The sequence below is a fragment of the Carya illinoinensis genome, chromosome 5, assembly GCF_018687715.1.
Source record: "Carya illinoinensis cultivar Pawnee chromosome 5, C.illinoinensisPawnee_v1, whole genome shotgun sequence".
Taxonomy (NCBI): Eukaryota; Viridiplantae; Streptophyta; class Magnoliopsida; order Fagales; family Juglandaceae; genus Carya; species Carya illinoinensis.
The window spans coordinates 26,511,276-26,655,454 of record NC_056756.1 but is presented as its reverse complement, the minus strand read 5'-3'; the positions used below and the strand labels follow the sequence as shown (position 1 = coordinate 26,655,454).

Below are 144,179 nucleotides of genomic sequence, written 5' to 3'. Positions count from 1 at the left end.
CCAGGCCCAACATCCACAAAATCCTGACAAATTGTTGGGTTTGTAACACTCCCCAGCTATTTGATAAAAATACTCTGAGATAGCTCACTTCATAGGAGCACCTCCAGCAAGAAGAAGATAAACTTCAGAGCAGGAAAATGCTCATTACTCATTACAAAGCGTGTGACGTCCCCAAATCTCCACGCCCGAACACGGGAAAATCGAGACGTCCGGATGGTGACAACCCGGGTCACCATCCCATCGACGGGTGCCAAGTGTGTGCAAAGGCAACAAATGTGCAAAAGGAAACACAGCGGATAACGAAAGTCATATAACTAAGTACCAGAATTTTTTTCTTAATGTAATACAAGCTGTTTAAAACATACGTAAATAAAATATTACAAAAACCCAAATACAGTTTTAAACAAATATAAAACATATCATCAGCAACCCGGCGGAGCCGCATCCTCGGGCTCAGCCTCCTCCTCCTCATCCTCATCACCTGCACCAAAAGCTACGGAACCACAAATGGTTCCGCAGGTAAGTAAACCCAAACGCTACCAGATAAAAACACATAGGACTCAAACAATATGCATGAAACATGCCCAATGCACAAAGCCCATAAAACATAATTTTTTTCCACACACGCCAAAAATCTCATTTGGCCCAAAAACATATCATTTCCGAAAAACACGCCAAAAGTCACATTTGGCCGCCAAAAGTCTATTTGGCCCAATATCTCGCCAGAAGTCCATCTGGCCCACGCCAAAAGTCCCATTTGGCCTCACAAACCATTATCCAATTTTAACCGTATACACCATGACCTCCCCTAGGGGTCATCCGCACACCCTGGCTCCAGTGTCACACCGTAGAGTACCACCACGCATGTGACACCTAACGAGCGATGCCCAGTTCCGCGCCCCGCGCGTTCGTAGCCAAGCATCCTCTAGCCCTCGCCAGCGAAGGGCCACGGAGTCGGTGAGTAGGGCGATGCCCGGTTCCGCGCCCGGCGCGTTCGTAGCCAAGCATCCCCTAGCCCCGCTCCCGTCATCGCTCTCGACAACTCAGGGGACATCACTCAGTTTATTCCGCTCCCGAGTGACCAGAGGAGCTCCACCGAGATAATGACCCATCCCGGCTTTGGCTCGTGATACACACGCACCCGCAATACACTTACGCCAATACACAAGCTTTTCACATAAATCCACAAACACACGTGCATGCACCATGTAATGCCATAACAATGCATAATAAAATAATCCAACAATCATAAATCAAATAAACAGGCAACTCCGTCCTCCATCCATCCGACCCCCGAAACTCCTCGGACTCAGTCCGGAATCAACAACCAACAACAGTAAATAATTGAATGAGCAATATATATTAAAATCTGAAAATAGGGTTTGGAAAATACTTACAGCGCTATATGGCAATTTTAGAAAACAAGCGGCGTTGCAAACGGCGGAGGAAAAGCAACGTAACAGTGTAATTTACACTGTTGCCGTGGGTAATAAATTACCCACTTTCGAACGAGGACAAACCAAAGCTCGGGATTGATAGGGAAGGGTCTTGAGATATTTATGAAGCTAAAGGAAACGAGTTTTGGCCGTGGGTGGTGGTGGAAACGGCGGTCGAAGGCCAAAAAGGGACTGAACGGAGATGAGCTCGTGGGAGCTACTCCGGCAACGGATCGGGGCCGAAATTAGGTGGGTTAGGTCGGCAAGAGGTAGGGGAAGAAGCTGTGAAGAGATGGTGGCCGGAGGTGGTGCGACGGCGCCGGAATCGGTGAAAAACCGTGTGGCTTCAAAGGGCTTTTCCGGCCAAACGGCCGGCCGGATGGGGGAGATATTTGGTGGGAAGGTGCGCCGGAGGGAGGGGGTTCGAACGAGACTGGAAGCGAGCCAAACGGTGGCCGGACGGCGGCGGTCTGGGCTGAAGAAGATTCCGGCGACAGGAGCAAAAACAGAGCAGGTGCAGCTACTTCCGGCGGCTCTCGAAAGCTAACGGCTGGTCCAATGGCTCTGAAAATTGGTGAGGATGATCTATGGTGGAAGGGGAAGAGAATGGTGGTGACGGTGCATCAAACGGTGGCCGGACGGCGGAGAACCGGCCGGTCAAAGGGGCAACGACGGGATGGATAAATGAGAGAAAAACGCACGGGGGGGAGGGGTCGACGCACGGGAAGAAAAGCAGGAGAAGAAAAAGAAAAAAGAAAAAAAAGAAAGAAGAAGAAAAAGAAAAGAGAAAAAGGAAAAAGGAAAAAGATGTGAAAAGAAATGAGGTCCAATCCTCACTCCGGGAAAACAAAACAAACCGCCGAAAAGAGATTAAAAACCACAAAACAACTAAAAGAAATAAAACACAACATCAAGTAAATTAAAAACCAATTTTAAAACGCATGTAAATTAAAATAATAAACTAATATATTAATTAAAATAAAAACAACCATTTCAGCGAAAATACACTCAAAAGCGGGTCGTCACATCCTCCCCTCCTTAAAAACAAATTTCGTTCTCGAAATTTGCAAGATCAACCATCAGCGCCAAGCAGAATACAATATACAACTCAGATTATACTTTGAGAAAATGATACCATCAACCAATTCCACATAAGTATGAATAAAGCTCTCCCCAAATATACTCCTATAAGCAATTCCATCACATTTGCACTAATCTCCCAGAGACGCATCACGTCTAGAACTCTTAAAGTGGCCACATAAACAGAAATCACTACATCCACAAGAATTTCAAAACCGCACCCAAGTAAATTCCAACAATTAGTATCTTTCCACAATAAACTGTGTTAACCTCAATCAGCTCCTATGTTATAACCTCCAAACCTTCATTATACACTATCTCTTGGTAACCTAATAATCACTTCCAAAATAAACCATCAATCAACATAATTTGTACAACCAAATGATTAACTTCTTACTAAAACTTCAAGTCATCACTAATTTTTCAAAATCAGCACAAGATTTAAACACCTAATTATCTCCAAAATATCACGCTTCCGTGCGCACTCTGATAACTCGCCAAAATGTAAAAAGACTATATCCTCATAAATTAACACCCTTGAGTACAAGCTAACTCTAACACCTGGAAGCAAGAAAATCCTTTACCACACTTTGATAGAAAATAAAATCTCCCAAAATCATGAATCATCACTCCTATCCCTCAATTATCTCTAGCTACCTTAATCAAATCAAAATCATCCCCTAAATTCTGAATATCCTCTAAATTTAGAGATGACTAAACACACTACGAACCACAATTGAATTCACCATAACCTTAATGAACTCTTCTTGAAAACTCACTTACCTACTTCCATTCCCATAATCCTAGTAGTAGCACGACTATTTCCTTCAATTGCATACAAAATTAAATCTCAAGATAGGCCATGCTGTACATATCTCCAATCCATCAAAACTATTGCACTACCCTCCTAACTCCTACTGCTTATTACCTCACGTACCTGTTTAGGCTAATCACCGTTGATCCCCAAGCTTCCACTTTCAAGATTTTATTATCCACTACACATTGCGACCCAACAATCTCTCAAGTTAAATAAAAAAATCTATAATTCTCCCAACTGGACACTCAAAACTCCAAAGGAAAGTATAGCCTCAAATTTAAATTCCTGTGTGACCTCAAGTCACAATTAATTCTTGAAGATAGTCTCAACAATAAATGCCAACCATCACTCCAATTGGTAACCCACTTCAACTGTACACTCCGATCAACTCACCAAGAACTCGAAGTTAAAATCTATTGAATTTAATACTATCACATCTAACCCACTTCAGTACTCACCAAAGCCACTTCTCTCAAGCCAAAAAACTAGGATTTGTACTCTCTGAAATCCATAAACCCTCACCACCACTATAAATGGATCTCATGTACCCTTAGTTAAGATCAATAATCATTCTAACGTATAAGTTATCCATCACTTCCATTTCCAACATCCGTACCTTATCCTCCAAAATAAACAAAATTTCATTTCTCAAAACCTGCATCATCTATTATCCTCAACTCGGTATGAATCAATCTTAAAACTTGTCACTATAACCTCGAGCTATAACAATTATTGCCAACCCACATTCCATTGAGTAACACGCTTCGACTGAACGCTCCAATCGATTCACCACTATCACGTGTCAATCTCATACGTCCTTAGCCGAAACCAATAGTCATTCCAACGTACAAGTAATCCATTACTACTATTTCCATCATCTGGATTTATATCCGCAAATCAACATGAATCATTCCTATATCTGCTTAACTTATACCCTTAACATCAGCAAATAGTTATCGCTCAAAGATTTGTACTGAAAATGACCTTAAACCTGCTAATAATCCGTTCCCAAAGTCTCAAGAACATAAGGTCTCAACTTCAATCGAATTCAATGCCAACAATTAAACTATTGCTTCCAAAACCTCAATGGATCTATATCTTCCGAACCGACAAAAATCATTTCCTAAAATCGATTACTACAACCTCGAGTTAACAATAGTCATTTTCTGAACTAAGTCAATATCTACAATCCTCAAAGAAGTATATGAGCTAAATCATTACCTTCCATTCTCAAAGAAATGTACCCCAGAAAAATTTCGTATTATTAACTAAACTCTGATCAACCCCATTTTAATGGTTGCAAACTAATCACTCTCCAGAGTTGATCAAGCTAGCACCCCAAGTCTGTAAAATTAAGAACTCAACTCTTATTATAAATTGGTCCTTCAACTCTGCAATTCTAAAACCTTTAATCAAATAAGAATCATCTTCTGGAACTTCTAAGATCAAGAAACTTACATCCCATAATAGAACAATCGACTCCCAAATCTTTCAAATTCTAAAACATTAATAGATAATAAATCATTTTCTGAAATTCTCAAGATTGGTGGTTTTAATCCAAATCATTCACCTTAAAAGCTTGTAAAATCTAAAGCCCCAATTGCCACCAAATTGTTCATCCGAATCAGCGAAATTTAAAACTTGAAATTTAATTATTTCCCCCAAAGCTTGTCGAACCTAAAACCTTAATTACCAAAATCTTATTTCCTAAAATCTATAAGGCCTCAAACCTTAGATAAAATTATCTTAAACCAATCCTTAAAGTTCGTTGAACCTACACTCTCCTATTCTATAGCTTCATTACATAAATTCTACAAAACCTAAGACCTCAACCATCTTAAGCGACTTAAAGCTAACTCCCCTCCTTAGTTGCAACTTACATTCCTACTCCCAAGAAATTGCCTGATCCATGTCGTTCCCTTCTAGCCACAATATTATGAAAGTAACCCACCTTTATAAAATTCAACCCTACTTCACTAAGTTTTTTTTTTTTTTTTTTTTTTTTTTATCAACGACATTCTCAATAGTACCGTCCTCCTGCCATAGCACAATCCTCAATCCCACTTTAACTCCGGACAAAACAAAACAAAACAACTTAAAACAAAATAAATAAAACAAATAAACAACATCCTTCCAATCCAAATAAAATCAAATCAAACCAAACCAAATCAAATGGAATTAAATAAAATAAATTCAAATCAGATAAAATCGAATCAAATAAAGAAAAACAATTCAACTTAAATAAGTTAAAATAATTTTAACACCAGCTTTTAAAACTTTCTGGTACTCCACCTATGGGACGCATGGTTTTACCCAGAGCCGAACCACTCTGATACCACCTGTGACGCCCCCAAATCCCCACGCCCGAACACGGGGAAATCGAGACGTCCGGATGGTGACAACCCGGGTCACCATCCCATCGACGGGTGCCAAGTGTGTGCAAAGGCAACAAATGTGCAAAAGGAAACACAGCGGATAACGAAAGTCATATAACTAAATACCAGAATTTTTTTCTTAATGTAATACAAGCTGTTTAAAACATACGTAAATAAAATATTACAAAAACCCAAATACAGTTTTAAACAAATATAAAACATATCATCAGCAACCCGGCGGAGCCGCATCCTCGGGCTCAGCCTCCTCCTCCTCATCCTCATCACCTGCACCAAAAGCTACGGAACCACAAATGGTTCCGCAGGTAAGTAAACCCAAACGCTACCAGATAAAAACACATAGGACTCAAACAATATGCATGAAACATGCCCAATGCACAAAGCCCATAAAACATAATTTTTTTCCACACACGCCAAAAATCCCATTTGGCCCAAAAACATATCATTTCCGAAAAACACGCCAAAAGTCACATTTGGCCGCCAAAAGTCTATTTGGCCCAATATCTCGCCAGAAGTCCATCTGGCCCACGCCAAAAGTCCCATTTGGCCTCACAAACCATTATCCAATTTTAACCGTATACACCATGACCTCCCCTAGGGGTCATCCGCACACCCTGGCTCCAGTGTCACACCGTAGAGTACCACCACGCATGTGACACCTAACGAGCGATGCCCAGTTCCGCGCCCCGCGCGTTCGTAGCCAAGCATCCTCTAGCCCTCGCCAGCGAAGGGCCACGGAGTCGGTGAGTAGGGCGATGCCCGGTTCCGCGCCCGGCGCGTTCGTAGCCAAGCATCCCCTAGCCCCGCTCCCGTCATCGCTCTCGACAACTCAGGGGACATCACTCAGTTTATTCCGCTCCCGAGTGACCAGAGGAGCTCCACCGAGATAATGACCCATCCCGGCTTTGGCTCGTGATACACACGCACCCGCAATACACTTACGCCAATACACAAGCTTTTCACATAAATCCACAAACACACGTGCATGCACCATGTAATGCCATAACAATGCATAATAAAATAATCCAACAATCATAAATCAAATAAACAGGCAACTCCGTCCTCCATCCATCCGACCCCCGAAACTCCTCGGACTCAGTCCGGAATCAACAACCAACAACAGTAAATAATTGAATGAGCAATATATATTAAAATCTGAAAATAGGGTTTGGAAAATACTTACAGCGCTATATGGCAATTTTAGAAAACAAGCGGCGTTGCAAACGGCGGAGGAAAAGCAACGTAACAGTGTAATTTACACTGTTGCCGTGGGTAATAAATTACCCACTTTCGAACGAGGACAAACCAAAGCTCGGGATTGATAGGGAAGGGTCTTGAGATATTTATGAAGCTAAAGGAAACGAGTTTTGGCCGTGGGTGGTGGTGGAAACGGCGGTCGAAGGCCAAAAAGGGACTGAACGGAGATGAGCTCGTGGGAGCTACTCCGGCAACGGATCGGGGCCGAAATTAGGTGGGTTAGGTCGGCAAGAGGTAGGGGAAGAAGCTGTGAAGAGATGGTGGCCGGAGGTGGTGCGACGGCGCCGGAATCGGTGAAAAACCGTGTGGCTTCAAAGGGCTTTTCCGGCCAAACGGCCGGCCGGATGGGGGAGATATTTGGTGGGAAGGTGCGCCGGAGGGAGGGGGTTGGAACGAGACCGGCAGCGAGCCAAACGGTGGCCGGACGGCGGCGGTCTGGGCTGAAGAAGATTCCGGCGATAGGAGCAAAAACAGAGCAGGTGCAGCTACTTCCGGCGGCTCTCGAAAGCTAACGGCTGGTCCAATGGCTCTGAAAATTGGTGAGGATGATCTATAGTGGAAGGGGAAGAGAATGGTGGTGACGGTGCATCAAACGGTGGCCGGACGGCGGAGAACCGGCCGGTCAAAGGGGCAATGACGGGATGGATAAATGAGAGAAAAACGCACGGGGGGGAGGGGTCGACGCACTGGAAGAAAAGCAGGAGAAGAAAAAGAAAAAAGAAAAAAAAGAAAGAAGAAGAAAAAGAAATGAGAAAAAGGAAAAAGATGTGAAAAGAAATGAGGTCCAATCCTCACTCCGGGAAAATAAAACAAACCGCCGAAAAGAGATTAAAAACCACAAAACAACTAAAAGAAATAAAACACAACATCAAGTAAATTAAAAACCAATTTTAAAACGCATGTAAATTAAAATAATAAACTAATATATTAATTAAAATAAAAACAACAATTTCAGCAAAAATACACTCAAAAGCGGGTCGTCACATAGCGATGCCCACGAGCTAGGCCTAGCTAGACATATAAAATTAAATGCAAGTGATCCAAGTGTCACGGGCCGAAGCACAAAATCTGTTACAACCCAAATTACTAAAAGAACTAATAACATAGAAGGAACTACTAATGATTTTAAACTGGCCCATGGCCCAACAACATATATAAACTCAAACTCAGTTATCGGGGCCTTGTATTTCAACCAGCAATATATAGCCTCATTTGATTGTAAAACTTAATTAAGATCCACTTAATTTTGTCTAATTTTAAACTGAATCTAACATCTAAATACCCAACTCTCAACTCTTAAATTACTAAACTCATCTCAACTCAAAACTTCCTTACACGTAAAACTTACAATAATTTTCAACTCAACACATCTTTATATATGAGACCCATAACCTTTTTTAATTTTTCATAAATAGTTTTAAACTCATCTCAACATCCAAATACATTTAAACTCATTTTAGATGAGCCCCTCATAACTCATTCCGTCTACTCAACAACTCAGATCAACATCTAAACGCAATTATAAAAAGGTGCACTAACCAATTACCATAACCCCCACCACCCCCTTCTGTCCTAGAAAATAACCGAAAGACAATAAACAATTCTGCCAGCATAAAAATGAAATGTCTACCGTGCTACTTAGAATGTCATGTATTTCGGCTTTACACCGCTACAGCCTACGTCAACCGTTTGGACTAAATTACATCCCTAACGCATATGGACTATAAATCTTTGTATGGGTTTTTTCTCGATCCAGCCTGATCAATAGTACATTTGGTTACTATTTGAATAGTAAAATGAGAAAATATAATTTTAGATAAAAGTTAAAATTTGAATAAAATATTATTATAATATTATTTTTTTAATATTATTATTGTTTTGAAATTTGAAAAAGTTAAAATTATTTATTATATTTTGTATGGAAATTTTAAAAAGTTATAATGATGAGATGAATAAAGGTGAAATATTTTTACTATCAAAATGGGGAGCTTACATGTTAAGCATATGCAAATCAATTAAAACAGGATTTTCTAGCTGCAGTCTATCTCAAAGACGAGCAATGTTCTAACCCAACAAAAGTGAGGATAATATCTCTCCCATAGTCCTTTCAGATGTTTCACCTTCATTATCCATCTCCATGCCAGACTCGAGGACCGCAGCATCCAATACTAACTTGCGTTTTGCAATCTCGTAAACATTCTCATCAACAGTACCTTTGGTAACCAGCCTGTGAAGAACTCGAGCAGTTTAGGAAAGAAAAAAACATTCTAATACATAAATTTGCAGCAGAGAATAATTCAAACGGATATCCCAGAGAGAGTTCAGGGCTGTCTTTTCTCCCAATAATCTTTTTTTTTTTTTAATCCGGAGAAAGGGGGCTAGAACAGCAAGAACCTGTATATTGTAACAGGCTTTGTTTGGCCAATGCGATGACAGCGGTCTTCGGCCTGTCGGTCAATCTGTGGGTTGAAATCCATGTCGTGAATGACAACAGTATCAGCTCCAGTCAAGTTCAAACCCTGACCTCCGGCTCTCGTGGACAGCAAGCATGCAAATATAGAAGTATCATTGTTAAACGTATCAACTATTGTCTGTCGCTCTGACACCTGAGTACTGTCATTGGAAGAGAGGTTTGAGTAATTAAAAAATTAGAGTTTAATGAACTGCATTAATGGTAAGAGACTTGCGCATGTATATTCCAAGCCAGGAAAAGAACCCAAGGGCCTTCTCTCAAAAAGAATGAGCTTGACGAGGAGTATAAAACGCCACTGCTCTCCAATTAGGGGAATATTCTAACCTACAGTATAAATTCTATTATCAAAAAGAAGTGATACTTTGGTCCTTGATCTAAGAATGCACATCAATTATGATCTCCAATCTAAGGAACATCAAATTTCAGATTCTTTATAAATGTAGCGAAACTAGGATAAAGATCACTCGAGTTTTAGCTCATTCTGATTTTAAAACTTGAATTTTAAACTTTCTAATTCCAAATACTTAAGGCCTGTCCTTTTTCAAATCAAAGACAAATTAATAAAGGAAATCACATAAATTATCATTATGATGCCTTAAGGTCTAAAAATTTGAAAAAGCTTGAAGACAAAAAACAAGAGAAGAGAGAGAGAGAGGGGGGGGGGCATCCTTCATGACTGTGCAGGTGGCCATTGGATCTCCTTTGCCATGGGGTACAACCTACATGAAGGTCGTCCTTCATGGCTCCAGGGTCACCTCCATGGCCAAGTCCGTGGAGCCTTTTTCAATTTTCTTCTTCTTTGTCAAATTGTTTTCTTATTTCAAAATTGTCAATCTTAAGGGCATTTTAATATCATGGCATAGATCACATTGCCTTTGGATTCAAGGGAAAGATTGAGAGCAAAAAGAAGAGCTTAGATGGGAAGAAAAGCACAAAAATGGCACAAGCATGCAAGAAAGTACTTTAGGAGTTGTTCGTGGGACATACATGGAAGGCACAACATCTAGCAGCAATTCTATAGATTTCACTGCACCATTGTGAAACTTTCGGCAGAGTGAGAATTTCGATTTAATGTTTGAGATGGCAGCAATGGACTTTGAGAACAATCAGATGGTTGGGGGCAAGATCAGGTGGCCAAGTTCAGACAATTCCATGGGAGTCAATGCCGATGTGGCCCACACCAAGATGTGCCTTCAAGGTCTAGTGGCACACTTGATATCCAGGCTTGGCACGCCACTAAGGGGTGGCAGAGGCTTACATACACGAGCTGTTGATGACAACATATAAGGCATAGAGAGATTCTACATGAGAGTGATCGAGGGATTCTGCATCCCGTTATGATCAACAAGTACAAGCTTGAATTCTCAACATGGGAGTTGGGTTTCTTGGTCTTTGCTTTTGCACCAATCATGTTATGTACCATTTCATTTGGTTGTTTCTTTGGTTTTGAAACTCCGTTGAATAACGAGATTTCAGGGAGATGCAGATTGAGCTTCTGTGCAAGTAGCGATCGAGCTTTAGGTATGGGTGGCTAATGTTTATCTTTGCAGTAGAGATGACACATTCTGTCTCCATAGTTAGTAGAGCACGAGAAGCCAACAATTTTTTTAGAAGTAAAAGGATTATATTAATAATAGGCATAATCCAAGTATACAAGAGACAACACCTAGTTAAGAGGACAAAATAGAAACAAGAAAATCCAGAAAATCTAGCCCGTTGAAGTCAATAGTTTAGCCCATAGGAATAAAGTATTAACAAAGAACAATCTAATCTCCTCCAATGAGCCATTCCTAATTCCAATTATTTCTTTCCTTCCATATGCACCATAGTATACAAATTGGAACCATTTTCCACAAAACTGTAGTTTGTGGAATACTGTTAATGTTCCTCCAGAAGCCAAAGCTTGATCACACCAGCAGGCATAACCCAGGGCTAGGTCCAATATTCAAAAGACATCATCCCATAACACCCTGGCAACCTCTCCGTGTATTAGATGATCCACATTCAACACCAATCAACTACAATCACCCGGCATTCCCATAGGTTGTCCATAGTCAAGATCTTGCCCAAAGGAGCAGTCCATGTGAAAAATACCGCCTTTAGAGCCGCCTTATTTCTCAAAATGATTTTCCAAGGAAGATGATTGTTATGCAGGTTTGCAAGTGTCTTATAGAAGGAACGGATAGAAAATGTTCCTTTTCTAGGGGGTACCCACCACATCCTGTCAGTCCCTCGAGCCCTGAACCCCGTGGAGTACAAGAGGCTGAAAAAATCAGAGAAACTGCCAACTTCCCAATCATGCGGCGCCCTAATAAAGTTTACATTCCATTGAATTGAGCCACCCAACATCTCCAATATGTCCGCCATCAATGCCTCCTGCTCTCGTGCAACCCTGAAAAACGTATGGAACATGTTCTTAAGGGCTTAAGGGCTCTATCTCCTCACCAGATATCATGCCAGAATTTAATTCTAGATCCATCCCCTATTGCAATTCTAGAGTGTCGAGAAAAAGCCGGCCACCCTTCTGGTATGCTTCCAAACTTCCACCCCATAAGCCCCTTGTACCTCCATGGCACTCCATCCAACCCCCCCCCCCCCCCAACACAAAAAAAAAAAAAAAAAAAAAAAAAAAAAGAAAAAAGAAAATGCCCCATATTTGGAATCAATCACCATCTACCACAAAGTTCCCTCTCATAGTTATACCACCCATAATGAACACCCTCAAATTTCTAATCCCCAACCCACCGGCAAAGATTGGAGAGCATACGTTATCCCACTTGACCAAACGAAACTTGAACTCATTGCCTAGCCCACTCCAAAAGAAATCATGTTCAAGCTTCTCAATCAGGTTTTCCACACACTGGAATTGGGATAATATTGAGGTTAATTGATTTCATTGGGTATTCAAATGAAGCTTCCGCCACAGGTCTATCAGAGTCTGATCAAGAAGATGAATTTCACATCACAGAGTCCCATGACTTGTTGATTAGAGATGGAGAAAAGATAGGATTTGATGTGGAAGGTATTAGACAGGTATTACACATGTTGCCTGTAATTTAAAAAAAAAAAAAAAACCAAGTCGGCTTCTCATTGGTTCACATGAAAATTTAAGTTTTAACTCCATGTTTTTTGTTTGATCAGTAAGTTTTAACACCATGTGACAAACTTTACCTTAGAACAGTTAAATTTTATCAACCCAAGGGTCAAATGGCAAAAAATGGAAATAGATGGAATTTTTTGCAAAACGTGAAAAAACCCAAGGACTGTTTTTGCATTTAACCTAATCAAAAAATTGAAAACTCAAGTCCAAGTAAAGGGGTCCCTTAAATTTATAAGCTTAAGTTACTATATGTGATCAAATATAGATCCAATCAGTTTGAGTTTTGGAATCTAATTCACACAATTACACTATAATCAAAATGAAGTAGGAATGAGATAGACTTGATACAATATAATATTATAAAAATTGACCTCCCTCCAAGTTTTGCAAAAGTGTACTACAATACCATTTTGTTTCAGATAGGACACTAACCACCAGAAAAGTGCACAAATATACACTAGTAACATTCATGGCAATAAAAACAAAGGTTTTTAAGTGATTTTACAGATTTACAAACAAAATTCAAAGAAAATGCCTATTTTTCCCAAAAATAAATATTGGACTTCGATTATTAAATTTCCAATGCTTATCTTAATTTCAAAAACTTTATCATCCTTATGAAGCAAAATTCTACAATAAATGTGAGCACAATTTTAACCAAAAAAAGATATAAAACCTTGAAAACGAAATGAGAAGCAACCAGTTCGTGGGGAAATAAGCTGGTGGAGTTCAACTAGTGGGGAGCAAACTTTCGTAAATTAGTTAACTCTCAATAATTAGTATAATGATTACTAATTACAAGTTCAGAGGTACACGCAATATGTTAATCAATTTCAATGAAAGTTTAAACATCACCAAAACATTCTGCTAATTCATTTCGAGTGTTAGTACCTTGGAGGTAACAGTTGCATCATATTTTTCAGCATAAACATGTTAACATATAATTCAGAAATGTAGGGACAGTGTAATGTTTGAGGGAATTTTTTATATGTAAAAAGAACTTTGTTAATATTAACAGAGAAATCGGCAAAGGACGAGCACAAAGGACATACACAAGAGAAAACACCAAGTTAAGAGCTAGATATAGATAGAAGAAATCATCAAAATTGAACCCATTGAAGCCTCTATCTATTGCCCATAGAAACAAGATATTGAAAAAGAGACATCTAAGCTTTCCTTATTTCCGAAGTTCTAATCGTTCCTTTCCCTCCAGATCACCACAGTACGCATATGGGAACCATCTTCAATTGTCACAATTTGCAAGATGCCATAAACACCACTCCAGCTGGCAAGAAGATCAACCACCCTCCTGGCATAACCCATGCACATCCAACTCTGCTGGAAAAATCATCTCACAAAGCCCTGACAACTGCACAAGTTCACAACGAACTTGCGGGTGATACTGTTTCTCTACTTCCATATTGTCCATGGTCAGGATCTTCATTAAGCAAGCTATCCATACAAAATAATTCAGCCTTAAGGGGTGCTTTACTCCTCAAAATGCTCCTCCAAGGAAAAAGATTGCTATCTTGACTAGTGATGACCTTATAAAATAAACGTAGAGAATTTCCCTTTATTTGAGGGAGTCCACAACATCTTATCTACCTCTTCATTTCTAACTCTCATAGAATACAGTTGATTGAAAAATTCAAAGAAAGCACCGAATTCCCAATCATGAGCCACCCTGAACCAAGAGTCCTATATCCGCACCATATATCATGTCAAAAACTGATCTTAGACAATCACTCACCCCAAATGTAAAGACATGACAAAATACCCCTCATCCTCTTCTAATATTCTTCCACAATCCCACCCCATATTCTACTTGTATTCATTAGAGCACCACCCTCTCCATGTACTACTTTTTTTTTCTTGGCACCGGTTGACCAAGAACAGTGTCTCAACTAATCCCGGGGGTGCATAGGCCCTCAGCGAGTTTCCTACAAGTGCACCTTGGGTAATTCAAGGGGAAAATCCCCCAGTCTAATGGCCCCTAGAGACTGTTTGCACCGAAGGGGATTTGAACCATAGACCTGAGAGGAGCATACCCCCAAGCCCAAGGCCTTTACCACTTGAGCCAACCCCTAGGGATTACCCTCTCCAAGTACTACCATACTTATAATCTATCACAAGTTTCTATAATGCCTCCCTCTCTTGGTGATGACACCACAACCATTTCCTAAGAACAACCCAATTGAACACCCTCAGGTTTTGAGTCCCTAGTCCACCACCTGAGATTGGAGAGCAAACCTCATCCCAATTCACAAGGTGAAATTTGACCTCTTCACCTAATCCACTCCAAAGAAAGTCATGTTGGAGCTTTCTAATGCAATTCGCCAAGCCAACTGGTAGAGGAAACAAGGACAGGAAGTATGTGGGAAGATTAGAGAGTACTCTTGATTAAAGTGGTCCGACCACCTTTTGATGAGTACATCCTCTTCCAACCTGCTAATCAACACTATATCTTTTTTTTTCTTTTTCTTTTTTTTGATAAGAAGATATTTTATTCATATTGAAATAGGCATAGCCCACGTATACAAGACACTTGATCTTCTCAATCACATTGTCCCAAATAGACTTGACCTTAAAGGAGGCTCCCACAGAAAGGCCAAGATACTTCATAGGAAATGAGGCTACCTTGCATCCTAATGTACTAGCCAAGCACCATAAATAGTGGATATTTGCCTTTAATAAGTTCACTTTTAAGCCAAAGATAGCTTCAAAACATAGAAGTGCTTTCAAAGAATGAATATAGCTTCAATCTGCCTCAAGAAATATCAACATTTATCCACAAACAATAAACGGGTGCTACAGTTAGCATACCCCCACTAAGAAACCTAACTTAAAGACCCTCCAACCACGACTAACAAAATTCTACTAAGAGCTTCCATGATAATGAAAAATAATAGGGAAGACAAGGGATCAGCCTATCTCAATCCACAGTAGTTATTGAAGAAACCAACTGGAGTTCCATTCACCAAAACAGAGAAACTGTGAAGACACAAAGCATGTTGCTCCTCAAAGCCAGACACACCTCCAAAAGCAACTAATGCAAAAAACCCAATTAACATGATCGTAGGCCTTCTCCATGTTAAGTTTGCATAAAACGCCAGCCTAGTTCTTCCGACTTGATTCTACTATCCTGGCATTTATTAGAAATGAGCACCACATCTAAAATTTGTCTCACTCTAGCAAATGAGTTATCTGGGGGTTCAATATGATCTTTCCCAAAACCTAATTCATGTAATTAGGAAGTACTTGGGATATAATCTTCTAAACCCCATTCACATAAGACGATAAACTTAATATTTGAAGCCCCAGCTTTCTTGTGAATAAAGGTATCATTGTGGTTCTTCTCAAACTGCCCAAACAAATAGAATTCACAGAATACCTATACAACATCCTCCTTTACCACACCTCAACAAAATTGAAGCATGCCATGGTGAATCCATCTAGGCCTGATGTTTTCCCTCCTCCCATCCTTACCACATCACGAATCTCCTTCTCGTCAAATGACCTCTCCAGCCATGCAACTATCGATTAATGGATAGTCTCAAATGCTAAACCAATTTTAGATCCCCATGTGAATTGTACAGTGAGCAGTAGTATTAAGTACCAAGCTATATGGTCCTTAATCTCGGAATAATCTGAAGATACGAGACCATCAATATTGAGCATCATAATGGTATTGTTCCTCTCATGCTAGTTAGCCACTAGATGGAAAGACCTTGTATATTTATTCCCCTCCCTTAGCCATAGAGCCCAAGATTTCCATCTCCATGAAATCTCTACCATTAAGGCAACCCTTTTAAGTTCTGAAGTTACCTGACTTGGAGGGGTTTTACTGCAATTTTTCCAAACCTACACAAATATATATAAATATATATATATATATATATATATATGTATATCCCCAGACAAAAACTGAATCCGGATTTCCTATATACCTAGATTTTATCAGCGTATATCTGCCATTAATATTTCAGTCTCATTGTGGCGCACGCACAACATTGTATTAGGTCAAGTCTAATATACTTTAAAAAAAAGTGGGTCAAGTCATTAAGAGTCTTGGGTTACAAACTTACAACAAAATTTTAATATGGGTTTTTGTGTTTTATAAGTTATGGTTAATTTTACACAACAAAAAAAAATCATGGTTATTTCTCAGATTAGGGGCAAATTTATAACTTTCTACTATCTTGTGAATCAAAGGTATTTTAGTAATTTTGTACAGAACTTTTAAGGAGTGCCTAATCACTTTGGATTTATTTTCCGAGTTTCAGTTAGTTGTCACGTGAGTTTTATAAGGTCCTGAGTTTAATAAGAATATTATAATGTCATACTGCTGCGAGTAGAAGATAGAGAATCTTCACACATGCGTTTAGTGAACTCAAAAAAAAAATAGGAATTTGATAGATAGAATGATGGGAGATTTGTGTTATGTGCCTAGAATGCTCTCACTTCTTTTTTGGCATACTATCACATTTCACACTTCTATTTTCCTTTGAACCCCTTATCAAGAGTTTCTCCTTTGATTTCAAAACCCTCAACCCCAAACATACTTTCCAGACAAATTTTACCATAAAATACCCTATCAAACAAACCACAAATTCTCAAATACAACTGCTGGCGAAAGTTTTTTCCCAGCAACCTGCTCGCACAAAGAAACAGTTATCTTACCCTTATTTTCCCATTGTTTCAAAACTCCATATTTGAATTTGAATCTTAACCCTTTATTCTAAAATTTTAAAACCATAGATCAAAAAATTCTCCCCACCCCATGCCCATTGCCCACATAGCATATGTAGACAGATACAGCAAATTCATCCAGTGTGAGATGTGAATCTTATCTGATCTACATATACCAGTCCAACAGCCCCTCCCCGTCTCCTTCTCTCACTGAAATTTATGAATGACTTCTCAAACAATCAAAACCATTTTTTAGAAATCTCTCTTCCCCCCCCCCCCCCCCCCCAAAACAAAAAAAGAGAGAGAGAGAAGGAATAAAAGAAAAGGGAACTTTTGACAAAGAATTAACTAGTTAAGTCAAAAAGTGAGCAGTACCTTCCATCGAGTCGTTTATATGTAACCCCAATCACATCCAAAGTCCATTCCAAGATATCAAGCATTGATGTCCACTGGCTAAAAATCAGAACACGATGCCCACCTTGCTTTAGTGAAGGAAGAAGTTCAGCCAATGCCTGTATCATTGAGAGGAAAACTCCATAAATTAATTAGGATCAAACAAAGTAATTCCAAAAAAAAAATTGTTTAATACTCCAATCATACCCGGCATTTTGCTGAAAGCATAACCTGTTTGTCAGAAAGAATTCCCTTTGTAGCAGTGACACTGTAATGAAGTAGAAGCTGTAAAATGAAGCAGAATGAATTGATGTAAAAAATCAGTACACTGTTCTAGTATGAAATGATATCTAAAAACCTTTTCAAAAAACAATATCAAATTCTGTTCATCCTTGGATGAGTATTAATTCAATAAATGCTCCAAGCACAGACAAGTTATTGGATATTTAGCTGTTATGCACCCAATATAAGCTTATAATGATGAACATACCCACCACAGAAAGAGAAAAGATCATAATTGTCCAATCAGCACAATATATTAGATGGGAGCTAACATGATATAAGCAAAAGAATTCAATACCAAAACAAGGTTCAGCACATCATAAGTACACTCAATAATTCTGGTTTAGGCTCTGAGAAAATTGGAGAAATGAAAAACATGAGAATATAGCCAGGCATTGTAAAGTGAAGCGTCAAACCTAACTACGAAAACAGCAGCCTTTAACTACAGTTGGCGCTCAGGCTAGGGACTAGGGAGCCTGTTAGGATAGACTGATGGATCAAGGAGGTGGTCAGTTGAAAACCAATTGTGTTATTCACAGTATTCAGGATTTCATCTTTTCTCACAATACTCCACAATTGACTCAAATTTTCATACCTATAATATGAAGCCCTTGATTTGTTTATTGAGAAAACTAATTGATCTCAAATCATAGAAAAAATTGTCAACTTTTACCGTGTGATGAGGTGCAGTTGCTCTAAAAGATTTTTCACATGATCTGTCTGCAATAGTTGAGGTAAGGATGCACTGGTCGCTTCATTACAGGGTTCAATTAATTGAGGGGCTTGAGCATGGATCCAATATTTGTGCTTTTTCATTATTGGTAGCTGGAACTGGTGGACTCTTTTTGAATTGAATTCTTATATTCTGTTGAGTGGAAATGGTGATATTAAGACCTAAAGACTAAACAATAATAGAAGGTTTAAAGTTCACTGCCTTGGATAAAGATTGAAATTAGATATTTTCATCAGAAGAATCAGTACTATTGCGAATTGATGTTGCATGTGCAAGTCATTTAGAGAGCCAATCAATCACTTGTCACATCGGTCAGTTCTGAGAAGCTTGTGGTTGCTAGCTTGTGTTCATAGGAGTTCAGTAGGCAATCTCAAAGAAGGTAATTGAAGTAATGTCATTAATCAAAAGTGGTCTACAGATAAACTACCTTGATATCATGAAAGCTAAAAAGAGTAGGTGATTCTCTCTATAGAAAACCCAAATCTTGTTATCACAAACAGTTAAATTGGACAGGCTCAACTGCTTGCTTGGTCACAATCACCCCCACTTATTCAAAAAGAGTAGCAGTAAAATGAGTTATTTAAATTGTAAAAACCCATAGCCATCTCTAAATGATCTCACTTCTGATAATCGGAAGGCAGAGAACTCCACTATCATGTCTGCATTATTACACCCATGCAACCAGCCTCTAATCAAGAATGCTTATTTCTCAGTTCTGCAAACTAGATTCAGGATGCTGCAGCTCTGAACCATACAAAAATGGGGAGTGTGACTCGGATATGTGATCTAAAACGTCGGATACATGGAACAACTCAGTGTGTAGCCTATACCTACTAGTTTTCATAAGCTAGTTTGTGGTAGGATTTAAGGGTTGTGATGGGTGAAAAATAATGGATGTTGTTTTTAATTGAGAACTATTTTTTGTTCACTGTAATAGATTACGACATAGTCAAAGAACTTACTGGTCACCAAACTAGAGATATGCAGGGTCAGTTTGAAGGTCCAGGACTCAGGCTAATCATAACTCAAACAGTAGAAACACCTATGTCTGATCTTGGTCCTTCCACCTCTGACACTTGGCCATCAGTAAGTATGAGCTAGATATTCTGTGTCAGCTTATGTTCAACTGGAATCATCCATCAGGGCATCCTTTTTCTTTGCCCATTCAGATAATTTAGCTTCATCCCCAAATGCGTTTGCTACTGAATCTACTGACACTGGATAACCAATCCAGGGACATCCAACCACATGACTATTCTGTCCACTCCTTTTTCTTGTCATCTTTGTTTAGGGCATAGAAAATGTTAGTTTTTCTTTCCATCATCTGAGAAAACTTCAATTCCAGTAACCCAATCTACATTGCTTTCATTTGTTTTACATGTACTCAACTTCGCAAACTCAATTGTTTGCATTACCTCTGATTTAATTCCAGAGAAACTTTTTATTCTCACTGTTTCCAAGACCTAGTCGAGGGGAAGATTAATTGTTCGTTCTTTATTTTTCCTATCTTTCCTTTGGGTATTTGGTTCTGTTTCTTCCTTTTGTGATGGGTTTGAGTTGGAAGTTGTTAATCGATTCAAAGATATTTGACTTCCAACATGAGAGTGGGGTCAGTGGTGGCAGATTACGGAGAGAAGTCGTAAGGTCACCAAGTTCATCACTGTTGATATCTCTACGGTGGATTGGTTGGCCAAAGTGGTGGGTGCTTGCGGTGCGCCAACTGGTTCTTCAGAGTTTTACAAGATTTGGAGGAACGGGAATCAGGCTCTTTTGGCCCAACGACGCCACAACAAGTATGGCCTTTTTTTTACACTTTCTAAGTATAGGAAAGAGGTGAGGCATGGTTTCATCGCAATCCTGGAAGCATAACGCTTAGTGAGGTGGCTACTTCTTCCCATGTTTTAGGTGCGGATAACAAAGCTAAACAGAGGGCATCTTTGCTTGGCAATGTGGAGGTCTTGAAGAATCTGCGTCAGAATTTGGTGGTTCACGGTAATTCTGAGGGTCGGCAGGATGTTCGTGTGGTGGTTGTGAAGTCGGACTAGCAATCCATTCGTCTCCCCAAGGACAACGGTTAGTTTTTCAAGGGCAGCATGACTAGGGGTAAAGATGGGTTATCGTTATTGGCCATGCAGAGAGATTTATTGGACATGAAGGAAAAAGTTAATTTGATGTTACGCTAGGTGGAATTGGACCTGGGCTCGTTGATGGGCACTGCAGGCTTAGAGGCTGGTTTATTGGGCAAGCAGAAGGTTGTTTCTGTTGATGGGCCAAATAGTCTTTTGGGCTCCATGTCGGGTGAGGCGGTAAAGAATAAAAAGAATGTAAATGGGTTGGGCTTGGGTAAGAGCTCTCAGTTTGTTTGGTCGGCTAAGACCCGTACCAGGTCTATTTTGGGTATTTCGAAATAGGTTCCTTCCTCCTCTATTGTGGCGTCGATTCCTACTTCATCGTTAGATGGGCTGGCAAGACTTCATTGCCGTCATCCAATGACCTTTCGGATGGTGAGCCAAAAATATCGCCGGAAACTGAAAGGGAGTTTTTGTTACAAATGGCAGTGGTAGGGAAGGAAGGCAAATCGGGCTTGTCTCTGGTTCCATTTGTAAAGGGTTTGAGTACTATGGAGTCATTCCCAATGGTATTCCCGTCTCTGATCCCTATTGAAGTCCTTCAGTAATCAAGAATGGGAAAATGGGTTTTTTCCCAGGAGTTGTCAAACTTTGGAGTGGTGCCTCCATCTATCCTCCTTGTGGGGTTCTTAGATGTTTCGAATTTGCCAATGGCCCTACGTGATGGGGACCATTCTGATGGAAGTGAGGTTAATCTGACCCCTTTATGTACACTTCCACCTAGTCCAACTTCATCCAGCATTGTTTCGGATTGGGTTCTAAAAAAGATTGAGGAGACTCAAGCCTATGTTGGGATCTCTTGTGATGGCTATGAATAGCAATTCAAGGCCCTCCTAATTGCTATCAAATCTGGATGTTCGTCAGCTTAGAAATCTATATCAAAGGAAGAAACGGAATTGAGAAGATTAAAATGGTCCATTAATTATGATGTTAAGGAGGGGAGTGGAGGGCAGGATAGATTGAAAGGGAAGGGGTCTTACTTTTCTTATGAAGCCTAAGATCCTCTTTTTGAATGTTAGGGAGCTTAATGTTTCCAACAAGCGACTTAGTACCAAGTCCTTATTGCATAGTTGGAACATCGATATTGTGTATTTACAAGAAACGAATTTACGCTTTGTTGATAGATGTATTATCTGTAGTTTTTTTTATAAGTATAAATGTTATTCATCAAATGCGATGTATTATCCGTAGTTTGTGGGGGTGATCTTTTGTGGGATGGGCTTTTCTGGCATCTATGGAAGCTTCAGGAGGTGTCCTCTTAATGTGGGATAAAAGAGTGGTGGAGTGTATTGGAAATTTTTCTATAGCTTCTTTCAAAAATGTTGTGGATGGGTGGGAGCAAGCGGCCTATGTGGGTGCTTGTGGGCCAAATTCATATAGGGAAATGAGAATTTTGTGGGAGGAATTGGTGAGATTGTATTATCGTTGGGATGTGCCGTGGTGTATGAGCGGGGGTATCAACGTAACTCGCTTCCCAAGTGACAGATCGGGGGATCTAGTATTTATTCGGCAATGGAGGATTTTTCAAAGTTGATTTTCAATTTGGATTTTTTGGGTCTTCCCCTTGTGGGGGGTGAGTCCACATGGTCCAATTGCCCAGTTTAGTCGAGTCTGGATAGATTTCTTGTTTCTCCTCCTTGGGAGATTCATTACTCGAAGCTATGTCAGAAGGGATTGTATAGCGTATGTTCAGATCACTTCCCTATTTTGCTGGACTGTGGTGGTATTCATGGGGGTTGCAATTACTAAGTTTGAAAATATGTGGCTAGGAGCTATGATTAGAAGTAGAGGGGGTTTACCAATAGAGACTAACAAGACCAACCATGGGCATTCGGCTTCAATATCGGTCAGCTGGCACCACCCCCTGGGTGCAGTCCGGTAAGACACACAACTTAGTAAACCTCCTCGGTCCAATTAGTGGTTTGAGCATCAAAGCAAACTAAGGGATTGGTTGTTAGCAAGACTTGACTCAACTAATATGCACATCCAACCTTTTTTTTTTTTTTTGATAAGTAATAAACTTTATTGAAACGAATGAAACTAGGCAAAGCCCATGTACACAGGAAGTATACAAGATGTGGCACCTAATTACATTCCAGAAAGTTGAAAAGAAAACAAAAACTCATGAACACTCTCTCCCTTTAACACAATAGCAGAAAACCACTGAAAAAGAGAAAGACTCATGCACATCCAACCATGGTCAACCTTGCGTGAAACCCCCTTTGCATTCATTCTTTCTTTCTTTCTTATGTTTGTGGTCATGGTAACTAATTAGAATACATATTAAATCCCAGGAGAATCCTTCCATTTTATAAAGGTATAATAAAATCAAAGGAGTTAGGAGTACTAGCATATACCAGTGGCGTAGAACTCCAATTATAATTGATTTTGAAAAAAAGAAAGCACCAATTTTATAGAGGGATAGACCTTCACATTCTTAGTATATGTAAAAACAAAAGGAGACATTCATTAGATCAAACCGTTTACCTGGTGAATGGAGAAGTCATTATAACCCTTTAGTTCATCAATTACTCGGTCCAAGGTACATTCAAAGCCAAAAGCACCCATTGGATGTAACTTCTTAGCAAAACGAACAACGTCCTCATCACTGTAAATATGTCTAACCAATAAAGGATGATTTGCAATCTGGAAAAATCACATGAAAAAGATAGGAAAAGAAAAAAAAATGCAACATCAGCAAACTTCATAAGATAAACACAAGATATTCAAATTATTTGAAGTAACAAACTGAATTTATGGAAAATAGATAACCAAAGGTTGCAGCACCTTACGAAACTGAACAAAATAGTTAGATATTTGACGCCGTGGAAGAACTCCAAAAAGATTATTCGAGTTTATCTCCGAGCTTTTAGCAATGTGAGCTCGTGAAGTTGCACGATACTCCTCAATAGCTTCCATATATGCATCTTCCTGTTGCTTTTCCATTACAACATACTCAACCTGTAGAATAGTTTTAGCGCTTATGGAAGTGAATTGTAAGTGAGAAAATATAATACATATGTATTTATTTCAAATAAAAAAATTGGGCATACCCTTTGAATCTTTGGAACAAGTTGCTGCATTACATCAGATTTCAACCGTCTCAAAATAAATGGTCCTAAAATAGACTTCATACGACCAATCAAATCCATATCATCCGCATTTAAAAGCTTTTTCAGGTCAACATCCTCAGTAACAAAAAGATCAGGCATCATAAACTCCAGCAACGACCACAGCTCCTGCAACATAAGCCTATCAAGTTAACCTCAAAGAAAACACAAGAAAGGGAAAAAATTTATGTCCTTAGCGACAAAATCTACTTCAGTTGCTGCTACATTTAAGTGTAATCGTTAACTTAAATTCAAATCCATCAATGAGAAAAAGCATGATTCTGAAAGCGGCCATCACCAACCACCACAAAAAAAAAAAAAAAAGCTTATGGAGGACATTTTTTTAATATAATTAAATTTTTGCCGAAAGTTTTTCTTTGAAGCTGCAGCAAATTATGAAGTAGGATAGCAGCTACAGAGAGCTTAAAGACTCTTCATTGGAGGCTTGGTGGCAAAAGGTTAGCAGGGAAAAAAGAGATTTGGTTTTGAGGATTGAAAGATTGATTTAGGCTGACTCTTGATAACTTTAATGTTGTTTGAAAGTAAATTCAAAGCAGCAGGAGTTCTGCCATCAGCATCTCAGAGGGATTAGAGAGAGGTTTCATGTTGTATGCAGATAGGAAAATATGCGAATTTGAGGTTGGACTAAGGTGCTAAAGCTAACTGAAAAGTTAAAAGGTGGGTTGGGAGGAGGTTTACATCCTAGGGCTTTCAAAGTGAGAAATAATATTTGATTGCAAGGTTTAAAGGATTGAATTAAGTTGCAGAAATTTAAGGAAGAACAGGAAGATAGATCTAGGCTTCAGGCAAGGTACTCTTTCAGCAACACTTGCAATGTGCAATCCTTCAAGAAAAATTAATAGCTGAAACTCTCCATCCACTCCATTCTTATAGGGGAAGGAAGCAGCATTTGAGCCTAAGCTCATGGGCTAGTACTATAGGTCATATTGCTCAGGTTTTAGTCACATCCATCCATAAAATTTTATTCTTAAGACGCAGCCACAGCTTATTTCCACGTTTAATTAATAGTATGAATTACAGAACAAATTAGTGACTTAAAAGGATATATGTTATTGCTGGTAATACATGTAGATCATTCTGGAGTGGTGTTCCTGTCAGCATTAGCCGCTGGTTTGCATTCCGTGCGACAGACATAAGGTTTTTCCACCTATAGCTATTTTTATCCTTCAAGGCATGGGCTTCATCCATCAGCACACAGCTCCATCGCCAACGTTTCAGAAATTTACGGTCATCTTTCTGCTTTGCACTGCATACAGCATCATTTATAAGAACTCAACCAACAAGAAATCAAATAACATATTTTGGAAAGGAGCTCAGTGCAACAAACCTGTGTCTTTCAAAAAGTGAATAACATACAAGAACAACATTAAAAGGAGGTGGCAATCCTGCTTTAGCTAAAGAGCTCAACTCTTTCGAATACACTGCTCGTGCAGCCCCATGATATTGGATAACTGAAAATGATGGACACCACTTTTTAAGTTCCCTCTCCCAGTTTTCCAAAACAGAAGCAGGACATACAATCAAATGTGGACCAGGATCATTGTTCAAGTGTTTCAGTAAGGTCAAATATGTAATAGCCTGTTGGACAAGAAAATTTTACGATATTACAACTCAATGATCCAAATAAGAGATTTTTGCTTGGAAAAGAGGGTGTCAGAAGAACAATGCTTGATAGATCCGGACATAATGGAGCCTAGCATACCTGTATAGTCTTCCCAAGGCCCATCTCATCTGCCAATATGGCTGCAGAAAATACAAAAGCAAGTCAACTTCAATTTTTTAAACGTTATCCATAATTCTAAACATATATTCAAAACCAAATGTCAAACCTTCAATAATTTCTTTTTCTGGTTAAGTTAAAAACCCTATAATAATACCAGAGATGAGATATTCATGGCAGAGCAAACAATCAGGATGCAGAAAGTTTTTTCATGCATGGCAATACTGTAACACTAGTACATACTAACCAGCAGCAAATACTGCATCCAAAGAAAACCATATAGAAATTAGCTCATGATCCAAACTAGAAGGTGATATTGAGAGATGCAGAACAAAGGAGATATAAATTTGACCCTTTCCAAATTCCAACTAATAAAGGTAGAATATATAATCCTTCTACGTATCAAAAAGAATATATGATCCTTCCATCCAAATTATCCAAACAAGTGTTAGTTTTCAATTCTAATTAAACTAAGAATCTACTACTGAAATCTCATGCAGATTTGCACTTCATTTGAGGAAATATTCTTGCTGGGTAATGGTCACAATTAGCACTTGATCTAGCTAAGGCCAAAGGCACTGATCCATGCGCCAGTATGGGCTCGGGAAACTCCACATTATGTATATACCATACCATGTTAACTAGTATTCAACCCAATATCAGCTGTAAATTACTCTATCTTAAGACTGCTAAGGTCATCTAGAAATTTATTCAGCACATATATTCTGATTCAAGTAATATTAACCATATCTATGAGGTTGGGGTAGGGAGTATTTTGTCCTTAAGCAGGGCACTCTTAGTCCAAAGGAGTATTTGCTGATTACAGGTGCGTCTAAAGGACAAAACAAGCATCGGTCACTCTACTTCAATGCTTCATCTATGGAAAAACAACGTCATCATGTAAATGTTTGCTTTTCTGATTGGCTAGAAACCTAAATACTAAGCCATTTGCACTCCAACCAGTTAAGCAACACCTGCAGGACGTGGGAAAAGGAACAGATAATAAGCAGGTAAGTTGGATAACATGCTCTTGATCAATGTGCATATACCATCTTTAGATAAATACAGCCACTTCCATCCCGTCAATCAGCACTCCGACTTTTCAATAATACCATCCCAAATTGCTTTGGCTTTGAAGGGAGCTCCCAAGGGAAGACCAAGATAAGTCATTCGTAAGGGAAAGATTCTACACAGGAATTATTGCCAAATTAGCTACATTCTCAACTCTGCAACCTAAAGCAATTCCAACAAAATTTTTGAATTATGTTCCGGTTGAGGTACTGGAATCGAACATTTCGATACCGGTACATTTCACGTTTTGGGATAGTAGTTATATAAATAAATTATATATATAACTATATTCCAAAATAACATCAATACTAGTTTTAAAAACGTACATACCTAAGAAAATCAATAAAACTTCTTAATACAAGTTTTAAAAGCACAAATTTAAAAAATTCAATAATACTTAGTTAAGTGTGAGACACAGAATTTTGGGGCGAAAAACACAAGGGTTGCTGGTGGCCACGTGAATCCACAGAGGAGACTTTGAGGAAGACAACACTCTTACTAGTTTGGCCGAAAAGTTAGACCCAACTCTAAAGGTGAAAATAATACCATTTAAGCTTCAATTCTTTCTTGGATTTTCATTTATTAGCTTTGTTTTGGCCCTTCAATCTCGTCTCTAACTAGAAAACTCGTCTCAAAGAACTGCAGCTTATATCAGTCAAGAAGAGAAAGAGGCGAAAATCAAACCAAATATGCTAGCAGAACCCCAAACCAGATCAAGAAGAGGACTATTATATATTTTTGAAATCTGCAGATATGCTAGCAGCGTTGTCTAGAAGAGAAAAAGAGGCGAATATCAAACCAAATCAAGATGTAACATGAGCGAACCAAGCTTTGACGAAGCAACAGGAGTTGAGACGAGATGGAGCAACACGAGGCTTAAGTTGTGACAGTGTGGAGGTGGCCGTTGGAGTGTGGAGACTCGAGAGTGGAGACACAGAGCAAAAAATGAACTCTAGATCTAGGGATTTGATTATGACTTCTCATGGATAGGGGAGAAACCAGAAAGTTGAAATAGAGAAAGAATTACAAAAATGCAATGCATCTGAAAGTATTTACGAAAATGCCATACCTTAAGTTTCGGACCGAAATTACCATTCCGGCCGGAATGGGCTGGAATTTGACCTAGGACGGAACAGTAGCCTACACCAGCCGTTCCGGCACGGCATTTACTGCTTATCACAAAAATTACTGTTCTGGCACGGCAAACTTCAGTAGTTCCGGCCGGAATAGAATGGAAATTAAAACATTGATTCCAATGCCAAATTGATCATCAAATCAGAGACAGCATCAAGTAATAAGCAGCACCAGTGATGGATATGATCTTCGTTTGCCTCATGGAATACCAAGGTATCATTAGCAAATTGTAAATGAGAGAGACTGAGCCAGAATCGAAAGCCATTAAGAATCCCCCCTCTACACCGTAGTACATATCATCCAGCTTAGGGCTTCCATAATTATTGGAAAAAGTAAAGGCATAAGGGTCCCCTTTATGTAATCCTCACATACTACTGAATAAACCCAAGGGAGCCATCCATCGGGACTAGAAAGTCCACTGAAGAGATGCGCTAAAAATCTAATCACATGTTTTCTTCCCAAAACCACATCTCCTCAATAGATAAGTTAAGAACCCATTTTACATGAACATAGACCTTTTAAATGGCCAATTTACACAACAATCCTAGCTCTCCCAATCTCAATCTGTTATTAAAGCATTCATTGGCAATGGCAGTCAAGTTAAGAATCCAGTGATACAAAGCATTTTGAGAGTAGAATATGACCTTAGACGATACCAATTTCATTTTGTTTACGAGGACTTTAGCCATCATCTTATAAACAACACCCACCAAGCTAATGGGTCAAAAGTCCTTAGTCTGCATTGCCCTTGGCTTCTTAGGAATAAGGGCAATGAAGGTAGAATTCAAACTATTTTCCAAACTGCCTTTCAAATGAAATGCATGGAACACCTTCATAACATCTTCCTTCACAACATCCCAGTGGACTTCAAAAAAGGCCAAGAAAAAGCCATCAGGACTCAATGCCATATTGCTTTCTAACACTCTTGCTACCTCCAACACCTCACTTTCTTGAAGAGTCTTCCCATCCATTGCCTCTACCATCTCAAGTAACACAAAAGGAAGTCCATGTAGCTTAGGCCTCCAGGTGAATTGTTCTATTTACAAATTCTAGGAAAATTGCACAACGTGATTACTAATCACCAAAGGGTCTAAGGAAATTACACCATCCACATAAAAAGAGTTAATGGAATTATTCCTTCTATGTGAATTGGCCATCCAATGAATATACTTCAAACATTTAGCACCTTCCTTAAGCCACAATGCCCTCAACTTTTGTCTCCAACATATTTCCTCCATCAGGTTTGTCCTTTCCAAATCACCACCAAGCATTGCCCTTCCTCAACGTCTAGGCATGGGCTGGTTGTAGTACATGCACTATGCCTAGAGCTCTTCAAAAAAGAGAATTCTTCTTCGTGCCCACATTATCAAATACTTCCTCATTCCAAACTTGTGAGTTATCTTTTACGGACTTAAATTTACTTTCCAAAATGTAATTAGGGGAACCTTAGGTCGATAAAACCCCCCAATTGCTTCACTATAACCATATATATTTGAACTTGAAGTAATGTTTGCTGCCCTGACAATCCCCACAATCAAGGAGGAGGGGAAATGATCAAAGCAAAGTCTAATCAATTCCTTTTGAGACATGCAAAAAAGGTGAGCTTTCCACTAAGGAAATGGGGAGGCAATTCACTCTAGACCAAGCAAGATTGTCCCTATTATCTTACCATGTAAATGCCCCTTCCACCTTTGCCATATCGATAAGGTTTTCCACAACTATGAAGTCCGAAATTGTAAACCCCAAGTTTAGTATGAAAGGATGGTGAATGGGATCCTACATTACCTGAAAGGGAGAAATTAATGACCTTCATAACGATTTTAGGGAGCTACAATTAAAACATTGACTAGTTCTTTTAAAGCGTGGGCCCAGATGAAGCTTGAGCTTTCTTTGAGTCATTACAAACAGTATCAAAGCCAATCTCAACCAAAAGTGTAGACTTAAGTCGTGTCACCTATGATGGAATGACCCGACAAAGGCGTTGGGGATTTAAGTGGGGAGATTATTAATACCCCAAGTTTAGTATGAGCGGGTGGTGAATGCGATCCCAAGATGTGGCTTGGGCTTTCCTCAAATTGTAAAAAAAAAAAACTACATCATTTTTGTTTATGAGTAATATAAAATTTTATTAAAACTAGTAAATGGGCATAATCCAAGTACACGAGAAGTATGCAAACAGCAAACACCTAATTACAAGTTAGGAGCTAGAAAGTGATGCAAGAAAATCGTATAAGATGGCACCATTAAAAAAACTGGCAGAAGCCCCCAAAGAAAAAATCATGGCAAAAGAGCTCCTAAGCTCATCCAGAGAGCATTCCCCAGCTTCAAAGCTTCAACAATTCCTTTCAAACCAAAGACACCACATGATAAATAAAGGAATCATTCTCCATGCATCTGCAATATGGGAATAACCCTGAATCCTTTGCCAACAAGCGAACAAATCTACCACCCTCTTAAGCATCACCCATGCAATTCCAATACTGTTAAAAATCTCCACCCATAACATCTTTGCCACCTCATAATGAAGTAAAAGATGATCCAAAAACTCAACACTCTTCTTACACCTATGGCACAAATCCATCACGATGATTCCATGCTTTCACAAATTGTCCATAGTCAATATTTTCCCAAGAGATGCAGTCCAATCAAAGAAAGCAATTTTAGGCAACACCTTACTTGTCCAAATGCACTTCCAAAGAAACAAAATATAATTTGACATGACAAAGCCTTGTACAAAGATCACACAATGAACCTCCTACTCCAAGTATTCATCCAAAGCATCTTGTTTGCCTCAATACTACCAATGTTCGAAGTATACAATAAACTAAAAAAATCATAAATAACTCCTTCCAATCATGAGCAGCTTTAAGAAAACGAACATTCCACTGTGAGGATCCACTAGAGTTATCCAAGAGCTCTGACACCGATGCCTCCTAATCAAGAGCCATTTGGGAAGAGATGGAAAGGTAGCCTTGAGAGCTAAATTAGCACACCAAATATCATGCCAAAATCTGACCCTAGATCCCTCGCCAATCGCAAAGCTAATAAGACAAGAAAAAACCTCCCATCCATTTGTAATATTCTTCCACGAACCTACACCATGCGCAAGAAGTGCCTTATTAAAAATCTTCAAATTTCGAACCCCCATCCCTCCACTAGAAATCGGAGTGCATACCTTCTTCCACTTAACCAATCAGAACTCAGTCTCCTCTCCAACTCCTCCCCCTAGAAAAGCAAGCTTCATCCTACTTTTTCGCTAAGGAAGCACATAAAGTTAAAAGGCAAGTTCCACGAACTCATAAGATCAGCTATTTCATCTCAAAGAGCTCTATTGTTTGCATAAAGTGTTAAAAGATATATGCAATGTAAAGACAAAAACCAAGATGGTCATAATGAAGAAATCTAGTACCTCCACCAATACCCTTTTGATATAACAAGAGAAGAAAGTTGACACCGACCAGCTGGTATGGTTTGAGAACAGGTTGAAAATCCGAATCCTCTGACCTACATGCCGCATCAATATCATCCTATAATAATTAAAACTGTATCAGTTACCAACCACATTGTGAAATTAACTAAACACATAGCTTGGTTGCCAAAATATAAAACCAAAGGTAAACAAAGGAAGCTTTCAATTATATAGGACCTAACACCACATTTGTTTATATAACTAAGTGTCCGTTTTTTACTCATAAAAAACTAAGAGACCTTTTTTTCTTTTTCTTTTTTTGTTTTCTTTTTCTGACAAGTACACTCAACTAAGTTTGCATAATTCACAGAATTATCCTTTTCTAACCTCTCACAAAAAGCAATCATAATAATAAAACCCCAAATTACCACAAAAGGCTCCACCAAAATGAAATAACAAACACTTGAGCCACAATAATCGGACAGAAAACTTCAAAAATATTCAACCTATATCGTAAAACCTCAATGTCACAATTTACATCGGCCAAAGTGAAGTCATAATTCCTTTACAAACTAAATGTACGACACAAGATTGAAAACTCTAACTGGAGTCTTCCCCATTAATTTGTTTCTTTTTTCTTTTGTCCTCCTCCTCAAGTTCCTCAGCAAACAGAAGACATGGAAAACCATTACACGAAAACCATAAAATTCAACGACCATGACAATAAACAACAATTTTGAAGAGCTTCAAGCACCTGAGTCACAATCCTCACAGAAGAAGCCTCTACTTCCGCGTAACGGCTGCACGTGGTCAGCGAGGAGCCGTACAGCTCTCTCTTCAACTCCGTCGATATCTTTGCACACTTGTGCAAAGCCTTCCCGACCACATCAACATTTTCGTCGTCCTCCTGTACCTCGGGGCTCGACTTTACTTCATAGAATTCATTGAAATCCCCATTACTCTCCTCATCATCGACAACGAACCGACGACCACGGTTCGTCGTGGGTCTTGTGCCCTCTACCTCCACATCCTCGTCCTCCAAATCAAAACATTTTTTCTCCAAAACATCCGTGATATCGACGCAGTCGTCGCTGCAGCTCCGGTCGGAGTGTTGGGGGTTAGAGGAGCCGTAAGCAAAGGCTTCGATAGGAGGAGGAGGTTTTTGGTGGTTTCCGAGGACGCGAGAGGGTTTGAAGGAGTGGTTGTCCCACTCGTCGTCGGAGATTTCCTCGAAGACACGCTTCATTTCACCATCTTCTTCTTAAACGGCGTAAGAAGAGTGCCGCCGTGAAGATAGTCAGTCACAGGCAAGGGAGGAGCATCTAAGAAGAGTACAAAAGGTTTGGAAGGGAAAGTGAGAGTAAAGCCATCGCGTGTCCGGAGAAGTCGGAAACATGGGAAAAAACATCGTGCAGGCGAGCAAAGATTTTTCAAGATTTAGGTTTGAAAAATAAAATAAATTAAAATAAAACAATATCCATATTAGGACTAATTAGACGTGAGATTTGATGGTTTTATAGAAGTGTTGAAAATTAAATAAAATAGTATTAAAATATTATTTTTTTAATATTATTATTATTTAAAAATTTAAAAATATTAAATTATTTATTATATTTTATGTGAGAATTTAGAAAAATTATAATAATGAAACTATATAAGATAAGATGAAATATTCTTTAAATCCAAACGAACTCTTAATCTATAAAAATTTTTTTAGTATAGATATTTTTTAAGAGAGGTTTAAAATAAAAGTTAAAAAGTAAATAAATTACTATTATAATATTATTTTTATTTTAAAATTTGAGAATAAATTACGCTTTATTTCTCGATTGCTAAGATGTTAGACTCCATACACTTAAGGGGAAAGAGCATCGTTTTGTTTTCGCACCTCCTCTTTTTGGGGTTTGACACATTTTCATTAGGGGTTTCAAATCGTGTTAACGGGTCGTGTTTGTGTAGTGTTAAAACATGTATATTATACCATAAAAGTCAACTCTAACCCGACCCGTTAAACTTATCGTATCAAAATCTCAAATCCAAATACGACCTTTTAACATAACGTGTCATATTGTGTTAACATGTTTTGACCTATTAGTGAATATTACGAAATATATTAGTACGACACAATATAACCTGTTTCAAACTGTTTATGTAAAATGAGTTGAATGTGCCAGAAATTAACATATTTGACCTGATTAAATTTAGCATAATTTTATATAAATGTTAAAATCACAATATTTATAAAAATTATAAAATTAACTATAAGTCTAAAATTACAATTCAAATAATAAAAATATCAAAATTAAAATTATAACAATTTTACTTTTAGGTAAAATGGTATAATTATAAATTTAACTTTCTTAAAGTGTCATAACGGGTTATAACATGTCAAAACAAGTTGAACCGTTGTCAATTTATTAAGCAATCGTGTCTTAACGAGTCAACCCGTTTTGACCCGAACCTGTTAAGACTAAACTCGAACCTGTTAAGACTAAACTCTAACCCGTTATTATCATGTCATGTTTGTATTGGGTTAACGGGTCATGTAACATATTGTCACCCCTAATTTTCATGATCATTAGCCTCATCATCATGGGTGACGTTGTCCTTCTTAAATAGTTACTCTTTGTTGATTAACTTCCCTTATTATGTTCTCCTCTTTCTCCTCATTTGTGCATTTCTTTCTTGGGGAACTTTGTATTTGCGTTTAATCTTCCCTTTCTGTCGTTCGAATTCCTTTCAATCGATAGCCTTTTCCAAATTCTTGTGCTATTTCCCGTGGTGCCAAGTCTTCTTAACCTCACGATTCTCATCCCCGCACGGAGGGGGCTGGTGTGAGCCACTCCCCTGTCTTCGATGGGAGCCGTTGGATGGTGACAACGTTGCTAATTAAATAATCAGAGCTCCGATCGGAGCTCAGAACTCTGACCTCCGATTAGACTTGAACTCCGCCTCTGTTCAGACTCGGAGTCAGAGTAAAAAAAAATTCCTGACTCCCGTCGGAGTTGGAGCACAACCCTAATCATCTGACTGCCATGTTGGCGAACTGTCAGATTGACCTGGAGGGAGGAAGAAAATCATTCGATGTGTTCCTTCATCGGTAAAGCGCATGGTGTTGTTGTGGCCGTTAGAGCTAATCAGGAAGAGATGATGAGGAATATGTCTCGAGTTGAGTCGTATTCCCATACTTTGGAGGACCAGATAGTTTCTCTTTGCGAAGAGATCCGCTGCCTTCTTCAGGACTTTGAAGAATCCCAGGAGAAGGTGAGTCAATGCCATCATGAGGTAAAAGCCCAGGGCGAGGGGCACGAAATCTTGCTTAGTCACCTTAAGCAAGTAGGAAAAGAGTTAGAGGAGGCAGGTTGACTCAACTTTGACTATGTTACTTGCCTTACCAAGTTGGAGGAAGATTGACAACAACTAGCCATTCAACTTAGCATTGTGCATGGTGAGAAGGCTAGTGCTGAGGCCAAGAAGAAAGAGGTGAAACTGGAGCTCAGGGGTCATGACCAGCGTTACTCACAATTGTACGAGCTATTCGAGAGTTACAAAAGGAAATTGTTAGACTCGGAGTTAAGGGTGGCTAAGTTGGTCGAAAAGTTGATGGTTTCTCGGGAAGAGGTTGTTCACCTTTCCCCCCAAATAGTTGCTGCTCGTTCCATTCAGAATCGGGCTTGGGGTTTGGGCCATAAATTCAGCATTAAACAGCTAAAAAATATTTGCTCGCCAACCTTGGACCCAACTTGCACGAGTTAGACTAGAAGTCCATACGTGCTAGTCATGCCACTTATCAAGTCTCTGACTCTTTGGGGCGCGATAGGATGCCATATGCCTTTCCTCCCAATGCTAATACTCACCCTTAATTAGTTATTTCGTCTTTGTTTATTATATCTTTTTTAAGACATCATATTTGTTAATATTTTTTAGATGTTTTTCTATTTTGCTTATTGGTTTTAATTGCTTTTATTCGATCACTGTTGAGTTTTATCTTTTGGTTTACATTTGTGTGATAGATATGTGTCGATAGTGTTCATGTGGATAATGTTTTGAGTGGTAATGGGGGAAGCACTTTGTCGAGTTGCCTCCTCCTTCGATCTCCTAAGTATGAGTGAAGGCACTCAAATTATGCTTTGGTAGGATAGTTTTGGCCATAATCAAGGGGCAATGGAGCAAACAATCTATTGAGTCATTTAATTCATATGATCACGAAGGGGCGAGTGGAGACACTGAACTTGCATTTTGGGGAAGGGTGCCTCGACTACGCTAAAGGGAAACACTTCTTAGAGTTGTGTCTCCTCTTATGATTGCTTAGGTGCAAGTGGAGACACTCGGCCTTCATTTGGTGAGAGGGTGCCTTAATAACGCTAAAGGGGGCAAGGAGGGAAACACTCTTTAAAGTTGTTTTCCTCCTATGATCACCCAAGTATGAGTGGAGACACTCGACTTGGGTTAGGCGGAATGGTGCCTTGACCACATTAAAAGGGGTGAGAAGGGAGACACTCCTTAGAGTTGGTTTCCTCCTATTCTCGCTTAGGTGCAAATGGAGGCACATAATAGAGATTAACAACCCTTTTATTGCATCAAAATTATTACATGGAAAACTATACAAAGTACTTCCTTAGATGCTCAGCATTCCATGGGTGGGGTAGCTCCTTCCCTTGGTCGTCTTTGGGAGGTACAATCCTGGTCTTTGGCTAACTATGGTAATGTAGGGGCCTTCCCTTCTTGGACTGAGTTTTCCCTTTTCTGCAATGGTGATTCATGTTTCCTTTAGAATTAGGTCTCCTGTTTTGAATGACCATGGTCTCACTCTTTTATTGAAATACTACCCTATCTTGCTCTTATTAGTTGTTGCCCTAATCTCTGCCTCATCTCTTCTTTCCTCGAGCAAGTCGAGGTTTTCCTCCAATGCCCTCACATTTTGTTCCTCATTGAAATGTCAGGTTCTGTGGCTGAGTATCCCTACCTCAGCTGGTATTATAGCCTCGTAGCCATATGCCAAGGCGAATGTGTTTCTTTGGTTGGGATTTTGACTGTCGTTCTGTAGGCCCATAGAACTCCGAGCAATTCCTCAGTCCAAGCACAATTCTTTTCTTCTAGTCTTTTCTTCAATATGCCCATGATGATTTTATTTATTGCCTCAACTTGCCCATTAGCCAGAGGGTGAGCTCAAAATTAAAGCCAAGTACCTTTCCCGTTAGCCAGAGGGTGCCTTGGGGAAAGGTACTTGGTTTAATTATGAGCTTAGAGCATCAGTTCCGATAGTTTTCTGAATCGAATTGTCTCTCATTGTCTGAGATAATACTCTATGGTATCCCAAATCGACATATGATTTTCTTCCATAGAAATTTAGTGATGTTCTAAGAAGTTATTGATGTCATGGTTTCAACCTCTACCTACTTTATGAAATAATCAACGGCGATGAAGATGAACTTTACTCTCCCTTTTACTGGTGGCACGAGGCCAACTAGGTCCACCCCCATTGGGCGAATGGCTATAGGGAAGTGACTGATGTCAGTTCCTTGGGTGGGTTGCTTGGGAATGGTGCATGTAACTAACATTGGGAGCACTTCCTAGTGAATTTCTTGGCATCTTTGAGGGCATGCCACCAATAGAATTGTATCCTCACGATCTTAACTCCTTAATTATTTATACATATCCCTTTGTGCACTTCCTCCATGACCTACTGGGCCTCTTCTCTCGACACACATCTCAATAGGGGTATTAAAAAACCCTGCTTATATAGTGTACTATGCCATTAATCTTGGTGAATCGGGCCACTTTGTTCTTCACTTTTCTCGCCTCTTCCTTACTAGGTGGGAGTTCCTCGGTCATTAAGAATTTAATTATGTCATGTACCCATGTTGGAGTTTTTGTGTTTACCTCTAAGACTTCGAACATGACGGTTAGGACCTCTATTGTTCGTGTGACTGCTTTCCATGGTAAGGATTTCTTGTTTTTCCTGGATGTTGTCTAAGCTAGTTGGTTTTTCTTCCTGTTTTCTTCCCTTGGGATGTGATCAATTTGGAAGTAAGGAAGGTGATCACGCCCTTTATAAACCTGCTGTAGGTATTTTTTTAGTTTCTCTCCTTTGGTCAAATACTCCCTTGTCAACTAGCTAACTATAACTTAAAAATCTGCCTTCATTTCAACTTCTTTTGCTCCCAAGGCTTTTCCTTTGGTGAGTCCGGCTAGTATTGCCTTGTATTCAACTTCATTGTTGGTAACCATGAATCCCAATTTTATGGCATAATATGTTTCGGTGTCATTCTCAATTGCTACATATACCCCTACTCCCCCTTTTGATTGGCAGAATGAATCGTTGACGTATATTTGCCATGGTCTTCCCGTAGGACGTTCCAGTGATTCCTTCGAAAAATTTGAAAATTCTGCCACGAAATCGTCCAAAACATGTCCCTTCACCACGATCTTGGGGATATAGTCGATACCAAATTTGTTTAATTTGATAGACCACTTTACTAGCTAGCCTGAGTTGTCCAGCCGCTACAACACTTTTGATGGTGGTGCTGTCGTCGCTACTCTTATCGGGTGTGCTTAGAAATAAGGCTTTGGCTGATGGGCAGTTGTTACTACTGCGAATGTTATCATTTTGACCTTTGGATATTGAGTCCCAGCCCCTCTGAGAGCTCTACTTATATAGTACACCAGCCTTTGTACACTTCCTTCTTCACGTATTAGAGCGATGAAGATGGCATTCGGTGTGACTGATAGATACAAGAGCAGGGGTTCGCCATGCTTGGTCTGACTCAGTAAGGGGTGCACTAGGTATTCTTTGAGCTGCGCAAACACTTTCTCACACTCAACAACCCAAGTTTGTATTTTCCTCAAGACTCGTAAAATCAACAGGCTTTTGTCGGTTGACCTTGACATGATTCTGTTGAGTGCCGCTATTTTCCCGGCCAACTTCTGAACTTCATTCAGGTTTGTTGTTGACTTCATCTCAATGATTGCTCATACTTTCTCCTAGTTAACCTCGATCCATTTTGTATTATCATAACACCCACAAACGCTTCTCTTAGGTCTTCTATATGTAACTCTGGTTTTTTGCTTTTGACTAATAGGTCATCAACAAATACCTTCATATTTCGTCCTATTTGTTCTTTGAACATCCTATTTACCAGTCTTTGATACATCGCCCCTGCATTTTTTAGACCAAAGAGCTTGACTTTGTAACAGTACAGCCCCCAGTTAGTTATGAACGCAGTTTTTTCCTGGTACATTTAACTCAGCATTTTGTGTTCCGCAGTGGAATCTACGATCAAATCTATTCGTGGTAATGGAAGCTATCCTTTGGGCAGGCCTTGTTGAGATTGGTAAAATCTGCGCACATTCGTCATTTCTCGTTTAATTTTTTTATTCGCACCACATTCGAGAGCCATTCAAGGTACTGGGTTTCTCTAATGAACCTGGCTGCTAGGAGTCAGTCTACTTCTTCTGCAATGGCTGCTTATTTCATGGCACTAAGGCTTTGATTGAATTTTGACGGTGTTACGGCTCAACGTTTTAGGTTTCTAGAGTCTAGTTTCACAAATCCATTCGACTTCGACAATGAAATTGTTAAGAAAATAGTACAAATAATTAAATCTACATCGTCGCATCAATTTAATCTTTTGAAATAAGTGGTAATTTCAGATAATATCATAACATAGGTCCTGAATTTGAACTCTAACTCTACAATATATCCCTATTTAATTAAGTCTTTCATGTCTTGGGGCATTAATTGAATGGAAGCTTGCCCATTTCACGTGTTGAGCTCATTCGTAACATTTCAAGTGAGGGGAAGTGTTAAGAATATTTGTACAAGTACCTCCAATTCAAGCCCTATTAGTACATAATTTAAACTCATTTGAATTGATTCCATTCCTTACTTTTGATTTTTCATGGTCATATTTGGATTAATACTTTGCATGATCGTGTGTTAAGTTGAAGGGCTACTAGTTGCATGTGCAAGAAATTGTATTGTTAAACACGAGTAGGTGTTAATTGGGTTGATTGTGCTTATGGTATCGGGTTGGATAAAAAATAGGGTTGCATTGTTTTATTTATAAAGGGTGAACATCTTGGTGTAAGGTTAGATTGGATGTGTACAACGGGTTATTATGTTATGTGATCATTAGTATTATAATGAGATGAGATGATTATTATCATAGATATTATAGGACCATGATATAAGGTTATACTTTATTTAAGTGAGTGCTAGGAGTTCGATGTTACGAGGAGCCTTATTGAAAGTTAGAGTCTGTTGTTCTCAAGTATTTTTAAGCTACATTTGGGTGTTGAGATTAGTTGAGTTGAATTGTGAAAAGTAGTTTTTTGTGAGTTCTATTGAGATAAGTTTGACTTTTTAAGTTGAAATATATTAAATATGTTGAAATAAGTTTAAGTTTTTATAGGAAGTTGAAAAAGTAGTGAGTCTCATCAATGATTGGTTTGAAATGAGTTGAGTTTAATTCAACAACCAAATACAACCTTAGATATTTCATTTTCAAATATCACTAAAATACAAAACATTTTTCAATTTCAAATTTTTAACTTTTTTATCTAATCATTACCTAATTATTTACAAAATTTTCAAACTCACAAACAAAATGTAAAAAATAATACTATTTTTTAAAATTTTAAAATAAAAATTATATTCAAATGATTTTTTAATTTTATAATATTTGTATTTAACTTTTCTCTCTCATTTCTTAAAATCTAATAAAATATATTAACTCAAGTCATTTCACTACTATTTACAGTATACTGAATTATTCTAAGTATCCAATTGCATCATTCCTTATTTTATTATTCAATTACATCATTCTTAGATCATATTAAAATCCTAGATAAATCTCCACACATGTGCTTAAGAGTAATGATATATCAAAACCTCAAAACCCCACCAATTGATACACATGTGTGCCCTTGTGTGCAATGGACTGAACAATCCCTAACCCAAACTTTTTGTGCCTTTTTCTCAAAGGCATTATTGTCTTTAAGAACCCCATTTAATCCCTTTAGAGCCAAACCAAGCCTTTGAAGAAATTGGTTTCAAGAGCCAAACCAAAAATCTCAAATCAATTGCACCTAAACACTAGTTGGATGGAAACCGAATGGTTGTGTTTTGATCCCACTTCTGCCCATAGCTGAGCCACTATCACACACCACCTCCCTTTCCACCAATCCCCAGTGAACCCTCAAGACACTTATGAGTTTGTTTGTCACCTTATACCCCAAAAAAAACTAAAACCAATTTGGGGTGAGGTATGTCACAGTTGAATCACCACCACCTTACTCATCTTCTTTTTCTTGCAAGTGAATGATCACTTGGCAGCCAACTAAGTACCATTCTCTCACCTGAAAAGCCACCAAATGAAGAATTCAAACTTGCAAAACAAAACAAGAAGATGAGACAAAACAAATGAAGAAAACTGCCTAGCTTTGAAGATCCCTCACCTGGCGACATCATGGCATGGCATCATTCTTGATTTTATTTTATTTTTTTCTCTTTTTCCTTCTGCACCACTACCTTCCATGCACTCTTAGGGTCATTATAGTACCTGAATCGATGAGCTCATGATGGTTTTAGGGCACTATTCACTATGCACAAATGACACAAGGCTGGAAACTTGCACTTATCACCATAACCTCCCACTCCATCAATCACAAGCCACCCTTCCAAGCAATAACAGCCCCTCCCCGATTTCTTCCTATAAAAGGCCCATTCACTCCCTCATTTCCTCCACACATCATCTCCAAGCTCCTTTTGAGCATTGAGAGCTTTCTTCCTTCTAAGAGTTTAGAGAGAATCTGAAAGGTATGTGTGTTTGAGTATTCTTGGGATTTTTTGTGTTAGGAACTTAAAAGTGCCATGAAAATTGTAAGTTGTCTTGACCTAGATCTTAGTTTGCATGTCAAGTCTTGCTTTTAAGTGTTAAAGTGAATTTTGGTTGAGTTTAGAAATGGGTACCATGCTCAATTCAAAATTGGTTTCATTAAGGATAGGTTATGATTTTGACATGTCATAGCATATTTTGATACAATTTATTAATGTCTTAGAATAATCTTTGAAGGTTTATTTTGAGATTAGAAGCATGCGGGTTTTAATTCTATCTTGTATTGATCATCAAAGCATGCATGTTTTTTAATTAAGTTTGAAATTAAGGCATGAAGTTTTGATTTCTTTCATCTAGGCTTGATTAATGAGCATTTAGAAAACCTTATGATTGGAATAAGAATGAAAATACACGTTTTGAGTGAGTTTTTGAAGCATGCCTTTGTGATTTAGGCTAAGAACATCATACTTAATTAATTGATGATTAATAAAGATTAAGTTTTTTAGCCAGGATTAAGTATTGTGATGAACTTGCTCACCTAAAATTTAGCTTTTATCATGTTATTAAGGACCATAGTGATTATTGTTGATTTAAGAAAATTGCATATGTATGCATTCATAGGAATCAATAATTAAAATTACAGTTAGGCCTAGTTTGGTTACCCAGTATAGATGAAAACATCTCATATGGATTTGTACTATACAATAGTTTCAGCTATCCAAACGTAATATTTCATTTCTTAAGTTTTGAAAACATTTACTTAAATGAACAGTAAATAAATAGTGAAAATTAACATGAACAGTATGTGAACAATACCAAACTAACATGAATAGTTCAAAACTGACATGAACAGTGCACAATACGGGTACTTCATAAAATAGTGGGACCCACACATTTTTCAAATCTCAAAAATTAAAAACTATCTCATTTCATCTCACTATCCAAATACACATTATTTTTATAAACCATTTTATCTCATATCATGTGTATCCAAATGAAGCCTTAGGCATCAACTAGAGTGTATGCCATGGGTTGAGTGTGTTTGAACTAGTTTCACTTTAAATTTTACAATTCTAAAGGTGTAGATGGTTTGAATATGAAAAATATGAGGTTCATGAAGTTTGGTTAATTTTGAGATTTGTTTGCAAATAGTAAAAAACTAAGGCCTTAGTGGCAATTTTTAAGAGTTTATGGGTATTTTCATAAATACCCATTTTGAAAACTTTTTTGCCATGAACATCTATCGTAGTGATACAAATCCTAATTTAGTATGAATTTGATTTCAACCATTGCAATTTTCTAAACTCAGGAATTTTATAAGTTGGCCTCTAACTTATATCTCGATAAGTTATTTATAATTTATTGATAAATGTCATATTCATGTTATAATTTTCATTTGAGGATGAAATATCATGTTATATGATACATTGAGTACATGAGTACATGACATATGACATTTTCACAATTTTTATATATTGCATATAAATGTCATTTTCACATGAAAGCTTGTTACGTATGTATATGTCGTAAACTACATTTTTCAAATATAGCATGAAAATAATTTTGTCACGAACTCAAAGGCTAAGATGGAGAATTATCCTAGTGGAACTCATCTTTTGACTCTAGAGTGTTTAAGAATGGATTGGGAACCCCTGAGTTGACGAAAAATAGTCAACAGGTTTCAAATGGTTCTTTTTAAAGAACGCCGAAGCAAAGTCAAATTTTATAACACCTAAGGCTGGTGGGTATCCACGTTATGATGTTATGATGCTATATTATGTTGCCAATGCATTGAAAACGAGTTTGCAGACAACCTAGTTTCAACGTGAGTTGTACTACAGTCACCAGCAGGTACTCACAGTGCATATGAGGAACTGTGATGATACCATGTTATAATTAAGAATGAATTGTTAATAATAATGAAACTTTATGATGTTTTTATCAATTGAAGTGATGTTCTTTGTAAGAAAATGTGTATTTTTTTTAAAATGTCAAGGAATCTGAATGGGAGACATACACTAATTTTTCTACACTACATACATTCCATATTTATCATTCATCGTATATAATTTATTTTTGTGCACATTAATTGTCTAACTTATTGAGATTTTAAGTAAATCTCGCACACGAGGACAGACTAGATGGACCAGTGGATTCAAGTGATTGAAGAGTAGCCGGATCTCAACAAAAGACTGGACCTCATATTGATATTTATAGCTCTTATCTTTTGTGCACTAGAATACATGAAGCAGTTGTTAGAAAAATAAATAAAACAGTAGTGATAAATGAAGGAAGAAAGCAACGATATGAAGAACTTAGTGATAAAGTTCTTAGAAGAAAAATTCTATTCACCTTATATTCATTACGGATTTCCTAAGCTTTATATAGAGGGAAAATATACAAAACAAAGAATAAAATAAAACTGCCACATCTGTACAAAAGGGATGTGAAACTTTATTTACATTCAGAAGTGCATTTCCTACACCATTATGCTAAAGGATAGAAAGCACAACAGAGTACTGCCATGTGCCCATTCCACTTAATTCCCATCTTTCTCTACTACAGGCTGCATGTTTGTCTGGTACAATAGCAGAGGCCTTGATCCTTGCTCAATTGGACTCCCTCTTATGCAAGCTGCATGTTTGGCTGATTCGACAGCAGCTGCCTTCGATCCTTCCTTAATGGACTCCTTTTCATGCAGCTTTTGTGACTCCCCCTCAAGATGGGCATAGATATTCAAAGTGCCCATCTTGGACAATAAGAAATGAAAGGTGGCAGTGGGCAATGCCTTAGTAAAAATATGTGTAAGTTGGAACCTTGAAGATATATGTATTGGTGTGAGGACCTTGGCTAATACTTTCTCTCTAACAAAATGACAGTCCAATTTTATGTGCTTGGTCCTTTCATGAAATACTAGATTTTAGTGAGGTGCAAAGTTGCTTGGCTGTCACAGTATAGAAGTGCAAGCTTAGTATGTTCAGTATCGAGGTCTTTCATCAAGGAAATAAGCCATACAATTTCACATCTAGTGTGAGCTAAGGCTCTATATTCTGCCTCCGCAAATGAGAGTAAAACAATGGCTTGTTTTTCGGATTTCTAGCTAATCAGAGAATCACCAATAAAAGTGCAAAAACCAGTGATTGATCTTCTTGTTTCTGGGCATGCAGCCCAATCTGAATCACTGAAGGCCTTGATGTGTGGTTGAGACTGAGATGAGAGGAATATGCCCTGCCTTATAGAACCTTTCACATACCTTAGTACTCGATGAGTAGCACACATATGTGTTTCTGTTGGTTTGTCCATGAATTGGCTAAGGATACTTACTGCATAGGTGATGTCAAGTTTAGTTATTGCAAGATAAATCAATCACCCAAACAGTCTTCTATAACTTGTGGAATCAGCCAATAAATTTCATGAAGAGTGGGTGAGTTTGTGGTTAACTTCCATTGGAGTGCTAACTGATTTACATCCAAGAAGCCCTGCATCTTCAAGGATCTCTAGGTTGTACTTTTCTTTGACATAAGTGAATGCCACCAGATGATCTAGCAATTTCCAAACCCAAGAAATACTTCAGAATGCCTAAATCCTTGATCTTAAAGCGAGAGTGTAAGTAAGCTTTCAAGTTATTAACAACTTCAAGGCTGGAAGTCCCCATGACTATGTCACCAACATAAACCAAAAGGGCTACAAATCCATTCTCATAATTTCTTGTAAACAAAGAGTAGTCATATTTAGATTGTTGAAAGCCAATATGAGTAAGAGAAGCAGAAAATTTGGAGTACCATTGCCTAGATGTCTGTTTAAGGCCATAAAGGGACTTATGGAATCTACAAACTAGTTTCTCATTTGCACAAGATGACTCCCCCTTATCATGAAAACCAGGAGGCAAGTCCATGTAAATTTCCTCATCCAAATCACCATGAAGGAAAGCATTGTTTACATCTAACTGATAAAGGTGCCAATCATGGATGACTACTAATGCAAGAAACACCTTGACAGTAGTGAGCTTTGCCACGGGGCTAAAGGTTTCTTGATAATCAAATCATTCCCTTTGAGTGTAGCCTTTTGCCACTAATTCAAAACTCATTACATCTTGCCAATGTTTGGAATTTATTGCTTCTTGGTAGGTTTTGGATTCATGAAGTAGGGAGAGAGAAAGGGTATAGGATTTATGATGAGGAGATAAGTGATCATATGAAGGGTATTGGTGTAGAGGATGTGTAGTAGAAGTGGAGAGGGCACAAGGATTGGCAGTGGCATGAATGGCTTGGCAATGGTAATCATGTAAGTATGTAGGTGGTGGGTGAGCTCTATGAGATCTTCGAAGGTTGATGGGAGGTGTGATAAAAACTGGAGAGGAAATAGGATTCTCATGAATTGCTTGAGATAGAGTTGGTGAGGATGGAGCAGAATTCTCATGGGGAAGAGGAGAATTGGTCAAAAGGTCGTGTGTTTGATCTTGTGAGGTGTGTTGTTCAATAGGGGATGACATAGGAGGTGTGTTGGGAAGTGGAGGCATGACATGAGAGGGATAATAAGAAGGGGATGATGAAGAATTTGGTAGAATGGGAGGAAGAACCAAGTCATTGGCATGTTCAGGATGAGTGATGTTTGGACTTGAGCTATGGAATGGGAAAACAAATTCATAGAATGCAACATCTCTTGAAATGAAACAAGAATGATCTTCTAGATCATAGAGTTTATAACATTTAACACCAGCTGGATAGCCTATAAAAATACACTTCCTTGCTCAAGGACTCAATTTAATTCTAGTGTGTTTGAGAGTGGAGGCAAAGCACAAACATTCAAAAACTCTTAGATGTGCATAGGAAGGAATGGAAGAGAAAATGACCTCATAAGGGAAATTGTTGCTCAAAACTGGGGTTGGAACTCTATTGATGAGGTGAGTTACAGTTAGAACTACATCTCCCCAAAATTTGAGTGAAAGTGAGGCTTGGTAAAGAAAAGCTCGAGCAACTGAAAGAAGATGCTAGTGCTTCCTTTCCACTACCCCATTCTGTTGTGGGGATATAGACACATGATTTTTGATGTAAAATTCCATGAGAAGTGTAAAAATGATGCATCTAAAATTCCAATACATTGTCAGATCGTATTTGTTTGACTTTTGCATTGAACTGAGTCTTTATCATTTGGATGAAACCTTGCAAAAGTGTTCTAACTTCAGATTTGAGTTTCATTAAGTATACCCAAGTGACTCGAGTATGATCATCTACAATAGTTAAGAAATAATGGTAACCTTGAATGGATGGATTAGAGTAAGGGCTCCAAATATCATAATGCATTAATTCAAAAGGAGATCAAGTGGAAGATGCATTCAGATGAAATGGCTTTCTCTTTTGTTTAGCCAAATGACATATGGTGTATTTCATATCTTTGTTACACTTTATATTGGGAACATGGGACTGGATTACATCCATTCTTTGATGAGATACATGTCCTAATCTAAAATGCCAAAGATCAAAACTCTGCATTTTATTTGCATTGAAGGCTTGACTGGTGGCAATATAGCTGGAGGAGAGAAAGTTTTTGACAGCATTGCAGGAAATAGATTGATGATTAAGAAAATAAAGACCATTGCAGATATTAGCAAGACCAATCATCATCCATGAGGACAGGTCCAGGATGAAATAGAATTTTTCCAAGAAAACAAGACAAAGAGAAGAGTTGTGAGTGAGTTTACTAATAGAAATAAGGCTGAAGGTGAAAATAGGCACACAAAGAACATTGGTGAGGATGAGGGAATTTGAAATTCTTATGGTGCCAATGTGACTAACTCTAACTCAAGTTTCATTAGGCAAATGAACATAAGCTTGAGTTTCATAGGTAATGGTGGTGAGAAAGGAAACTGAGCATACAATGTGGTCTGGAACCCCAGTGTCAAGAATCCAAGATGTGAGTTGTGGTTCATCATGTTTGTGATGCATTAAGGAAAGGAAGTGTTGATCATGATCAGTAGAAAAAAATGGAGCCAACTGGTGTATCAGAGGCAGTTGATAGACAAAATTTTTTACCTACCATGTTTGAGGAATGAGAGGTGCTAGCTGTAGCATTGATTGGCATGATGGAGTATGTCTTAAGTTGGTCTCCTAAAGGGGTGGGTTCATTGAGGTTAGCTTGAGAAGATTGGGCATTGACAAGAGCAACAAGTTGCTAAATTTGAATCTCAATTAAGGCAACTGTGAACCATTTGGAAATCCTTTGTCTTGGCTTTGAGAGGTCACTTGATTGGTTGAATGCATAGCTAGGGATGTGCCAAAGGAGTGTCCTGGTTTGGTCTTGGTGAATTTGAAATTAGGGGGAAACCAATCAATCGATAACATTTTTCTTTGGTGTGACCAGTTTTCCCACAATGGTAGCATGTGATCTCAACTCTCTCATTCTTCTTAATGTGATTGTGAAATGTAGCCAGAGCTAAGGATTAAGGACTAGGCATTAGCAAAGTCCAAACAGTTTTCCCACAATAATCACTTACAGACTAAGTTCCCTGCATTATTGATCCAAGTTGTTGTTGGAGTTGATAGGTGCAAACATTATCAGGTTGTGAGAAACGTGTCTTAAGTTTTTCCCATACCATGTTGGCCGAATTGATATACAAGACATTGGATGCAATTTCCTTTGATATATAGTTGAGGAGCCAAGAGAGGATCAAGTTGTTGCATTACAACCAAGGAACATAAAGAGGGCTAGTAAAGTCAGGTGTCTTAATGGTTCCATCAAGGAATCCAAGTTTGTTTTTCATTGAGATGGCTAGAGTAAAGGATCGATGCCAAGAGAGGTAATTAGAATCTGTTAAATGTGGTGTGACCACCACAATGTTAGCATTGTCACTGTAGTGCAGATAAAATGGGTTATTGGGATCCTCATAATGAAAGGGATTTTGAGGAGGAGAAAAGGCATTGGACTCAGACATTTATGGTTTATTCTAAATGATATTGAAAGAAGACTCTGAAATTTTTCTGAAAGAAAAGGTATGATTGACAGGAAGAAAACAGACCACACAAGCTCTGATACCATGTTAGAAAAATAAATAAAATAGTAGTGATAAAATGAAGGAAGAAAGCAACGATATGAAGAACTCAATGATGAAGTTCTGCGAAGAGAAATTCTATTAACCTTATGTTCATTACAGATTTCCTAAGCTTTATACAGAAGGAAAGCAAACAAAACTGCCACATCTGTACAAGGGACGTGAAACTTTATTTACATTCATAGGTGCATTTTCTACACCATTTTGCTAAAGGACAGAAAGCACAACAGGGTACTATCATGTGCCCATTCTACTTAATTTCCATCTTTCTCTGCTACAGGCTGCATGTTTTTCTAGTAGAACAGCAGAGGCCTTGATCCTTCTTATGCAAGCTGCATGTTTGTCTGGTGCAACAGCAGCCGGCTTTGATCCTTCCTCAATGGACTTCTTTTCATGCAGTTTTTGTGAGCAATTGATTTAGCCATGGAGACTTTTTATCATGAATAAATTTATTAAGATTATGCTACCATTTGATTTGAACTATGATGGTTATGAATGACTTGGGATGTTTTAGTTATTATGGCATAAGTTCTATTTAGTCACCTTTAATTTGCTGCGAATATTGCATTCTACTAGATGCACTTATAAGATGCATTGCATATTAATTGTCATGTACCGGGGTATGTAACCTTGTGTTACATGTCTCGATGCTCTAATTCTCCATTTCATTCCAAGCAGAGGTTGGAGGCGTCACAGAAGGAAACTGTGTAGCACCTATATGGTCATTTTTATTAATCATGCTTAATTATTGAACAAAATTCTAAATTTATGTATTTCACGTTTATGCTCATATTATTTAACGTTCATTTCATGCTCAATTTCAATCATTTAATGTTAAGTTCAAGTTTAATTCATGTTTAGTTCACGTTCAGTTTTATGTTATGTTTAAGTTCATAACAATTCAGTTTTGCTCATGTCAGTTTATGTCATGTTGAGTTTCCAGTTTAGTCTGTGCTTTGTTTAAGTATGTCAATTCATGTCATATTATATGTCAAGTCACATCATGCTTATTTATGATTATCATGTATGCAATCATACTTTTATTATCATGCATACATATTTAAACTGTATGTTAAGTTTGTTGTTAACTTGCTGATATTTGTAATCAAATTTCATCGTGATAGTCCTAACTATAGCTACCATTTTTTCCAAAATGGTAGATCATGTGTCAGGATCAGGAGATGCGGCAGATGAAAGACTGGAGGCTGTCAACTAGACCACAATGATACGACACGAAGCTTATCACTTCGATGCTCCATTTTCTTATTAGTATTATGACATCCTTGACCGAGTTAGCCAACTACTCGATTGATTAGCATAGTAGTTACCGTAGTTTTGCATGAAATTAGGGAGTTTTGTCTCCAGTACTAATTATATTACATACCTGTTGGACAAATATTGTAATGTTTTGGATATTAGTTATATTATGAATGCCATAAAGTATGTTTATGTTTTTGGGATACATTACTTTTGGTACATAGTATTACTCAAAAAAATTATCTGCTGTGAATATTGTATATTGTTAGTTGCATGCTATGTGCATTGCATATTTAATTATCATAAACGGGGGCAGGTATCTTGTGTTTTATCTCTCGATACTTCAGATGTTCATTCGATTCCAAACAAAATCTAGGAGCGTCAGAATAGCGATGATAGATCTAGAAATGCTTAGTAGATGATTATACACTATTATGGCTTAGAGGGATTAGGATGTAGTAAGATTGGTGATGCTTTTCATGGAATGGAATTACAAGAATATGAATAGAGCCCCGAATCTCACATGCAAACTGTCAATAGTGTGTAACATCTTGTATCTCTAGGGTTAAGAATAATGTTAATTTTAGAAAACATAGAGACCAAAATATTATTAACCTTGAGAAGTTTTTCTCAAGCATTAAGCTTAAAAAGTTCTATTACATAAAATAAAACATATTTTATTTAAATTAGGGGAAGTATTAAAAATAATTTGTTCAAACCTTGTGTTAAAATATATCATTTATTAAGGAATGAAAAACATAAATTTATATCTATTTATATTGGTCCAGGTATTTGTGTCTTCTTTTTTAGTCAAGTCTGGTTCTATAACTTCATCCTCACCTTACTCATTACCCGGAATATTTACATATTAAAAAATAAATAAATCGAATATTCAATAAGAATTACCTTATACTATAAATATATAAGAAAAAAGGTTGTTTAGCCATGCAATAATATTCACAGTCACATTCATTACATTCGATAGCATTCATCACATTCGATAGCATTCATCTTGATAAGTCTCATGAATATTTATACATTAATCGTTTCATTTGTCAATAGCCAATAGAATATCTTTTATATAATTGTTTAATTATATTATATGCTAATTAATATAATATGAAATTTTAATTTTATTATTCATGCCTATTAATCTTATAACATAAAATTAATATAAACATAAAATTAATTTTATAAATTTTAATATAGCATTTGATATAACAAAAAGTTAATCTTATAATTTTTAATATAACATTTAAATTTTAATTTTATAACATAAAATTAATATAACATGAAATTTTAATCTTAAACATGAATCTTAATATTAAGTTATTAATATAAATTTACTTGGGATATATATATATCATTATAATATTTTTTTTATAAATACATTTTTACACATTTAATTATATATACTCATATAAAAAGTCTACAACTTATATAACCTATAGTAAAATCAATACTATACTAGTACGTGTTAATTATTATAAAATAATGCATTTATACTGTAGTATGAATAGACTAGTAGTTTAGTATATGTAAACATCATAGTATTTACTACCATACATAATTAAGTATAGAAATAAATTAGACACTAGTATAATAATATGTAATTAAAATAAGGATATTTCACTTGCAAGGTCTCCTAGTGCTGCTAAGGAGTTTTGTCTCTTGTTGTTGGCAAGTTTTGTCTTTTAGTCTTTTGACTTAGAAGTTGTGAGGAAACATTTTTTGTCCTAGTTTTTTGGAGTGCAATAGCAAATGATATAGTTGAGAAGTGGAGTAAATTCCACTTGACTGAGGCTGCGTAAAAGGAAGTTTTGATAAACTTTAGTGATGATGTTGTGGTTCAAAGGAGGGGGCGGCAGTGTTTGGTTGGATTAGTAGTTTCAATGGCAGTGTAGCTCTAAAGAACCTGGAATTCATGAAAGAATATTTATGGATTTAAATCCATAATATTCCTTTTGGTGGAATGACAAAAGCTATTGGGATGCAGATTGGTAGTTTGGTAGGGAGGTGTTGGAGGTGGATGTTGACAAAGAAGGTATTGGTTGATCTACAAGTTAAGGTAGCCATTAATATTCTTCTCCCTCTATGCATGGTATTCATCTCTATTTGGGTGGTACTAGAACATCGAACTCATTTAAATATGAAAGGTTATCATCTTTCTATTTCAAATGTGGTAGGATTAAGCATGGTGGGAGTGGTTGTGATGTGTTAAATGGGTCTGGTTTAATACATTCTTCCTCTGATAAGTAGTATGGTGCATGGCTTAGAGTTTCAACTGTAAGAGAGCAATCCAACAGTAGGTGTGTTAGTAATGGTGCAAAGGTTCTTTCTGCTACACAGTCTTTTGATATGCATGGAGAACATGATGATGTGGTAATCAATTAGGACATTAATGTGATGGCATTTTATGATAAAGAATAGCTTGATATCTCAAGGGAGTTAAGCAAGAATTCTGGAGATCTTCAAGGGAGTTATAGTGGGAAGAAAACTGAAGGAGTCTATAGTCATGCTAATAATAAAGATGGTCTTGATGTCATTGCGCAGTTACAGAGGGAGGATTTGATTTGAGGTGGATTAGAGCAGTTACAAAATGATGGTTTAAATGAGGGGGAGGCATTAATGGTTGTTGAGCAAGCTATCCCGAAATGGTACTATTACTGAAATATTTCATTCCAGTATCTTAACCAAAACGACTACCGAAATGGTATTCAAAACATTAGGTTAAAGTTTTTATTTGGAGAGTATGCAAGGAAGCAATTCTCACATTATCCAATTTAAAAAAGAGGCACGTTGTGGAAGTGGATATGTCAGGTGTGTGGATTAGCTGCTGAAACAACAAATCATGTACTATTAGGATGTCTAGCTGCTAGAAATGTATGGAGTATGAGTTGCAGAAAGATCCAAAAGATGACGATGGAAAGTGATCAATTTAGAGACATATGGAGGAAGCTGACTATTTGTTTGCTACATGATGAAATTCAGAAGCTGCTGTTACAGTAAGATTGCTATGGTCCAGAAGGAATGAAGTCACCCATGGCATGGTATTTAGACATCCGATGGCTCCGTCTCAAGCTGCTAAAGATGAAGTTCAGGCTTATAGGATTGCTAATTGCTAGGTTAATTAAGAATTAAACAGAATTGTTCAACCCTAGGTACAAAGGACATTGCAGAAACCAAATGAGGGAGTTTATAAGATAAACTGGTTTGTTACAACAAAATTTTCTAAGGGAAGGATTGGCATTGAAGTGATTGCTAGAGACTTCCAAAGGCAGGTGATTGGCACATTACAACAAGCTCCCAGACCAATGAATTATGAATCATTCACTATTGAAGCCTATGGTTTTCTGTTAGCTGCACTTTTTTGCAAAGAGATGGGGCTGTCAAAGGTTATACTTGAAGAGGATGCTATGCAAGTTGTATACATGGCAAACAAGGCTGAAACAGGTTTGAGCTTAGTTGGTTTAATAATTGCAGATGCCAAAGGTGTATTAACAGCTCTCAAATCATGGTCTGTTGTTCATACAAATAGAGAGGCTAAAATGGCAGCACATGGCAAAAATTGAAAGTTTCGATTCGATGTTGATTCGATTCATATCGATTTTTAGATTTCCAAAACTGGTTTATATCGATTCAATTTAAAAATATGTCCAAAATTGGATTGATTACATCCCTAAAAATCATGACTCTTTTAAGAATTAATGGGGTAAGAACTTAGAGGTGAGATGAGATGAGATAGGTCCCGATAAGTGTATTTCATTTCTGTTATTTTTTTACATTCATTTTTTTAAAATCTTTAAATATTTTTTATAAAAATTTACAACATCATTAAAAAAATACTTTCTTAATCACTAAGTAAAAAAAAAAAGAAAAAATTGCGTTAGAACACACTATCGAGACCTAACTTTGGTGGATTTAGCATTTCTGTTAAAAATCCTCCTCATTACCATCATCACTAGGTACATTGCTAGGGAGCCAATCACATGTCGAAACCCGCCCCTCTATGTTATCGTATTCTCATGGTTCGTTTTTTTTTTTTCAGTTATCCCATACATTCAGTAATTCATAATCTGTCATTTTCCTTTCTTTTACTTAATTCATAATATCTACTATATATACAAACGCGAATGTTGGATGAATAGTATTTTTGTCTAATAATTTTGTTACCGATTTTGCCCTTGCTTTTTTTAAAAAAAAAAAAATTCCGTTATGCTTAGCTAAATGTGTACGTTTTTGCCCCTAGGTTCCTTTTGCTTTTAAACCAACAAAAATCTCTCATTTCTCCATTAGCCGCAACCCTTTCTTTTTCATTTATTCACATTCGTCATCATCCTCCACAAATCACCAATCATGCACTTTTGAGCCATTGGCTTGCAGCTAAATTCTGTTCTCCGTGTGGACGGAAATTATGGCAGAAATCGTTGATGTGTTGGTCTCCATCATCGACTTGTAGTTAGGCCCCGTAGTTCTTTAGTCTGTCGTAGATCTAGAGAACATGTGTTGTAGATCTTCAACCCTGTTCTCTAGATCTGCTTCAGATCTGTTCAAAATCATGTGCTCATATTTTTTGTATAAACATCCAAGATGAATTTTTTATTTATTTTTCATTTTTTTTTGTATTTGCAAGTGTGGTTGGTGTAGATATTAGATGTTTGGTGTGGAAGGACGCCATGGCCGGCTACAAGGAGAAGGTGAGGATGAGGATGGAGGGATGTTCGGTGGTGTGCCCCAAGCCTCGTCATTTCACAACATCTAAATTTTTTTTCCCAATCTTTTACTGTAATGCTATAGCTTTTCTTTGTTTGGTTGCTGGGTAGAGCAGTGGTGGATTGGGGTGGCTCAAGTTGTGAAGGCCTAAGGTGGCTCGTGGTGGCGCTATTCGTGGCTACATAGATTTGTTTAGATATGAGAGGGACAAAGATCCTATGAGAGGGAAAAGAGATTGCCATGGGTGGTCGGCATGGGGAGATTGGTGGCGTTGCGTCTGATAGGGTTGGGGCAGTGGGCAGCTCATGGCGGCGATACAAGGATCTAATGAGATCCGGGAGATAGAGAGAGAGTGTTTCAGGTAGGGAGAGATAGGACCTGCAGTGGGGAACTCACCGTTGATAGTGTGCTTGTGGTACCGTCAATTTGCGGCGATGGTTGTCGAAGGAGGTGGAGTGAGGGAGAAATCGGGGAGAGAAATGGTGTGTTTCAGCATGGCTGCGGGGAGAGAAAGAGACGGTTGGATGTTGGGGGGTTCGGTGTGGGGTGATGTTGTCGATGTTGTGGCTGTGCCTGCTGGTCTTAGTGGTGGCCGGCTATAGAAGGAGGAAGCTATGGTGACTAGGGGAATTAGGGAAAGGGAGAGAGAGAGAGGTGGCTAGACATGGGGGAGTGAGAATGAAGAAGAAAAGAAGGGACAAACTAAGGTTTGGTTGGTTATCTAGGCCATTCATTTCAGGATTTTTAGATCTAATCCAATAGTCAGGATTTAATCATGAGATTAAATTACTTTTTATTTTTATGATCACTTTTATTTCCCTTATGGATGGATTTAAAGTTGAATAATAATATTTTTTATATTAGATTTTATCTATAGATCACTTTGATTAATGTGGTATATTAATTATTGGGATTGAAAAATAATAAACAAATATATTTTCTTTTATTGGATAGATCCATTATGTAATCAATAGGCAGAATCAAAATGATATTGCTTGTCATCACTTCCATTGAGATTATTTTTATTATCTCAAATAACCAACTCAAAAGCCGGAAGATGAAGGAAAGTATAAACATCAAAACAATGCCCTCATCTCCCACTAATGGTGGGTCCCGTATGTTTCCAATAGTAACTGAAAAGTCGAAGACAAATGAAAGTATAAACATCTAAAGGTTTTGAGTCTAGAACGTTTCAGAAGATTTTAGAAATGTAAGAATGTTAGTCGACAAGGAAAAAGTAGAAATGGACCAAATAGTCGGTTGATAAAAAAATGTAGGGACATATTTGGAAATAAATATGTTTGGGATTTGAAAATAGAAGTAGGGACAACATGAGAAGTGAAAGGGAAAGTAGAGAAAAAGTTATTATTTATGTGAAAGGGAGAAAACCCACCTTTGTTAGGTCTTATTTGAAGTTGGTATAAAATGGTCTTTTGGTAATTATCATTATTGTTATTATTGTTTGTTTGTTTTGATATGCAGTAAATGAATGTGATTTGAGTCACTTTTTAAGTTTAAAAACTAATCATATCATACTCATGGGGTCCTAGAATAGATATTAAAAAAGAAAAAAGAAAAACTTAAAAAATCATCAGTTCACTACAAACCTAGAACAAGAATTAAAATAGAGAAAAAAATTCAAACAGTGATCCAAGCACTCACGGCGCTCTAGAACATAAAGAGTAATGTTACATACAGTCATTTTTGCGCACTCCGCTGATGTGATTAGTTGCACCAATTTTTTTAAATTCTCAATAATCATATCAGTGGAATGCACAAAAGAATATGCAAAAATGACTGTACATAGATTTTTTGTTATAATATTGATTATTTCTTTTAAGGAGCATTGTACTTTGAGAAGCGTTTTATTTCCTTCAATTCTTAATTTAATAATGATATTATTAAATTATTTGAAACTAAATACTGTAATATGTAAGTTTAAAATTATCATATTATATATTTATATCAATACTAATATGAAAATTAATATAAAAAATAAGGCAAAAAATAAAAGTAATAGGAAATAGTAAATGAGAAGGTGAGAAAAGAAATTTAAACAAAAGTTAAACAAAACATAATAAAAAGTGAAGAAAAAAAATATGGACTTTACATATAAGTTAACGTTCTATTTAGGTATATAAATATATCTGTTAAAAGTTTAACAAAAAGAGATTTTGAATGTTTATGATGTTGTTTCAGTTACATATAGGTAGACATGTATGTATATGGAGATATAATACATAAAAAATACTAGAAGCATTTATAGCAAAAGGAGAAGAACTAAACATTTCATTCTAAATAAATTCATATAGATTAGTTAGTACGTCTAAGAATAGAACAAATCTATTAAAAAAAAGTAATCTAATGAGAATAAAAATATTCATACAAGAAACATATGATGTCAACCATTTTTGTTAAGTTTATGTGTATTTATTTAAATATTAAAAAATAGAATAAAATTTCTTCATATATAAACAAAAAAACATACGAGAAAGTAAAGGACAAGAAAGAGCAATGGAAGTAGACGAAATCGACAACAAGCAAATTCAAGAACATTGAAATAAGACGCTAACTTGTATGTAAAGTTTATGTTTCTTTCTTCACTTTTTATTATGTTTTGTTTAATTTTTATTTAGATTTATTTTCTCACATTCCCATATACTATTTTGTACTTTTTTTTTTTCAATTGATATTTTTTTCTTTATTTTAATCAACTGGGCATACGTGCAAAGCATGTTGCTCTTACTAGTATATATATATGTGTGTAAAATAAGATGCTAATTTGTATCTAAAGTCTCTGTTTCTTTCTTCACTTTTTATTATGTTTTGTTCAATTTTTATTTAGATTTATTTTCTCACCTTCCCCTATGCTATTTTGTACTATTTTTATTTTTTTTATCAATTGATTCTTTTTTTTTAATTTTATCAACTGGGCATATGTGCAACGCACGTTATCCTTATTAGTATATAAACATAAATATGTTATATATATTATAATATATGTGTATAAGCTGTTAGAAAGCATACAGCCTACTGTAATCATATATCATATTTATGACAAGAAGGTACATGCAAAATGCTACCAATAAATGGTATATACACATACATCATTTAAGGCATGTACATATAGCATGACTTTGCAAATGCTATATTTTCGATTACATAAAACAGTTAGAAGGGTAGAACACAATTAGATTCATAAAACAAAATCATTAGCATAGTTACAATCATAAACGAACAATCACTTTATTCAATATTCACAATCATGTCAATAGGCATTAATATATTAGATTATAAAATTATTTTTATTATAAAATAGATATAATAAATTTCTTAAAATTATTTCAAGACGAAACAAAAGATTTTATCTATGTTTAATATTATTGTTGATTATTGCCAATAAATAATAGGATAAGGGACTTTGTATATATTTAAACTTATTTAACATCAGTAGCAATTTTAAATTAGTCTCGTTTAGTTATATAGATGAGATGTAAATTAAAATATACATAAAATATTATTAAAATATAGATTTTTAATATAATTTTTATTTAAAAAAATTAAATTATTTATTATATTTTATATAAAATTTTAAAAAAATTGGAATGATTACCGTATGATCAGACCGGGCTGAAAGTACATCGGGGACAAGCGAGAACATAATTTAATATTTATGCAAACGAAAAAAAAATATATATAAAAAATTATTGGTTTGACATACGGTGGTTGTCAATATGTACGTTGAGTTATTCCTCCGATGTGAATGTGATTCAGTGAGGTCGTTGTCGTGTTTCAAGAGGCCTTCCCCAGTGTTTTAGTTGTCGATCGGATCCACAAAAACGATTCCGCCAATCGACAAAGTCACTCTCTCTTGACACGCCATTCGTTAGCAACTCCTAGCCCCTGCTTTTCCGTTCGATCTGAAATTCTTCCGTCTTCCTTAGCTCAAAGAAAGAGAGAGCGCATTGGTCTTCAGGTTTTTTTGCCTCGAGACTCGAGCAGGAAAATGTCGTCCTTTATCAAGCTGGACGATTCCCCCATGTTTCTCAAGCAGGTAAACACCCTTTCCGACTACATCGTTTTCTTATAAAACTTCTATATTTCAGTTGTTTTATAAAAGTGCCTTTTCCTGACTCACACGCGGAATTCTAAACCTTTTGTTTTATTTTTCTATCGTTATTTATAGTTCGATTATCTATCCCTTTTAGTTCTAACGATCTCGTGGCGGTGGTAATTGTTACCAAATGGTGTAGAGAAAGTTTTGGTCCTGCATTGAGCTTAACTGACTTGCTAAATCGTCTACTGAGAGAGGCGGTGGGAGGGAGGGAAGGAACTGCTTTAGTTGATCCATTCTTTTTGATCATAGTTGTGCTACTGGTCCTGAATTAATACCCCGCAAGTCTCACTAATCAACCACCAGTACAAAAAGTGAGGAGGGGTGGGAGTAGGGAGGAATGTGGTGATTGAGAAGGTTGGCAGGCTAGAAAAAGGATTTACTTGTCAAAAGGGGGAAATAATTGCTTTAACCAAGACCAGGCTTTCAACCTTCCCACATACTTTCTCCTTCTTTCCCTTACATGCAGGTGTGGATAACTGGATTGAGAAGATTTTTTATGCCTTCTTGAGGTGGGTAATTGGGGAGGAGGCCAAGTTTCACTTGATTAGTTAGTTGGGACAATGTTTTTTCCCTGATTTCTAGCAAAAGGGCGGTTTACAAGTTGAGAATTTTTAGTAAGCCCTTTTAGGGAAGTAGTTGTGGAGATACCATGAGGAAGGGCAGACATTGTGGAAGGTTCTTATTGAATCCAAGTACCAGTGTGCGTGTTGGTTGATGTTCTAATGAAGTGAGAGGCGCACATGGTGTGGTGTTGTGGAAAAATATTAGGAATGGTTGAGGGGTTTTTGCTAGTCACTTTAGCTTTGTGCTGGTGAGGGATCCAAGGTCAGATTTTGGCATGGCATTTGGTGCAGTGATTTTGCTGGCCCTCAAGATTGCATTTCCTACCCTCTATCAAATTGCTTGCGATCAAGATGCTTTGGTGGGGGATTATTTTGACAACTCTAGTGGCTCTACTTAATGGAATGTTCACTTCTTAGAGCTGCTCAAGATTGGGAAATTGGTACTATTTACAACTTTTTAGCTTGCTGTATGCTACGAGTATTGGTAGTGTTGAGATGGATAGACAACATGCTTTGGACTCATTCTGGGAATAAGAAGTTCACTCTTCAATTCATGTACAAGGTTATGCTATGCCAGAACAATAATCTTTTTTCTTGGAAGTGCGTATGGATGTAGGGTGCCTCCCAAAGTTGTTTTCTTTGGTGGATTACTTCCTTTGGGAAATCCTTACCATGGACAACCTCATGAGGCACGAGCTTATTGTTATGGTTTGGTGTTATATATGCAAAAAATGTGGTAAATCTGTGGATCATTTACTAGTTCACTATGAGGGGGCGAGGGTATTATGGAATTAGATTTTTTGCAGGACCAAACTTGTGTGGGTAATGCCTAGGAGGGTGGTGGGTATTTTTTAATTGTTGGAGAGGCCTTCATGGTAATCCTGAATTGCTACCTTGTGGAATATGATTCCTCTATGTCTTACGTGGTGCATTTGGGTTGGAAGGAATGGCTAGAGTTTTGAAGACCGAGAACATTCTTTGGATGAATATAGACGTTTCTTCTTCCACACCTTATTTCTATGGGCGTCGGCTATTGTATTCAATGGGACTAGTTTTCATGACTTTCTTGTATCCATATCTAGTTCCTAACTTGTAACTAGGTGTTCTCTTTTGTATATTTCTTGTGTACTTGTGCTACTCCTATTTACATGAATCAATAAAACTTTATTGTACTTATAAAAGAAAATTCAATCTTTATTGCCTGCCCTTTGGATGGCACAAAAGTAGTGATATCTTGAAAGCGTAACATTTTACACTGATAAACCTGAGATCAGTTATGTACAATTAACAGTAACGGCTCCATCTCTTTCTTTTTGTTTTTTTTTTTCTCGCATGTTCTCAATAGATGTTATAAATTCTGTGTAAAAGTTTACAAGGAATTGCTCAGATTCATGGGCTATATTATGTAATGTCAACAACCAAGTAGTTAGTCCCAAATTTTATCAGCCTACACAATAAATCTCTAGATCCTTATTATTGTTATATAATATAGCTTGTTTCATGGCAACATTGACTTCAAGATGATTTCATTGGCGTTGCTAGTGTTGGTATAAATCTTCTATACGTTACTTACAGTTTGACTTTCAATTTAAAGAGAAGTGGTTGTCATTATTTTAATTTTTTTTTTTTTTAAAATTTTCCACAATTGAACAGATACATGCTCTAGAGCAGACAACCGATGAGTTGAAAGATCGTTGCCAAAGGCTATATAAAGGGTCTAAGAAGTTTATGTAAGTCCTCAGGATATTCTCATTCTATCTTACTGACCCTTCTATTCGATCACCTCAACAATTGTTCTTGAAATTGTTATGACTAGATTCTTTTAGTGCTCCTCAAAAAAAAAAAAAAAAAAAAAAAAAAAAAGAAAAGAAAAGAAAAGAAAAGAAAAGAAAAAAGAAATAAGGTTCAATTTATTGTTATTTCAGTATTGAGATGTGCAAATCCTGCCCGAAATTTGGTAGGAGTTGCTCAAAAAATGTGCAAACTGATCAAAGGTTGGAGTTGGGTTGTCAGATTTGGATTGACCTAGTTTTGTGGGTCCGGTTGTGCCCGGTTTGATGATTCCTGGTTGACTTGGCTTGATGTTTCTGCATTGATCCAGTTTTACAGATCCATGTTGACTTTGAACCTCCCCAAACTTGATGAGTTTGATCCAGATTGACTCGACTCTTAATCTAAATTAATCAAGATCTGTTTTATAAACTAATTTGAGATAGGGATATTCTTAAATCTTAAGCATGTGTTATCAATGCAACCAAACAGAATCGTCTCATGTCTTAAATATTTCCAATTCAAGCATTAGCGTCTCTTCATAGTTTTTCAGTGCCACACTGAGGCTTCCACCATGGAAACCACTTGAAACCACCTTGAGCTCATTCAGCCATGGCAGAAACATCAAATCCATAAAGCCATAAACTTTCACAGAAATGATCAACTGCCACAAAAAACTGGAGACTACTAATGATATCTATCAGCCTCCATAGAAACCACTGAAAACCTCAAAGACCATTGAAAAAACTACGCATGACCAACAAATAAAAATCACAAAGACTCCTTAATCGGTGAGTATCTTAAGTGAAAAGACCTATAACAGCAGCCAGGAATTTTTCCCAATGCAGATGTCCAAATTAGGAATGTCTCTCTTGATGGAGCCTCACTTCTCTGAACAGTCTTCCATGGAAAGATGATGCTATCCTGGGTATTAATGTATTATAGAATGACTTAACATCAAATACACCTTGCTTGGATAGGCTCCAACATAATTTGTGTACACCATTTTGATTCTTTTTGAATGATTAATTGAGCATAAAAGGATGTAAAGCTGTATACCTTCCAATTTTGAGCCGCATGTGTAAAGTTCACTTCCCATTGAAGAGAGCCATTTAGAAGCTTTTGATTATCTTCCACTGATGCTTCGTTCATCCTAGCAAGGCTGAATAGTTCTGTGAAAGCTACTTTGAGAGGCCGATCTTTGCACCACACGTCATGCCAAAACTTTATCTTCGATACATCACCTGCCTCAAAATTGATGTGTTGAGAGAATTGCCCCCACATTTGTCGTATGTACTTTCATAGCCCAACCACATAGCTCCCATACACCTCATTCGAGCACCATCCACCCCATGTATTGCCATATTTTTCGTCTGTGACCTGCCTATATAGGCTATCACATTCATTAATATACCGCCAAAGCCACTTTCCCACAAACGCACTATTGAATGTAATCAATCTTCTGATGCCTAAAACTCCTACCATTGGGGAAGATACATTTGGCCATTTTACTAGATAAAACGTAAGCTACTCTCCCATAAGTCCCTTTGTATTTTTTCAATTTGGTTAGCTACACCCATGGGGGTGGAAATAGAGACATTTTTTTGATCGATAAACAATATTTTATTGATCATAAGAGTAGGCAAGAGCCCAAGTATACGGGACATATACAAGAGCAACGCCTAAGTGTGCTAATTTAGTGATATAGGGAATTCATGAAAAGTCATGCCATGAAAATAAATTACAATTTACATATCAAAAAAAGAAAAAAAGAAAAATCAATTACAATCGACCAATGGAGTAAAATATTGAAAAATAAATCTCTAAGCTCATCCATTGACCGCTTTTGATCTTCAAATCTTCTTTTGTTCCTCTCCCTCCAAATACAACACCATAAACATTTTTTTTTTTTTGATAAGTAATACACCACTATAAGCATATTGGAACCATCTTCCACATTGATGCGATCTGAGAGTTACCCCGAATATCTCTCCAAGAAGCTAGAAGGTTGATTACCCGTCTCGGCATCACCCAAGCTAATCCCATCTGAGCAAAGATTTCATTCCACAATGTCTAGGCAATCTCACAATGAAGTAGTAGATGGTCAAAAGACTCTCCGCTCTTTTTGCACATACAACACTAATCCATGACTATAATTTGACATTTCCTTAAGTTGTTTAGAGTGAGGATCTTCCCCAAGGAAGCCATTGTCGCCTTTAGGGGGGGTGCCTTTGTCTTCCAAATACTCTCCCAAGGGAATGGATTTGTATTTTGCGTTGTCATGGCTTGGTAGAAAATGTGGATTGTGAGCTTTCCTTTCTTAAAGGGGCACCAAAATATCTTGTCTTTGGCTCTCCCAAACAAACAAGTGGAGTACACTAGGCCATAGAACTCCGAAAAAGCGTCAATTTCCCAATCTTGTGAATTCTTTAGGGGAATACCATTGGAGAGTATTAAGAGGTCCACAATTGAGGCTTCTTTGATAGAGGCATAAAATAAGTTGGCAAATTTGATAGAGTATTTTTAATCATAGGTGAATCAACAACCTCTCTTTGATAGATATATTCTCTTCCATCTAGCCAATTGACGCTCTAGTCTCTCCATAATTCCTTTCCCATATTGGTTTGGCTTTGAAGTGACATCCCAAAGGAAGGCCAAGGTATGTTGTAGGCAATGATCAGCATGCCATATGAAAATAACAAGTGTGAAATAGAAATATCTCCCTCACTCCGAGTCCCCATTGAGAAGCCTTCTAGAAGACTCCTATCCACCAAAGCCAAGATAATCCTATTGAGGGCCTCCATGATAATAACGACCAACAGGGAAGACAACAGATCCCCTTGTCGAAATCCACAGGTGCTACGAAAGAAACCCATGGAAAATTTAATATTTCTAAGTAATCAAGCTTTGAGATTTCTTTGAAAAACTATGTAACGTTCCAAGGGAAGCCCAAGCCACATCTGGGTCTAATACCCCAAAAAGACTAGTCAATGGTCAATGATATAATTAGAGTCCCATTGGAACTATTATAAAGAGCAAGAACTTCTCATTCCCAAGCATTGCGGGATCCCATACGCCACCCACCCTTGTCATTCACAAACTACCTTTGAAAATTAAAAAATACATATGTCCGTATGGCAACCTGAATCAGTTTTCAAAATAAGAACTGGAAGTTGTCTATCATCTTCCCATCACCCCCCCTCTCTCTCCCTTCCTCTCTCTACCCTCCTCAACCTTGGCAGTTTTGGTGTTTTGCTCCTCTTTTCATGTTTTTTCATTTAGATTGGATATCTTATTTATTAGGAGGATAAAAGGATAGTAGTATGTTTCAATAATTTTTATTTATTTTTTGTTTCCTACAAGACTTGTATTTTTTTTTTTAAATTTTATTATTTTTTAATATCTTTGCTATCATTTACAAGCCATGGCAGAGGAAAGCTGCTGATTTCTTGTTTTGGTTTTTTTTAACAGAGCAGCTCTTGGGGAAGCATTTAATGGAGACTCTGCCTTTGCAGACTCATTAGAAGCATTTGGTGGTGGACAGGATGATCCTGTTAGCGTATCCATTGGAGGTTTTTGAGATCAATATTTATATACTGCCTTAATTCCTTGTTATTTTTGGAAAATGTTTAGCAACCTTTAGGTGCTTAATTAGTAAATAATGCTAAAGCATTTCATTTATAGCGTACAAGGACAAACCCCATTCTTTTTATCAGCTATTATTTCTATGAATTTTATTGCAATTGAATAAATAATTTGATATCATTATTCCTGTTATTGCACTACTGTCCATCTTGTTTCAGCGGCAAACCAATTATCATTTCAAAATTCAGAAACCATATGCACTAATTTTGTATGCATAGGCATACTTGAAATGTCGAACATTTGGTAATACTTGACTATTATGATTTTTAATAGAACAATAGGCCCCGATTTCAAGTTAATGAGACAACTGAGTTACTAATCAGGTTCAAAATTGGCTTTAATATTACTGGTAAATGGAGGATTTAAGCTTTATGTTGATTGATAAGCTGACAAAAAAATATGAAGAGCTACAGTGTAACTTCTATTTCTGGTTCCTCTGTTCCAGGTCCAGTAATGTCCAGGTTTATTAATGCATTTCATGAGCTTGCTACCTATAAAGAGCTTCTTCGTTCCCAAGTGAGTTGTCAAGTGTCAAGTAATGAAAATTTCCTTCCAATTATGTGTTGGCATTTGTGAATCCCAAACGGTATTTGTTTCTCATGCAGAGCATGGTAAATAATTGAACTAGAAGTGCTTTTGCCTCTCTAAGTGTCTATTTTTAACATGCCCCCTTCACTTTAAAATTCATTTTCATTATTTTGACATTCTCTTGGTCTTGATAATTGCTGCATGAAGATGATGCTTTGTTTAGTAAGCCAGTTTCTCAACATGCTGTTGAATGATTTTAAAATTGGTATTTTGCAAAAAAAGTCCTGCATACCATGTTAGGCTCAAACACACCTCCAACTATGATTCATGACATCTCACACCTCATCTATTTGACAGTTGTGATTTGAAGGGTTGGGTTATCATTTGGGGAGGAAACCTGACTATCCCCTTCCTGTTCTTGCACTGGTCTGACTCACATAAGACATGTTGATACCAGGCATAAAAGAGATCACAAACCAGGCCCAACAAAGTATTACAAAGCTAATCAAAGCATATCATACTTGAGAAATTACTCCAATGGTAATTAAAACACAATACAATGAAAAATAAGACCAAACGATCCTCCTGCTCATCCTGACTCTTGGAGTATACCATTATGTCATTAATGAACTCCACGAATTGGTTGAGAATCTGAGATGCTCTTAAAATAGTTTCTTAATAAGGTCTATAAAGCTGTTGGGGCATTAACCAAACCAAAGGGCATGGTAAGGAACCCTTAATATCCAAAACTGGTCTTGAAGGCTGCCTTTGGAATATCTTGATTCTTTACCTTCAGTTGATGTTACCCTGAGCAATGGTGTTTAGAGAAGACCTAAACTCCTTTAAACAAACATAAACATCATCAATGTAACTTAGATGATTCTTGATTGTGACTCAGTTTAGCTCTCCATAGTCAATAGCCATCCTTTTTAGACAGATTTTTTTTGATCGGTAAACAAAATTTTATTGATCATAAGAATAGGTGAAAGCCTAGGTATACGGGACATATACAAGAGTGTCGCTTGAGCATGCTAGTTCAGTGATACAAGAAACTCATGGAAACTCATTCCATTAATATCATTTACAATCGACCAATGAAGTAAAGTTTTGAAAAACAATTTCCTAAGCTTTTCCATTGATCTCTCTTGATCTTCGAAGCTTTTATCATTCATTTCCCTCCAAATGCACCACCGTAAGCATATTGGAACCATCTTCCATATTTTTGCAATATGAGAGTTACCTTGAAGGCCTCTCCAAGAAGCTAAGAGATCGATCAACCTTCGAGGCACCACCCAAATTAGTCCCACCTTAGTGAAGAAGTGATTCCACAAGGTCGTGACAATTTCACAATGAAGTAATAAATGATCAACTCACTCCCCACTCTTTTTGCATATGCAACACCACTCCTATCGATGTTTCCTTAAATTTTCGAGTGTGAGGATCTTTTCCAATGAAGCTGTCCATACAAAGAAGAGTGTCTTTAAGGGTGCCTTTGTCTTCTAAATACTTGTACATGGGAATGGGTTTGTTGTAGGTGTGTTCATGGCTTGATAGTAGGAGTGGATGGTGAACTTCCCTTTCTTGGAGTGATGTCAGAAAATCTTGTCATCAACTTCCCTCTTCATGTGAGTGGAATATATGAGATCATAAAACTCCTATATTTTGTCGATTTCCCAATCATGTGCATTTCTAACAAAATGACATTCCATTGAGGAGCACCATTTGATGTAACCAAAAGGTCCACAATCAAGGTTTCTTTTATTCTTGCTATATCATAGATTTCTAGATAAGCTTCCTTGAATGTCCTATCGCTACACAATATGTCATTCCAAAATTTGATTTTGATTCTGTCACCCACCTCAAACAAGGTATTTCTAAAGTATGCATCGCATCCTCTTCTTATGTGCTTCCACACCTCATATAGCCCACTTATTTCATTTTAACACCAACCTCTCCATGCTTCACTGTACTTCGATTTTATTTTATTTCTCCACAAGGCCCCTCATTCTTGATGGTATCTCCACAACCATTTGCCCAACAAAGGCATGTTAAAAACCTGCAAATTCTTGATACCCAGACCTCATTCTAAGATGGGAGAGCATGCTATGGCCCATTTTATCAAATGAAACTTAAACTCATCATTCACCCCCTGATAAGAATTTTGATGGCCCCAAGGCGACATTATGCCGAATACACCTTTTATCTACCAACTCATGTAACTATTGCTACAATTCACTTGAATTAGATGCCGTCATTTTATAAGGTGCATTTGGAATGGGTATGGTGCCCTGAATGAGGTTAATAATTTTTTTTATTTGATAAGTAAACGATATTATTGATAGAGATAGGCATAGCCCAAGTACACAAGATGACATACAAGAGATAAGACCTATCTAGGTTGAAGCAGTGGAAACAAGAAACTCATGAAAGTTTAGGCCATTAAAATCTAAATGTGTATGCCATTTGAGAGTATGCTGTTTTTTTTTTTTGGGGGGGGGGGGGGATTGACAAAGTGTGTGGTATTTATGAGTATAAGTAATATGCGTTTTTTGCACGTGACTATATAAAAAATAATAATTATAAAATTGTATAAAAAAAATACATGTTTATAAATCATATTATAAGATAATTTTCCTTAGGATTTCTGTAGTTTGTTAGAGACCATTACAAAAAGACAAAAAAATGAAATATCAACTTAGGATTTTTCCTACAAATTAAGCTCGACGACGATCTTTCATGGAGTAAAATTCATCTATTATAATTTCTAAAGTGAAATTCTTGACAATTTCTTTCTCAATATAAACTTTTTTTTGATAGGTAAATTTTTTTTTTATTGATCCACGTAAATAGGCAAAGCCCGAGTACACAAGAAATGTACGAGAAAGAGCCTAATTACAAAAGCTACGTGTTGTTGATAGTAGCGTGCACATCACTTAGACTCATTCCTTTCCATACAATAGAGGAGGCCCACAACAACAAAGTATGAAAGAAAAAATCCCTAAAACTGTCTGGGGAGCGTTCCCTATCCTCAAAGCAGCGGCCATTTCTTTCATTCCGTGTACACCACATTAAGCATAGAGGTACCATCTTCCAAACTACAGCGATTTGACGGTTGCCCCTAATCCCTTGCCAACAAGACAATAGATCTATAACCCTCTTAGGCATGACCCAAGCAATGCCGAGTCTCGAGAAGATTGCGTCCCACACTACCTTTACTACTTTGCAGTGAAGAAGGAGGTGGTCCGTTGATTCACCATTACATTTGCACATGTAGCACCAATCCTTTAGGTAGAGTCCACGCTTCTTTAGTTGGTCGATTGTTAAGATTTTACCATGGGAGGCTACCCACCCAAAGAAAGCTACTTTCAGGGGAACATTGCTCCTCCATAAGGACTTCCAAGGGAAGTTAGTGGAGGAGTGGATCAACAAGGCTTTGTGATATGAACGAATTGAAAATTTCTTGTTCCCTGTGTTGGTCCAGCGTAATCTGTCCACCCTTTCTACCCTTGGCTTCAGTGCATATAAAATCCTGTAAAAATTAGTAATGTCTCCCAATTCCCAATCCTGGACAGCTTTAGTGAATCTTATGGGCCAAGTAATGGAATTAGAATTGTTGCACATATTATCTGCCACGGAAGAGCCTTGATCCAGCGCAATCCTATAAAGAGAGGGGAAAGCGTTTTTCAAGGCCACGTCCCCACACCAAATATCATGCCAAAATTGGATCCGCGTGCCCCTTCCCACCTCAAACCTGTAGTTGCCGAGCAAATCATCCCATCCCTTCCGGATAAATTTCCAAACTCCCAAGCCATGAGGCCCTCTGACTTCATTAGAACACTAGCCTCCCCATAAACTCCCATATTTGATCTCTATAATATTTCTCCAGAGAGAGTCCTCCTCGAGGTGAAAGCGCCACAACCATTTGCCGAGTAGTGCCTTGTTAAAGGTTCTCAAGTTTCTTAAGCCTAACCTGCCACAAGACAACGGGGTGCATACTTTGTCCCATTTGATCAATTGGAATTTCTTTGTATCCTCTAGTCCTCCCCATAAGAAATCGCGAAAAATATTTTCCAGTCTATTCGACACCCCTGCAGGTACTAGAAATAAGGGAAGGAAATAGGTTGGAAGGTTGGATAATGTGCTCTTAATAAGTGTGATTCTCCCACCTTTCGACAAGTAAATTCTCTTCCATCCTGCCAATTTACCTTCAATTTTCTCAAGGATCCCTTCCCACATTACTTTCGACTTATGAGGGGCTCCCAAAGGGAGTCCAAGGTACTTCATTGGCAAGGATGAGACCTTGCATTCCATAATGGCAGCCACGTCCCCTAAGTTGTTGACCAAGCCGACAGGTACTACTTCTGACTTGGATAAGTTCACCTTGAGGCCAGTTACCGCTTCAAAGCAAAGTAGGAGTGCTCTGAGGGAGCAAATCTGATCCAAATCTGGGTCGCAAAGAATCAGTGTGTCGTCGGCGAAAAGGAGGTGGGAAACCCGCAAGCTTCCCTGATTGGAACCCCCTACCGAGTAACCCGAGATAAAACCCATATCCACTGCCCTTTCCAACATTCTGCTTAACACTTCCATGGCAAGAATAAATAAGAGTGGGGATAATGGATCTCCTTGCCTCAAACCCCTAGAGCTGTTAAAAAAGCCTTCAGGAGTGCCATTGACCAACACAGAGAATCTGACAGTTGTAATATAGTGCTTGATCCACTGACACCATCTTTCCCCAAAACCATACCTGCCAAGAGTGTACAACAAGAAGTCCTAGTTCACATGATCAAAAGCCTTTTCCATATCCAGTTTACATAAGATGCCTGGAATACCGGATCTGACTCTACTCTCCAGACATTCATTGGCAATGAGGACTGAGTCTAAGATTTGTCTACCTTTCACAAAAGCATTTTGTGACTTCAAGATGATCTTCCCCATAACTGCGCTTAGCTGCTTCACTAGAACTTTAGAGATTATCTTGTAGACCCCACTTATCAAACTTATGGGCCGGAAATCTTTCACTTCTACCGACCTTGCCTTCTTGGGGTTAAGTGCGATGAAAGAGACATTAAGGCTCTTCTCAAATTTCATAAAAGAGTGAAATTCTGAGAAGACTTTCATTATATCCTCTTTGACAATATCCCAACAAGCGTGAAAAAAAGCCATTGGAAAGCCGTCCGGTCCTGGAGTTTTATCTTTGTTTATACCTTTTAACACACCGAACACCTCTTCTTCTTCAAAAGGCCTCGCCAACCAAGCCGCACTTGTGTGTTCAATGGAGTCAAGAGCTAGCCCGTCCATCTTGGGTCTCCAAAGGTATTGTTCTGTCAAGAGCTTGTCGTAAAAATGGACAATATGGTCCTTAATATCATTTCGGCCCGATAAAAATCTGCCTTCCTCATAAAGGACCTCTATGGCATTGTTCCTTCTATGAGAATTTGCAACCCTGTGAAAAAACTTTGTGCTCCTATCCCCTTCCTTCAACCAAAGGGACCGTGATTTTTGCCTCCATGAGATTTCCTCCATTAGAGTGATTTTTTCCAGCTCCGCAACTACCGTAAGTCTTCTTGATCTATCCTTGGTTGATAGCACCCTTTCGGTTTCTCTCTCATCAATTTGTTGCAACTCCGCAAAAAGCTTGTCCCTTTGGTCATTGATGTTCCCAAAGACTTCCAAATTCCATTTTTTGATATCATTCTTCAACGCTTTTAATTTCCCTGCTAGAATAAAACTAGGAGTGCCTGTGAGCTGATATGAGGCCCACCACGAGCGAACCTTTTCAACAAACCCATCCACTTTTAGCCACATGTTTTCAAACTTAAAGCATCTCCGCCCCCCTTGGAGGCCGCCACAATCTAGCAGTATGGGAAAATGATCCGAGCAAAACCGAGGAAGCCGTTTTTGACTCAGATTGGGGAAGTGAGTCTCCCAAGAAGGGGAGACAACGAACCTGTCTAGCCTCGACCAGGCCCTTCTGTTTGACCAAGTGAAGTCTCCCCCGGCTAAAGGGAGATCTACCAAGTTTAAATCAAATAAGAGAGTAGAAAAGTCCGCCATAGCTGAGCCCATTATACTATATTAATTTTTAAAAAAAATTAATATAGTTCTGCCCCTGCATCACATAATGCAGATTGAAATCATCTTCCACATGGCCTTGATTTGTGGGACATCTCTCGAAAGTGTCTAGCTAGCCAATAGCTCAACCACTGTGGTAGGCATTATGTAAGTTAATTGTACTCTACGGAACATTTCAATCTACAATGCTCTAGCTGCCTCACAATGTAACAAGAGATGTGCCACTGTCTCGCTGGATTTCTTGCACATACAACATCAATGTAGAATAACGACTTGGCGCTTCCTCAGATTGTCAGTTGTCAAAATCTTCCCAAGGGCTGCTATCCAAGTGAAGAAGATCGCTTTAGGAGGCGCCTTATTCCTCCAAATTTTCTTCCAAGGAAACTGAGTATTTGGTAATTGTGTGAGGGACTTATTGAAGGATCGCAAGGAGGCACCCTTATCCGCAGGTGTCCACCACAGCTAATCGATTTGTTGTCCATTCGGCTCCACTGAATATAGTACGCTGAAAAAAGCCTCAAAGCTGTCTACTTCCCAATCTTGCGCCGCTCTACTGAAATTGACATTCTACTGAACTTGGTCCCCTGATCGAATCATAAGGTCTGCTATTGAAGCTTCTTGATCACATGACCCTTGGAAAATAGATGGAAAAGAATCCTTTAGAGCCTCATCCCTGCACCATATGTCCTTCCAAAACTTTATCTGGGAACCCTCACCCAGCACTAATTTAGAATGGGGATTAAACACCCCCCACCCTCACCTAATGTGCTTCCAAACCCCCACTCCATAAGCCCCATTTACCTCTCCAGTACACCAACCACCCCACAAGCTTCCATATTTGCAATCAACCACCAATTTCCATAGGGCTTCTGGTTCCAAGTTATACCTCCATAGCCACTTTCCAAGTAGGGCTCGGTTGAATGTTCTCAAATTTTTTATACCCAACCCACTTGACAAGATTGACCTGCGCACCTTATCCCAACTAACTAGATGGAATTTGAATTCATCCCACATCTTGCTCCATAAGAAATTAAGGTATGGTTTTTCAATCCGAGCTGCCACACTAGCTGGAATTGGAAACAAAGACAAGAAATATGTTGGTAAGTTAGAGAGAGTACTCTTAATGAGAGTCCCGGCCGCCCTTCGACAAGTGCAATTTCGTCCACCCTACTAATCTTCTTCCTATCTTCTCGATAACTGTGTCCCAAATAGATAGAGCCCCTGAGGCAGCCCCCCAAAGGCAATCCCAAATATGTCATGGGAAGAGAGGCTACCTTACACCCAAGTTTGCTGGCTAATTGCCGAGTGTTGCTGACGTTACCCACTGGCACTAACTTTGATTTATCAAAATTCACTTTCAACTCTGACGTTGCTTTGAAGCATAGTAACAGTGCCTTCAATTGGTTTTGATCTGCCTCATAGAATAATAGCGTGTCATCTGCAAATAATAAATGAGATAAAGTAATATGGCCCCAATCCCTTGATTGGGGTCACCCACGGAAAATCCAACCACAAACCCATTCATAACCACGACCGATAGCATCCTACTGAGGGCCTCCATGATGATAACAAAAAGAAGTGGGGACAGCTGGTCTCCTTGCCTTAATCTATTTGCGAGCACATTGGAGATAATTTTATACACCCCATTAACGAGGTTGATGTGCCTAAAATCCTTAACCTCCAATGCTCCAATCTTCTTTGGAATCAGCGCAATAAAAGTAACATATAAGCTTTTATCAAACTTCCCTGTCGAGATAAATTCCTGGAACATATTCATGATGTCCTCTTTTGCTACCTCCCAACATGTTTGGAAAAAGCCCATCAAGAAGCCACTGGAGCTAGTGCTTTATCTTTAACCATGCGTCTCACTACATCCTATACCTTTACTTGTTCAAAAGGTTGCTCCAAGATGCTATCTGTGGCTCAATAGAGTCAAAATCGAGTCCTCCAAGCTTTGGCCTCCACCCCTCTTGTTCTGTAAGTAGCTGTTCAAAGAAATCCACCACGTGATCTTGAATCACTGGGGCCTCCGTGCAATTTGTACCATTGATATTCGGCATCTCAATGGTATTATTTCTTCTATGAGAGTTAGCTACTTGGTGGAAGAACTTTGTGTTTCAGTCCCCTTCTTTCAACCACAATGTTCTGGGCTTCTAACGCCAACGGATCTCCTCTAGAGAAATTAATCTCTCCAACTCTGAAGCCAACTTTGCCTTCCGCGATAATTCTTTAGGGGAGAGGACTCTAGTCTCGAGTATCCTCTCGAATTGTTGTAGCTCCTCCACCATGGTTTCCTTTCGCTCCCCTTTATCTCCAAAAGATTGAGAGTTCCAAAGCTTAAGATCATTCTTCAGAGCTTTTAGTTTGCCGGCTAGTATGTAGAAGGGGGTACCATGATACTGATACGATGACTACCATTGCCTTACCCTTTCCACAAAGCCCTCACTTTTAAGCCACATGTTTTTGAACTTAAAGTATCGGCGCCCGCCTCGGATGCCACCACAATGCAACATGATGGAAAAACGATCCGAGGAAAGATGAGGCAACCTCTTTTGACACACCACTGGGTAACGAGATTCCCAAGTCGGTGAGATTAGAAATCTGTCCAGCCGACACCGCGTCTAATTATTAGACCAAGTAAAAGAGCCCCCCAATGAGAGGAATATCCAGAAAATTCAAGTAAAAAATACAATATAAAAATTCTGTCATTGTTGGGCGCATCCTGCTATCTCTAGATCGTTCACTAGAGAATCTAATGACATTGAAATCCCCACCAATATACTAGGGAATTTCCCACCAACTATGTAACCCAACGAGTTCCTCCCATAAAAATCTTCAATCATTGTCTACATTCAGCCCATATAAACCTGCAAAAGCCCACAAAAAATTATCTGCCACACTCTTAAAGGAGCAAGCCACAGTATACTCCCCCACAAAATCCTCCATTTTCTCTACTACTTTTCTATCCCACATCAACAAACTATGTCTGCCCGCCATTCTCAAAGCAGATTTTTCATACGAAGTTGCTTGGTTGCCTCATTCAACTTGTGGACATTCCAAGACACAATTTTTGGCTTCATAAAAGAGAAACAAGCCCCTTCCCTTTGGATCTATCACGACTTGAGCTGCCCTCATAGTTCAGTGATCGTTTGAGTCGGTTAAGCTCTTGTTGTTTCTTAGACCAAGATTTCTTAGACTGGGAGTGACCCACCTCAATGGCAGTAAGAAGGGCCATAAATTGTTCCTCAAAACCCACAGACTTCATTCCCACACAGTATTGAATTTCCTTTACCTTGCGAAGTATCCAATCCGACACATTGGATTCATGGTAACATTCGATTAAGAGGAATGAGCTCCCCTTCTCTAGAAAACCATTGCAAATTCAAAGGCGTCCCCCTCTCCTCCTCCCTAAACAAATTTCTGCCCTCCTATTCGATTGCATCATTGCTACGAAGAAATTGAGTTTCAGGGACCATCCCTTCATCGTAACCACCAATGGGAATGATCATATGAGATATCCCCTCTTCAACATCCTCGACAACATCATATGATATATGCCCTCCTACCGACATTAGCTCGAGATGCTTCTCAAGTTGTTCTGGATCCCCAGTCTGGGTAGGTGGTGCTTCCATAGTTATTATTGGCGTTTTCTGGCCATAGAAAGCCAGGAATGCGGCGCTCGGTGGTGGGATCTCCTTGGTTTCCCCATTGCAACATTGACAATAGTTCCTCCACCACCTTAGGTGCCTTCTGAACCACCGTGGATGGTCCAACAGCTGGCTGCGATGCCTTCGATGCAATTTCCGGTGGGGTTGCAAGGTTTCCGTCGGCGGTGGGCCGTTGGTCACCCCCTTTACGAATTCTCCACACGGGAAGGGGCCCGACGGGTTGAGGCCCTCCCCTAATTCCTTTATTTCCTATGGGCTGAGGCCCATTGGTGTGCCCATTACGCCCACTTGCTACGACCCTTAGCTGATTAGAGCCATCCCCTAACGGGCCCTCCTCTAAACCTTTACTACGCAGCCCATCACCCCTCCTTGCATCTCCCCTTCTCTGATTGGGGCCAACAACTGATGGGCCTAAGCCACCCATGTAACGCTGCCCATCTCTCTTACCCAAGCTCACAAAGAGCCCAGGTCCTTCCAAGCCCACTCCCCCTTCAAGTGCTACGCACCGTATAAGCTAGTCTACCTTGTTTTGCAAAGTGCTTAGCTGAGCCTTCATGTCCAGCAGTGTATTGTGGACTTCCCCCTCTATCACGCCACCTGCAGGTCTGCCGCCACCACCACCCTGCCACTGAATGGGCCAAAAATCTTTGTCAGAGCCATGGCCACCTCTCTGCTGTTCCATGCCGCCATCACTTTTTCGAAAAACTCAATTTTGCTCCACCAACAGCGCCTCCCTGTAAGAGAGAAGTGGCTCCTTTGTTGCTGATGGTCTCTCCCCTCCTGAAGAAACTCCCATAGAGTCTCCCCCATCCTTGTCCACCATCTGCCCTCCTTCTCCTCAGGATCGAAAATAAAATTTCTTCTACCACTACCACCATTTTCCACCATTGCGATATAGTGGTCATGACCATTCGAACTTCGCAGCGCAATGAAGCTGCGATTGCCTTCCCTAAGGGTGGTGAAAAAATCTCTCTTTTCTTCCTTCAAGCAATCTCCCAAGGCCTTTGCCAACTGCTGCACCATTGCAGGTCCTAGTAACAACTTGGTCATCACCTCCAGCTTCTCTCTGTGATAGCCAAGAGACCCCCCTCCTTTACAAGTGAGAAAAGCTTAGACTCTATCGCAATGTCTTTAGAAAAACCCATCCGATCGCCTTCACCGACCACCCAAACTCAACGGAGAAAACAATCCATCAGCAAAAGAAAATGCACGGAGAGAAAATGTACATGAGGTCAATACTTATGCATACTCCCTCACAATAGGAATTTTTTCCAACTTCACTTTGTCATTCTGATATTCCACAAGTAAGAAAGACTAGACATCCCGACTTATCAAAAAATAAAGAAAGACTAGACATCCCGTCCTAAGCAAGTTTTGCTTAAATAGTTGAGATCATCTGTGAGAGGGAGTTTAAACACCAACCAATAAGTTTGAATTCTGATTTTTCGAGAGATATAAATACCAGTATAGTATACGCAACCTTGAAAAGATGTTACCAGGGTATCCCTAAGATGATGTTCAAGCCATTATTTTCAAATACAATTAGACATGCAGGCCCCTTCTTGGAATAAACAATCTCATGCAAAATGGCCTACCCTCACGCACTTGTAATAGACACTGGTTGCATGCTGACACTATGTTGATGTGTTCTTTCATATTTAGGGCTAATTGGCGCTGGTCTTCCACCGAACTTGATTCCTTCCTTAACTCCAAGGATGATTCGATGTGATTACAAGTTGTTCCATAATATATTAAGTTCAAACAATAATCGTTATATCAAATATTATCACTAGAAAATCCAATCCTATTATCACTAGTGACTTTGTTTCCTTACTAAATTACTTGTCTTACTAACTAGCCAAGATTCTGTGATGCCTTTTTGTACTCATCCAAGGAAGCCTGGATGAGTTCTTTAAGGATTACCCTTAATTCACTCTCTTTTACATATGAATATTTTCACAAAGATGGGCAAGCAATATTTGCTTTGATATTTGGTCAGGGAGCCTCCTAGACAGACAATTATGGTTTCCCTAGATGCTTATTGAAATCAATGTCACACCACGGAATGGGTTTGAGCTCGATGAGCTTCCTATATGTACATATATTTTAAAATCAAATTTCCGATAGAAATCCATATTGTTTTCATGGTTTTCTTGCCCTTTTTCTTTTTCTGGTTAGGTGTATCTTTTGTATACTTCCTATGTGCTTGGATGTTTAGGTGTATGTTTTGTGTATTTCCTATGTGGTTGGATGGTGCTCTTTTTGTGTTTAAATGAAATTCGAATACTTTAAAAAAGGAGCTCCGATGTCTCTACCCTACATGTGCTTACGCTATCTAATGCTTTATAATTAATGGTTCATCAGAATTTAAACAGAGATCGCAGATAATGTTATGAAGCTTAATTTGTTACTCCATCTGGCACTTGAGTCAAAGAAGCAAAAGCATGTAATTATCTATGGAGTTCTATGAAAGTCATTTGCTATATCTTCTATATAGTTTTAGCCTTGCATCAAAATGGTGAAAAACTAATTTCTCCCTGATGGAAAAAGGCTAAATCTTTTGTAGTTATTGTGTTCTATTTTGAATTTTAATTTTTATATTGAGCAGAAAAAATCATTGTTGCAGGTTGAGCATGTCTTGATTGACCGGCTAACGCACTTTATGACTGTTGATCTGGAAGATGCAAAGGTAGACTTTTGTGCCACTAGCATTTATAGTAATCACCTTCTTGGAAGATGAGGTTTTGTTGTTGAATTCCTGTTATTTGGTTTAGGCCTTGGTAATAGCTCAAGGAAACCATGTCCTATTAAGATTAGACATTAGATGGAGATATATGGATGCGGCATCGTTTCTTTCTTTCTTTTATTCTTTTTTTTTTTCTAATTAATTAAGAAAAATGAAGGTTGTTGTGCAAATTTCCAGCAGCTGCTGCTCTTGAGGATTGTGTCATGCAACCTTATGTGTGGTGCTTTGGTTGGTCCATATTTTCTCCTTCCTAGTTTCTCTCAGATTTTTAACAGTTTCTCATTAACATCCACCCGAGCTGGATAAGAATTTGGACCAAAACTTTCCCTGAAACCTTTGTATTCAAAACCCTCGATCCATCCCTTAAGGGGCTAAACCATAGGAAACAGCCAGAACACTATTCACGGATACCATTCATGTTGCTACAGTCAATACAGTGTACTTTTTATTTTAATGTTCACAACATTTTCAGGGTTTATAAAATTGTTCCTGCTTCTTTCTTATGTTAGATTTTTTTGATACGTAAGAATAAAACTATTGATTGAAAATAGGCATAACTTAAGTACACAGGAAGTATACATGGAGTACACCTAGTAACAGCTAGGAACTAGAAATGGAAACAAGCAAATTGTGGAGACTATACCTCTTATAACCAATGACAGAAGCCCAAGAAAATAGTGTTAAAGAAGAAACTCTTCAACTCGTCCAAGGACCTCTGCCGATCTTTAAAACGTCTACCATTTCTTTTCATCCATAGGCACCGCATAATACTAAGAGGAATCATTTTCCACACAGCAGTGATATGAATATCTTGAAGAATTCTCCACTACCCGTCTAGGCATTACCCAAGCCACACTGGTCCAGTTGAAAATATCATCCCACAAAAACCTGGTCACCTCGCAATGTAACAATAAATGATCAATTGTTTCCCCATTTTTCTTACATAAATAACACCATTCCATAATGATTAGACCACATTTCCTCAAGTTGTCAATGGTGAGAATTTTCCGAAGGGAAGGAGTCTAACCAAAGAAAGCAATCTTGGGAGGTACCTTGCATCTCCAAATACTCTTCTTAGGAAAATGGTTACTATGAGGACCTGAAAGAGTCTTGTAAAAAGATCGAATCGTGAATATCCTACTCCCAACTGGAGTTCAAATCATCCTGTCCTCAACATTACCAATATTCATAGCACACAATGAACTGAAAAAGTCAGCAATGTTTCCAAGTTCCCTATCCTGAGCCGCTCTATTGAAAGAAACATTCAACTGGGTCGAGCCATTGGAGCAATCCAACAAATCAGCCACCATAGCCTCCTTATCACTTGCAATCCAAAAGAGAGTGGGGAAAACTCTCTTAAGGGCCCTAACACCACACCCAACATTATGCTAGAAATGAACACTCGAATCCCTACAAATCTCAAAACTGATGAATTTGGAAAACCCCTATCCTTTATGAATATTTTTCCACAACCCCACTCCATATGCCCCCCTAACTTCATTAGAACACCATCTCCCCTTATCACTCCCAGACTTAGATTCAACAACAACCCCCAACAAAGCCTCCTCCTCCCGATGATACCTCCACAACCACTTCCCAATGAGCTCCTTATTAAAAGTCCTCAAGTTACGCACCCCCAAACCACCACAAGCAACCAGGGAACAAACTTTGTCCCATCTAACAAGACGGAACTTAGGTTCCTCCCCAATTCCACCTAAAGAAAAGCATGAAAGACTTTCTCAATGCGAGATGCCAAACTGCAGATAAGGGAAAAGAAGAGAAAAGATGTTGGGAGATTAGGAGGAGTGCTTTTGATAAGAATGATTCTGCCTTCTTTAGACAAGTATATTCTTTTCCATCCTGCCAGTCTTCTTTCAGTCTTTTCTAATGCACCATTCCAGATAATCTTCACCTGAAAAGCAACCCCGAAAGGAAGATCAAGATAATTAATTGGTAACGAAGTAACTTTACAACCCAGAATGCTAGCCAAACTTCAAATATTACTCAGAATCCACGGTATCATTTCAGACTTCAACAGGTTCACCTTCAATCCCAAGATAATTTCAAAAGAAAGGAATAATGCTCTCGAATATTGAATATAACCACGACCCAGCTCACAAAAGAGCAAAGTATCATCTACGAAGAGGAGATGAGAGATATTAACACCACTCACTGAGAAACCTAAGAATTCTTCCTCCAACAGCAGCATTCAGCATATGACTGAGAGCATAGATGACAATTACAAATAGAAAAGGAGAGAGAGGGTCCTTGTCTTAGCCCCCAAGAACTATTGAAAAAACCCACAGGAGATCCCTTCACCAGAACTGAGAAAGCTTGTATTCCACAACAATTACATTCTCAATAGTTAGGAATCTGGATATCAGTGGGCATTATCCAACCTCCCAAACTGAATATCATGTTAATGCATGAATTTCCATTGAAAGCAATTTTCTTTTTTCATGGATTCTAACTAACCAATGTCCTGCAAATTCTAGTTATGAATCCTGAATTTTGATTTATCTCAGAATCTACTGGTGGATATTGGGATCAATTTCTTTTTTTCTCTTTTTTTGCTTTTTGTTTGTTTTTTACGTGCTTACCCTTCATTTGCAGGAATCGAGTAGACGCTTTGACAAAGCTATTCATGCCTACGATCATGTATGAACATTTATTAGACGCATTTTGATGCATTTATTGATAACGGAATGAAGTTTCTCCACTTGAGGTAGGAACAAGAAGTAAATGTTCCTACCAATAATGGAGTATTGTTCCTACCAATAATGGAGAAGGTATGGAACTTCATACGTATTAGAAGGTATAACCGATGACATTTATTAGATGCATTTTGAGGTATGGAGTTTCTCCATTATGCCTGTCCTGATGCTTATGAGTGGTATACTAGTAATTGACCTTTAAATGAATGGGAAATTCTTAGACCTTAAAACCACACTTCTAAAAACTCTTACCTCATCATCTTTCCAATCTGGATTTTGTTGATTTGTTGCGCTGAGAAATTTCCATCAATTAGTCTCTCTTGTACATCCTTTTTATAGTGTCATGACAATGAATTTATATCCTTGATTGTGGTCATGTATGTTTGTATGTATGTTTTTTTACAATGCCAGGCACGGGAAAAGTTTGTGTCTTTGAAGAAAAATGCAAGAGGAGACATTGTTGCAGCTCTGGAAGAGGTAATGCTTCATTTTTATTATGTAATGACTAACCTATCGAACCCTTTCCTGAACATGTTTACATCTTGTTATGACTCTACTTGTTGATCTTTTTCTTGACCTGTTTTGCCTTTAACTGAAATTCTCAAGATTGTCATTCCTAGCATAGTGGTTTATCTTTATCTCAGCACATGGTGCTATGATTGTTATTCAATGTGCTGGCTTGCATATCACTGTGTATATTAGAGATATTGGTGTGACTGGCCAAACATTACCACTCTTCTTCAACAGCTCAATCTCTTAACTAGTGCCATGTTCATAACTGACTGTTTTGTAGTGTGATGTATCTGGTTGATGGAGAGTGACATAATATGTGTTGGACTCAACTTGTAGTTGATGAAGTGATAAAACTACATAATTAAGCTACTTAAGTGAATAAATTGTTTAACCAAAAATGATTTAAGTACTAAATTATGTAGTAGATCATGATACTTGAATCCATTGATAAATTCTGATATTTTTTTGTGCTTAAAAAGATTGATAATGCAATTGTTTCACATCAAAATAAATATCTTAATTTTACCCTTATCATATCATGTTTATACGTTGCAGGGCAATTATTTTTTTACATGAGTTGTTGACATCCCTTTTTGAGTATAGAGAAATATTATAACAAAGGGACATTCTTGACAAGTCACAAATAAATGTAAAAGGAGCTGCAAGCTGCAGCAAAGACCTGCTGCACGTCCGAGTGTGTGCTGTCTGTCCAGAAGAGATCAGCAGAAGAAAAAGAAACAGCTGGCCCTCAACTTTGACAGAAGAGATCACGCTGGCACCAAATGGAGATCGGGTGCTGAGGCGTTGAGATTATTCGGTTTTAGCTTTTGGCATGTGAATTGCTTTTTGGTTCCAGACCTAGCACTAGGAAGACAGCTGGAATGCAAGTTGTTCAATTTGGTTTTCTTGCTTCTACACATGGAGGGACATTACGGAAGCATGGCTGCACATTTGCTTTGAATTTTATAATAATATAGCAGCACATGGAGAGAATTACAAGACACAAGAGCTGTTGTAGAAAGAAGACAGCTGGAATGCAAGTTGTTCAATTCGGTTTTCTTGCTTCTACACATGGAGGGACATTACGGAAGCATGGGCTGCACATTTGCTTTGAATTTTAAAAGAACATAGCATCACATGGAAAGCTCACAAGACAGCTGGATTGTTAAGACACACGGCTATAAAAAGGAAGAGGGCTGAAATGCTACTCATGTTCGGCGCAGCAGAGTTTATTGTTATTCTTTCTTTTTTTCGTTCGGGTAGCTGGAAGCAGCAGTAGTAGAGTAGTCTTTTAGTTTTAATTTCTTTTCTTTTCGTTTAGACGGAGAACAGGGGCGGAAGCTCTCTCATTCTCGAATTTCATTTCTATTTTTTTTGGTTTTTCTTAGTTTGCTTTAAGTTCTTAGTGGTTGTCGGTTGTTTTATTTGATTGGAAGCTGTACGTTTTCGTTTATTGCATATCTTGGTTCTTCGGCTGATTTTATTTTTTCTGTGTTTACGTTTACGTTTATCCTCAGATTTTATTCTATTCGGCATTTTATTTTTAATACAGCAACTCGTAATGTTAGGATTCATCATTTGTGGATATTTTGCTAATTTAGAAATAATAGGCTAGATTTTGGACTTGGGATTCAATGAGTAACCTATGACTGATTTGGAGTGGTTTTTCTTTAATGTTATGTGATTTCAATGATTAACTTGGTAGATAATATTTCAGTTTACATTTAGAAAGAATCGAAGTTCTTTGTTCTTGGTTTAGATTAGTTGTAGACGTAAAGGCACAATTAATACTTGAACAGGTAACAAGACTTTGATGGTTTTCTTTCACTATTTTATAATTGTTATATAATCTGTCAAGTAGTTTTATTTTGCCAAGAATTGTGGTTCATTGCTATATTATCCGACCATGACTTCTAGGAATAGGATCATGGTTGAGAGAATGTGAAAAGAGAAGTAAATCCATCTCCAAATCAGTGGGTGAAAATTGCATCCCAAGTATTTGTTTTTATTGTTTCTTACAAGTTTAATTCATTTACTACACACTTTCTCTAAGTTTTTTCTAGTTTTGATAATTTTAGAATCATATATTCACATCTATTTTCATCTTTCATAATCGATACATCTTTTACACAGAAAATCTCACAAATGCTTTGATAACAATGTCCCTGTAGAATACGATCCTGGACTTATCCTTGTATTACTTTGACCGCTTCTACGTTTGGAAGACAAAATTTTAAGCTGATCAAGTTGTTGGCGCTGTTGCCAGGGACAACGGGTGTTTGTCAAAGCATTCTCTTTTTCCTGAGAGGACATTTGTGGAGCTGTGAATCTCTTCACAGCCTGGGTGATATCTTTACCTCTCATTTTACTTATTTACTTTTATCTTGTTTTGTGCTGAAGTTGCATGTCTGGTTGGGCTAGAGATAGCACATATAGACTTGTTAGGACTGAATCATCGACCTCATCATCGAGTGCATCATTTGTTTCTCTTAATTCAGTATTTGAATCATCATTTGACACTCATAGTAACATGGCTAAAGAAGAAGGACACAATGATAGGAAGATGGAAAATCCCAACAGGACACTTAGAGAATATTTGCATCCTATTAGGACCACCACTCCATCGTTCATCATTACACCTTTGAATGTTCATAATTTCAATTTTAAATCTGGAATGATACCATTATTGCCTCATTTTCATGGAATGGATTCTGAAAATCCCTACTTGCACCTCAAGGAGTTTGAGGAAGTATGCTCCACATTTTTGGATCAAAACTGTGCTGAGGAGATGGTTAGATTGAAGTTGTTTCCTTTTCTCCGGTAACGGCGCCAAAAACTTGATCAGCTTGCATTTCTTGCCATGTTCCAATGGATCTTGGCCTCAATGCATTCAACCATGTTTTTGCTTTGTCCTTAAGACAAAAACTTGATCAGCTTGCATTTCTTGCCATGTTCCAATATATCTTGGCCTCAATGCATTCGACCATGTTTTTGCTTTGTCCTTAAGAGAAAAAGGAAACAACTTCAATCTAACAATCTCCTCAGTACAGTTTTGATAAAAAAATGTGGAGCATACTTCCTCAAACTCCTTGAGGTGCAAGTAGGGATTTTCAGAATCCATTCCATGAAAATGAGGTAATAATGGTATCATTCTAGGTTTAAAATTGAAATTATGAGCATTCAAAGGTGTAATGATGAACGATGGAGTGGTGGTCCTAATAGGATGCAAATATTCTCTAAGTGTCCTGTTGGGATTTTCCATCTTCCTATCATTGTGTCCTTCTTCTTTAGCCATGTTATTATGAGTGTCAAATGATGATTCAAATACTGAATTAAGAGAAACAGATGATGCACTCGATGATGAGGTCGATGATTCAGTCCTAGCAAGTCTATATGTGCTATCTCTAGCCCAACCAGACATGCAACTTAGCACAAAACAAGATAAAAGTAAATAAGTAAAATGAGAGGTAAAGATATCACCCAGGCTGTGAAGAGATTCACAGCTCCACAAACGTCCTCTCAAGAAAAAGAGAATGCTTTGACAAACACCCGTTGTCCCCGGCAACGGCGCCAAAAACTTGATCAGCTTAAAATTTTATCTTCCAAGCGTAGAAGCTGTCAAAGTAATACAAGGATAAGTCCAGGATCGTATTCCATAGGGACAAAGAGTTATCAAAGCATTTGTGAGATTTTCTGTATAAAAGATGTATCGATTATGAAAGATGAAAATGGATGTGAATCTATGATTCTAAAATTACCAAAACTAAAAAAAAACTTAGAGAAAGTGTGTAGTAAATGAATTAAACTTGTAAGAAACAATAAAAACAAATACTTGGGATGCAATTTTCACCCACTGATTTGGAGATGGATTTACTTCTCTTTTCACATTCTCTCAACCATGATCCTATTCCTAGAAGTCATGGTCGGATAATATAGCAATGAACCACAATTCTTGGCCAAATAAAACTACTTGACAGATTATATAACAATTGTAAAATAGTGAAAAAAAACCATCAAAGTCTTGTTACTTGTTCAAGTATTAATTGTGCCTTTACGTCTACAACTAATCTAAACCAAGAACAAAGAACTTCGATCCTTTCTAAATGTAAACTGAAATATTATCTACCAAGTTAATCATTGAAATCACATAACATTAAAGAAAAACCACTCCAAATCAGTCATAGGTTACTCATTGAATCCCAAGTCCAAAATCTAGCCTATCATTTCTAAATTAGCAAAATACCCACAAATGATGAATTCTAACATTATGAGTTGCTGTATTAAAAATAAAATGCCGAATAGAATAAAATCTGAGGATAAACCTAAATGTAAACACAAAAAATAAAATCAGCCGAAGAACCAAGATATGCAATAAACGAAAACGTACAGCTTCCAATCAAATAAAACAGCCGACAACCACTAAGAACTTAAAGCAAACTAAGAAAAACCAAAAAAAATAGATATGAAATCCGAGAATGAGAGAGCTTCCGCCCCTGTTCTCTGTCTGAACAAAAAGAAAAGAAATTAAAACTAAAAGACTACTCTACTGCTGCTGCTTCCAGCTACCTGAACGAAAAAAAGAAAGAATAAAAATAAAACTCTGCTGCGCCGAACATGCGTAGCATTTCAGCCCTCTTCCTTTTTATAGCCGTGTGTCTTAACAATCCAGCTGTCTTGTAAGCTTTCCATGTGATGCTATGTTCTTTTAAAATTCAAAGCAAATGTGCAGCCCATGCTTCCGTAATGTCCCTCCATGAGTAGAAGCCAGAAAACCGAATTGAACAACTTGCATTCCAGCTGTCTTCTTTCTACAACAGCTCTTGTGTCTTGTAACTCTCTCCATGTGCTGCTATATTATTATAAAATTCAAAGCAAATGTGCAGCCATGCTTCCGTAATGTCCCTCCATGTGTAGAAGCAAGAAAACCGAATTGAACAACTTGCATTCCAGCTGTCTTCCTAGTGCTAGGTTTGGAACCAAAAAGCAATTCACATGCCAAAAGCTAAAACCGAATAATCTCAACGCCTTAGCACCCGATCTCCATTTGGTGCCAGCGTGATCTCTTCTGTCAAAGTTGAGGGCCAGCTGTTTCTTTTTCTTCTGCTGATCTCTTCTGGACAGACAGCACACACTCGGACGTGCAGCAGGTCTTTGCTGCAGCTTGCAGCTCCTTTTACATTTATTTGTGACTTGTCAAGAATGTCCCTTTGTTATAATATTTCTCTATACTCAAAAAGGGATGTCAACAACTCATGTAAAAAAATAATTGTCCTGCAACGTATAAACATGATATGAGAAGGGTAAAATTAAGATATTTATTTTGATATGAAACAATTGCATTATCAATCTTTTTAAGCACAAAAAAATATCAGAATTTATCAATGGACTCAAGTATCATGATCTACTGCATAATTTAGTACTTAAATCATTTTTGGTTAAACAATTTATTCACTTAAGTAGCTTAATTATGTAGTTTCATCACTTCGTCAGTAGTATGGAATTATCTCCAAAGTTTTGAAGTACATGGATTTTTTTTTCCCTTGAATATTGCTTTTATTTTGTTGTTTTATAATACGGGTATGTAATCTTAAGCATATGGAATCTGGTTCACCTACGGGGTTGACAGATTTGCGTTGTGTTAGATATGCATAATGAAATAAAATTGTAGATGAGAATGAGATTCGGGCACTCGCATTTAGAGGAAATAAGGGCACTTATTAATGTGGGAAAAAGACGTATGAAAATTGTATGAATCGATTAGACTGATTCTCCTCCTGCTGCTCAACCAGCTCGATCTGACCTGACTTTGACTGCTTTCTGATTGCTGGCCAATGAAAACTCCAGATCCTTAGCTCTATACCTTAAAAAGTGGTATTATTTTTAAGCATGGTTAATATATTTGTATAATTTGGTGAAGTATTCAGCATCCTTTTTGTTTTGGTTAATATGGTTGCATCATGGTAAATATTCAGTTTCTGTTTTGTTTTGGTAAAGGAAGGAACATTTTCTTTCGAAAAGTTTAGCATCTTACAGTCCACAATGTCCCTTAATTTTGACAGGATCTACAGAACTCAAAGTCAGCTTTTGAGAGTAGCCGTTTCAATCTAGTATGCCTTCATCTTAACTGAATATCTGTATGCTCTTGAACAAAGTTGCTTTTGTCAATCTGCTTGTAATGGACTGTTCTTTCTGGTTCAAGTGTAGGTAAATGCCCTGATGAATATTGAATCAAAGAAGAAATATGAGTTCTTGGAAACTATAAGTGCAATGATGGATGCTCACCTGAGATACTTTAAGCTGGTTTGCTTGTTCAACTCTTAATCTAAATTTCGTAGATGCCAATGCGTTTTCCATTTTGTAGACTGAAGATTGGATTTGCTATGCACTTCAGGGCTATGAGTTATTGAGCCCAATGGAACCATTTATTCACCAGGTATGATCGTCATTTACTTCTCATTGGACATATATTAATCCTTTTGATGTTGTCGGATGGCATCCTCTGGCATTTTCCGCACTCATGTTATACTAGATGACTCAACTAAGCATGCATGGAGTTAAACAAAGAAGGTTGAGTTGATGTATTTAGTCATGAAACTTATAAAAAAAATGTATTTCGTCATGTTAAGTTATTTTGAAAAATTACAAGTATCTTGTTAAACTAAAAACAAAGGGATTGCAGCATGTTGGAGTTTGCAAAATATGTGAATGGATCGCTTCTTGCCAGAAGTTTTCTTAACCCTTTCTTTTGTTCCTTCTCATTTTCCATTTTCTTTTCATGTTTTCTTGTCAGTTGGCCATTTTGGTTTTAGTTTTCCGTTTTGTGATGGGTTTGAGGTGGAAGCTTCTCATTGATTTTAAGATTTTGAGTCTCAACGTCAGAATGAGCAGTGGTGGTGGATTACGAAGAGAAGTCGAAGGTTACTAAGGCCCCGTTTGGATACAAGAAGTGTTTCATCTCATCTCATCATTATAACTTTCCCAAATTCTCACAAAATATAATAAAAAATTCAATTTTTTCAAATCCCAAAACAATAATAATATTAAAAAATAATATTCTTACAATATTTTATTCAATTTTCAACTTTCATTTCAACTCATTTGATCTCAACTCGCTATTCAAACGGCACCTAAGTTTATCATTGTGGATATCTGCTGCGATTAGCTGCCCACTATGGTGGGTGCTTGCAGTGCTCTAGCTGGTTTGTCGGAGTTTTACAAGTCTAGAAGAAATGGAAATCTGGTGCTGTTAGCCCAGTGTTCCCATAACAATTATGGCCGTTTTTGGACTTCGTCCAAATACGGGAGAGAGGTGAGCATGGTTTTATCGCTGTCCCAGAAGGTTTGAAGGGTGAGGGTTGGAGGTGGTTTGCTGAAAAGCTGACAGAGGCAGTTTTCATGTCCTCTGCTCCAGGTATGAAGAACAGAGCATCTCAGAGGGCTTGTCCTCACGCTCACGTTTTTTCAGGATTGAAGGGGTCTTTTGGGGTGGTCTTGACGAGATCTTCATTGTCTTTAGATGCACATGGTTGCTTGGTAGCCGGTGGGATGATCTGTGGGGTGGCTAGTGGGGAGGTGGTGCAGCCGAAACTTAAGTTCCCCAAGAATGATGTTTGGTTTTCCTGGGGTGGCTCGACAAGGTTAAATGATGGATCTTCATTGATGGCCATGCAAACGGTCTTATTGACATGAGGGGTAAGGTGGAAGTTATGTTACGTTGGGTTGAGATTGGCATGGGCTCGCCTAAGGGCTGTGTGGATAGTGAAATTGGCGATTTGGGTAAGCAGGTGGTGGTTGATGTAGATGGGCCAAATTGTTTTGTAGGCCCAAAGCCGCCTAAAGATAAGAAGGGAAAAAAAGAAGTTGGGCTGGGCTTTGCAAAAAGGCCACATCATGTTTGGAGGGTGAAATCTCGTATCGGGGCTGTTTCGGGAATTTCAGGATGGGATCCTTCACCATCCATTGTGGGGCCAGTCGTAGTTTTGCTGTTGCTTGGGCTGGCATAGACTTTGTTGCTGATGTCAGGTGACCCTTCAAATGTTGTGCCAGAGCTGAAAATGTTGCTGGAAAGTGAAGAAGGGGAATTTTTGCCACGTTTTGAGTTTTGGATGGTTGTGGTTGGGAATGAAACTAACTCGTTGCCTTTGGTCCCGTATGTTAAGGGTATGCATTCAATGGATCTTGTTCTGGTGGTTGTTCAACCTTTGTTTCCTATGGATGTTTTTCTACAATCGAGGATGGACAAAGGGTCTCTTTATCGAGTGTTGATTAAAATTGGCGAGCTACATCTTCCAAGGGTGGTTTTTGATGCTTTGAACTTGCAAAATGGTACTGTGTATGAGGTTCATCCGATCCCTCTATGTGCTCTTCCTCCTTGTCACACTTCCTCATGTGCACTGTTGGATTGAGTTTTAAAAAAAGTAGAGGAAATACAAGATTGTTTTGGGATCTCGTATGATGGTTTTGAAGAACAATTCAAGGCTCTTCTCATAGCTATTGAATCTGGTCATTCCATGGCTTTGAAATCCGCTTCTAAGAAAGAAGGGAGTTAAAAGAATTAGATTGTTCTATTAATTATGATATTAAGGGGGAGAGTGGAGGGATGGACAGATTGAAAGGGAGAGGGTCTCATCTTTTCTCATGAAGCCTAAGATTCTCTCTTGGAATGTTGGGCGCTTAACTATCCAAACAAACGTCTTTGTATCAAGAAACGAAGTTATATTTTGTTGATATATGCTTAATTCATAGTTTGTGGGGGTGTTCTTTGGTGGGTTGGGCCCGTTTGGCGTCTATGGGAAGCTTCTGGAGGTGTTGAAATGAATTTTTTGTGGGAAGAATTGTGGGTTTGTATTCTCTTTGGGATGCACCGTGGTGTATGAGCTGGACTTCAACGTTACTCGGTTCCTGAGTGAACGTTAAGGCGAGTCTAGTTTTTCTTCAGCAATGGAGGAGTTTTATGAGTTTATCTTTGATTTGATTCTCTTGGATCTTCCGCTTGTGGGGGGTGTATCCACTTGGTCCAATAGTCGAGGTTGGTCAAGATTTGATCGATTTCTTGTTCTCCTTGGGAAGTGCATTATCTGGAGTTGTGCCAAAAGAGATTTCCTCGTGTGTGTTCGAACCATTCCCCATTTTGCTGGACAGTGGTGGTATTCATGGGGTCTGAGGTATTTTAAGTTTGAAAACATGTGGTTAGGAGTTGATGGGTACTCCCAGTTTCATTCTTGCTGGTAAGCTCAGAGCATTGGAGTTCAACTTAAACAAGTGGAATGCAAAATTTTTTGGGAATATTAATGATTAGAAAAACCCTCTAATGGAGGAGTTACAGCATTTGGAGTCTGGGGAGGAGTCTTGGCTTCCTTTTGAGGAGGTCATTATGAGAAACAAAATCAGTTGTGGCTGAACTTGAGAGGTTGTTGTTGATGGAGGAAATCTCTTGGCGGCAAAAATCAAGGGCTCTTTGGTTGAAAGAGGAGAATAAATGTACTACTTTTTTTTTATTTTTTATTTTTTATTTTTTTATAGAACAACCAATTCACACTTGAGGAAAAATGCTATTGAGATGCTTCACCCCGATGGTTGTGTGATTTCATCTCCATTTGAGATTCAGGATCTTATAGTGCATTATTACGAAGGTCTTCTCACTGAATCAACTTCTTGGAGGCCTAAAATTGATGGGTTGGTATTGATACTCTTGATCCTCTTAGTGTGAGTTGGTTGGAGAAATTGTTTGATGAAGATGAGGTTTTTTAGGTGGTTAGTGGGATGATCAAAGATAAAGCTCATGGTCCGGATGGATTTTCAATGGTCTTTTATCAAGTTTGTTGGGAGATTGTGAAAGAAGATGTGATGCTGGTTTTTCAGGAGTCTTTTTCCTTTAAAAATTTTGAAAAATCACTCAATGCTACTTTCATTGCTCTCATTCCCTATAAACCTGGGGCTTCAGAGTTAAAAGGATTTTCGTCCTATTAGTCTTATTATTGGGGTCTACAAGATAATATCAAAGGTTCTACTTATATAAAAAAAAGATAATATCGAAGGTTCTTACTAATCGTATGAGCAAGGTGATGGAGAAAATTATCTCTAAGCCCCAAAATGCCTTTGTTCAGGGGAGACAAATTCTTGATTCAATGCTTATTGCTACTGAATGTCTAGATAGTCGCATGAGGGATGGTTTTCCTAGTGTTCTTTGTAAGCTTGATATGGAAAAGGCATTTGATCATGTTAATTGGGACTTCTTTTTCTACATGCTTGGGAGATGCCGTTTTGGGGAAAAATGGTGTCGTGGATTAGGCATTGTGTTCTACTGCTTGATTCTTGGTGTTGGTTATTCGTAACCTGTTAGTTTTTTCCACAAGTCACGTGGTTTGAGGCATTGTGTTTTGAGACAAAAACTTGACTCGATCTCAAATGTGTTCTTCCAAGTGTAAAAGTATCAAGTTGTATCAATGATAAGTCCATGATTGTATTCCACAGGGACAGTGGAAAGCATTTATGAAATTTTGTTGTAAAAAAATGTATTGACTATGAGAGATAAACAATAAATGAAATGCAATGTGAGGAATGCTTTAATGCTCTTTATGATTGTATAAAAAAAAAAAAACAGAATATGCAGAATCAAAACAGATTCTTGAAGATGAATTTGGAAGAAAAAAAAGTGTGAAAGTAATTTTAGTTAAATTAAGTCAGTTGAAATTAAAGTTTATGTCTAAAAGGCAAATTGGATATGAGACTTTCTTTGTTTCGGTTTCTAGATAATTTTCTCATCTACCAATCCAGTCAAGGCATTGATAAACGGAAGAGAAAAAGGTTATGCTCAAGTTTTGCAATATTTCCCTAAGTGATTCACTATTTTACTAGCCAAACACACATTATAAATCAACTAAAAGAAGCCTTGATAATTTTCAAACTTTTGTTATGCCTTACGTTAACAACAAATTAAGAGCAAGAGCTGCAATCTATTTTCAATTCGAATCCGACTAGCAACAAAGTGAAATCATCATTTAATAACAAAATATTGCATTAAACTAGAACCCAAAATAAATCGAGTCTCATTCCACAACCCAAGATTTAGAAATTAGCTGCACATAGTATTTCTAGTAGCAAAAATAAATCTAAGTAAAGTCATATTAAAATCTAAGAAAATACCCAAATGGGATAGACCCTGGAGTGCAAACAGTCTCTGAAATACCTTCCGGAAAAGGAAACAAGAAACGCTGCAGCACAGGAAAAATAGAACCCAGCCAACGCCGTCCAAGAAATACAAAAAATCAAAGAGAATGAACACCAAACAGAAAAGAAAGACAAAGCCGCCCAGGAAGAAAAACTAAAACTGAAAGAAAAAAGTCTTAAGGAAAGAAAAATGCAAACGAAAAATGAAAACTGTGTCCCCCAAAAACCAGAAAAATAAAACCAAAAGAAAAACAACGATGCTGCACCCACAGTCCAGGAAAAATGAAAACCAAGAAAAATATGAAAAACAAACCCCCTGGTATTTTTTTTTCTTTCCTTTTTATATCTCTCCCTCGCTCCACTCGATTTTGCCCCAGACTTCAGCGTTCCAGCGGATCTCTCCCCAGCCCATAAGCGTGCTCTCCTTTCTTTCTCTCCAGTGTGCGTTCTCATCCAGGTTTGCTGCCCGTGCACGGGTGACTCTCCTCTCTTGCGCCATCTTGAGGCCACGACCCAGAGCTGCTGCTTGTTCACGTCCCTTGCCCTTAGCACCCACTGTCCAGCGTACATTTTGGGACCACGGGTGTGTCGGCTCAAGGGTCAGGAATTGAACAAGTCTTTCATGACTTTCTCTTTTCTTTCCAAAAATTCCCTGCAGTATATAAGTATGATATAAGTTTTAATTATTTTAAGGACAATTATGGAACTTTTGTGTGCACTAAATTGACATCAACTAATTTGGCATCTAGTACAAGAATTTGATGCATAATTAAGTGCTCAACTCTTCTTTGATGAAATAAATCACACTTAAGAAACTTAATTGTGCATTTCCAATGCTATTAATGGGTCTATTACACTTTAACATCTTCTTTTGTCGATGGGACTCTCATTTTTTTTTTTTTTTTGGATGCGGGGATTGTTGTTAGATTCAAGCCATAAGGGTTGTGTTATTATGTTTTGAAGTTGTATCGGGCCTCAAGGTGAACCTTGGCAAGTTTGTTGGGATGTAAAATTGCTTCTTTACCTCTGAAATATTTGGGCCTTCCCTTGGTGCCCTTTTAAATCTAGTGCTTTTTGGGATGGGGTTGTTGAGAAAGTTGAGAAAAGGTTGGCTTGTTGGAAGTGACTATATATATCTAAAGGGGGCAGACTTACTCTTGTCAAGAGTACCCTTTCCAATCTCCACACTTACTTTCTATCGTTGGTTCCATTGTCTGCAAGGGTGGCTACCGGATTGAGAAGTTGTTTCGTGCTTTTTTATGGGGGTGGTATGGGAGAGGGAATTAAATTCCATCTTGTTCGTTGGTATAAAGTTTGTTCTCCTATTTCGGTTGGAGTCAGAAGGATAATTGCTTTGGAGGGAGGTCATTGATCGGAAGTATGAAAATGCTTGGGTTGAGAGAGTTTTGTTAATCATGTTAGTTATGCTGTTGGAGAGGGATTTAGGATCCATTTCTGGTTTGACATTTGATGTGGTGATTGAGGCCTATATAGTGTGTTTCCGGCTATCTTTCTTTTGATTGGCTTCAGGCTGGTTTTCTGTGGTATCTGATTTGCTTTGTCGTTCTAATGGCTTGATTTAGTGGGATATTCGCTTAACTAGAGCTGTTCAAGATTGGGAGATTGTCGAAGTTTCAGCATCTTCAGCATTTTATTCTCTTTGAGTCTTGATGGTAATGATGAGGATAGGATGTTGTGGAAGTCCAAGGGGTGTAAAAGTTCACTGTTCATTTGTACTGTAAGCTGTTGACTATTCAGAATAGTCCTCCTTTTCCTTGGAATTGTATTTGGAGGTCTCACATGCCGTCCAAAGTTGCTTTTTTCATTTGGACTGCCTCTCTTGGGAAAATCTTGATGTTGGATAATTTAAGGAAGCTGGGTATTAAAGTTATGGATTAGTGTTTCATGTGTAAAAATAATGGGGAAACCATGGATCATCTACTCTTGCATTGTGAGGTGGCAAGGGCTTTGTGGAATGACATTTGTTGTAGAATTGACTTGGCTTGGGTGATGTCTTTGAGAGTGGTTGATCTTCTTGCGTGTTGGAATGGGCTTCATGGTTGTTCTCAAGGGGATGCGGCCTGGAAAATGGTTCCTTTGTGTCTTATGTGGTGCATTTGGATGGAAACGAATGAGCGGTGTTTTAATGACAAGGAGCTTACTTTGGAGCGACTCTGGAATTTTTTTGTGCCCTCTTTGTTGTTTTGGTTTTCTGCTTTAGTGATTATGATGCTTCTGTTCATGATTTTCTGGTGTTGTTTTCTATTTCCTAGAATGTATTTAGGCGTTTTCTTTTGTATACTTCTTGTTTACATGGGCTTCGCCTATACATTTGTTTCTAATGAAATTACTTCTTACTTATCAAAAAACAAAGAAGGTTGAGTTCTATATGGTGAAACACGTTTGAATCATTGTGTGCATCACACGTGAGAATTTTAAAGGCTGGCCTGCACTCCTACTGGCAATAAGTTTCATGTTTGTATGCTAATATCTGGTAAGAAACGACATGTGTACCTGTGGTAATAGGCTAGTTCTGTGTATTGATTTTTTAATGGGGAGTTTAATCAACTCCATTAATAGAAATGTAATGGATTTTTGTTTAGTTTCTGTTTGCATTTAGTTCTTCCCCTTGTCAGCTATAAATAAAATGAGACAAGTCATATGGTAGGCCATTGTCCACTGATTCCTATCAAAGTCATTGGAACTATATGAAATTATTTGTAACACCCCCTTCCTCTAGGGTTGGGGATGCCACTATCATAAACAATTTTGTGGGCCAGTTATAAGAAGATTCCATTAACCAAAAAACGTCTTGAAACTTTATTAATAAAGAACTCAAAGTATAAGGTCATGTCTTGCCAACCTCTTAATTCTTTCCCTTGGAAGTGCCTTTGGAGGTGTAAGGTACCTCTCAAGGTCGCTTTGTTTTGGTTGGCTGGCTGCTCATGGGAGAATTCTGATGGTGGATAATTTGAGAAAGCGTGTTCTTATGTGATACCCCCCCATATGATAAGGATAATGGTAGGTGGTGTATGAGATCCTACATTGCTTGGGAAGGAGAATTTCTTACTCTTTATAACGTTCCAATGGGCTCCAATTGTATTGTTGACTAGTCCTTTTGGAGTATAGGCCATGTGACTTGGTTTATATAGTCAATAGTGGAATTTGTTCCAAGACTATATAGTCATAACTTCAATAAAAACCCTTAATGTTAATAGAAAAGACATTTTTGAGAAACCCTTTCATAAGGAATAAAACTAAATCTAGTCTTGGTCTCAGTCTCATCAAATTAAATACTGAGTTGAATACTCAATAAGTAATACATCATGCAATAAACATTACTTTAAGTTATAGAAGCTTTTGCACTCTTATAACATGCATGGCCTTAACATTATCCATACATATCATTCATGCAATCCTCATTGAACGCGAGTATGCCCTGTGTGCTAGGGTTGGTGTTCTTAAAGATAATGATTCCGATCTGTGGCCATAGGTGGAATTCAGTCAAAAAGGAGATGGACATTACTAGGTGCATATCAAGTGATCCATTCTTGGCATTGTCATCCACCTCATCATTGCTCACCTATTATCTGTCATCAGCCATCATACATCACATGCAATCATACGTTCACTTTCCTATCGTCTTTTCCTTTCCTTATTTTTTATTCATCATCAACACAATAACCCCCTGGCAAGCTCCTATGTGTTTTGATTGGGAACTGTTTCCTTAATGACTAGTCAAGGTTATGATTGGAGCAAAACTAGAAGGACTAATCTACGTTACGATTGGTCGATCATTTACATGTTACCATGGTAATTCCTATTCAAACTACATTATCTAAACTAAGTGGTAAAGTTTGGTTTCTCCTATTCGTAGGGCACTTTTGATAGCAGTGCAGTTCAGTTTTTCTTTACTAAGAGTTCTTAAACAGTCCTTTAATGGTGTAAGTTTATCCCTACGTCATGCAAATTTAAGGTCATTCTAGAGTCCAAGTCTGAGGCTGCTCAAAACAGCCCTTACTATGGCCCTTAGGCTGGTGTGAGCTGATGGCTGCCATAAAGAGGAGTTTTAAAGCTCCTTAAGTTGTGTGTTGTGGTGAGGGTTGGCTGGAATTTCCAGTAAGGTATGGTAGGGTTCTTTTCCTTGAAAGCCCCTTTAATTCAATGTCATCAATGATGCTTGATCCTTTGCACTTTTGTGTGTGCAGTGTTATATCCAGTTCAGGGTCCTATTATCATCTCTCGAGTGCGTGAGGTGCTGTCAAATTTATGACAGCAACTGTGTCACGTGTAAATTTTACCAAGATGTTATGAACTCTCCTAAATATGCATGCTAGGTGCTGTATTATGCAAGTAGTCCAGGCGTTCATGCTTTCTAGTCTTTGTTATGTCTAAATAGTGTAGATAATCAATTTCTAGGGCTGTTTGGGGTTGCTGGCAGCAACCCTTTTCTGACTATTTTAATAAAAGCTTAGCAATTGACAACAAGGGAGGCTTCATGGAGACTTTGTGACCTGAATCTCAGAGTCTCTTGAGGAGAACCTTACCCACAATTCTCATCTGCCCTAGGCAGCAAGCAATACCCCTCAATTTTTGATTTTCTTGATGCTGTGAAACATGGACAGGATCGTGTATTAGAGGTGGCAGCCATTTAACTTTCTCTATAGGAGGTGCATGGATTGATGAGATACTCACGTACCTCTTTTTGATAAGTGGATACTTACATAGTGTTGCCATGACAAGGGCAATTTGACTATTTGAGAAAGATTTCAGCTGGTTTCTCAACACCTTGACAACCAGCCCTGTTGTGAGGGTTTAGCGTATACCCAATACACAATTTTCTTGATATGTAAAATGAATTTTTATTGAATCAAGTAAATAAGCGTAGCCCAAGTACACATGAAGAATGAGAACACCTAGTTACAAGTTAAGAGCTAGAATTGGATACAAGAAAGTCATGACAACTAGCGCCGTTGAAAAAAATAGCAGATGCCAGAAGAAATAAAGATGTACCACATAAGACGTAAAGGAATCATTTTCCACGTAGTTGCTATTTGGGTGTTACCTGAAGCTCTCTCCAACAAGCAAGAAGATCCACCCCCCTCCTAGGCATCACCCATGCAATTCCCATCCTATTGAAGACATGATTTTTTCTGAGTTTTGTCTTACCTGGTTGTGCAGCAGGACTTTGATAAATTTTATAGCTTTTCCTTTAAAGATTTGGATGAAGAAACTTCAATTCCTGGACAGCCAACAATCAGCGAGTCTTAGAGTGTGTACCTGAGCCAGACCAACTGCTCCAAGAGCACTCATCAACGTACAAGGAAGAAGAGATACTTTTTTGGAGCTGTATTTTTACATTGAGTGGCAGAAGCAGCAACACCATCAGCACACTAACCCGATTCTGACAACCACCCGGCCCCCTTTTTTCTGTTTAAACAAACTGAAACGTCAAAACAGAAGTCCAACAGATTCTTGAAAGTCAAACCCGCTCTGATACCATGTCAAGATTAGGGTTTTGAGAGAATATGATGGGCAGTTAAAAAAACCATAACTTGCATTTTACTTTTATACCCTCATTGGGTATTATGCCATCTAACAGTTATATTATAGAATAGGATTAATTTTGAATTATAAAAAGAAATTTTTTTCATAGTATGGGAATAATTGATACAGTCAACTGAGAATTTTTACTCTAAATTTTCCCATAAACACCAATATTCTTTCCTTAACAAAATTAAATGGTAATCAGTTGTTTGTTTGACTTGATACATTTTATGACTGAATTTTGCTTTTAAATTTATATTTTGATAAGGTCTGCTTTTTTATTTTGATGGATGTCATGAAAGTGACAAAAAAGCAATGGGCGTTTATTTCATTTTCAGTAGCAGGGAAGAGCTAAGCCTTTATATGGGACTATTTCTGGTTTTCTCCCCATAGCATTTGGTGAATGTCAACCACTTATTGTTTAATTATGTTATGATTAAAACTCTTACCTAGTTGTCCTGCCGTTATTGTTTTTGTTGTTTTACTTTTTCATCTTTGTCAATGATCTTAAGACCATACAAGTGTTGACAATTACATTTTAACTTTCGTAGCTGTAATGGTGTGGAAAACGGAAGTTCACACTGTGCAATGAAATAGAGCAAAATCAGTTTTGATCTGAATTTTTGAGCATTCAATAAAGGAGAAGTTTATGCTTCCTTTTTTGGTAGAGATACTTAACATTCATCTCATCTAACAATGTCATTATCACTGTCAAATGAGTATGCATAGGTGGAGTCTTTCATTGCATACTAGCTTTGATGATTTCTTGGTTTCATAATTAACTTGTAGTTGCTTGCTGTGTCTGAAATTAGGTATTAACATATGCTCAACAATCTAAAGAAAGGGCCAATGTTGAACAAGATAAACTTGCAAAAAGGATTCAGGAATACAGAATGCAAGCTGAGCTGGACAATATGCGAGCTTCAAGTAATTTAGAGCATTCCTCAGGTATTAATAACATTCATGTTGCTGGTCAGAGCTCGTACGGAAATGTTGAAGGAATCATGCAGTCCACAAGTGGGGAGGTGATTAACTAGTTTCTGTAGTTTTTTTTATTTTTTTTTTAACTTCCAGGGCATGAATTTGCCCTAGGTTTCCATTAATGTCGTTTTAATGTTTTTGATCTTGTATGTAGTCATCAATGGGTGCTATTATCGTATTTCTATGTTTTTAATTTTTAGGTCCAGGCTGTCAAACAAGGATATCTATTGAAGCGATCTTCAAGTTTAAGAGGTGATTGGAAGAGGAGGTTCTTTGTACTTGACAGTCAAGGGACTTTTTGTTATTACAGAGTCAAGAGTACCAAACCCATGGTATGATACTGCTATAATTGTCATGATTCTTACTGACTTATATGGTTTGGCCTGACTGAAAATTTGTTACTTGCAATTCTTGTCTTGATGGGTTGATTAGCTTTTAGTTGGTTATCCGTTGCACTTATCATCTTTTACATTACAATATTTTGTTTCGCACAGGAAGTACTCAAAGCGTTTTCAAAAGTCACTGGAAGCTTGTGTAGATAGAGGCCTTTATAGTTTATATTTTGCTACTTTCAGAAAGCAATAAAGATGAAGCACAGCTTTATTTTTTGGGATGCATCTTTCTCTTAGGTTTGATGCTGAGAATGCTAACATGATTCTAGATTGATCTTTCTCTCTCCCCCCTCTCTCTCTCTCCATTTTCTTTTCTATTTACTTGCCTTTTATTATGTTCCAATCCCTACCCTCAGTTTATTCGTTCCCTAAATAGTAATCTCTATCATTTGAGAGGGGAGCTGTATGGAGGGTGATCATAGATTTAAAACATGGTGAATTGTGGTGATGATGGTGCTCGAATGAGGTGAGTGGACCACATGTGGTGGGGCTTCAGAAACACATAAGAAGAGGCTGGACCAATCTCCATCAATCAACACATTTTGTAGTTGGGGATGGCTCTAGAATTAAATTCTGGAATGAATTATGGTTTGCAGATCGAATCCTCATAGAAGCCTACCCAACACTATACAACATTGCATAAAGAAAGGCGGCTTTAGTAGCAGAGCTTATGGATCTGTCTAGGGCTCCCCAGTGGAACATCATTTTCCTTGGAGCTGCCCAAGATTGGGAAATTGATACATTTACAGATTTTTTTCTAGAAGTGGAGAAGAATTGGAATAGTATTTCTACTTATAAAAAAAAAAAGAAAAAGAATTGGAATAGTATTTCGTATTATTTTAAAATAAGGTACAATCCGTATGTCTTATAGACTACAAGGATAAGTTAAAAGGAAAGAATAACAAAAGGAAAGAATGACAATTGCTAACAAATCTCCTTGAATATCTCCTAAGAATACTAAGAGTATTTACATAATTACAGAAATTTCTCCTATACTCCAGGGAGAGTTGACTGGATAAACTTGGAAACTTTCCAACACTCCCCCTCAAGCTGGTTTGAAGATGTCTTGCATAGCCAGCTAGGGGAAATTAAGAGAGGAAAGTAACAATAGAATTTGCTAGGGGAAATTAAGCCCCAAAGCTTGAAATTTTCATTGATATGATCTATTATTTAGACATTAGGAGAATCTAGGGCTAATGATAATATCAAACAATTTTTTTTTGTTTTGATAATTAATGATAATATCATACAATTAATGGCGAATTGAAACAAACATGGAAAACATAAATTAAGGTGTACCAGCCTAGGATAAATTAAGGTCACCAACCACACGCACAATCTGTTTACATATATAGGACTTGAATGTTTCCCAAAAAGCAAGTATATCAAGCTTCAATGTGGGGCTTGCAACATTGAAAAATCTCAACTTTACCTTTTGATGCTTCTGAATTATTGTTGCAGCATGATGAGATTGAGGTCATTATGGATAGTAAATTGTGTCAACTCGAGGTGGGGACTGTGGGATGATAGCCAAAGTATTTTTAGTTCTATGGAAGAATAGGCCATTATCAGATTGTATATGTAATTCCAAGGAAGAATTTTTGTAAATTGACCATGATATCTGATATCTGTGAGAGATTCTGTCCCTTAAACTCAAGGAACTAGATTCCTCCAGGCATGGGGAGATGTTGCAAATAATATGGCATTGAGGTTGGGAAAACACTGCATGAAGTGGGAAGGTTGCTTCAAAACCAAACATAATTATTTGGCTTGATTGACAACGGGAGGATGCTTGAAGAAGTGAGTGGTGGCTCTAAGGTTTTCATCTTTGAAATATTGTGGCCTTTTCCTATTGTTGACAGCAGTTGGTTAGTTTGCTTGATCATGTGTGAGGCGTGTTTCAGCTACTCATTAAATTTTACAGAAGAGGGTAAATAGAGGCTTATCTGAGGCATGTATTATTGTTTTCAAAGATCAATAAAAAAAGTTCGGTAGGTAGAGGACTATATAAAGCATATATTAGTTTCTTTCAAAAGGCAATAGAAGAAATGCAAAGTACTGTCTTTTATTTGACATGTGGAGGCATCTGTGTCAAGTGTGATGCTCTAAACCATAGCGTGATCTAGGTTGATCCTACTTTCTGTCCATTGTCTGTCATGTTTACCTCTCTTGTTCTGTGCCCTAACCTCTTTACTTATATTATTCTCACTATAATATTTAAGCCCCAAAACATGCATATGATCTGTTAGTTTTGCCTTAAAATTTGCATTATGCTTCATATTATCTCATTACATTCCTGGAAAACTTGTCATTTCTCAATACTGAAGTTCTTTCTATTTGCAACTTTTTTTTTGATCAGTAAATAAGAATTTTATTAAATATTCGCAACTTAAACATTATCTATTCATGTTTTCTTCTTCTCTACTTTCTCTTCAAAAGCTTTGAGTTGTTTGAATTTCCATGTTAATCCTGGACAAAAGTTTGTCCATAATATATATTCTCCATCATTAGCGACCTTCCCTCATGCTAAACCTATGTACCTCATTCATTTTCATAAATGAATTTACCTACTGAGAAAAAAACTTCTAGTTTCAATCAAATTTTCCCTCTTTTATTGTAATTAATCAAACTCATCTTTTTCTTCTGGGGAATGGGTTAGTAATCAGTGTTTTCCTGATCATGAATGTATCAATGGATTATATCTCAACTATTACATACGATTATGAAATGTCTTTTGTTTTTGTTCATCAATTTATTCTTGCCAGTGTATAAACTGAATGATACTCAGACAAACCAAATAAATACTGGAACCATACTGTGCTGCATAATCTTGCAGCCAGGTTTAGACATTTGATGCTATTGTTTCCTATACAAAACTTCTTTCCAACCACATACACATCTGTCTTTTCTGACCAACTCTTTGATAAGTTCAACTGCTTGAAGTGAAGTATTATGGCAAGCGTAGTATTATGGAATTCATTTTTATATACATCTTGAGTTGTCTTTTCTCAACCCCCCACCCATCATCCTTCAGCAGGGCTCTCAATCATACAATTTTATTCGCTCAAGTGAACATAATAGCAGCGTGTTTGGTAGATTCCGTTCACGGCACAACCGAGAAGCATCATTTGATGATGAAATCCTCAGCTGCCGTACTGTTGATCTCTGCACATCAACTATAAAGATAGATGCAGAGGACATGGATCTACGACTTTGCTTCCGAGTAATATCTCCATTAAAAACTTACACATTACAGGTAATTGACTTTGTTTGTTTGTTTTTTTTTTGATAAGCATGACTTTGGTTTTTAGTATCTTACCATGGCTATTCTGCTGCATTGGAGAGACTTTACTGCATAGGTGGCCTTGTTTTCCTGCAGGAAAGCTTCCAAGTGTACTAAGCATTTAATTACATTCTACTGATTTATAAATATGCGAAAACAAAAAGTTTTTGAAGCATGATGAAAATGCTGAAAACAATTTGGAAACTTGTTGGAATGCTAGGAAATGTGAAAACGATCATATATAAATTTAGTTTATAGATATTGGTTAAAATGTGATGGCCATATACCCTTGATCATGGTGGACAACATGGGTATGGAATTGGAGAGAATGTTGGCATCATCCAAAAAATAGATCATCCATTGATGTGCATCCATTGCAACTAAAGGAGCTGCATAGATGATGATGATTATAATAGTTTTGCTGCAATAAGCATGCATCAAAATCACTTATATAATCTAATCCAGTTGCATTTTTCAGAAATCATAAATTTTAAAAAACGAACGTGGGTAGAATTAGTTGTAAGTTATTTAGCTGTTTGAATCCACTGAGTCGCAAAATCTAAACATGTATGTATACGAACTTGGGTTTGAAGCAAATTGGAATCATATCAATATGATATTTACAGCTGAGAGGCAATATCATCCAAAGATCAGAAAAAAAATTAAAAGAACAAGACAAGTAGTACATTCCTTTCAACCAAACAGTGTATAATGAAGGATAATGTGTTGTTTCTTTGAATATTTGTATTTCTTTTCTTGATGACTCCTGGGGCGCCTCCTAAGCCACTCAGGAACTTCTCTAGGAGGGCTTGTTTCAGTTTCAAGTGTGATAGAGATGTTTTGCAGTTTTTTGAAGGCTATAAAGTGTATATGTGTTCTGTAACAACCTTCCTTTCTGGTTGTTTCTTTTTATAATTTTTTTTGTCCCTTTTAAATTTTAGCAATATGATCATAATATTCTGGAGCATATTGTCCCAACTTTTTTATCATAACCTTGTTTGGTCAGGCTGAAAATGAAGCAGATAGGATGGACTGGATAAACAAAATTACAGGAGCTATTACATCTCTTTTGAATTCTCATTTTCTTCAAAAGGTTTGTTCATTCAAATCATTGTGTCTCTCATTGTGATGTCTTACAATTTGTTGATGGAAATTGATTGTAGCTTTCACTGACAAGAACTAGCTGTATCTTCTGCAGCTGCATCCTGGAAGAAAACTTGTCAAGAGTAGCAGCTCTGCCAGTGGTACTTTTACTGATGTTCAATCACTAGACAGACACGAAAGTTTAAAAGATGACACAAAATTCAATGAAGCTGATTCCGTTTCTAGTATCCTGAGAGCAATTCCTGGAAACGATATTTGTGCAGAGTGCAGCACTCCTGAACCAGATTGGGCATCTCTCAATCTCGGTGTATTATTATGTATTGAATGCTCTGGTGTTCATCGGAATCTTGGCGTTCATATCTCAAAGGTGCCTTTTATTTTAAAATGAAAATTTGGAAAGTTATTGTTTTTGTTTTGTTATGTAGCTTATTGTCTGCATCTGTTTTGTGTCCTGACTGTTTCTTGTCCTAACACTAACAAATTTTTCTGAGAGAATGTTATCATTTATTCTTTGATGATAATGATATTCTTTTATAAAATTACGAACTCGGAAAAAAAAGACATATTTTATGAAATTACGTAGTAGCTGTGCCAGTGATGACTGAAGTGATGTGTTTCTCTGTTCTTTCTGCCTTCTAGACGATTTTCAGCGTCTCACCCCCCCCCCCCCCCCCCCCCCCCCTTTTTTTTTTCCTGATAAGTAAAAATGTTGTATATATCAATAGGAGTAACCAAGTACACTGGACGTATACAAGAAAACACCTAGCCCATACTAGAGAGCCTGTGAAAAACTACCCAAAATACACGAAGCCCGGATTGGAATGGAAAACATCCCCCCAACCCCATGTCAAAGTATTGTGTGAATGGCCAAATCAGTTGGCCTTCAAATCTGTAGATTATGTACAAGCTTTACAAGAATTCTATATATGGAAAGAATGTAATTCCCGAATGATTCTAGCCCTATATGGAAACTATACACTGTCAAATATGCTAACTGTACAAGCTTAAGTAAATTAAGGAAGGTGAAAATAAGGAAAGAAGAATGATTATGGACAGCAAAGCTGTCCATTGACAGCTCCCTTCAAATTGATGTAGGTTGATCAACAAACATCAATTTGCTACATAAGAAGCAATGGCGATGGCAAGTGAGAGCTTTGGTGAATATATTAGCAATTTGTAGTTCAGTGGAAACATGTGGGAGAGTGATAACACGAGCTTCACATGCTTCAGGGATAGAGCGACAATCGACTTTAATATGCTTCGTGCACTTATGATAGACAAGATTGGCCGTGATCTGAATAGCACTCGTATTATCGGCATGTAGAGGTTTAGGATCGGCCTCAAAAAAATCTAGCTCAACAAGCAAATCTTAAAGCCAAATAATTTCAGAACAAGCAAGAGACATCGCCCGGTACTCAGATTCCATAGATGACTTAGAAACTCTGTCTTGCTTCTTACTCTTCCAAGAGATCAATGCATCACCTAGGAACACACACCAACCAGTAATGGAACGATGTGTATCCACACAACCAGCCCAATCAGCACTGCGTACAGATTCCGTAGATGACTTAGAAACTCTATCTTGCTTCTTTCTCTTCCAAGAGATCAATGCATCACCTAGGAACACACACCAACCAGTAATGGAGCGATGTGTATCCACAAAACCAGCCCAATCAGCATTGCTATACGCAGCAAAGCAAGTAGAATTGCCTGCAGGGAAGAATAAGCCATGAGTAGAAGTGCCCTGAACATAGCGTATGATCCTACGGACAACAGCCAAATGAAGATGACGAGGAGTCTGAAGAAACTGGCTGACTTGTTGTATAGCAAAAGAAATGTCCAGTTTAGTAATGGTGAGATAAACAAGGCTACTCACCAACTTTTGGTATAAACTGGGATTAGCAAGTAAGTCACCCTCCCCTTTGTGAAACTTGACATTAATTCCATGGGAGTATCAACAAAAGTAGCCTCTTGTAGGCCAGTTGTAGCCACCAAGTCATTGGCATACCTATGTTGATTGAGTGAAATACTAGAGGGACTACGATGCACCTCAAGACCAAGAAAATATGTCAGAGACCCAAGATCTTTCATATGAAAGGACTCTGAGAGATGAGATGAGTCTTGAGTTGACCAAGTAAAGTAGAATCAGAACCAGTGATCACAATATCATTAACATAAACCAAAAGAACAACAGTACCCATGTCTGATTTCCGAAGAAACAATGGAGTGTCATACTTGCTCTGCTTGAATGAAAATTGTAATATGCAGAATTTATCAAACCAGGTCCTCGGAGCTTGTTTGAGACCATAAAGAGAGCGACGAAACTTACACACATGTGAAGTCAAAGAGGGAAACAATCCCAGGGGTGGCTTCATATAAATACACTTTAAGATCCCGTGAAGAAAAACATTTTTGACATCCATCTGATGTAGTGGCCAATCATTGGAAGCAGCAAAAGGCATAATCGTACGAACAATAGTCATTTTAGCCACAGGAGCAAAGGTCTTTTCATAATTGACATCATATTCCTGATTATTTTCAAGTGCAACAAGTCGAGTCTTGTAACGATCCAAACTTCCATCAGATTGGACCTTGACTGAGTAAACCCATTTGCAACCCAGAGGAGCAATGGTGGGCGGATAAGGCTCAATGTCCCAGGTGTGATTGGCCTCTAGAGCAGAAATTTCTTCTTGCATAGCTTGTTGCCAAAATTGGACAATGCAGCAATAAGAGCTGAAATAAAATTTCCAGAAGTGGAAGAGGGAAACCCATACCCATTCGGGGGTACAGACACTCGAGGAGAGCAACGTACCAAAGGCTCTGGAGGTGCTTCAACTGACTGAATCTGGAGCATGGTAAGATCAGATATCCGGTGAGCCACCGGAAGAGACTGTGGGCGGGAGCGTTTCGTGTACACAATACCTGGTTTAAAGCGAGAACTGACTTGAGGAAGATCTGAAAATTGCTGCTCAAAGGAGGGGAGAACCATAGTAGATGAGGAGGGCACAGAGGACACAGGAAAGAAATGTTGATTTTTAAAGAAAATAACATTCTTAAAAATGCGTGTACGATATAATATAGGATCATAGCAAACAAATCTCTTTTGACACACATTATATTCCAAGAATGCACATCGAATAGATTGAGTAGATAATTTATGTTGCTTATTAGGAGGTAAATGAACAAAACATACACAATCAAAGGTACAGAGGGTATCGTAACTAGTTTGCTTAGAAAATAAGCGGAAATAGGGAGACTCCATGTGTAGGACTTGAGATGGTAAACAATTAATCAAGTGAGCAGCCGGTTTTTAGAGCCTCAACCCAAAACATGGATGGAACAGAGGATTCTAACAAGAGAGTACGTACCACATCTAGGAGAAGATGATTTTTGTGTTCGGTTGCTCCATTTTGTTGGGGAGTAGCGGGACATGAATGTTGATGAATAATACCTTAAGAAGCCAAGAATGCCTGAAACTTAGTAGACAAATATTCACTATCGGAATCTGTGAGTAATGTGTTAATAAAAGCAGAAAATTGATTGTCAACATATACTAAAGACTCAGTGAAAGTATGAAAAACCTCAGATTTAGAGCGAAGAAAGTAGACTCAAGTAAATCGGCTATGATCATCAATGAAAGTCATATGGTATTTAAATTTTTCATGTTAACGAACTAGGGAAGGCCCCCAAATATCACTATGGATAAGATCAAAGCAATGAGAGGTACTACTAGCATGCAAAGGGAAGGGAAGAGTTTTGCTTTTACCAAGTTTGCAAGAAGCACACTCAAGAGATAAAGAAGAACATTCTTTATTACCAAGTAAACTAGAGTTCAATACATGAGATATGATCTGAGTATTGGGATGGCCTAAGCGACGATGCCTCACCATGCTAAATCTGAAACATTATTACAAGCAAAAGACTTATAGAAGAAATTGAAGAAAGTACTGGAATAGGCAAAAGTAGTGTAAACAAGCGCCCCACTTTAGGTCTCTTTGCGATTGGCTCCCCTGTTACCTGGTCTCGCACAACGCAACCATCACTAGAAAAATTAACAGCACAAGGCATTGACAACAAATCCCGAATCTCCTCAATTGTTTCTATCACCATTAAAGGTTTCTCCCCTCCATCGATGAGGACGTTGCTTGTATGTGCACCACCCCCTGACGATTCTTGCAGTGCCACTTTGTCAAACCCTACTGCTCCCTTAGGCTTGTATATTTCTTCCAAAGTACTCAAGACGCTGAAGGAAGCCCCCATCCTCAATTGAAAGTGAACCTTGGACAACAGTACCAACCAATGTTTGAAATACCATGTCATACTGGCCAGTATTTACCGTGCCGGGGTAGTGATCGATACAGGGAAGGTATGTGTTTCGTACCGGGTCAAATACTGGCTGTATCGGTGCATTTTGGTCAATATCGGCTTGTTTTCAGTGTACCAGCTGAATTAGTGTATTTTTGTAATTTATGTAAAAATTCTGACTTTTTCGTAATTTTCACTCCAATTCTCACATTTGAAGACTATTTTCTTAACTTTTTTAAATTCCCTTTTCTTGAGGACTGAAAATCAAATCCCTACTCCCCCTTTTGAGAACTTAGAAGTATTATTGAGTTTTATAAATATTTGTTTTAATTTTTTAAGAGTTGTATTGATGTTATTTTGAAATATAATTTATACATACGTATTTAATTTATTATATATAGACTATTTCGAAATGGTACCCAAAATGGTACCGGTACTGAAATATTTTGTTCTAGTGCCTAATTCGAAATAGCCATCGAAATGGTATTCAAAACTTTGATACCAACCCCATTTGCAATTGGTGGTTGAGGGTCTACTGCTTCCTCAAGAGGCTTAGTCGACAAGCTGCCAATGTCCTAAGTGACACCGGTGTGGAGAAAGATGCCGGCATCCAACGACCCTATGACGGCGAAGAAATGCCCTTTGTTGGCACACTTGAGGCCTTCAAACCCATTTTCAACCCACCTCCAAAACCCACGATTAGATCCAGCCCCTTATCCACTTTAATCATCAAATCTCTCACATACTCCATAACTCCTGTCTATTGAGCTTTGACATCCCACAAGATCCCCTCCTCTTCTCCTAATGTCACCTGACAACCTTTGTCACCTACAAGAGCCTTACCCTTTTCTTCACCCTTGTATATTCCCTTGGCACTCACTCTTTCAATGTCATTCCATTCATATACTAGCATTTAAATGATATGCAGTATAACTTCTCTAGCGTGTAGACATGCCTTTTCCACCTTGCCAAATTTTGTGTTATTTTATTTTTTATAAGTATGATAATTTTTATCAAGGAAGTCCTGAAAACTAAATCTGGGAAAACATCAATGAGCTGCCATCCACAGCTATATTGTAAGGAATAAAACTTTAGATTCTCCATTGTCCTTGTGCTGTCTTCAAAACTCCTTACATTTCTTTCATGCAAAATGCACCACATTAGGCAAATTGGATCCATTTCCCTTAATATTCAGCTGTGTTCACAGTCAATCGACTTTTCCATCATGCTAACATTTCTACCACTTGTCTCGCTACCACCCATACCAACCCATAAAAGCCAAAAGCAGCTTGCGACAAAGTACTAGCTAAGTGACAATGAAGTAAGAGATGATCCACGGTTTGCCCAGCCCTTTTGTACATGCAACACCACTCCATTATCACAATGTCTCGTTTCTACATTCTCCAAGATAAGTATCTTCCTTAATGCAGCCGTTACACAGAAGGCCGCTTTAGGAGGCCTTACTTCCCCAAATGGATTTTCAAGGGAGGATAACATTGTCATGAGAGATCAAAAGCATTATTATTATTTGATTAAAAGCATTATAAAACAACCTGGCTTCAAATAATCCCACTTGGACGAGGCCCATTGCATATTTTGTTTCTCATTTTGTCTCATGCACGTACGCTACAACAGAACATAGGATGAGGCCCATTTGTCAATCCTGTATCGTTCTAATCAACACACTACCCATTCGATATCCATTCGAAAGTTTGAAGTCTAGGCCACTGATCCTTCCTTAGAGCAAGGTGGAATATTTCCAGAAAAGCTCCTTTAAGAATGATCTATTTGCTAGAAGCCTTATGTTAAGTTTCAAGTAAACACTATTTGGTAAAGTTAAGTTTCATGTTCAATGAGAAGCCTTATGTTAATTTTCAGAGTAATAACCTTTTTTTTTTTTTGATAAGTAATTTTCAGAGTAATAACCTGATGACAAAAATGTTAGCATGATTGAAGTTTCCTCTACTGCAGGTGAGATCTTTAACTTTAGATGTCAGGGTTTGGGAACCTACTGTCTTGGACTTATTCCGGAACTTGGGCAATTCTTTTTGCAACTCCATATGGGAGGAATTGCTTCTTCATGAGAATGAAAGGTAAGATTTCCTTGTTCTGTTACCATATAAGCTATATACCACTTAGGAACAATGCAAAACAGTTTACTTAAAGATTCATGACTACTAGATATCAATAAATTCGAACCCAACCATCACTGCTAGTTTAAATGGAAGTGATTGTAATCTCGCTGTAAAGGAATTTTTGGAATATGTTATATCTTCATATGCTCCTCAAATGCATGCTCTCATTGGTTCAAAACCAGCAAATTGTAGACAGTCTCTATGACCTTAGTTGTAATCACTTTTTTTTTTTTTTTTTTTTTAATGCTAATTGATCAAGCAGTTTTTGAATCATCTATTGATGAGAGATACAAATGCATTCCCCAAACATGGCAGTTGCAACAACTGACGTGAACCAATGGTTGTTGTTTTCTACCTCATGATCTTACACAGAATTTCACCAACATTCCGCTAGTTTCTTGGAAGCGATATGTTTTTTCTGAATTATGGTTTCATGAAGCCTTTGGTACAATGAATAAATGGTAATCTAGGTCTTGTGTTTCAGTCAATAGAGATTTAGTTCACACAAGATTCGACCAGGGGTAGATAAAAGAAGCGTGTAGTTGTCAAATCATATTCCTTTAATCCTTTCCAACTGGCAGATTGGTTACTCTGGAAGTCCATATTTAGTTAATATTATTGCTTTTGATGGTTTATGACGAATGGGCGGTGGTGTGGTGGAGCCTCTGCCTTGGCCTCTGGAAAGGAAAATGAAGAAGCTAGGTTTTAAAGCATCCCTGCTCTGGTCCCTTAATGCACACTGCCACTTTACTTCTCAATGGTTGGTATGTCATTGGAATGGGTGCTTCAAAAAGTTAAAAGAAATTATGGATTGGTTGGGGATTTCTTGTGAGGGTTTGGAAGATCAACTCAGGGGCCTTACTTGTTGCTATCGAGAGGGGCCATACTCATTGTTCATTCTTCTAATCAACATCTAGACGAGAGAGCTCAAGAGACTCACTTGTTCTATCAATTATGATGTCACAGAGGGAAGCAAGAGTTGATGAAGTTAAAGGGGAGTGCTAGAAATCCTTTTTTATGAAGCCTAAGATCCTCTCTTAGAATGTTTGGGGGCTTAATGATTTCACCAAGCACCTTTGGTTGAAAAACTTGCTTTGTCATTGGAAAGTGGATATCGTGTGTATGCAGGAAACAGAGTTGGAACTTATTGATAGAAGCACCATTAAAAGCTTGTGGGGATGTTTGTATGCAGGTTGAATGTTTCTCTCAAGAGGGTTCTGAAGTAACTTGATGAGTGTATAGGAGACTATTTGGTGGCTTGCTCCTTCAAGAATGTGGAGGACGGCTTGGAGTAGGCTTTTGCTGGCATCTATGGGTGGGCGGACTTGGACAGTAATAGGAGATTTTTGTGGATGAGATTGTTGGTTTATGCAGTTGGTGGGATGTGCCGTACTGTATTCAAGGGGATTTTAATACAACTCAGTTCGGGTGGAAGATTGTTTACTTTCACAAAACATCTCATCTCATCTTATCTCATCTTACTTAATCATTACAACTTTTTCAAATTCCCATACAAAATAAAATAAACAATTCAACTTTTTCAAATTCCAATACAAAAATAATATTAAAACAATATATTCTAATAATATTTTATTCAACTTTCAACTTTAATCTCAACTCATCTCATCTCATCAAACAAACGAGACCGCCCTCAATCCGGCCATGACAAGATTTTTTGAGTTTATTTTTGATTTGGATCTCTTGGATATTCCCCCTGCTGGGGGGTGTATTCACATGGTCCAATAATCGGGCTTGGTCAAAAGTGGACAGAATCCTGGTATCTCCCTCTTGGGAGGCAGAATTTCCTGCATTGTGCCAGAAGAGATTACCTATGGTCTATTTGGACCACTTTATTATCATGTTGGATTGGCTGGTATTCATGAGGGCCGGCTGGCCGCAAGTATTTCAAATTTTCAAACATGTGGTTGGTTTTTTGGACAAAGTGAGACAATGATGGTCATCGTGTCAGATTGAGGGCACTCCAAGTTTTATATTGGCCAGCAAAGTCAAGGCTTCAAAGAAAGACATCAAGACGTGGAATGTCAACGTCTTTGGGATTGCATATGCCATAAGAAGTCTATTTGAGGAGCTGCAAGGTTTGGAGGATAGGCAGGAGATGATGCCAGGGAGGAATTGGGGATGACACCAGGTTCCATCTCATTAGTTGGGACAAGTTTGCTTCCTGATTTCTAGTGGATGGTTGGAGGCCTGCAGGTTAAACAGGTTAAGGATATTTAACAAGTTCCTCCTTGGGAAGTGGTTGTGCTGCCATCATCAGGAGGAGGCTTTATGGAGGGTTTTTATTGACTCCAAGTATGGGAGCGATCAGGGCCCGGGGAGATGTTGTCCTAATGAAGCTAGGGGAGCCCATGGTGTGGGCTGTGAAAGAAAAAATATATTTTCTTCTGGTAAAAATATTATTGATAGAACTAGGAAAATGCCCAAGTACATATAGTAAACTATTATTAATAGAACTAGGAAAATGCCCAAGTACATAGGACATACACAAGAGGAAACACCTAGTTAGGAAGAAGAGGGAGAGATAGATACAAGGAATTCATGAATATTCAGCCATTGAAATATTTAGCTATTGTCCAAGAAAAGGCTTCTAAGCTCCTCCACCAAATGTACTTTGTCTTCGAATGCTCGTTCATTTCTTTCCTTCCAAATACTCCATAGAAGGCATATAGGAACCATCTTCCAAATTGGTGGCAATTGCTGAACTCTATAGACTCCTGCTGGTGTGAATATTCACCACCCTCTCTGGCATTATCCATGCTATCCCCATCCCGTTGATCAAATCATCCCTTAAGGCCCTAGCAACCTCATAGTGAAGAAGCAAATGATCCACCATTTCCCCACTTTTCCTACACATCAACACCAATCCATTAGAATAATCCACCTTTTTCGTAGGTTGTCCATGGCCAAAATCTTCCTCAATGAGAGTCCATACAAAGAATGACGCCCTTAGTGGGGCCTTGCTCTTCCAAATGTTCTTCAAAGGGAAAGAATTGCTTTCTTGATTGGCAATGGTCTTGTAGAAAGAGCGGACAGAAAATTTTCCTTTCTTGAAGGGGTCCACTTTGAAATGGATGTCTTTATCTAGGGGCTCACTACAGTGGAATGCTAGCTTTACTAGAGAGGCGGGATTGGCTGCAAACATTGGCAACGCTGTGGCGGACAGCATGACTTGGATTCATGGGTGGAGCAGCATATTCATGGTTCAGTCCTTGTACAAGGCCTTGATGGTTCAGAACCACCACCCTTTTCCTTGGAAGTGCATTTGGAGATGTAAGGTGACTCTCAAGGTTTGCTTGGCTGGGTTGCGTCCCTTGGGAAAATCATTACCATTGATAATCTGAGGAAACATGGGTCTATTGCTATTACGTGTAAAAAAGTGGTGAAACTGTAGATAATTTATTATTACATTGTGAGGTGGGCAGGACATTCTGGGATGATATTCTTAACAGTACCAGAATTGCATGTGTAATGCCCACTAGGGTGGTGGATCTTCTTGCGTGTTGGAGAGGTCTTCAGGGTATCCCCAGGTTGCCGCTGTGTGGAAAATGATTCCCGTATGTCTGATGTGGGGCATTTGGATGGAGAGAAATAGTCAAAGCTTTGAAGATCAGGAATGTTCTTTGAGTGAACTTGAGAGATTCTTCTTCAACATGTTTTATGGGCTTCTGTAATTGTTCTCAATGTGGCTAGTTTTCATGATTTTCTTGTATCCATTTGTCTATAACTTGTAACTAGGTGTTCTCTTTGTATACCTCCTTTGTACTTGGGTTATGTGTGTTTACTTCTATCAATAAAATTGAATTTTACCTATCAAAAAATATTATTGCTTTTTAATTCCTATGTAATACTATTATGCAGGATAGATGAGTCAAGGACTATGATGGCTTCGGTTACAAAGCCATGCCCCAAGGATGTCATTTCTTGCAAGGAGAAATACATTCAAGCAAAGGTGATCTGTAAATTCTTTTTTCAAAAAATAAATAAATAGGTAATTGGTTGATTTTATTCTTCTATTATGAATGTATTTAAATCCAAATTGTACTTGGCATTGGTATTCATTTTCTTTTCATTATCTTTTATGTATTTCTCCTCGTAGAGGGAGTTTCGGGTGGAGTAGTAGTCTTAAGGGAGGTCGGGGTTGGGGAGATGTGTTCTGTTCCTATTTGGGCTTGGTGTATTTTGGATAGATTTCTAATTTTCATGGGCTTATTGGTCATTAGGGGCTCTCTAATATGAGCTAGGGTTTTCTTGTATACGCCCAGTCTGGTTACTCCTATTGATATTAATATATATATATATATATATAATATTTTTCCTTATAAAAAAAAAAAAATCTTGGATTTGCAGTAATTGTCCTGCAAGATTTTTCCAAGTAATACGACCTATGTGGTTCTGCCCATTAATAATTTCTCGCTTTGATGGTTAACTAAAAAAGGGTAGTGTAGAAACATACATGTCTGCTTTGATTTTTTTAAAGACATGTATCATAAGAAAATAAGAAAAAATATACTTGATCATCCACAAGACTCCCTGTCATTTCTTTGTACACATTTGTCTTTGCTTGTTTTTCAGATTTCAGAATGCATTCTCATGTTTTGTCTGCGTCATCCTTCTGCAATTCTTATTCTAATTTACGTCAACCTTTACCATCTTCCACTGTATCATGGAGAGAGGTTCTAATATTTTAGCTGAAGAATAATATTCCTACCCTTAACCAGTATGTAGAGAGATTGCTAGTCGTCAGAGAAGTAAGTGCATCTGGGATTCCTTCTCATGCTTCAAAAATCTGGCAAGCAGTCAAGAGCAACAATTTGCAAGAAGTGTATCGTCTTATTGTGACTTCAGACAAAAGTATAATCAAAACTACATTTGATGACGTGGATGGTGTTGATTTATGTCACCATATTGATGTACAAGACTCGGAGACAATGCAAAAGAGACAGTATGATCCAGCAGTGTGCGAGAGAATCAACCATTCCAACGAGCCAGGGAACTGTCTTCAAGGTTGTTCCTTGTTGCATCTAGCATGCAACACTGGAAATCCATTGATGCTTGAGTTGTTGCTGCAATTTGGCGCTGATATTAATATGCGTGACTTCCATGGAAGGACTCCTTTGCATCACTGCATCTCCAGTGGGAGCAACCAACTTGCCAGACTTCTACTCAGAAGGTAATATATCTGTTGTGAATACAATTATGGATGTGGTCTATATTTATTGGAAAAGGTTGAGATTTGTTTTTCCTTCAAAGGTAATTTTATCTGTTGTGAACTTCAACAAGTTGATCTTGCTGGCATCCTACCTACGTTCGTGAACATACAAAAATTCCCTTCCGTTGTTAGATCCCATATTCTTTAGGGTGACCAAATGCATTTGAAATTACCTGGACTAAAAACGATTCTCCAATAAGATGATCACTGTTATCACTTGAACTAGCTTGATCATCTCTAGAAGTTTCATAAATATTGTTCCTGGATGTGGTGAGAACACATTGCCTTAAAGCCTGATACAAAACCGAGCGCCAATCAATCCTATTTCCTATGATCGACTATGAATGTGAGAGCTTTCATATTCATCAAATATAAAATTTATAGTTTAATTACTTACGGATCAGGTGTAGATAGCACAAAACTTCTCTCATTTCCATGTTCCTTGGATTCATATACGAAGACTAACAAGGATGTGTTGTGCAGAGGTGCACGTTCATCAATTAAAGATGGTGGGGGACTTAGTGTCCTGGAAAGAGCAATGGAGTTGGGAGCAATAACTGATGAGGAGCTATTTATATTACTTTCTGAAAGCGAGTAAACTAACACGGTCACCCCTTGTAAGTTAATTTCATCGTTTGTTTTTAACCCCCGCTTCCCAATTGTCTGTAATAATGAAATAAAGCCTGGTACCACTTTGATAGTTTGGAATACGAAAAGTCCCAAGTTTCTTACTATTATTTTCTGTCCATTTATTGTTGAGTTGATTATCGTAATACTTGTAATATTCTACAACGATATTCACTGGAAACATTTAACCCATTTCAAACTTGATAAATTCTCTAGCCAGTAGTGGGATATCATTATTTGTTTGATTGGTTAGAGTAGTCTTTACACAGAATGAGTTGTGAGTTTGATATTTAGCAAGCACATAAGATTAATTCAGCGTGAAATAAATGAAGCTCTTTTACATTGGTGATAACTCATGTTAGGTTTCTTGAAACAGATGACTCTAAATGCCTCATAATTATTATAATTATACATGACCATAAATACATTCCCCATGGGACCTATTTTTCTACATAACTAAACTTGTAAAAAAAAAAAAATACCTACTGCTAAATCAAGATTCGATAGACATGGACTTCAATTCTCGGACTGCAATGTTTTCCAGATTCGCAATTGGATTGTTTATTTATTATTATTAACAAAATTTTGGAAATCTAGTTAAAACTTCTTTGTAAATTCCTGAATTATTAGGAGACTCTTCTATGCAATGCCTAATTACTGTAAAAATTTTAAACCAGAACCGAAATATAACTCAGGCAAATAATTTCAAACCCCCCCCCCCCCCCCCCCCCCCCCCCCCCCCCCCCCCAAAAAAAAAAAAAAAAAAAAACAGGCAACAAGCAATCATATAACCTTCACACTGTCCGGACTCTCTGGCTTCAATGATTTCCTATGGCTTCAAGGAACTCCATTTAGATCTTGTTTGATATCTCGAAATTGAACACATAGCCGAATGACATATTTAAGAGCGATGCCCGATCCCCTCATGGATAACAACAACTTGGATTCACAAATTACACCAAGTTGCAAGAATAAGATAAATGAATCACACTTATTCATAAATTGGAAGGTGTGATTCTCTCTTTGGGATTCACGAATTGCACCCAAAAAGTTCAAGTGCCTAGCACCGATTGTTGATTTCCTAAACAAAATAATCCCCCTCTAGGAAATTTGCTAAAAGATGTAAATGCAAAGACTAAGGGTCCTATTTATAAAGATTACAACTTGGAAACCCCCAATAGGTCATTTGGAAAATAAATAATTAAATTAAAATAAACAATAAGCAATAACATAGTTGGCATGGGCCAAGTTGACCTATGGCATGCATGAGCCCATGGGTGGGCTAGGTTGGCCCTTCTCTTCATGGGGTCCTATCACAACCTCCTTTTCATTCCAACTCCATGCACTTTCTAGCATTTGATCTTCGTTCTAACCAGCACTAGCTTGTATGCCGTGGGTCACCTTGACTTCATTCCATCTCCACTAGCTTGTACGCCATGGGCCACATCCAGAATAGAGCTAGGAGCCAACTCAAGACTGGACCTCTCGAGAATCTAAGCAGATCATGCCTTCAGCCCCTGCTCTATGCCGTCACCCCTAAACACCTTATTCAAGAAACATTAAAACCAACATAAGGCAAAAACAACTGACATATAAACTAGATCGGTAAACAAAACCTAAAAACTAATTAATGAGAGGGGAGAGGGAGGAGCCGAGGCTCCCCCCGCCCATATGGGGAAGTTGTTGTTTTGAACTCTAGAGAGAAGTGGGACCTTCTCTCTCTAGAGACCTAGACTTTGGCTTCTCTTCAGCTCTGTTCAAACTAGTTCATGTAATTTCTAATGGGCAATGCCCGTATGAATAAGAATAATGTCCAAATTAGCATATAAGACTTACATAGTAGTCTCATTTTTTACATACTTTGGGTCTCTAGATTACAAAAGTTTAGTCTCTAGATTACAAAAGTTTAGCCTATTCTAAGTCTCCAATGATCAATTTGAGTATGAAGTTTCTACATAAGTTTGGTCATTTGGAGTGAATTTTTTCTCTCTCTTTATAATAGCAAGAACTTTGTTGTTCTTATGTAAAGTAGAATTATATCTAGTTTATAACCCTCCTTTAGACTGAATATGGAATGTAAATGGGTAGAACTTCGTTTTAGAGACACTCACCTTCAAGCGTTTCCTTCAAAATCTCTTTTTCAATGATTGAACTCCATGCTTACAAACACTTGAGAACACAATCATCATAATTTCACATGATGAACAAATATCCAAAAGGTTACAACGTGTGTCCAATAGGTTTGTAACATAAAGAGTATTGACGATTGTGCTCCATAAGTACAGACTGGAATAAAACAACTGCACTAAATTGTTGAGCCACTCAGGCAATTCAGCTATGATGTTTAAGATCAAGTCCAAAAAGTGGATAACTGAAGTTATCAGTTCCTTGTCGTTATTGTCTCACTGTGGACTAATCAGCCTCGTCTAGTTTGCAAGGCGTTGGTCCTTGAGATCTTAACAAAACGTCAAAATGGTAATTGAGATTATCAAGTGAGATTTGCTTATAAATTTAAGCAAGTAAGCTACTAAGCTACCAATAGTATATATTGTGATACCTAGTATTTACGTGTATTTTTATTGAAGGATTATTTAAATTATTATAATTAGTGCTTCCCTTGTTTTAAATTTAATGTGTTTTTCATTGTTTTATTTTGTGATTTCCAAGTTGTGAAATTTAAATAATGTGCTTTCTTGATATTAATTATTATTTTTCATTTAAATTGCTCTTTGCTTTGATTATTCTATTGTTAGGTTTTAATTATTTTATTTTATTAATATTCATGAGTTATAGTGTTTTTATTTGACTTTTATTTATTTTTATTATGCCCTTTTTCTTTTGTTGGACCCTTTATTTTTTGGGTGGGCTTGTTTTAGTGGGATTTTACTCTGATTTTGGGCCCAGCCCTTCCAGTTTTCGGCCCAACTTGTGAGCCTTCTTTTTCTTCTTTTCTTCTTCTAAATGGCGTCTTTTGGTCAACAACCCTTAGGGCTTTCTTCTTCTTTTCTTCTTCCTGCGCCACTGCTTCTTTCTTCCTCTTCATTTCGTTTTCTACCTTCTCTTGTGCCAGAATGCATCTTTTCTTCCTCTTTCCACTTGTTTTCTTCTTTTCCTTTCCTTTTTCCCCTGATGTGCTGATTGCATTCTTTTATCTTGGGAATTTTCGGCTTCACCTTCAAGCATAGAACTGAAGCTGCCTTCCTCCATTTTTGACTGGTATTGATTCTACTTTTATCTCTTTAATTTTTAGTTTATCTTTGCTGTAAAACCGAGTAGATTTCTTCCTCTTTAGCATTTTATTTTATCTGGTTTCTCCATTTTGCAGGTCAGATCACAGCCCATCTTCAAGCTCGGTTTTCTCTCCATTTTTCCCTTACTATTTTAATGATTATGCTTGTGTGAAAACCCTTTCATTTTTAGTTGTTTTTGGCCTTACCCGTACACTATTTTCTCCCCCATTTATGTGCCTTGTTTTGCCCATAAAAGTCGTGAGCCTCCATTGTTGTTCTTTGTCTAATTTATCCTTATTATTTCATGGTTCATGCTTGTGATTTATTCCCTTGCATTTTCATTTGTTTGATCCTTTTCATTTCTCTGTTTTTGGCCTTGTCGTGCTCTATTTTAGTCTAAAGCCATGAACCTCCATGCCATTTCTCTTCCTTAAATTCTCCCTCGGTTATTTTATGTTTAAGCTTGTGAATCTCCCTTGCAATTCCATTTGTTTTGGTCTGACCATGTTCCATTTTAGCATCAAACCCATGCCCCTATTTTGATATCAAAGCATGAGCTTCATTGTGTGTTCTTGTGATTTTTGGTGCTTGCTATGAGTTACAATTGCAGCCATTTTCTTCTAGATTTATTTCAATTAATCAACCCTTTTTATTCCACAAATATCACTTCAAAATTTACTTATTTTTTAAACTCATTTTTAGTCCAAAAAATTGTGATTTTTGATGATTTCTTTTCGGGCTTGGTTTTGGCATTAGCTCTTGCTTGGGTGCTCTCGATCTTTCAAATTACTTGCTTTTTTAACACTGTAAGTAATTTTTCAAATAACATTTTTGAGATTTAAATATATTCTGTACTAATAATATTTGGTGATCTGGTTAGCTTTGCTGGATGTTGAGTCTGAAGGGTTTGGGGTTGATTGGAGTGGAGGATGGAATTCTTGTGAAACTAGATTATATTGGGTTATGGTTTGTTGAGCATTGTGCCATGTTATACATTGCATTATGGCATGCATTTCCATGTGAATGAATGAAAACTGGGTTTTCATGTGTAAGATGATTTTTGAGTGTGTGTATCACGACCCCAAGCCGAGATAAGACATTATCTCAATGGAGCTCCTCTGGTCACTCGGGAGTATTATATACTGAGTGACATCCCATGGGTTATTGCTGGGTGACAACGGGATCGGATGGGATAGTAACGATCTCGTGTTGACTCCGTGGCCCCTCTGCTGGTTCCCGTTAGAGGATGCTTGGCCACGAATGCACTGGGCGTGGAATTGGGTATCGCTCATTACGAAGTCACACGCACTGTTCTTACCCATGGTATGATGAAGGGTGCCAGGGTGTGCGGATGATTCTTAGGAGAAATCATGGTACATACGGATTAAAATTGGATATTTAGTTTTGATAAATGAATTTATGTGAACAATTTTCTGAAAAAATGGCGGATGTTATTTTTAATAGACTTGGTTTTTGGGCTAAAATGAGATTTTGGCATGTGTTGGAAATAACTAGTTTTGGGAAAGGATGATTTTTGGGTCTCATGCATATTTTATGATATGCACGCATTGTTTTTGGTTGCATGAATATATTTTCATCTCTTGGGCTGTTTGGTTTATTACTTACTGAGATTCACAATTTGACAGTATTCGACACCCTGCGATATCGTTTCATGGTACCGTAGATTTTGATGCTGATGAGTGTGCATTCTAAATACCCTATTATTAGATTAAAATGCTAAAATGTGAATAGAAATCATAGATATTAATGTGTATTCTTGAATTGAGTTTCTATTTACATTGGAATACTCCTAAGCAGTTTTTTATGTTTAATTAAAGAGTTTATAAAAGATCAAGTCAAAGCCCAGTCAAATTCAAAGGAGAAGCTTCATGGGGTTTGAGAGCAATTTGGATCAAGAAAAAAAGGAAAACAAATCACAAAAGAAAACTATAAGAAGTCCAAATCTAAAATTTGCTAGGAGACAGTCTGGACATACTTTAGTATTTTAACTTTAAATTTTTACTCACATATCAGATTGATACGATTCTTAATGCATTAGAAAGCTATCTTAAAGGGATATAAATTTGTCTTTAATAAGAAATTCCAAATTCGAAATCCTGAAGTGCATACATGGCTACCAAGATGAGTCCTAAAATTTAAGCGATTTTTTAATGCGAAAGTTATGAAGACATTAGGGTTTCTTTCCTATCCTATATAAGCATATCATTAGCACGAAATAGAGAAGGGGGAGAGGCACAAGAGTCAGATTTGAAGAGAGGAGAAAATCACTTCCATGGTCGCCGTTCACTTCAGTTTTCTTTGGAGATATTTTTTGTCCATTATATTTATGGGTAACTAAATTCTCAAGTGGGGTTAGGGATGAACTTGCACATTAGATAGTATTTTTAATTTATTTTTAATTTAAATATTTGATTTTCAATTATTAAAGCTCATTTTTTTATCATTTTCAATTCATTGTTGATGTTTTCTTCTCCGAATAATCATAGAATTTATTCTATTTATGGATTCAGTTATGCTTTTTCTATTGAATGGATTATTTCTTTGATTATGTTTGGATCAATTATTTATCAATATTGATTTAGTTCTTTGCTGCAATATCCCTCTCTGAATATATTATCGTCATTGGATTTTTTCAATAGGGATGATAATTTATGTATTTTAAAAGTGGTGAATGATTCTTCAAAGGGTTATATTTGGGTTAATTTTTGTTTATAAATCTATACCTTCCGATTGGAGATTTCGGGAATTGAGTTTCCAATTGAGTTATCTAATGAATTAAGAATAATTAAAATACCAGAATTGTGCAAGGGATTCCCGACTCTCTACTGTTCATCAAATTTGAGTACTTTTTCCTTTAATCACTTTGCTTCACTTTAATTTACATTTGAAATTAATCTTTGTTATCCATTAATCATCTAATATTTTTATTTAGTTTCTTTGTTCCTTTTGCTATTATTTTAATTTGTCTCCCTGTAGAATCGACACCCCAAAACTGTACTACAACTACCTTGTTATTGTTGGGGACCTCGGTCAAGCCTCCAAACACTAAGGGTTCGATCCTCTCCTTGTTGTTCCTCTAGTGACCGATAGGACTCCTTTGCTTGGTGTAGATCATGTGTAGCCCCAAAGGGAGCTTGAGTGAGATGAGGCTAGGTTTCAATGGTGGGAAGTATGGATGATGTTTGGACTAGGTGATCACAGGTTGGTGATGATGGTGCACAGCTAAGTGACCCTTGGTATGCTAGGCGCCACTTGTGTGCTAGGGTTAGATGATGTTTAATCTTGGCTAGGGTTTATAGATGAGTGATTGAGGCTAGATTTGAGGAAGGGTTCGACTAAGGCTAGTGGGGGTATACGGCTAGGGCAAAGGTGGCTTGTGGAGATCCTAAAATTTAGGAATTGTGAAATTCATAAAATGTAGGAATTGAGATCTTGAGATCTAGATGGACTAGGGTTGGCCGAAAATGGATAGGATGGATAAGGGGCTGAAGTGTTTTGGAGTGAATTGTAATTTAAGTGAGTCAATTAAGAGAAGTTGACCAATCAAATAATGGATGGAAAAGGAAAGTGAGAAAATGTAGGATCTAGGGTTTCGGCCAAGCCAAGGAAGCTATGGCCTAATCCTTCAAGGTGACATCTAGGGTTTATGGAATTGTTTGGCTATGGGAATTTGGGAGGTGGCGTGTATGGCTTGATGTGGCTAGGATTTTGTGGTTTGAGGCAATTGAAGGTGGTGGGAAAGGCAAAAGATAGGACTGGCCGAAATATGTGTTTGGGAAGAGGGATTCTTCAAGAAACTTTAAGAAAATCTTATGAACATGTGAGAAAACACATGAATACAAGACATCTTGCAATCCACCACACAAACCGAAATCCCAATGGAGGATTCGGTCTCTTTACTCCAATCAATCAACAAAACTCCAACAAAAACACAGAGAGAAAATGAAAAGAACAAATGAACCAAACAATCTTTGATTCATGAATTGCACAAAGAATTGAATGGAAACCTCAAATATATTAAAGGATAAATTGAATCACACCTATTCACGAATTACAAGGTGTGATCCTTTCCTTGGGGATCATGAATTGCACCCCAAAAGAGCCCAAGTGCATGAAGCATTGAAAATGATAAACTCCAAGCCCTATGGCTGGCCACTCAATGTTCAAAATGCCAAAAGATCCTAATGAAATGTCTAAGGATCTTATGTATAGAGTTTACAAAGTGGAAACCCCCAAAAGGTCCCTAGGCAACTTAAAATAAATAAATAAAGCAAATGAAATAATAATTAACAAGTCTTTAAATAAAATAAATAAAAAAGAAATGGATAAATTAGCCATGGTAGCCGTGGCATGCATGGCCCATGGTGGGCTATGGTGGTGCATGGTCCACGGCTAGGCTAGTCATAGTTTGGTCTGCGGCTCGTTGCATGGCATGACATGGTGCCACGCGTTGGTCTGGTGGTGGGCACGACATGGCTCTGTGCATGGCCTGTTGATGGTGGGCATGGCATGGTGCCAAGCCTATGCCTGATGGTGGGCACAGGGTGATGCCGTGCTGCTGCTGTGGTGCCCAGTCAAGTGGCTTAAACGGTGGTCCTGCATGGCTCGAATTGGTGGCTTGGTGACTCACTCAAAACTGAGTAGCACTAAAGCTATCCCAAGTGCAGGAGGATGTCGTGTAATAATTAGGAATAAATTCCTAGATCGTCTCCTCAGGGAAAGTTACTTAGAAATCAAACTCGTTGAAAAAGGTGAAAAAACTTCACAAAGAGAAAATAAAATAATGGTATGTGCAATGGATGGGAGAGGACACTAGTCTTGGACTAGATTTATATTTTTGGATTTTGATTGTCGGATCGTAATGTAAAGGACTAATAGATTAAACTCAGAAATTGATAAAACTAAATTAAGAATTAAACTAAATTAGGAAGTAATTGACAAAATATGCACTGAAATTGAAAAGCCCCAAAATCAATGTTCTAGGGTTCATCATTATGTTCAAATCACAAATTCTCAAATTAACCACCGTAATTGTAATCACTACTAAAATGAAAGTTTAAAAAAATGATAAAAATAAATAACATGAATTGAATGAATAACAAATAAATTTCTCAAACGTCTAAATCAAAATTCTCTAAAATAATTCAGAAACTCAAAACTGAAATGAAATAGCTAGTAGGGAATTGAAAAGATCAAGCCAGTTGAATGGAGATGAAGATTCGAAGTGGTGGAGGAGGCTGAGCTGCAGTGGCAATTGGACCCCTCAAGGAGTTCTTCAATCTACTGCAGTGTGAGAGAATGATCCAGTGGAAATTGTGTAGCTGCGTGAATGATCGATTGAATGAATCTTCCTCTTCAAATCTGAACGAAAATCAAAGGAAAAATGAATTCTAAGTGTTTCTCTACTCAAAAATCGAGTTTTCCAGCCCAAGAGTCCTGACTCTAGAATGAAAAATTGCTTTTATATGGTCTCACGGCGGAAAACTTAAAATCTGTCAAAATACGATGTTCGCTCGAGCGGGGTGTCGAGTGCGCGTCGAGCGTTCGACTCTGCCTGATTTCGCTCGAGCCCAAATGCCTCCGCTCGAGCGATCTCTTTTCCCGCATCTCGCTCGAGCCCACTGTCGAGTGGAAGTCGAGCGTTTGAATCTGCCTAGCTTCGCTCGAGCGGCGGCTTCTGGCAGTTGATAAAATTAGAGCAGAAATTCATGCTTTTAATCAATTAAAGTCACAATTTTGATTTATTCATTTTTCCATATAAAACCAATGATAAAGTAATGAAAGAATTAATATATATTGGTTCCAAAAGCATTAAAAATGCAATAATTCAACTCAATCACACCCCCCAACTAGCATTTTGCTAATCCTTGAGCAAAATAGTGAAAATTAATTGAGATGAATATTGCATAAAGATCGAAATTCAAACAAAAACAATCAAACACAATTCTGAATTCTCACAAAAGTGACACGTTACTACTCAACCCCCAAGGGTTATACCCACCAAGACTATCTTAACAATCTTTCACATAGAATTAAGGCAAATGTCTCAGAACTCAAATGTGTGTGTGGAGCTAGATCGGTTGTGTGTTCCTCATTACTAGCCATGATTTGCCATAGGATTTTTCAACCTTAAGATTAATCATTGCTGATTCTAACTACCTCAAAGCCCAAGGGTCTATCAGTTTTCACGCCAGCTCTGTTTTTAAAGGTTGGACACTCAACCCCCAAAGTCTTGGGTAACTGTTTCTAGCCCTTTTTACTTAGGAAAGTTCACTAAGTTGCCTTTATTCATTTTCTCTCTTTTTTTTTTCTTTTTTTTTTCTTTTTTTTCCTTTTCATTCTAATCTTTTCAAATCCTTTTCCCTTTTTTTTTCTTTGTTTTCTTTTTTTTTTCTTCTCTCTTTTTTTTTTTTTTTTTTTATAAATTTTTGGCATGGCTCGGTAGTCCTGCAGTTTACTTCTCCAGTGTTAAATCAATGAATGGTAAATAAGGAACACTACAAGCGTAAGCATGTGCAAAATGTCCTTCAAAATTTGCCTTTCGTTCTACAAAAATTTTATCAAGTTTCATCTCAATAAGCATAACATCCCGGTGTTTCAAGCCACATATCAACAAAATATGATGCATCAAAAATCATGCTCTATGTTTAAGCTTGAAAATAAATTTTCACAAATGATCCCGCTCAACTACTCCACCAAGATGCTCAAATTTCACAAATCCTTTTTTTTTTTGTTTAAACTGTGCACACATGCTACCCCCCAACTAGTGAGAGACATGGTCCTCAATGAGTCGAACGAAAGAAAAGAAGGTGCACAGAACTAAGCAAGCAAAACAAACAATCAATATGAAATATAAAATCAAAGCAAAAGAACAAATAAAAACAAAGCAAGTAAAGAAAACTGTAAAGAAAGAGAAACAAATCAAAACACTTCCCTGGGGTCTTGCACAAGCAAGATCTCTTCATGTGGATCAAAGACCTTCAGAAATGACTTTAGACGTTGTCCGTTGACAGTGAAGCTATTACCATTCTTCGGATTGACAATGTCTACCGCACCATGATGATGAACGGTCTTTACAATGTACGGCCCACTCCATCGGGATTTCAACTTTCCAGGAAAAATGTGCAAGCGAGAGTTGTAAAGAAGAACTTCCTGGCCAAGTGTGAAATGCTTTGGATGAATTTTCTGATCATGCAGAATTTTCATGCGTTCCTTTGCAATCTGAGCGTTGTCATAAGCATTCCGACGAGCTTCATCCAATTCATTGATCTGCAATTTTCTCAACCCTGAAGCTTCATCAAGTGACATGTTAACATGTTTTATGGCCCAAAGAGCTCGATGCTGAATATCAACAGGTAAATGACAAGCTTTACCATAAACTAATCGATAAGTAGACATCCCTAGATTTGTTTTAAAAGCTGTCCTATAAGCCCACAAAGTATCAAGAAGTTTAACCGACCAATCTTTCCTATTAGGCTTGATGGTTTTCTCTAAAATAATTTTTATCTCTCTGTTTGCCAATTCAGCTTGCCCATTTGTTTGAGGGTGATAAGGGGTAGAAACTCTGTGTGTAATACCATATTTCTTCACAAGTGTAGAAAATGGTTTGTTGCAAAAATGAGAACCCCCATCACTTATAATAACTTTTGGCATGCCAAAACGAGCAAACAAAGATTGCAAAAATTTCAGGACAACATGATGGTCATTTGTTTTGCAAGCAATGACCTCCACCCATTTTGAAACATAATCCACAGCTAAAAGAATATATTTGTTTCCAAAAGAAACCGGAAAAGGTCCCATGAAGTCTATTCCCCAACAATCAAAAATTTCTAAAGTCAGAATAGGGGAAAGAGGCATTATGTCTCTTTTGCTAATGGATCCCAATTTTTGACAAGGCTCACAAGCCTTGCAAAAATTATAAGCATCTTTAAACATGGAAAGCCAGTAAAAACCGCTTTGCAAAATTTTTGAAACTGTTTTCTTTGCTAAAAAATGACCACCACATGCACCCATATGACAAAATCTCAAAACAGAAGAAAACTCATCATCAGGAATGCATCTTCGAATCAATTGGTCCGAATAATATTTAAAAAGATATGGATCATCAAAATAAAAGTGTCGTACCTCAGAGAGAAACCGACGCTTATCTTGGGTGGACCATTCAGAAGGCATTCTCTCAGTCACCAGATAATTGACTATGTCAACATACCAGGGAGCTCTATCAACCACAAACAGCTGCTCATCCGGGAAACTATCATCAAGAGGAAGGCTGACATTTGAAGAAGGAGATGATGACAATCTAGAGAGGTGGTCAGCTACCACTTTTTCAACTCCGTTCTTGTCCTTAATGTTGATGTTGAACTCTTGAAGTAATAGAATCCAGCGAATCAAGCGTGGCTTTGCATCTTTCTTAGCCAACAAATACTTAAGAGCAGAGTGGTCAGTGAAAATAGTAACAGGAGAACCAAGAATATAAGTCCGAAATTTATCAAGTGCAAAAACCACTGCAAGTAATTCTTTTTCAGTAGTGGTATAATTTTTCTGGGCATCATTCAAGGTCCTACTAGCATAATAAATCACAAATGGCCTATTATCCACCCGTTGCCCCAAAACAGCTCCTAAGGCATAGTCACTAGCATCTGTCATAATCTCAAAGGGATGGTCCCACTGCGGAGGTTGCACAATAGGTGCAGTGGTAAGCGATTTCTTAAGGGTATCAAAAGATTTTTGGCACTCATCAGTCCAAACAAATTCAATATCATTTTGTAAAAGAGTGCACAAAGGTTTTGCAATAGAACTAAACCCTTGAATAAACCGCCTATAAAAGCCAGCATGGCCAAGAAAAGAACGAATATCCCTAACTGTCCTAGGAATAGGAAGTTTAGATATTAATTCAATCTTTGCCTTGTCAACCTTTATACCCCAGAAGAAACAATATGCCCCAACACAATGCCCTGAGTGACCATAACTTAACATTTCTCCCAATTAAGTAAAAGATTTTTTTCCTCACATCTCTGGAGAATACGTGCCAAATTATGCAAACAACTCTCAAAGGATTTTCCAAAAACAGAGAAATCATCCATGAATATTTCACAACTGTCATCAATCATATCAGAAAAAATACTCATCATGCATCTCTGAAAAGTAGCTGGAGCATTACACAAACCAAAAGGCATTCTAGTAAAAGCAAAAGTGCCAAAAGGACAGGTGAAATTGGTTTTCTCCTGATCCTCAGGTGCTACAGCAATTTGATAATAACCAGAATAGCCATCCAAGAAACAATAATATGCATTACCAGCTACTCTTTCCAAAATTTGATCCAAGAATGGTAAAGGAAAATGATCATTCCTACTGGCTGAGTTAAGTTTTCTATAGTCAATGCACATTCTCTAGCCAGTAACCATTCTAGTTGGAATCAACTCATTTTTATCATTTTTTATGACAGTCAAACCAGATTTCTTTGGTACCACTTGAGTTGGACTTACCCACTTACTGTCTGAGATGGGATAAATGATACCCACTGCGAGTAGCTTAAGCACCTCCTCTTTCACAACTTCCTTCATGGTAGGATTGAGCCTATGTTGAGCATCACGAACTGGTCTAGCATCGTCTTCAAGATGGATTCTGTGGGTACATACAGCGGCATCAATGCCTTTGATGTCAGCTATTGTCCAACCAATTGCGCCTCGATGCTTCCTTAATACTTCAATCAACTGGGCTTCATCCTTCTGATTTAGCTTTGAGGAAATCACCACCGGAAAAGTGCCTTCTTCAAGACCAAGGAACACATACTTTAAATCTTGAGGAAGTGGTTTCAGTTCCAACTGGGGAACTTCTTCCTCTGAAAATTTCAGCATGTCTGGTGGTGGTAGAGCTTCAAACTAGGGTTTCCATCTTGCTCCTGCAAATTGTACTTCAAGTGGTAAAGATGAATCTGCAAAACAATCAAAAAAATCAAAGTCATCTTCATTGATATGATCAATTTTCTCATCAAGTAAAAATTCAAGTGTCTGAAAAATATAATCATCATCAGAGAATGGAGAAGTTGAGCAAATAAAATCTGTTGGTGTCAAACTCTCCACAGCATTCAGATAGCTTGTGTCATCAAAATGTGCTGGCATCTTGCAAGCGTTGAAAACGTTCAACTCAAGTGCCATGTTCCCAAAGGTAAGCTTCAAAACTCCACTTCTGCAATTGATCAATGCATTTGATGTAGCTAGAAATGGTCTTCCTAGGATGACAGGAGCTTGATAAATACTAGAGACCGGCTGCTGCATGTCAAGAACCACAAAATCCACTGGGTAGTAGAATTTGTCCACCTGGACCAACACGTCCTCTACAATACCCCTTGGTACCTTAACTGATCTGTCAGCTAGTTGTAGCATGATGGAGGTCTTTTTCAGCTCATCTAATCCCAACTGCTCATATACTGAGAACGGCAGCAAGTTCACGCTACTCCCCAAATCAAGTAAAGCTCTCCCAATGCGTGATTCACCAATCATAATGGAAATGTTGGGAGAGCCAGGATCTCCAAACTTCTGAGGAGTCTCACTCAATATCAATGCACTAACTTGCTCCGTTAGGAAAGCTTTCTTCTTCACGTTCAGCTTCCTCTTCACTGTGCACAAGTCCTTCAAAAATTTTGCATATGAAGGCACTTGTTGTATGGCCCATCCAAGAGTGGAATATTGATCTTCACTTGCTTGAAAATCTCTTGGATCTCCGTGTGATACTTGTTCTTTTGGCCAGCTGCCAATCTCTGAGGATAGGGAACCACAGGTTGGTATCCCTTACTAGTCTCAAAATCTGCACTCACAGGCTTCTTCAGCTCTGGTCTCACTACCTCTGGTTCTTTCTCAACTTCATCAGTCTCTGTTACATCTTCAGGTGTAGGACCAACTACCTGTGTGTCTATAGGCATCTCTGGTTGGGGAACTTCCTTCCCACTTCTCAAAGTAAGAACTGCCTTTGCTGTCTCAATAACATCCCCTGAGACATTATGCACTTGCTGTTGTTGCTGCCTATGCACTTGAGGATTAGGCTGAGGCTGTGCTGGAAATTTCCCTTTCTCTAGGGTGCTCAAGGTTGTGCTCATCTTATTAATAGTGCCTCGCAACTCATTTATGGCCTGAGTGTTCTGATTATTTGTGGTGGCCTGAATCTGCATGAATTGCTGAAGTGTATTGGCCATCTGAGCCATACTGTCATCTAGAGTCTTCTTTGCAGATGATGAAGGCTGAGAACTCTGTGCAGCTACATGAGGCTAAAATCCAGGAGGAGCTACATAAGGATAGCTCTGAGGATTCTGATATGGTGGATACTGGTGCTGAGGAGCACCCTGATTAAATGGCTGCTGCTGAGGTGGTGGGGACCGACCAGGCTGATCATTTCTCCATGAGAAATTTGGGTGATTCCTCCACCCCGGATTATATGTGTTGGAGAAAGGCTGATTCTGTGCTCTATTAACCCAGTTAGCTGATTGCATCTGCTCAGATCCACCTTCTTGAAATACTGGCATAATCGGGCAGTCTTGGGTCTTATGGGTTGAATCAGCACATACAGAACATGCCTCTACTACTTTCACAGCCTTCACTTTTTCCATTTCCATTACCTCTAGTCTTCTAGTCAATGCAGCTATTCGGGCCTGAACATCGGTGTCTTCTTTAAGCTCATATCTGCCCCCTCCAGAAATAGCCCTCAGTGGCTGTGCTGCTAATGGAACTCGATCAGTACGAGTGTTCCACAGTTGTGTGCTCTCAGCAAGGTAGTCAAAAAATGATAGTGCTTCATCAGGTTCCTTGCTGAAGAACTCCCCATTGCACATTGTCTGAACAAACTGCTTGCATTCTGGAGTGAGACCAGTGTAAAAGTAGCTCACCAACCTCCAAGATTCAAAACCATGATGTGGACAGATGTTCATCAAATCCTTAAATTTTTCCCAACTAGCCTGAAAGGTCTCATCAGGTCTCTGACTGAACTGACTAATTTGCTCTTGCAAAAACTGAGTTCTCTGAAAAGGAAAATTTTTTTGTAAGAATTCACGCTGCGTATCAGACCAACTAGAAATAGAATTAGGCCTCAAAGAATTAAACCAAATCTTCGCTTTATCCTTTAAAGAGAAAGGAAACAAACGAAGTTTAATGAATTCATCAGTAACAGCCCTAGTGATAAAAGTGGTGCAAGCCAACTCAAAGTCTGTCAAATGCTGGTAAGGGCTCTCAGAATCCATCCCGTGGAACTGAGGTATCACTGACATCATGCCATGCTTAATAGAGAAATTAGATGCATTTTCAGGTAAAACTATGCATGATGGTGTAGTGGTGCGAGTAGGTTGCAAATAATCCTTGAGAGTGCGTGGTGCAGGTGCAGCCATGTTTTCTGGTTCACTTTCAATTTCCTCACCTGACTCAATAATAGAAAATATAGAAGAGCTATCTATCTCCAAACTGTGTATTCTCAACACTCGATGTGACTCTATGCAACCTATTTGAACTGTCCCTCACCCATGACATGAAACATCAGTGTAAAGAACATAACAAAAAAAATAACGAGTTTAAATTTAAGCTAAAATACTTTCCCTGGCAACGGTGCCAAAAACTTGACTCACTCAAAAATGAGTAGCACTAAAGCTATCCCAAGTGCAGGAGGATGTCGTGTAATAATTAGGAATAAATTCCTAGATCGTCTCCTCAGGGAAAGTTACATAGAAATCAAACTCGTTGAAAAAGGTGAAAAAACTTCACAAAGAGAAAATAAAATAATGGTATGTGCAATGGATGGGAGAGGACACTAGTCTTGGATTAGATTCATATTTTTGGATTTTGATTGTCGGATCGTAATGTAAAGGACTAATAGATTAAACTTAGAAATTGATAAAACTAAATTAAGAATTAAACTAAATTAGGAAGTAATTGACAAAATATGCACTGAAATTGAAAAGCCCCAAAATCAATGTTCTAGGGTTCATCATTATGTTCAAATCACAAATCTCAAATTAACCACCGTAATTATAATCACTACTAAAATGAAAGTTTAACAAAACGATAAAAATAAATAACATGAATTGAATGAATAACAAATAAATTTCTCAAACGTCTAAATCAAAATTCTCTAAAATAATTCAGAAACTCAAAACTGAAATGAAATAGCTAGTAGGGAATTGAAAAGATCAAGCCAGTTGAATGGAGATGAAGATTCGAAGTGGTGGAGGAGGCTGAGCTGCAGTGGCAATTGGACCCCTCAAGGAGTTCTTCAATCTACTGCAGTGTGAGAGAATGATCCAGTGGAAATTGTGTAGCTGCGTGAATGATCGATTGAATGAATCTTCCTCTTCGAATCTGAACGAAAATCAAAGGAAAAATGAATTCTAAGTGTTTCTCTACTCAAAAATCGAGTTTTCCAGCCCAAGAGTCCTGGCTCTAGAATGAAAAATTGCTTTTATATGGTCTCACAGCGGAAAACCTAAAATCTGTCAAAATACGATGTTCGCTCGAGCGGGGTGTCGAGCGCGCGTCGAGCGTTCGACTCTGCCTGATTTCGCTCGAGCCCAAATGCCTCCGCTCGAGCGATCTCTTTTCCCGCATCTCGCTCGAGCCCACTGTCGAGTGGAAGTCGAGCGTTTGAATCTGCCTGGCTTCGCTCGAGCGGCGGCTTCTGGCCGCTCGAGCGAAATGTAGCATAACCCATATTAATTGGCAGTTGATAAAATTAGAGCAGAAATTCATGCTTTTAATCAATTAAAATCACAATTTTGATTTATTCATTTTTCCATATAAAACCAATGATAAAGTAATGAAAGAATTAATATATATTGGTTCCAAAAGCATTAAAAATGCAATAATTCAACTCAATCACTTGGGCGATGGGCATGCAAGGCCCAAGCTGATGGTTGGGGCTATGAGGCTGCAAGGAACTGGCTGGAGCCGTGCACTGGTTGGCATTCTTGGTGGGCATGCCACTAGTCTCGCCTGCAAAGCATGGGCTGGAGTCGTGCGTTGGATGGCGTGCTTGTGAGGACACAATACTAGCCTCGCTAAGTAGTGCTGGGGCAAGCATGCATGAGCCCATGTGCACGCTCAAGGTTACGTGCAAGCTTGCACACATGGTCTGCACTCGGCCAATAGCCTCCACGGTTGCCCGCTGCGTGTCATGGTCTAGGCCAATGCATGCAAGCAGGCTAGCCATGTGACTGTCCTGACCCTCCATGAGTTGTGTCGAGGTGTGGTTCCGGACAATTCTCTTGGGGGTTGTGACAGTTATTCTTTGGACGTAATCAAATTTTGGCGCCATTGCTGGGGAGACGGTAGAAGAATTGTGAGATAGTTTTTCTTTTTAGCAGTTTGTAAAGGCAGTAACTTCGTTCCCTCTTTTAGCTTGCTGCATCTTTATTTTATTTTATTTTTCATTTTATAGTTTTGGTTTTTTTTTTTTTAGTGTTTCTTTTTTCTCTACCTTGCATGCACAAGTATAGAGACACCTTGGGTTAGTTTACTTGTAGATCTTTGTTAGAGTTAGAGTCAGAGCCTAATTCTTCTAATCATTTGTTTGATAATTTTTCTAATTCTGAGGAAATGAGTGAACATGAAAATCAACCCATTAAGACCCTTCAGGATTACCTCCACCCTACACGCACAACCACACCATCATGCATCATGTTTCCAGCTAATAGTCACCAATTGGATTTAAAATAGGGATGATGCAGTTACTCCCTACATTTCATGGCTTGGAAAATGAAAATCCATATGTGCACATTAGGGAGTTTGAGGAAGTAATTGTGACTTTTCATAGTCAAAATGCAACTGATGACATTGTGAGACGTAAGTTCTTTCCTTTCTCTTTGAAGGATAGAGCTAAGAGTTGGCTATACTCATTGAGACTACGATCTATTGGGTCATGGAATGAAATGACTCAGGTCTTCTTTAATAAATACTTTTCCCAACATAAGACCAATACTTTGAAAAGGAAAACCTCCACCTTTGCACAAAAGGATAGTGAGACTTTGTATCCTTCTTGGGAGAGATTTAAGGAGCTATTGAGTATGTGTCCTCACCGTGGGTATGAGAATTGGCACTTAGTGAGCTATTTTTATGAGGGACTTAGACCTAGAGAACGTCAATTTGTGAAGATGATGTGTAGTGGTGAGTTCTTATAGAAAGATCCCGATGAGGCCATAGAATACCTCAATGAGGTTGCTGAAAAAGCTCACACTTGGACTAGGTCTAGTGTTACTGAGAGTACAAATAGGTCACGACCTGTAGGAAACCTAAATGTTGGTGGAATTTACCATCTCAGGGAAGAGAATAACCTAAAGGCTAAGGTTGAGATGCTCACTAGGGATTTAGAGGTTTTAAAGACTAAGGACTTAAAGCCAACACACGTGGCTAATCATGCAGAGTCTTTTGGACTATGTTTTGTGTGTGGCGGGGTAGATCATCTTGCCTAAGAGTGTCCCATATTTGCTGAGATGAGAGTGATGTATGAGGAACAATGTAATGCTTTAGGTATGTGCATGAAACCTGTTGCACCTTTCTTTGATCTCTACAATCCTTGGTGGCGTAATCACCCCAATTTTAGTTGAAAATCTGAAAACTAGCAGCCTGCACAACCCCCTAGATCATATCCTGCACCTTCATCTTCTAGGAGCCCCTTAGAAGATACTTTACATTCTTTTATTGAGGCACAAAGTAAAACTAATAAAAAATTTGAATCTTTGATTATGCAAGTTGTTGAAGAAAACGAAGAGATAAAGAGTCATATATCCAAGATAATGAGCTCCTTGAATGTGGATGAGTGTGGCAAGTTTCCTTCTCAAGCTCAATCCGCATCCGAAGGTCAACATATGGCACAAAAAAATTTGAAAGAGGTCCATGCCATTGTGACAAGAAGTGGTAAGTCTCTACACATCCCAACAACTGATAAGCAAGAGAATGTTGATGAGGAACAAAGCAATGATGGTACCGAGCTCCCCAAGGAAGCCGAGGTAATCAAGAGTCCAGTAAGGTACCATTTCCTCAAGTTTTAAAATCTGGCATGCGAACTTTGGATTCTATTAATGAAACCTTTGAGAACCTCAGGCAGGTAAAGATTAACCTTCCTCATTTGCATGTTATCAAACAAGTTTCCACTTATGCAAACGTTCTTAAAGATTTGTGTACAGTTAAGAGGAAGCACCATGTCAAAGAAGACAATATTTCTGACAGAGCAAATTGGTGCTCTAATTGATAGTCACTTGAAGGAGTTTTTTTTATGTTTTTTATGTTTAATTTCAGAGTTTATAAAAGAGCAAGTCAAGCTCAGTCAAATTAAAAGGAGGACATTCATGGAGTTTGAGAGCAATTTGGAAGAAAAGAAAAAGAAAAAGAAATCACAAAAAGAAACCACAAGAAGTCTAAGTCTGAAATTCACTAGGAGACAGTCTGGACATATTTTAGTCTTTTGAATGTAACTTTTTAATCAGATAACTGATTGATGCAATTTTTGATGAATTAGAAAGCTATATTAAAGGGCTATAAATTTGTCACTAATAAGAATTTCCAAATTCGAACTCCTGAAACATGTACGTGGCTTCCAAGATGAGTCCTAAAATTTAGGCGATTTTTTTGTGTGGAAATTATGAAGACATTAGGATTTCTTTCCTACCCTATATAAGCATATCATTAGCAAAAAATAGAGGAGGAAGGGAGGCACAAGAGGCATATTTGAAGATAGGAGAATCAAATGATCTTGCCAGTTGTTTTGTTAAGAATAGTGAACAATCAGAATGATTTTGCCCCACATATTCTGTCAGAGATACCCAGACAATCAGAAAGATTATGCCATGAATATTTTAAATGAGATATCCTAACAATCAGAATGATTACATAGGAGTACCTAGAGTATGTAATACTTTGACAATCTGAACGATTACATTACGAGTATTTTATATGATATACCCTAACAATTTGAATGATTACATCAAGAGTATTTGAGTAGAGGTATTATAAGAATAAAAATAATTAAGTCAAGATTACCTCACATGAATTATACAAGGAGATACTTGGACAATCATAGTGATTACATCACTAGTATCCAAGACATGACTGACTTGAAAGGCTATTCTTGAGATACATAAACTGTACTTGAGACGAAACATAACATGACTACAAAAGGACAAAAGTCCTGACATAGCATAACATGACATGAATGTAAGTCAAAAGACATAACATACTTGATAGAAAACATTTCATAGTATGACAGAACATGTAACAGAAAACATTTCATAACATGGTATAACATGTAATAGATAATTTTTTGTAACGTGGCATATGTGTAACAATGAATATTTCATGACATGGCATACGTATAATAGATGGTGTAATGTAACATGACACACTTGCAACATATAGTAATATGTTATAGAATATATTGTATAACAGATAAGTATTTCATTACAGAATAAATCATGTGTAACAGATGAACATGTAATGATGTGGCATGGCATATATGATAACATATATATATAAACTATAGTTTCTTTACTTATCATATATACACAGTAAACTGATAGTAAGTTAAAAGTTAACTTACCTCAATCATTGCGTTCTATTAAAATTCAAGCACGAACTTACCTCAATCATCGCGTTCTATTAAAATTCAAGCACGAACATCATGAACTGTAAGTAGTGATTCTAAAAGTTAGAAACTTACTCACTAATAATTAGAAACATGAAAAGAATACTAACTTAGAATTTTGCCCTCTACATGTGGAAAAATGACCATTTTACCCCTAACTTAAGGATTTTGCATCCTAACTCAAAAAATCACCAAAATTTCCAATACTTATGTAAATTTTTTCCTAAACTCAATTATCAACTTAGAAAAATTTAAAACAACACTATGAAACACTTCATACGGCTGAAAAATCATAGGCTAAACTATTGATTTTTGTTGCAATACTTTAAATTTCAAAACTCATGATCACGCCAAAATTTTCTTTTAATATCTTCATAACATATGCCGAACCATGTTTTGAATCACCAAAAAAAAAAAGTCACAAAATCACCAAAACAGCACTTGGAGTTTTCGGCTTTCTACCAAGTCCAAGACAGAATTTATTTCTTAACTAGTTTTGATCAACCACTTGATCCATGTCTTAAAAATAATGGATCTTCAAACCAAAACATCCCATGTTTTAAAAGGTGTCCTAAAACATATCCATGCTTTAAAATCAAAATCAGATGGCTAAAAATAAACCAAAACATGGATCTAGCCAAAAACATCAATCCTTTTGCCTAACCGAGTATCCTCTTGCATACAAAATTCATATCTTTAAAACTAACATCAATTATATTCAAAATAAAATCCTAAAATGTATATAAGATGCTTATTGTCCTCAAATAAAAACATTAAAGCCATTGGAATAAGATTAAACCACAAAAGATCTAAACTTTCTTAAAACAAGAACTGTTTTGCCTCTCCAGTTTTTAAGTTTCTAGATCTAAGAAAATCTTTCATCGAAACTTTTATTCATATAAAAATTATCAACCAATATTCATATACACATGTTAACAATACTTCATAATAATTTTGGACTAAGATTTGTTCATTAATTTGGTCAAAAACTCCCAAATATAACACACTCTCTAATTTATCTCTCAGAATGACCTGTCTGGGGTTAAAACAACTTTTGAGCAATCAAATACATCAAAATGGAATAAATAATATATCCACATAAACTAGACTAAAAATTTAACAATTTTAATGAAAGAAAATTATTGAGAAAACGCTTACAAAAGCTTCAAAACGAGCTGTAAAGGGACTCAAAAAAGCTGTCCAAGAGAGTCTTTTGTTTTCTCTCCAAGAAAAGTGGGAAAAAGGGATGGAATGAGTGTGAAATGGATTGGAAAACTTTTACACATGTGAAGGATGATGATAGGCTGAGAGTGAGCTTGAGTGTTGGTTTTGACAGCCCAAATCAGTGTATAAAAACCAGACCAAGATATTTCTCTCCAAGCTGCCTTGTAGAAGGAAAAGAGTGAGGTGTCTTTTAGCCATCACTTCAAGTACAAGCTAGGAATTTCTTGGGTAAAGCTGGTCAGCCATGTTGGGGTGGAACACTTAGCCAAGAAGTGATGCCAAGGTGGCCAAATTCGTGGGCATTAAAGGGGCTTAATCGAATGGGTGTCAATTTGGGGTTTAAAGAGGGTTTAGGATGTTATCAAGCCCAAATTCAATTATTCTATGCCCAATCAAATATCCAAGGTTTAGCATGTGAAATTATTTTAATCAAGTGATTAAACACAATGCTAGAAATCGATTTAGTTAGGGTTTGGAAGTCAACTTTATGGTTTGGAGAAAAATGTTTAGGGTTTCAATTTTGTGGCTCCCCCAGCCCCTACTTGGGATTTGACGATGATTGAACACACCTGTACATGTAACATAAGGCTACATACCAATCATACATGATAGTTAAGATTCAATGCACCTAATAATCTAGCAGTATGCAATAAAAATTGCAATGGAAAAAAAATTCTTTTCTAACAACTTAAGCACGGTGGCAAAATAATAAATGCATGGTACCAACATAGTGCAAATATCCCAAAAGCTTTTACTAGCAATAGCACTTCCAAAATAGTTAAGTTTTCAAAAGACTCCTGAAACATGTTGAGTATCTCAAAGTCTCCCAAAACATGAGACCCTCTTTAACAGTAAATAGGCCATAGAAACTTTCCTAAGTTCTCGTTTGGTAGTTTCCCCAATACTAAAGATCCATCGGGGTTAAAACCCAAAAGACTCCACATGACTTCTGACATTCGGGTGATAGAAGTCTTGCATTCCTAGCAAGCTTCTTTCCCTCAACACAGGCCTCACTAGCCTCCTTGAGAACACTTGTTACTTGGTCCACATTCCAAGAAAACTTCAACCTCCATAATGGGTCCATGAGCAAAGTACCGAACTTGGGATCGTTTAGACTATCTAACATTTCTTAAAGAAGCAGAGTAGTAGATTCCAATGCAGCTGTTGTATAATGTAGACGAGCTCAAATGGTGAGCTCATCTTCTATCATTGTGTTGTCTAGATTCATGATTCGGTAGTGTCTTGCGTACCTGTTGCTACTTATGCCTTTCCGGGTAAGGGAATGGTAGTGGAAATTAAAATAGTGAGATTTTGAGAAATCTCAGCAAGTAAACAGTCAATCTACCACAGATAGCATAAGCATATAAAAGCAAACCACAAATAAATTCATGGACATGTACTTTGACATAAAACTATGACATGTGCAACAAGGACTTTTTCCTAAAACAACTTTTCATCGTTTAAACTCTTAACACATGTTGTTGTCATTTGAGCTTGGGTTCTTGTTCGTATCATGCCATCTCTTTATCGTTTCATAACATATCATATTGAGATCAAGTCTCACCATATCATATCATTTCATCCATATCATAGCATATCATCTCATGCTATGTTATACATATCATATCATATGATATCATTTCATCTTATGACGTGCCATACATATCATATAATTTAATGGAGCTCAAATGCCTTATTCATATCATATGATTCACATATTTGGATACCTCACTGCTCCCCTAAGCACCGTGTGTTTTCCGTTAGTTACAGCATCAACCAACAATCAATTTGATCAAGGTGACTATGTCATATCATAAACATATTCATGTATGGCAACTCGTATATTTCACCTTCACTGTAATATGCATCCGCTAGCTTTAGGTGCGACCTTGCTCCCATATCCTTTTATTGCCGACTTGGAATCCTTAGCTAAGGATGTATGGTAGTACCCTACAAAAGGAGGAAGAGAATTGACAAGGAACCTTTTAAGGCTCGTCAACTGTACTTTGTTGACCCAGGGGTCTCCACTCGACTTTAAACACTTCAGAGTGAACAGAAAGTTCCACTTGGGCATTTTCCCATCCTAGCATCTGGGGTTGTGATAAAACAAATATTGACTCTTTCTTTTGGAAACATGGAGCTGAATGCATGAAACATGAACATATGACATAACACTTCACCATACTCATGCAACCATGTGCAACCCGAAACATATATGATCCAATTCACAATGTACGTCTCACGATATGGCTTGAAAACATTAGAAAATGCATTCATATGAGGAATACATGTAAACACACTCAAATCATACTTATCCAAACCCAAAATAGATTCGGATTCCTATATTGTGGCCTTGACCGAAACATCCAAGTCCTCCAAACATGGATTTTCATTATTAGAACTCATGAACTCATGCTCTATTCAATCTTATGTTCGAACAAACATGAATAGCACATATATAAGGCAAAATCAAAACACTTAGATAGCCTATTTGAATTCTTTTTCCACCAAAGCATCACAAAACTTGGCATTTCATCATGTTTAATCCAAATCCAATTATATCACCATAGAATAACAAAATTAAAACAACAAAGTTCATACAAAGGCTTACACATCATATAAAACAAATACATTTCATGGAACAAGATAGAAATATTCAAACAAAATAACCAAACAAGAGTTCACACGATGTATACAAGTGTTATCAAAAGTAGGTTGGAAGTTTACTTACAAGAATCCAATGATAATAGCAGAAATTTGGGATATATAGTGTGGCATATTAGAAGACAACAAATGTGACGCCCCCAAATCCCACGTATGGACACGTGGAAATCGAGATGTCGGGATGATGACAACATGGGTCACCAACCTATCGCCAAGTGCCAAGTGTGTGTACATGCAACAAGTGTGCAAATAAAAACACCCGATTTTGCGGATAACAAAAGTCTTATAACTAAATACCAGAATTTTTCTTTGTTTAATACAAACCTGATTAAAACATACATAATAAAATATTACAAGCCACAAATATTGTTTAAACCAAACTACAAGGCATAAAACTCCAAATCAATACTCTGGCGGAGCCGCCTTCTCGGACTCAGCCTCCTCCTCCTCCTCGACCTCTGCATCAAAATCTATGGTACTAAAATGGTGCCGCAAGTAAGTAAAGATTCAAACGCCACAAGATTAAAAACATATTAAACTCAAACAATATGCATGAAAGAATGCCAAATGCACATATTCTGTAAATCCACATTTTTCCACACACGCCAAAAGTCCCATTTGGCCCAAAAACAATTCCTTTCCAACTCACGCCAAAAATATCATTTGGCCCAATTCCAATTTCAAAACAATATCCAATTAATCCGAATGCACCATGACCTCCCCTAGGAGTCATCTGCACACCCTGGCTCCTATCGTCACACCACGAGTAACGACCATGCGTGTGACTTTGTAAAGAGCGATGCATCCTTTAGCCCTCGTCAGCAAAGGGCCACGGAGTCAGTGCAAGAGCATTACTATCCCGCCCGCTCCCGTTGTCGACCAGTGACAACCCAGGGGATGTCACTCAGTATATTACGCTCCTGAATGACCAGAGGAGCTCCACCGAGATAATACCCCATCTCGGCTTGGGGTCGTCATACGCACGCACCCGAAAATCCATTTACACAAAGAACACCGATTTTTTTCAATTTAATAAATGCACATGAATGCATCATGCAATGCACATCTCAAGATACAAATCATCCAACCAATCACAATATCAACAATAACAAACAACTCCGTCCTTAATCCATCCGACCCCCGACTCCTCAGACTCAGTCCGGAATTAACCAACCAGTCAATGAATTTATTGTAAAAGCAATAATATATTTAAATCTAAAATAGAATTTAAAAAATACTTACAGCGCTATAAGATAATTTTTGAAGGATCAAGACGTTGCAAACGACTGAGAAAAAGCAACATAACAGTGTAAAATACACTGTGGCCGTGGGTTGTAAAATACCCACTTTTGAACGGAGACAAACCAAGACTTGAAATTGATAGGGAATGGCCTAGAGATGTTTATGAAGCTAATGGAAGTGAGTTTTGGCCATGGGTGGCGGTGGAAACGGCGGTGGAAGCGAAAAAAGGGCAAATCAGAGTTGAGCTTGTGGGAGCTGCTCTGGCAACGGATCGGGGTAGGAAATGGGTGGTTTAGGACAACAAGAGGTAGGTTATGAAGTGGTGAAAAGATGGTAGCCGGAGGTGGAGCGACGACGACAGAAATGCACAAAAACCATGCGGCTTAGATGGGCTCTCGGCAGCAAACGGCCGCTTGGATGGAGGTGAGATTTGGTGGGCTGGTTCACCGGCTGGAGGGGGAAGTTTCTGGGTGGGTGGTGTCGGCCTCGTCGCCGGTGAGCGGCGGTTTTGGGCTGAAGAAGCAACCGGCGACAGAGAGGAGAGAGAGAGAGAAGATGCAGTGCGCGAGAGAGAACCGGAAGAAGAAACAAAGAAAAGAAGAAAAGGAAAAGAAGGAAAAGAAAAAGAAATGGAAAGGAGAAAAAGAAAAAGAGAAAAGAAAAAGAAAAGATGGGGAAAAGAAATGAGATTCGATCCTCACCTCTGGAGTCCAAAAACTGATCCGACGAAAACAAATATAAAAACTATAAAACGACTAAATAAATTAAACACCACATCAAACTAAAATAAATCCAATTAAAATACAATAAATTAAAATAAAAGAACTAATATATTAATTAAATTAAAATACTCATTCAGTGAAAATACACATAAAAATGGGGTATCACATCCTCCCCCCTTAAAAAAAATTTTGTCTTCGAAATTTATAAGATCAAACACTAACTTGAAGCAAGCCACATGATTCCACTGAGACCAAGTTTAAGAAACGTACCGTCATTTACTCAAACAATTAGGGGTACTGCTCTCTCATGTCTGCTACTCTCTCCTAAGAGAAATCTTGACCTAACGGATCTCCCCATGCCACCTTTACCAGAGGTATCGTATTGGATCTCAATTGTTGCTCTTTCTAATCCATAATCTGTGAAGGAACAACCTCATAAGTAAGGTCCGGTTGCAACTGAATACACTCTGGGTCGACAAAGCGTGGCTTTTGTTGTCCAAAACTCTTCTTCAAGGATGATACATGGAAGACATCGTGAATTTCTCCAAAATATTCTGGCAAAGCAATTCTATAAGCGATGGCTACCCTCTCCAAAATCTGAAAAGGGTCAACATATCTCGAATCTAGCTTCCTACTTCTACCAAAACGCTTAACTCCTTTCATGGGAGAGACTTTGAGATAAACCCAATCACCTTCTTCAAAAGATAACTCTCTCCTCCTTGTATCTGCGTAGCTTTTCTGATGACTTTGAACTGCCGCCATTTTATCCCTTATAATCCAAACTTGGCTTTGCATTTCTTGAATTAATTCGGGCCCAATTATTTTATTCTCCCCGACTTCATCCCAACACAATGGCAATCTGCACTTCCTCCCATAAAGAGCTTCATAAGGAGCCATCTGGATGGACGCATGGAAGCTATTATTATAAGCAAATTCTATGAGCAGCAAGTGATTTTCCCAACTACCTTGAAATTCTATAACACATGCTCACAACATATCTTCAAGGGTCTGAATAGTGCGCTGTGATTGGCCGTCCGTCTGAGTGTGATATGCAGTACTAAACTTCAACTTAGTACCCAATGATGCCTGCAAACTTTTCCAAAACTGAGATGTGAACCTTGGGTCCCGATCTGATACAATACTCTTCAGTATGCCGTGAAACCGCACTATCTCTTTTATGTACAAGCGAGTTAACTTACACAAGGAATCAATGTTATTAACAGGCAAGAAATGAGCACTCTTAGTTAACCGGTCAACAACCACCCAAACCGAGTTCTTTCCACTAGGAGTCCTCGGTAAGCCCACTACAAAATTCATCGTAATGTCGTCCCACTTCCACTCAGGAATAAGGAGGGGTTGGAGCATACTAGTGGGTCTTTGATGTTCGACCTTTACTTGACGGCATGTGTGGCATCTTTCAATATACAAGGCAATATCCTTCTTCATTCCTTCCCACCAATAATTTTTCTTCATGTCTCTGTACATCTTCGTACTGCCAGGATGAATTGAATAAGGGGCCGCATGAGCTTCTGCCATAATTCGCTCCTTGAATTCTAAATTTTTGGGGACCACTCTACGATCTCGGAACTGAAGAATTCCATCCTTATCCATACTATAATGCAATGGCCCTCTAGATTTTCTGACCCTTTTTCTGACATCTAAAAGCTTCAGGTCCTTCCTTTGAAGAGTCTTCAATTCCTCAAAATCAGCTACTCGAATATCAAGAATTGAAGATAATATTTCCTCTTGCTGTGAACTTTCAATAAGAAGTCTTCTCATCCCACAAAGTAAAGAATCCAATCCTGACGATTCGGCTTCATCTTCCAAGTGCGACTTTCGACTCAAAGCATCAGCAACTATATTTGCCTTCCCTGGATGATACTTGATCTCGCACTGATAATCACTGATTAACTCTAGCCATCGCCTCTGCCTCATGTTCAGATTCTTCTGAGAAAACAAGTGCTTCAAACTCTTATGATCGGTGTATACTTTGCAAACTTCTCCATACAAATAATGCCGCCAGATCTTAAGAGCAAACACAATCGCAGCCAATTCTAAATCATGCGTCGGATAATTTTTCTCATGATCCTTTAGCTGACTAGATGCATAAGCAACAACCTGTCCCTCTTGCATAAGGACACATCCCAATCCAAATTTAGACGCATTGCTGAAAACTACAAATGGCTTGTGCGGTTCTGGAAGTGCCAATACTGGTGCAGTTGTTAATCTGTTCTTCAATTCTTGGAAACTTCT

General features: G+C 37.9%; 2 protein-coding genes across 8 annotated transcripts; one reads left to right on the top strand and one right to left on the bottom strand.

Moving 5' to 3' along the window:
- Nucleotides 1-8,927: 8,927 nt before the first annotated feature.
- LOC122310522 (protein CHROMATIN REMODELING 19) lies at nucleotides 8,928-32,669 on the bottom strand. 2 transcript variants are annotated; one of them, XM_043124466.1, is made up of 12 exons: nucleotides 32,002-32,664; nucleotides 31,248-31,365; nucleotides 25,616-25,656; nucleotides 25,241-25,491; nucleotides 24,979-25,159; nucleotides 23,836-24,021; nucleotides 23,570-23,743; nucleotides 23,270-23,428; nucleotides 17,846-17,923; nucleotides 17,621-17,757; nucleotides 9,378-9,596; nucleotides 8,928-9,210 (listed from the first exon to the last, which is right to left on the bottom strand). In XM_043124466.1, exons 1-12 carry the CDS (start codon nucleotides 32,491-32,493, stop codon nucleotides 9,048-9,050), a joined length of 2,199 nt encoding a protein of 732 aa, XP_042980400.1. In that variant the 5' UTR covers nucleotides 32,494-32,664; the 3' UTR covers nucleotides 8,928-9,047. The 2 variants fall into 2 exon arrangements, with proteins under 2 accessions (XP_042980400.1, XP_042980399.1); XM_043124465.1 differs by lacking the exons at nucleotides 8,928-9,210; nucleotides 9,378-9,596 and adding an exon at nucleotides 10,282-11,848 and having other exon boundaries at nucleotides 32,002-32,669.
- A 25,151-nt stretch (nucleotides 32,670-57,820) lies between these two features.
- Nucleotides 57,821-115,432, top strand: LOC122309605 (ADP-ribosylation factor GTPase-activating protein AGD4-like). Of its 6 annotated transcripts, none has more exons than XM_043123136.1 (19): nucleotides 57,821-58,158; nucleotides 60,438-60,514; nucleotides 64,026-64,126; nucleotides 64,645-64,715; nucleotides 77,094-77,156; nucleotides 79,827-79,871; nucleotides 80,339-80,404; nucleotides 86,500-86,547; nucleotides 86,645-86,740; nucleotides 86,832-86,873; nucleotides 97,969-98,181; nucleotides 98,344-98,469; nucleotides 101,567-101,785; nucleotides 102,819-102,905; nucleotides 103,011-103,283; nucleotides 109,193-109,314; nucleotides 113,236-113,326; nucleotides 114,096-114,547; nucleotides 115,070-115,432. In XM_043123136.1, exons 1-19 carry the CDS (start codon nucleotides 58,111-58,113, stop codon nucleotides 115,182-115,184), a joined length of 2,355 nt encoding a protein of 784 aa, XP_042979070.1. In that variant the 5' UTR covers nucleotides 57,821-58,110; the 3' UTR covers nucleotides 115,185-115,432. The 6 variants fall into 6 exon arrangements, with proteins under 6 accessions (XP_042979070.1, XP_042979069.1, XP_042979068.1 ...); XM_043123135.1 differs by having other exon boundaries at nucleotides 101,564-101,785; XM_043123134.1 differs by having other exon boundaries at nucleotides 98,338-98,469.
- Nucleotides 115,433-144,179: the final 28,747 nt, after the last annotated feature.

Bases quoted from the DNA above. Each gene is read 5' to 3' on its own strand.
- LOC122310522 (XM_043124465.1), bottom strand. From the start codon at position 32,493: ATGAAGCGTGTCTTCGAGGAAATCTCCGACGACGAGTGGGACAACCAC. The intron at 23,744-23,835 runs GTATGCCCAATT...ACTATTCTACAG, and splicing joins TTGTTCCAAAGATTCAAAGG to GTTGAGTATGTTGTAATGGA. The intron at 11,849-17,620 runs GTACTGCTCACT...TACGTTTTTCAG, and splicing joins TATAAACGACTCGATGGAAG to GGTTGCACGAGAGCAGGAGG.
- LOC122309605 (XM_043123133.1), top strand. From the start codon at position 58,111: ATGTCGTCCTTTATCAAGCTGGACGATTCCCCCATGTTTCTCAAGCAG. The intron at 86,741-86,831 runs GTTTGCTTGTTC...TATGCACTTCAG, and splicing joins ACCTGAGATACTTTAAGCTG to GGCTATGAGTTATTGAGCCC. The intron at 86,874-97,968 runs GTATGATCGTCA...GTCTGAAATTAG, and splicing joins TGGAACCATTTATTCACCAG to GTATTAACATATGCTCAACA.